Source organism: Mesoplodon densirostris, chromosome 5 (assembly GCF_025265405.1).
Source record: "Mesoplodon densirostris isolate mMesDen1 chromosome 5, mMesDen1 primary haplotype, whole genome shotgun sequence".
Taxonomy (NCBI): domain Eukaryota; kingdom Metazoa; phylum Chordata; class Mammalia; order Artiodactyla; family Ziphiidae; genus Mesoplodon; species Mesoplodon densirostris.
The window spans coordinates 152,163,218-152,307,396 of NC_082665.1; the positions used below are offsets into that span (position 1 = coordinate 152,163,218).

Genomic DNA, 144,179 nt, shown 5'->3' on the forward strand with positions numbered 1-144,179 from the left:
CTTCTTCAGAGATTGGTTGGGTGTTGTGTGAGACCAAGTACCCTGCAGAGATAGGAGAGACTGGGAACTGATTCCCCCTCTGGGGAGTTAAACTGTTGGGAAGTCAAAATTTTAATCTTCTTCAGAAGTTAACATTTGAGTGTAGATTTGAACAGGTGAAGGATGAAGCCATGTGGATGTCAGAAGGAAGAGCATTCCAGGTACAGGGAACAGCAGTGCAAAGGCCCTGAGGTAGGATCACGTCTGATGCATTGGAAGTACAGCAAGGAAGCCACTATGGCTGGAGCTAAGTGAGTAGGGGAAGAGTAGAAGAAGACTGGAGTGGACAGGAAGGGAGGAAGGTGAAGAATGAGAACTGCCTTGACATCTGGTAAGGACTTTGCCTTTTATTCTAGATGAATTAGGGAGCCATTGGCAGTCTAAGAGGCAGGGAGTGACTTGATCCAGCTAAGGTTTAACAGGATGGCCCTGGCTGCTGTGTTGAGAACAGACTAAAGGAATAAGGGGAAAGCAGGGGGTCAGTGAAGCGGCAACTGAAGTAGTCCAAAAGAGAGATGGTAGAGCTGAGATTTTCTTGACAGAGTGGCCGGCATCACTTGGAGGGCCCGTGATACTCTTTGGGGGACAGGGACTCCTTAGAACAAGTGATGCAATGTGCATACCACTTCTCTGTGTGTTGCTACCCCTTGAAGTTGTTACTGCTGTTAGTCTGGGGCGGGGCCTAGGAGTTAGCATTTTTGCATGTTCCCAGGTGATACTACTACTGGTCTGGGAACATTGACAACCACTAGCTTTTTCTTCCTAGCACTGATGAAAATGTGCAATTGATGTTTATCATACTTCCTCAAGGAAGCTCCTTTGTCACCCCTGCGTCCCAGGGCCAACCATGATACCTGGCATTAATGTCTTGAGCTTGGCTCTGCGCCAGGCATGGTGGTACCTGGAATGAAGGTCTTGAGGAGCCCTGGTCTGAATGGTTGGAGATAACTGGTGATGAAATTTCCAGGAAGTGGTCATTAGAGGGAAGAGGTTAATTATAACAACAACAACAATGGATGTGACACCCACCCATTCCGGTGTCTGCCTAGGTGTTTTACTGACATCTTCTCCAATTAAATCCTGTAAAAGCCCTGTGAATCTGGCATTATCCCCCTTATTTTATAAATGAGGAAACCAGAGGCTCAGAGAGTTTAAGTAATTTTCCCAAGGTCACACCACTAACAAGTACCAGAGCCCAGCCAGGCCTGACTGCCAGACAGTTCCGTGCTCTGCTGACACCACACTCTCCCTCAAGAAGTCACTGGTAAGAGGAGATTGCCTTGAAGACAGGGGCTTCCTTACATGGGGACTGTGAGTCATTTTAAAAAAATGCCGGGAAGATGCCATCCTTTAAAAAAAACTCCTACTGTCTGAATTGAGAGCCTGTTGACACAGCACATTACCAGCCCCAAGCCCTTTTTTTTTTTTTTTTTTTTGCGGTACGCGGGCCTCTCACTGTTGTGGCCTCTCCCATTGCGGAGCACAGTCTCCGGAGGCGCAGGCCCAGCGGCCATGGCTCACGGGCCCAGCCGCTCCGCGGCATGTGGGATCCTCCCGGACCGGGGCACGAACCCGTATCCCCTGCATCGGCAGGCGGACTCTCAACCACTGCGCCACCAGGGAAGCCCCCCAAGCCCTTCTTGACAGAGCCCTGGTCCCCTAATAAGTAGCAGTGGCTGCACCAAGAGAAGTATTTTTGCTGACCTTTGTGGCTTTATCGTTCTCAGGTGGAGCACTTTTCCTCAGCCCTCACCCTCTTCTCAGCTTCCTCCTGTAGAATGATGGGCACAGTATTCTGCGCTGGGGAGTCGCTTGACAAATCGAGGCCGGTTTATCTCTAAACGCAATCCATCACTCTCAGTAGAGGAGAAATCAAGTTCCAGGACTTCCCGCCTCATCAGCCCGGCTCTTCCGCCACCCACCCCAGAGGATAAAAATAGCAGCCTCCCAGGGCCTCGCTGCTCTTGGCGGCAACTGTGCACTGAAGCTGGGCCTGGCCGGGAGCAGCTGTTCCCAGAGGCACAGGCCTGGTGGGAGGCATAGGGTCAGGGCAGGGACCTGCCCACAGGGGCTAGGTGACCCGGGCCTGGCCGGGATGCTTGGAAACCTCACGAAGAGAGGCGGCACCTGGAGCAGGTTCGACCGCGACACGTCAATAAATACATCATGAGGTGCACCAGCTCGCTGGTCGGCCTTTAAAAGAGACGAGGTGTATCCGTGATTCTTAACGTCTTTCAGGGACAAGGACTCCCTAGAACAAATGAGGAGATGTACATATCACTTCTCTGTGTGTGCTCAAGCCTACACACAGCACACACTGAGAGACAGACACACACTTTTGCACACAACTTCATATTGGGGGGGGAGCTGTCAAAGTCCAGCATGGACCACGGGTTGACAGCCCCAAATTCAGGTTGATTATAGAGACGCAAAACGATTATAAAAAATAAAAATTTGTAATGGGTAGGAGGAATAAGGTTAAAGTTTGCTCAGCAAGATCTTGGAAAATAAAAGTATATAGTATACATCCATCAAAACAGACACAGAAATGTTAATGTTGACCTCCGTTGGTAGGATAAAAGGTCTTTTCTCTTTTTCTCTCCAAATAAAAAGCATGTTTCTGTTTTGCCATCAGAGCGGCCGCATCCAGGCATTTCCCTGAATCTGGAAGCCTACTCGGCTGCAGGCGCGGCCCGGGCCTGCCTGCCTGGACCCTCCATCTCGGGCGGGGGTGTGTGTGTTACAGACAATAGACAAGCAAACATCAGGCTGGTGACAACGTGGGGGCGGGGACGGGCTCCTTTACAGGGTGACCGTGGAGCCCTTCGCCTTCAGAGGACCTGGGAACCCAAAGCGCTACTCGCCGGGTTCGGGCCCGCACGGAGGAGGCGGTGCGTGCGTGCGCGCTCTCGAGGCGGCGGCGGCGCGCGCGCGCGCGCCACCGCGGCCCGCCTCCCGCAGCGGAAGATGCGGCCGAGGAGGCGGCGGCGGCGGCGGCGCGCTCCGGCGGTCTGAAGCGGCGGCAAGCTGCCACGGGCCGGCGGCGCGATGAGCTGGGCGGCCGCCCCCGGCTCGGGGCTGTGAGGGGCTCGGGGCCGGGGGTGGGCGGCGGCGGCGCGGCGGACGGCCCACGCTTCTCCTCGGCGGCGGCGGCGGCGGTGGCCATGCGCAGGACGGCGCGGCCGGGGCCGCCGGGCCGGGGCCGCCTTCCTTGGACCCGCGGCCTGAGGGCCCCGCCGCCGCCGCTGCTGCTCCTGCTCGCGCTGCTGCCGCTGCTGCTCGCACCAGGCGCCGCCGCCGCCCCTGCCCCGAGGCCACCGGCGCTGCCTCCCGCGTCCGCGGGGCCCAGCGTGAGCCTCTACCTGAGCGAGGACGAGGTGCGCCGGCTTATCGGTGAGTGGGGCCGCCTGCGCCGGGGTGGGCAGGTAGGGTCGGGCCCCGGTGCTTCCGGCCGCCGGCGGCCCAGTCCGCGCGACCTGGACCGCGGGCGGGCAGGCCCCAGCGCCCCGGGTCGCCTCTGGGCCCCGGCCTTTGCCTGCCTTGCTGGCCGGGAGGTGTGGTCCCTGCCCGGCCCCCGCCCTGGGCCAGCCTTCCGGCCTCCCCCGCACGCCGCGGAAAGACCCGGGGACCCCTCGGCCCCCGGCGATCCACCCCATTCCAGCCTGCTTACAGCCTCTTTAGCCTTTCGCCTTATTCCCTGGAGGCAGACTCTTCTTCCCTGCCGCTCCAAGTTTCTTTGACCTTTCCTCAACGTGTCACTCTAGGGCCCTGGATTTTGGATACTCGAAATCCACGTTTTATTTAGGTTAAATCTGCTGTGGTTTTGATGCCCCAGTAGGGGCCACACTACGGTGCTTATACTTTCTGGTTATCTTAGTTTTTTGTTTTGTTTTGTTTTTAAATGAGAGCCAGAGATTGGTTATAAGGGCACTTCATGTTCGTGGCAGTCTCCAAATCTTGGGACCGATAAGCGTATTTTACAATAGTGAATGAATCTCCAGGTAGCCGACCTTTTAGCTTCTTCAGTACCTTTTTGGTTCTTGTCTTGGATATGTTGGAGTTTGGACTGATTCTGAATTTCTGGGCCACTCTTCTACTTAGAATACCTTGTAAGAAAAGGAGAACTTGGCTTTGGGTCAGTTGGTGGTTCTGTGCTACCTAAGTAGCTTTGTCATTGGGGAATTAATTTGAAAAATGTGACTTTGTGGATTCTGGAAATGACCCCTTAGAGGAAGGTATGATAGAAATGGCCCCAAATGGGAAGTCTTTGGTAGTTGCAGATAGCTAGACATTCACTTTCTTTTGTGTATTATGGGCCAGAAAACCACATTTTTTTCATCTTTATTTCATCTCAGATTTGTGGTGCATCTAAGTGTTTGAGGGGAAAAATTATTCTTTTAAGCATCCATTAGCTGTCATTTTATTCAATTTTTTTTGTTATAAGACTTTCTTGAGGTCTACTGAAGTCCACTCAGTGTTAAAATGGAACTGCTTTTAAGCAGGCTGTTTAGACATTGTTACATATACGGGTTTGTCCCCTTTAACCAAAGAATGCTGTGTTTTTGTAATGTCCTGCCGTTCTATAATCCTCTTTTTAGTCTAGTGGAATTCGCTGAATTTAACTTAGCTAAGTTAAAACAGCAAATTGGATTAGTACTTGAAACAAGACTAAGGGTTAGGAAAAATAATGAATGCTTATAAATTGACTCATAACCTTAATTTAAAAAATATTAATGTATTATGCATGGTTTTGTAAAGGTTTTTTGGTTAAAAGCGTGTATATAATTTGTGACTTTGTTTACATGTAAGAAACCAATTGAGGTAGGGGACATGGCACAACCAGAGGCTGACATTGATTGAGTGCCTGCCATATACTTCCTCCTACATGTTTTATACACATTATTTCCTCTCATTTTCTTGTGACCCAGTGAGGTGGATATCATTATTCCTCTTTTAGAGATGAGGAAAGTGAGACTTTAATTTGCTCAAGGTCACACATTTAATAATCTTTTAAAAAAAATAATCAAACATAGTGTTGACACAGACCACAACAAGTTTCAAGTTGCGAGTTTCATTGAATGAAATAAAGGTATTTATTTAGAAGTTTGATTATGGCATGGTGGAAAAGAGGTCATTGCTAATTAATACTTGAAATGATGTATTTGTTTCCTGATTGATGAGCATCCAGTTTGTGCCCAGGAATGAGCTGTTGGGAAGAGGGGACGGAGGAGTTCCTCACTGATCAACCTTGGTCCACCTCTGGGACAAGGGGAGCCTTCAGCAGTATTTTCTCTAATGCAAACAGAGTTGACCTGTTACAGTAGGTCTCTTGACTCTCCATCCTGCCAGATCCAGGTCCTCTCCTTCCTTCCATCTTCCTCATCTATTCTGACTTTATTTTTTGGCTGCCCCTGTCTGGGGAAGAACAGTTGGGTGGGGCTGAGATGTATACCAGGCATACTGATTTCTCAGAATGCAGTTTCCCACAGGAACTCTTCTGCTTATGGTGTTTAAGACTACTTGAAATAGTTTGTACCATGTTTTTGTATCATTATGGGTTAAATGCCTTCTGAAAGCTGACTTGGGAAACTAACCATCACTTTATAATATTTCTAAGACAATGAATTTGCAATTCCGAGTATGAAACTTATAAATGAAGTTGGTAGTGACATCTTTATAAATTGAACCGATTGTTCTTGACATGAGAATAAGTTGTTTTAATCCAATTCATATATGCACATAGTTAAAAAAAGAAATCAAATAGTGCTAAAAGACCTCAAATGAAAAAACAGCAGTCTTCTGCCTTTGGCCTTTTTATCCTCCAGGCCCTAGTTTCCAGTGGAAGCTACTATCCCAAGCTAGCTCTCTTTTTCCTGTTTTTTTTTACTTTTCGTATTTTGAAATCAATGTAGAATAAGCATTTCACTTCCTAATATCATAACTGAGCAGTTGCCCTCTTCTCTTGCCCAAACCCCCCAATATCGTTACATCATTTTTGGTAAAATCAACAGTCTGTATTTAGATTATTGTGTATATATTTATATTGTAAATTTTTATTATACATTATTATATGTATACATGTACATATACATACACACACACACATATATAAACTCACTTGTGAGTTAAATAGTGACCCATGGTTATGTTTTCTTCTCCTGTATGTTATTGTTTTTCCTGGAGCAAATAAGTGACTTATAAACTTTTTGAGTCTTTTCTGTATCTATGGCTGCATTCTCTCATATACTCCAAGAAATATATTAAATGCCTTTTGATATTTTTTTTCCAGGTAACACATCAAATCATCTATCACCTTCACTTGGTTTCCTCTTAGCGACTCCCTGCTTTGGAGCCTTCCATCCTCTTCTTCCAATCTGGACAGTAGGATTATTTTTCCTGCACATTCTGTACCCTTCTCTCCTGTCTTGGAGCCTCAGTTCCCTGGATCTTCTGTCTTCCTTTTTCTTTGTTTGCTTCATTTTGCTGAAGTATATCCTCAGTAGCTTACTGAGAAGGGTTGCATGGGAGGTAAATAATTTGAAGCCTTACATGTCTGAAGGTGTCTATCCTATCCTCATGCTTTATAGGTGATTTGGCTGAATTTAGAATATTAGACAGAAAAAAAATATATTTTTTCACGATTTTCGGTGGCATTTTTACACAGTTTTTTGGCTTTAAGGGTTTCTGATGAAAATCCAAAATCATTCTGATTCCTTGTTGTTGTTGTTTTGGTTGTTGTTGTTTGTTTTCTGTTTTTTGCACTTAGGGTCTTTGTCTTTAAAAAAATTCTGTAATTTTATCAGCTTCTGTGTGGGTCCTTCCTTCTGTTTGTGGTCCCTCTAGTCTTAGTGAGCCCTTTCAATCTAGAGACTCATATCCTTCAGTTTTCAAAAATGTCTGTTACTTCTGATAATTTCCTACCCATCACTTTTTTTTGTTTGTTTCTGAGATATCTACTGGTTTGGTTATTGAATCTTCTGGAATTGATCTTCAGATACTCAACATATGTTGCCTCTTATTTATATCTCTATGTTTGGAGGTGGGAAGAGGGGGAAATTTTCTCAATTTTGTCTTCCAAGCTCTTTTATTTTTAAAATTTTAATGATGATTTTAAATTTTAGAACTCTTTTTGTTCTCTGTTTCCATTTCCATTTCATTTTATTCTAATTTTATGGATGTATTATCTTCACTTATCTTTGAGGCATGTGTTTGTTGTTTTTAATTTTTTCTGTATGTTTAACATTTTAAAAATATTTCTTCTTCTTCCTCCAATGTGCCTGTTCATTTCAGAGTTCTTTTTCTGTTCATTTAGATAGTATCTGTTGATCCTTGGCTGTCTATAATTAAGAGTGAGATGCTGAAAAGTTGATTAGGGGAGGGCAAGCTTGTGGGTGGGTAGGTGGGTGGTCTACTGGCCTCCCTTGGAATGTGGGTGAACGTTTCATTGGGAGCCCCCCGCGCACGCACATATCAGCACCTTCACATCTTCTCTGGGACTGGTCAGTGTCTGCAGAGAAGACACCTGCAGTCTCCTGCCTCTGGTGTGCTTGGTGGTACACCAGCCTCTGTGGTTCAGTTTCTTCAGAAAAACTTCGGGTCTCTTGCTGGACCTGGGGGCCCAACTGCTTTGAATGCCCCTCATCAGAGGCTCCCCCTCTGACAGGCCAGAGCCTCAGGCCAGCCTTTGGTGGCCCTTGTTGCATCCAGGGCTGAGTCCCTCCAGAGGTCCTGCGAGGCAGTGACCACTCCTTCAACTGCTCCCCATCTTGCAAAAGTTTGTTGAAATATATGTTGCGTTGTCTTCTTTCCCTTTCTGTGTTTGTGGTTTAATGTCTGTGACTTCATTACTGTCATTTTAGAGGAGTCCTAGGAGGATGGGGGTAAAGGCAAGTGGTCATTCTACAATGTGTAAATGGTTGGGCTTTGACTATTGAAGAGCTGGTGATGTGTAGTTTTTTGGTACTAACAGTATTAGGAAGAGTAGTGGTGGTGGTCACAGAAATAAATGGTTGACACTTGAATTTAGAGTGCGGCTGACGTGTGACAATCTTTTGCCTGTGTCAGGTACAAAGGTAATCCCTGTTTTGGGTGTGTATTGTTACTTCCATAATATAGATGAGGAAACAGATCTGCAGGAAGTATGTAACTAGCTCATTCCTTGGGTAGTAGGGCATGCAGTCTTGATGGAAGTCGATCGGTATAGAGACTCCAAAAGCCTCAGAAGCTTTATGTGGCATCCCTGTGTCCCCAGGCCCTGCTTAGGCTGCAGGGTAGGCATCCATGTCTCCATTTTACCGGTGAAGACTGATCTGGGGCCCTTTGGGCAGTGAGTCGAGGGCCAGGTCTTGACTCAGTCTGGAATCCATATTGCCTCTTTGTCAGCTCTGGAGGAGCTGTGATTAACCAAAATGCCTGAGGAGTAGAACCGGCAAGCCTGCTGGCACATGTGCTCATTTGTGGTCTTGATTATTACCTGCATTCTCTCCTGTTCTCTATCTACTTGATAATTCTAATAGCTGAGTTCCCTGCAAGTCCAGAGCTGGTGAAATCGGTCTGTGGCTGGGGCAGTACTAGGGGTGTAGGAATAAAACGCTGATGGGTGGGGGTATGATATAAACTGGTCATGGCGGCGGTGATGGTGGTGATAGGGAATCTGTAGGAGTCAGGGAGACTTCTGAGAATAGACTCCGCCTCACGCCAATTAGAACTTCACTTTGGATAACTTGCCTCTCCGTTAAAATAAATATCCTCTGAAAGAGTTAAGCGTTGTTCACATCTTTTTAAAAATCAGTTCAATACTAGTTGAGATCATTGCTCCCCAAATCAGTCCAGTAAAAATTTTTGAAGCCCAACCAAGTACCATATATTGTGGTAGAAAATGGCAATTCAAAATTACTGAATTCCTTTTCTTGAAGAACTCAAAATTTCGTAGGGGAGACTAACAGTTGTATCTACAACTATAACACTGAGATAAGAGTTATACTGCTGATTGATATAAGTTGTTGTAGGAATGATTACTTTTGACTGTAGAAGGAGGGGGAGTGGAGAGGCTTAGGGGCTTTCAGGAATGTGTTCCAGGAAAGGAGACATTTGAGCCTCATCTTGAAGGATGAACTTGAAAGACAGAAAAGAGGAGCATTTCATGTCAGGCAGAGAAAATAGCGCAAACAAAGCCATAGCTGTATGGAAGCAGATGTGTGTGAATTCAAGGGGTAGGCTAAGGTGAGAAAATTTGGCAAAACCAGGGAGTGGCAGAATATAAAGCTGGGAGGTAGGTTGAAATTGGGTTAGGAATTTGAAGTTTATTTTATAGGTAATGAGGAGCTGTTTAACTTAGGAAAGGAGAGTATACAGATAGGACTGGGTTCTCGAAAAGACAGCTTCGGCCCCAGTGAAAAGGGTGGCTTGAAGATTGAAAGGCTGGCTCTGGGAAATGAGACACAGTCAGCCTTGTGCTGGTAAAGAGGAATCAACTAGGGCAGTTGAGGGCGGTGGGATGGATTTGTGAGGAATCTTCTGGGAGTTTGGAGAAGACTTAGCAGAGGGCACCTCAGGGCTAAAGAAGAGGGAGGAGTCACAGAGGAATCGGAGTTTCAGATTTGGGCAGCTGAACTGAAGGACTCTTTTTGGGAAATGGTCGAGGAAAAAGAAAGATGAGATGAGCCACGTGTTCCTCTCCTCCCAGCGCCTCTCTTCCTCTTCAACCTCAGGCCAAGTGTTTGGGGGAGGGCAGTGAGGGTGTCCTCTCTGCTGCTGTCTGGCATATCCTGCCACTGCCCAGACTTTGAGGAGGTGGGTGCTGGTGGAGGTGGTTAGCACCTTGCAGCACACTCAATCCTGGGCCTTCGGGTAGGGTTGGTGGCATTGATGCAGCATTAATTTGAATCCATGTGTTCTTCACTGGGAGAGCAAGACTGAGACATTGTGCAATTGTGGGTTTTGAGGGGTTTTTTTCCTTCTTCATGCTACACGTGTGGGAGAACTCTGTCCAGTTATGGCTAACCTGTCCCCTATGAGTCATATCCTGAGTTGACTAGTCAGTTCTGAAGGTGCTGCCTGAATCACTGTTTGGATTTTAAGGATCATTTTAGAAACAAATGAAACATGTGGGTATTTTTTTGAGCATCACACATTGAGAAGTTCCACAGCATTACTTTTGGGGTTTTAACACAGTTATGCCAGTGTTCTGAAAACAACTGCCAGCTATACATACTAAAACAAAACAAAACAAAAACTTGACATGAAGTAGAGCCATTAGCTACTCTGAAATTATATTATGCTTAAAAGTGTGCTTTTTTGTGTTACTGTCGAGGTACATCAAGTACAGTGTTTTCTAATCAAGATGTTATTAAACAGCTTTCATTTATATAGGACCTCTAGAAATGTGGTGTGCCACAACAAATGTGTGTATTGCTGAATTAAGTAATAAACACTTATTAATTGATTCTTCTTAACTGTGCCCAGCAAGTGACAGTGCTGAGTGGTAGAATATTTCTGAAAAGTAATTTAATAGGTCCCATTCTTGTTCATAAGACAAGATATGTTGTGTCTTGCTCATAAATAATGAACATGTTCTTATATAAATGTCTTGCTCTGTGTCAACTATTTCACATATTTTCTTTTATTTTATCAACCACTGGAAATACAGGGCATTGGCATTTTTCTATAGATAAAGCTGAGGCTCTGGGAAATTACAGAGTTTGCTGGAGGTCACAGAGATGTCCAGGGCTATATGACTCTGAAGTGCATGCCTTCTCTACTCGGCTGCCTCTGACAGTGAACAGTGCAGTCTGTATCTGACCAGATCATCTGAGGGGCTTAAACAAAGTACAGATTCCTATACCTACTCTGAGCAATTTGTTTAAGAGATCTGAGATGGGGCCCAGCCAGTGAGGTTTCTGAATGGCATGTTGCATGAATTGTAAGATGTACGGCTTTTTCACATTTGAACATCTCTGAAACTGGAACCATTTCACAATCAATGGTGAATCATCAGTTAATTGACAGCTTTTTTTCTTTCTTAGTGGCACAAAAAATAATGGTGCCTTTTAGATTAAATGAAATACAGTATTGTAACAAGGTGATTTTTTAAAAATAAATTTATTTATTTATTTTTGGCCACGTTGGGTCTTTGTTGCTGCGCACAGGCCTTCTCTAGTTGTGGCGAGCGGAGGCTACTCTTCATTATGGTGCGCAGGCTTCTCATTGCGGTGGCTTCTCTTGTTGCAGAGCACGGGCTCTAGGTGCATGGGCTTCAGTAGTTGTGGCACGCGGGCTCAGTAGTTGTGGCTCACGTGCTCTAGAGAGCAGGCTCAGTAGTTGTGGCGCACGGGCTTAGTTGCTCCGCGGCATGTGGGATCTTCCCGGCCCAGGGCTCAAACCTGTGTCCCCTGCATTGGCAGGAGGGTTCTTAACCACTGCGCCACCAGGGAAGTCCCAAGAAGGTGATACTGTGAAGGAGACAGACATAATTTTCCACCTTTCCTTTTTTTTGGGTACCTGTCACAGCTTTCTTTCAGAGTTGTAAAATTCGCTGGTGGTAAATTATTTACTTGTGGTAATGGCTGTGTAGTAATGTCCTTGCAGGGTAGGCAGATGATGGCAGTGAGATATTACCGTTAGGTTTTAGAACAATGGCAACTCACTTTTCAGCTAGGAAGTTGCTGGCAAGAGAAATATCAGGGGTTCTCAACCTTATTTTGTGAAAGCCTTAGGGCCTTTTCCTAGACAAGGGTGTGGCTCCCACACATATTAAGTTTTGCACACTGTGATGGGGGTTCTCAGACTTTGGGGACCTTACAGGGCCCCCTGATGAAAGCTTATGGGTACATCTGAATCCCTCAAAAGCTGGTTCTGGAAGGGGGCATCTATTAACATTCTGTATTTCATCCTAGGATTCTTTGACCTCCTACGTGATTTTCTTTCCTTCTAGTTTTATTGAGATTTAATTGACATAAAGCACTGTGTAAGTTTAAGGTGTCCGGCATAATGATTTGACTTACACACATCATGAAATAATTAACCACAGTAGGTTTAGTGAACACCATCATCTCATATAGATAAAATATTAAAGAGAAAAAAATTTTCATTCCTTGTGATGAGAACTCTTAGATTTCCTCTCTTAACAGTGTTCATATATAACATACAGCAGTGTTAATTATCTTTATCATGTACATTATATCCCTAGTTATACTTATTTATCTTATAACTGGAAGTTTGTACTTTTTGATTACCTTCATCCAACTCCCCCTGCCGCCTGAATTAAAAACAAATTTGCATACATTAAGGTTTATTCTGTTGTAGTTATATGGGTTTTGACAAATGCATCCAGTATAGTATCATATAGAATAATTTTGCAGCCCTAATAAGTCATCGGTGAAGGGGGGCATTTATATTTATTAATACCTTTCCTTATATTTTAAATAAGTTTGCTTTTAAAAACGTATTTATTATGTAAAATTTCAAACATTCAAAAGTAGACAGAATAGTATAATGAACCTCTATGTATCCATCATCCTGCTTCAGCAATTATCAGCTCATGGCCAGTTTTGTTTGGTCTATACCTCTCCACTCCCCCGTCTGCTCCCTGGTCCTACTCCCCCTCATCTTCTGCTTGGATTATTTTGAAGCAAACTCAGACATAAAATTTTGTAAAAAATCTTTTGGGGGCCTCCCTGGTGGCGCAGTGGTTGAGAGTCCGCCTGCCGATGCAGGGGATACGGGTTCGTGCCCCGATCTGGGAGGATCCCATATGCCGCGGAGCGGCTGGGCCCGTGAGCCATGGCCGCTGGGCCTGCGCGTCCGGAGCCTGTGCTCCGCAACGGGAGAGGCCACAACAGTGAGAGGCCCGCATACCGCAAAAAGAAAAAAAAAAAAAAATCTTTTGGTATGTATCTCTAAAAGATAGGAATTCTTTAAAATTTTGTAATAACTATTATCACACCTAAGAAATTAACAGTAATTCATAAATACCAAATATCTAGGCTTAGATCTTCCTGATTTCTAAATGAATGCTTATGTAGAGACTCTTGCCTGCCACCTGTTTCTTCCCTGTCCCTGCTCCCCACCATACCACCGTTTAGTTCCTTTGGTGCCAAGCTTTTCTCACCCTAGGATCTGCATTCGATGGTTGCTCTGCCTTATGTACTTTTCCTAGATCTTTACATGGCTGGAGCCTTCTAGATCTTAGCTTAATGTTACTTCCTCAGAGAGCCTTGCCTTCCTAGGGTTGACCCTCAGTGCCACTCTGTTCTGTCACCCTGTTTTCTTTTCCTTTTTTTTTAATTAATTAATTTGTGGCTACATTGGTCTTCGTTGTTGCGTGCGGCCTTTCTCTAGTTGCGGCGAGCAGGGGCTACTCTTCATTGCGGTGCGCGGGCTACTCTTCGTTGTGGTGCGCGGGCTACTCTTCGTTGTGGTGCGCAGGCTGTTCACTGAGGTGGCTTCTCTTGTTGCAGAGCACGGGCTCTAGGCACACGGGCTTCAGTAGTTGTGGCACACAGGCTCAGTAGTTGTGGCTCGTGGGCTCTAGAGTGCAGGCTCAGTAGTTGTGGCGCATGGGCTTAGTTGCTGCGCGGCATGTGAGATCTTCCCGGACCAGGCCTTGAACCCGTGTCCCCTGCATTGGCAGGCGGATTCTTAACCACTGTGCCACCAGGGAAGCCCCCACCCTGTTTTCTTTTAAGTACCTGATACTTCTGTTGCTTCCATCTCCCTCTGTAGGAAGGCTAATTCTGTTTGAGTAGAGACCTTTTATATTGTTCCACTCTGTATGCCCAGCACCTAAATCAGTACCTGGCATATAGTAGGATATTCAGTAAAAGTTCCGTGAATGAATAAATGAATGAATCATATTTTCTTTTTGTTTTTTTGGATTCACTGTCTTGTGCCTTACTGGGGTCATCATTCTCTTGATCATTTCCCATTGCCCGCTAAGTTATTATCCAAAAGGGGATTGGACTGAACTTATGAATGTAAGTTTAAATAAATTAGTTTTAATAGCTTATTTCCTTTGAAGTTGCCTAATTTTCCCAAGTCTCTGTCCCCTGAACACCTCTGGATAAGGTGCCCCCCATCTTGGCTTCCATAGCTCTATACCATGTACAAACACATCTGTATCACTGTACCCATCATGTTCTATAGTTTCCCTACTGCATTAGGGCTACCTCATGGCTTGGCACATAGCTGTCTCTCAGCAGACTGCTGGTCCACACTACAGTTGAAGGATATAAAATATTCAAGAGAGATTCTGGCGAAATAATTAAAAGCTGGAAAACAGAATTTCTCATCTTTTCTTCTGAAATGCTAACCTGCTGTTAATCCTAGCCAGTGTATTTTTTCATCTCATACATTGTAGTTTTCATGTCTAGAAATTTGATTTGGGTCTTTTTATATCTTCCATGTCTCTACTTAACTTTTTGTGGGGTACTGTTACAATAGTTGTTTTAATGTCTGCTGACTCTAACATCTGCCAGTTCTGGGTTGGTTTCAGTTGATCTGTCATCTATCTGTCTATCTACTTATTTTGCTTTTTTACATGCCCGGTAGTTTTTGACTAGATGGTGGCAGACATTATGAATTTTACCCTGTTGGGTGCTGGATATTTTTGTATTCCTGTAATTATTCTTACATTTTGTTCTGGGACTCAGTTAAGTTACTTGGAAGCAGTTTGATCTTTTCAGGTCTTGCTTTTAAGACTTGTTAGATAAGACAGGAACAGTGCTCAGTGTAGGTCCAATTATTCCCCACTACTGAGTCAAGACCCTTCCGTGTACTTTCTCCATTGACCTGTGACTCACGAGGTTTTCCAGTCTGGCTGGTGGGAATAGGTGATATTCCAAAATGTATGAAGTGCTATGCACTGTTAACCTTTTATTTTTTCTCTGCCCTTGTGTAGCTTCCTTATGCATGATCAGTACTCAGCTGAAGGCTCGAGGGGCAACCCTCTGCAGATCTTGGAAATTCTCTCTCTGTGTAGCTCTCTGTTCTCTGGTACTTTGTCCTATGTACTCTAGCTGTCTTTGTCTTTCTGAGCTCTCATATATTTTGTCTGTTTTTTGATTATTTCAGATGAGAGGGTTAATCTTGTCCTGTTATTCTATCTTGTCCAGAAGTGGAAATGGCCAAGGATTATCTTTTTGATTGTTTGCATCTTTTCTAAAGTTATTTAACTCCTTAGATTATTTGTTAAAGGAGAGAATTTAGTCTAATTTCAAGAAAAAGCTCTAAGGTTGTATAGCTACGCATGCATGCACATGTGCACAAATGTGGGTTTATAGTAGATAACATGGTGTGGGAAAATACTGGATTTGGAATCTGCATATTTGAGTTTTAAGTCCATCTCCTTCTGTTATATGGGGGTAGGCAAGTAATTAATGTTTCTGAGTGTTGGTTTCTTCATGTATGAGATGTATAACAGGGTGTCTGTTATCATATTGCCATAATGTATATGAAAATGCTACATAATCCTCAAAATAATTTATTTTAGTTATTGGTGGGGGATTTTTATGTTTTTGGATAAAAAGTCAAATCATAGAATGTTAGAAAGAGAGGTCACTTAGACATCACCTGGTTGATTGCCTTGGGTAGCAACATTTATCACTCGCTGAGCAATTACTTATTGAATGTACACTAGGCCTTATTTTAGGGGTTTGACATGTTTTGGTGAGTAAAGCGGATATAGACCCCTGGTCTCATGGCACTAACTTGTAGCAGAGAGCTAAGTGACTTGCCTTAGAAAAGAATTCAGGTAGCTTTGGAACTGGACTCCAAGTTAGCACTTGGCGTTGCTGGGAGGGAGGAACGATGTTTGTGAGTTCTCCATTGTGCTTTGAGCCCCTGGCCATAATAGCCAACTCTAAGTTACTAATGGCCTCCACGGCTGACTGAGAGTGTGTGCTCCTATTAGGAGTTGGCTCTGAAAGAAATTGAATGGTGGTTATGTCAAACTGTGAGTAAATTACTCCGTCTCTACACTAGAGCTGTACTTGCAATGCATGCATGAGCTTGGTGAGATCATTTTTTTCTTTAAATAGTGCAGGAACCAATGATAAATTAGTTTCCAGAGTATCATTTTACCAGATGCTAGAACATTCTCACGCTATGGCAGGGCATGCTTCATATTTTATGTTATAGTGCTAGAGATTATGGGTTATGTTTTTGTTACTTACTATTCTTACATAGGAATTGGGGAGCATCTCTAACATCTCTGCAGTTGTGGAATTCTTTTATGGATTTTTTTTTTAAGATGACAGCTATACAAGTTGGATGTGAAATCTTGTTCCCCGATCCTGTGTTTTAGTGTCAACCCTCTTGATAATTTCGTATCCATCTGCTGTAGTATTTTCAGAGGGGGAAGGTGACGGTATTATTTGAGTCATCCATTTGAAATCAAAAGTGACAATACTCGTGAAGAGAAAAAAAAGTGACCACAGTCTCCCTTTGATTTCACACAACTTCTCTCAAAGGTCATATCATCACAGGTACTAGGGAGGCAAACCTGAGCACAGCATTTGTGATGGAGAGCTTTGGGTTTCCATTTTCAGGGATCACTGAATTACAGTCGAAGTTAGGTACTGAAATGGAAGATACGGGAGGGGAGATGCTTGGTACTGGAATAGTTGTATCCTGGAGCCTGATCTGTTAAAGCAGTGGCAACTAATAGCCATTCCAGTGGATTGTTTTAAGTGAGCTGTTGATTTTGATCACACATCATGTACTCTTCCTAAAGTGGCAGAGTGAGGAGAGGTGCTCAGTGATGGCAGATGCTGGCTTCTCCTTGAGAGGATCAGGAGGTTCCCTTCCTTGACGCTGACCCCCTAGCCACTTCTTAGGGACCAAAGGATGGACCTCTTGCCTTTCCTTGGAAGAGGCCAGTTTTAGGCGTGGGACGAGGAGGCAGCCTGTAGGAAGGGGGTGGAGGGAAGGGGCATGTTTACTTTGTCTTCCATTGTTGATGTCTTCTTTCTCTTAAAAGCTCACTTTAGTTCTTTTTATACTCTCTGTGTGTACATGTGTACTCTCAGCCCACTTCTATCCAGGCACTTAATGGTTGCAGGAGAAATGTAGGAGGAAAATCTGAATGGGCAGAGATCACATGAAACATCTCATTTAATCTACAAGAATATCGTTTAAACAGCTATGGGGATTGAAGATTTACGTGCTTTTCCATTTTTAATTATGAAGATAGGATGCCCCTTTCCTGTAGTCTAACATTTGTAAATTCCCTTCTTATGATGTAGTTAAATATTAGGTCTCAGCTAATTTTCTAGGTATAATTTGACTATAGCTAGGTTTATGAGATTTTGATGGACAAATTGTTACTTTATTATATTGTTTGTTAGTTTCCATAAACCAGGAAAATTTGAAGTAAGAGCTCTGTATTTATTTAATTTCAGCATTGATTAAAATACAGAGTATTTAGTGGTTTCATACATAGTAAGTGATTTTGGCTTTTTTTCTCTGGCTTGTATACCACACTGTCCTCAGAACCTAGAAGATTCTTTTGACTAAATAAATTTTTAACTTAAGCTTTGACTAGCATTTGGAAACCATTGATGATATCATAGAATAATAGAGTTTTGGCTGACATTTGGAAACCATGGATGATATCATAGAATAATAGAATTTGGGGTCTGAGGAGGGACTTTAGCTTTATCTGGTTTAACTCCCTTGTTTCATAGTTGAGAAAATTGATGCCTGGAGAAGGTGGTTAAATAATTGATTGCCAAAGGTCACTCAGCTGCTCATTAGCAAAAACTCTGCTTTAGTTCTGTTTCTACAACATCACTTTTGTTTTTCTACCTTAACTGATTCCTGATGTTTTCTTTAAAACATCATCTCCCTTAAAATCTATCTTTGCTGTAGTTGATTTTTATCTACAGCCAGCCATTCATGCATCTAACATTTGAGTACCTACAAATAACCTAAGACCCCAGCCTTGCTTGTGAGGTGTGCAAGGTAGTGGGGAAGACAGACATGTGAACAGCTCCTGGAATGTATTTTGTTATGTGCTGTAAGGTGGCTCTTTTTTAAAGGGAGGTGGTTTGGTCATTGACACTAATCGACCATTGTTGTGGCCTTAGGAATCCAATAGTTAACTTTTAAAATCGTTTAGAATAATTTTTAAACTATTGTGTTATTTGAACTTGAGCTACACAGGCCAGGTCATGTAGAACACAGGCCTCGAACTAAGCTTGAGCTTTTTTTAATATTGTTTAGGGGAAAATGAATATTCCTTGATGGATGTGGAGAGTTTTGCAGAAATAACTTTGGATTTTCAGCTTGGAATTTGGGTTGTTTAAAAATAACTTGTGAACAAATGTCATATTTTCTAACAATAGAGTAACATTCCTACTTTGCTGGAATTGGCAGTGAAAAATTTAAGTCTGATTATTATAGGCGAAGAACTGAAATGTTGTTCATCTTAGGTTCGAAGAGAAAAGCTCTATACATTCTAATAACAAAATGCTACCTCTTCAGTCCAGGGCTGTTCGCCCTTGTTCCTGCCCGCCTTCCCGCAGAGCCCCTTTCCACCTCCCACCCACTCTGTTTCGCCAGCTCTGTCCTCTGTCCTGCTGGTCCTTTCAGTTTTATCTTGTAGGGCTCCAGTTTTGTTGGAGGTCTCCTCTGACTCTTTCATGGTGCTGCTTTATCTCTTCAGCTTAACTGAAACCTGCTTTCTTCCTGTGAGTGGTATTTTCCTCATAATACTTTCTAGTCACTGGAAGTCAGTTTTAGTACACTCCCTCCCCATTTATGGGGCAGGGCTCAGCTTTTTTTCTTTTCTTTTTGAAAAATAATAATTTACTGGGTGAAATTCACGTGACATAAAATTAACCATTGTGAAGTGAACAAATTATTCAGTGACATTTAGTACATATACCATGTTGTGCGACCACCAACCCTGTCTAGTTCCAAAACATTTCCATTGCTCCAGAGTAAAACTCCTCACCCGTTAAGCAGTTTTTTCCTCACCTCCCTCTTCCCCCAGCCTCTGGCAACCACCAATTTGTGTTCTATTTCTGTGGATTTATCTATCCTGGATATTTTATATAAGTGGACTAATACAATATGAGACCTTTTCTATCTGGCTTCTTTTATTTAGCATAATGTTTTGGGGATTCATTCACATTGTAGCATGTATCAATACTTCACTCCTTTCTGTGACTGAATAGTATTCCATTTCTATGTATATACCACAGTTTGTTTCTTCATTCATCTGTTGACGGACATTTAGGCTGTTTTCACATCTTTACTATTGTGAATAATGCTGCTATGAACATGTGTGTTAAGTACTTGAGTACCTGTTTTCAGTTTTGGATATATACCTAGGAGTGGAATTGTGGGTCATGTGGTAATTCCATGTTTAACTTTTTGAGGAACCACCAAACTTTTTTACAGCGGCCGAGCTGTTTTGCAGTCCCACCAGCAATGTACAGAAGTTCCAATTTTTCCATGTCCTTGCTAACACTTGCTGTTTTCTGTTTGTTTGTTTGTTTTTTAATTAATGCTATCCTAGTGAGTATAAAGTTTTACCTCATTGTGGTTTTGATTTGTATTTCCCTAATGACTGCTGGTGTTCATGTGTTTGTTGGCTATTTGTGTGTCTTCTTTGGAGAAATGTCTTTTCAGGTCCCTTGCCCATTTTTAAATAGTCTTTCTGTTGTTGAGTTGTAAGACTTCTTTATATATTGTGGATACTAGACCCTTGTCAAATACATAACTTGCAATATTTTCCTCCATTTTCTAGGTTGTCTTCACCTTGATAATGACTTTCAATGCGCAGGGTTTTTTTTTTTTATTTTTTAACATCTTTATTGGAGTATAATTGCTTTACAATGGTGTGTTAGTTTCTGCTTTATAACAAAGTGAATCATCTATACATATACATATATCCCCATCTCTCTTCCCTCTTGCATCTCCCTCCCTCCCACCCACCCTATCCCACCCCTCTAGGTGGTCACAAAGCACCGAGCTGATCTCCCTGTGCTATGTGACTGCTTCCCAGTAGCTATCGGTTTTACGTTTGGTAGTGTGTATATGTCCATGCCACTCTCTCACTTTGTCCCAGCTTACCCTTCCCCCTCCCCATGTCCTCAAGTCCATTCTCTAGTAGGTCTGCGTCTTTATTCCTGTCCAGCCCCTAGGTTCTTCATGACCATTTTCTTTTTTCTTTTTTTAGATTCCATATATACGTTTTAGCATGTGGTATTTGTTTTTTTCTTTCTAACTTACTTCACTCTGTATGACAGACTCTAGGTCCATCCACCTCACTACAAATAACTCAGTTTCATTTCTTTTTATGGCTGAGTAATATTCCATTGTATATATGTGCCACATGTTCTTTATCCATTCATCTGTCGATGGATACTGAGGTTGCTTCCATGTCCTGGCTATTGTAAATAGAGCTGCAATGAACATTGTTGTACATGACTCTTTGATTTATGGTTTTCTCAGGGTATATGCCCAGTAGTGGGATTGCTGGGGCATATGGTAGTTCTATTTTTAGTTTTTTAAGGAACCTCTATACTGTTCTCCATAGTGGCTGTATCAATTTACATTCCCACCAACAGTGCAAGAGGGTTCCCTTTTCTCCATACCCTCTTCAGCATTTATTGTTTGTAGATTTTTTTTTAAGTATTGATGCACAGTTGATTTACAAAGTTGTTTTAGGTTCAGATGTGCAGCAATGTGATTCAGTTATGCATATATGTATCTATATGATAGGGACAAAGTAAAGGGATAAAGTAGGTGAAAAAATAATTAACCCCTCTAGGGATTGTAAGTAAAGGAAAAGTATGGGAGACCCCTGTAAGTTAATGATCACTCAAGAAAGCAGGTTTGCTTAACCACAAAACCAAGCAGTAAAAAAAAAAACATGCAGCAGAAACATGAGACATGCCCCCAAATAATAAAACAACGGTGGCATGAGACTCACATCCTGCCCAGTGAGCTCAGTAATTTGATGACCCCTAAGACATGCTCTCTGCATACATAAAAAGCAATAATTTATGGAAAGGTGACATTTCAAAGTGAAAGGCCCTCATTGTATTGAGACCTGAAATAATTTTTCCATAGTGCCATGACAGTCCTGGATTGACCATGTAGGGACAAGAAAACTCCCCTGCCCAAACTGAGGGAGAAGTTGATGATGGAAGCATGATGTCTACTCTGTAGATTTTTTGATGATGGCCATTCTGACTGGTGTGAGATGATACCTCATTGTAGATTTGAATTTCTCTAATGATTAGTGATGTTGAGCATCCTTTCATGTGTTTGTTGGCAATCTATATATCTTCTTTGGAGAAATGTCTATTTAGGTTTTCTGCCCATTTTTGGATTGGGTTATTTCTTTTTTTTTGATATTGAGCAGCATGAGCTGCTTGTAAATTTTGGAGATTAATCCTTTGTCAGTTGCTTTGTTTACAAATATTTTCTCCCATTCTGAAGGTTGTCTTTTCGTCTTGTTTATGTTTTCCTTTGCTGTGCAAAAGTTTTTGTTTCATTAGGTCCCATTTGTTTATTTTTGTTTTTATTTCCATTTCTCTAGGAGGTGGGTCAAAAAGGATCTTGCTGTGATTTATGTCACAGAGTGTTCTTCCTATGCTTGCCTTTAAGAGTTTTATAGTGTCTGGCCTTACTTAGGTCTTTAATCCATTTTGAGTTTATTTTTGTGTATGGTGTTAGGGAGTGTTCTAATTTTATGAAGTCCAGTTTATCTAGTTTTCTTCTGTTGCTCTTGCTTTTAGTGATATATTGAAGGATCCACTGCTAAATCCAAGGTCATGAAAATTTATCCCTATGTTTTCTTCTAAGAGTTTTATAGTTTTAGGTCTTATATTTATGTTGTTGATATATATATATATATATATATATATATATATATATATATATATATATATGTTTTGTTTTGTTTTTGGCGGTATGCAGGCCTCTCATTGTTGTGGCCTTTCCCGTTGCGGAGCACAGGCTCCGGACGCACAGGCTCAGCGACCATGACTCACGGGCCCAGCTGCTCCGCAGCATGTGGGATCTTCCCGGACCAGGGCATGAACCCATGTCCCCTGCATCGGCAGGCGGACTCTCAACCACTGCGCCACCAGGGAAGCCCTGTTGATATATTTTGAATTAGTTTTTGTATATGGTGTGAGGTAAGGGTATAATTTTCATTCTTTTTGCATGTGGATATCCAGTTGTCCCAGCACCATTTGTTGAAGAGGCTGTTCTTTCCCCATTAAGTGGTTTTGGCGCTCTTGTCAGAAATCAGTTGGCTGGGGACTTGCCTGGTGGTCCAGTGGTTAAGACTCCACGCTCCCAATGCAGGGGTTCAATCCCTGGTCAGGGAACTAGATCCTTCATGCCGCAACTAAGAGTCCGCATGCTGCAACTAAAAAAAAAAAAAAAAAAAAATCCCACACGGCTCAACTAGAGATGCCGCAACTAAAGATCCCACACGTGGCAACGAAGATCCTGTGTGCCACAACTAAAACCCAGCACAGCCAAATAAAAAAAATAAATAAATAATTTAAAAAATCAATTGGCTAGGAATATATAGACTTATTTATGCACTCTCAGTTCTGTTTCATCAATTTAGCTATCACTATGCCAGTACCACACTGTTTTGGTTTCTGTGGCTTTGTGGTAAGTTTTGAAATTGGAAAGTGTGACTCAGCTATGTTCTTTTTCAAGACCGTTTTGGCTATTGGAGGCCACTTACAATTCCATATTAATTTGAGAATCTGCCTTTCCATTTCTGCAAAAAAAGGGGTTAGAATTTTGATAGGGATTGCACTGATATATCCCTTCGGGTAGTATTTCGACCTTAACAGTAGTAATAGTGAGTCTTCCAATCCATGAAGATGGGATGTCTTCCCATTTATTTAGGTCTTCCTTAATTTTAACAATGTTTTGTAGTTTTCAGTGGATAAACCTTTTATCTCCTTGTTTAAATTTATTGTTAGGTATTTTATTCTTTTGGGTGCTATTATAAATGGAGTTGTTTTCTTAATTTCCTTTTTGGATTGTTTATTAAGGGACCAGCTTTTATCATGCATTATATCCTTTCTTTCTTACTTTGATTTTTGATTGTTCTGCCCCAGGACAGTGATTCAGCATCCTCATCTCTTTTGATATCATTGAGGTTTATTGATACTTGTATGACCTTTGACCCATTAGGGTTGTTGCAGCCACTCAGTTGCAAGATGATCCTCAGTGACTATACCCTGACTTGCTTTCATTATTTCCCTCCCTTTATCCCAAAGGATATTAAAATCTACTGTGATTTTTTTTTTGCGGTACGCGGACCTCACACTGTTGTGGCCTCTCCCGCTGCGGAGCACAGGCTCCGGACGCGCAGGCTCAGTGGCCCTGGCTCACGGGTCCAGCCGCTCCGCGGCATGTGGGATCTTCCCGGACCAGGGCACGAACCCGTGGCCCTTGCATCGACAGGTGGACTCTCAACCACTGCGCCACCAGGGAAGCCCCTGTGATTTATTATTATTATTTTTTCTCAGCTGTTACTCCTTTGACCATGCTGGTGTCCCGGTTCTCAGGTCTCTTTTCTAAATAAGGTACTCATTGAGATGGCCACTTTGGACTTGGTCCTTTTCTCAGCCCTCGGAACTTCCTTGTTCTGATCAGGACACCCCAGCCTACTTTCTCAGTCACTCCTTTCTACTAGAACCAGGCTCTGTTTCCTGGTCTCGTAAAGAGTTACCCTTTTCTTGTCTTGTGCCCAGCTGGCTCAATAAAGCATCACTGAATAAACTGTTTCCCTCATTGCCTCTCTAACCATTCCTCACTGCCCACTTCTCCTCTGCGGAGCCTACCACACCACTCCCAGACAATGATAAGCCTTGCTGTCTGCTACCCCTGCTTTGAGATTGCATTTAATTGTTATTGTCATATTTGAAACACTAATAATTAGAAGCAATTAGAAAGAAGTAGATTATCTAGATTCTGTCTTCATTGTCTTTCACTTTTACTTAAAAATTGTTTTGAGCGTGATGGGGAAGGAAAGAAAAAAGATTACGTTCAGAAATAAATGTATGATAGTCTCTACAGATTTCATCTTTTTCTGAAAATCAATTTGTTTAAAATTCTTTTTATTTTATTAATTTTATTTCCTGATTATCGGAGTAAAAACATACTGATAGGCCATTTGGAAAGTGTACAGGACCATAAAGAGGAAGAAAAGTATATATTATTTAACCATGCATTGGCAGTCTTTGGTAAATATCTTTCCAGTATTTTTTCCATGTTCTCATTTTTCTGTATGTAGTTGAAATCTTAGAACATAGGTAACTCTTTGATATAGATGGTGTTTCACAATCTATAATGTTATGTTTTCCCTCACTCTCTGTCTTCTTACCTGTGGTCAGATTATGGCTTATACATTTTCTACTCTATGAAACTGACTGTGCTTTTCATTATAGCAGATCACTTTTTCTAAATCTCTTATTGATGCTTTGAAAGAATTGAATTTCCTTTAGAGTATGGTCGTGGTGTGTCTGCATGTCCACTCAGCCATATTAATTATGGATGGAGATACACATATCAACATGCTAAGATCAGTCATAGACTGATAGTTTTGTACCATGATTATACTTACATTGGGTTCTCTTCATATTTCTATTATTTTGGGAAGATTGTACTTACATTGGGTTCTCTTTGCATTTCTAATATTTGGGGAATTTTTTGGACTCCTTACATTTCATTTAGAGTTATATTCATGATGATTATACTTGAATTATTATGTATTATATAAACCTCAGTGTAAAATGATTACCTCACGTTAGAAATAAAAGTGTTATTAACCTTTCAGTATGTTTTGGAGTAACTTTTGGGGAAGGATACATAATCGGTGTATTTTTTGAGAATCTGTTGTCTTCACGTATGATGAGAATTTGTCTGGGAATGTAATTCTTGGCCCACTTCTGATTTCCCTGAAACCTACAGCTGTATTGCCTTCCCTGTCATCTTCAGGATTTCCCATGTTATCCTTATTCAGACAGTGAGCATGGGTAGTCCAGGGATTTTCTTCTCATTTCAGCCCCATTGTCACTGTTGCATGGTGAAGCTCTTTCTGAGCTTTGAACTTTTCACTATGAGCTTTTCAGTTCATAGTGCTTTGCCAAATTTTACCTTTTGGTTGGGTATTTTAAGGGAAAGTTGAAGGAAAGTGTTTTAGTCATTAGTAAATTATTATTACTAGTGTTAATCTTGATATATCAAAGATATTATCTTTACCAATGTGATTTTTTAAAATTGAATTTTGTTTGAGGGCTTTCTCTAGCTTTTACTGGCCTTCATGGATTATTCTAGGCAGTAATTGCGTTTTTGTTTAGTGAGTTGCTGTAGCTGTATGCATATTTCTTTAAACATGTTTTTGAAAACTAACTTTTATTTTTCCCAGTTTAACTTAACTTTCATAAGAAATTTAAGAAAAAGAATAAAAGCATAACCCATATCCACCATTTATAATCAGTTGCTGTTCATATTTTTTGGTATTTCCTTTCTTTTTTGAGAAATGGAACACACACATTGTGCATATACATGTACAGTTTTTTTTTTAATGCAGGTCCTCTTTTTTTTTAACCTTTTTATAAATTGAAGTATAGTTAATTTACAATGTTGTGTTGGTTTCAGGTGTATAGCAAACTGATTCAGTTATATATATAACTGAATATATATTCTGAATGTATATATATTCTTTTTTAGATTCTTTTTCCATTATAGGTTATTATAAGATATTGAATGTAGTTTGCTGTGCTATACAATAGGTCCTTGTTGTTTATTTATCTTATATATAGTAGTGTGTATATGTTAATCCCAAATTCTTAATTTATCTCCACCCTCCATCCCCTTTGGTAACCATAAGTTTGTTTTCTATGTCTGTGAGTCTATTTCTGTTTTGTAAATAAGTTCATTTGTATCACATATAAGTGATATCATATGATATTTATCTTTGTCTGGCTTACTTCACTTAATATGATAATCTCTGGGTCCATCCATGTTGCTGCACATGGCATTATTTCATTCATTTTAATGGCTGGGTAATATTCCATTGTATATATATACCACATCTTCTTTATCCATTCATCTGTTGATGAACATTTAGGTTGCTTCCATGTCTTGGCTGTTGTAAATAGTGCTGCTATGAGCACTGAGGGTGCATATACATGTACATTTAACTTTAATTCACCAGACATTTATTGAACACCTATTTTATGCAAGGGAACTATGCTAGATGCCAGACATTATTAAAATTTTGCTGTATATAGTTTGTATCTTGCCTGTTCTTATTGAATGTAACATTCTAAGCAAAACTCAATTCATTAAAATTTATTTGTAACAGTCCTGTTTATGGCTTCATAGTCTTTTTCAGTGTTTTTTTAGTCATTAAAACCTGTCTTCAAAGGGGAAGCTCAATATGTCACATGGATGAACAGGAGAGATTTGACTGAAGGGGTATAATGGCTTAGAGTAAATTGTTGAAAACTATTATTCTCTGTTATGGATATATTATAGTTTATTGATTACTGCTCTATTGCTGGTAGTTTATATTGTCACTTTTCTTCAATTTTAAGTTTTATTTGGATTGATATCTTTATACGTAAACATTTGGATCTATATTTGGTTTCCTTAGGATGAATTTTTCGAATTGGACTTAGTGGGTCAGAGTATAAATATTTATAAAACATTGATATATGTTCACAAATTGCTTGCTTGCCACCCTGCCTAACATTCAGTATTGTATTTAAAGAACATAAGCATTTCTGTTACAACATCAAATACATTGAAAGAAACAAAACAAAACCTTTAAGGTTTCCAAGTCACTGAAAATAACAGGACTTACGGGAAGAATAAGGTTAAGGGCAAACCATTCAAGACCTCTGCAGTTTTCAAACCAATTACTAACAAAAGCATAATTGATACCTTATGAGATAACTTGGACAGCCTGGTCAAATCACTTAGGGTGGCTGAGGCTGCTTCAGAGGACAGTTAAAGATGTTAAAACATAATAGGGTGGAAATCGCTGGCTTGCATGTTCTTGAGATAGTGCAGATGAGAGCAGCTTTCTAAGCCATTGGGGCTGCCATAGAGTTGGACACAAGAGGAAGTGCAGCTTCCTAGGTCCAGGAGCCATACAGAGACTGGTGGTGGTCCTCTGAGGAGAGAGCGCTGCGTGCAGGTGCTTATTTTTAGTTTTCTTAAAATAGGGCTGAGAGGGCTCCTGCCTGGCGGTAGCTGAGTTGAGTGAGGGTCTTTTCCTTTTCCACTGAAAGTTATAATTCTTTACCTGCTATTCCAGTTCCCCTTGCCTGGGAAAATTCAAATGTAAACTGACACAATTTCTGTGTTGTACTGGTATTGTTATTTACTAACCACTTACAAGCTAATTGGTGTTCAGGAACCTGTCTTATGACAGAACAGACTGTATTTGCTAATTTGATAGGTGAAAATTTGAACCTACATTTAGTGGCTTCTTTGAAGAAATTCAAACCCTTCCAAACTAGGAATAACTACCCGAGTTAATAAAGAATGGCTATTTCAAAATAAATGCTTTCAAAATCTAGTCAGGAAACAGCAACTCGGTTTAACGGTTGTAATACAGTTTCAATACCTCAATCTAGGGTAGTGAATTTAAAATTTTCAGTTTATTTTGGTGGTCATTAAGATATGGATCACAGGGCTCCAGACTGTCAACAGCTTATGTATATTACTTTATTTGTTGAGCATAGAAGTCATGGTTTTGCAGTGACTCATTTGTGGGAATGACTTCATTCAGGATTATGCAGCATTCAGTTATAGCACCAGAGAAGACAAGGAGTAGGGGTGTCAAGTCAAGTTCAAGATTGGCTGTTTTCAGGGTAGGGTATGCATGTCTTGATATAGGCTGTGGAAGAAAGTTGAGGGTACTGGTAAGAAAGTAATTGCAGTAACTGGCGTTGAGGCCAGTAAGAAGAAACTAAGGTAAATAATTGCTGTCATCAAATGGGAGAAACCAGAGGACTATGGACACTGGCGGTATTATGAGCCCACAGAACAGCTGTTGTAACAATAAAGGGAAGGAGCTCAGGAGCTACTAACTACTGAGACAATTACAGTTTAAGATTTTGGAGGTAGAGCAAGTTCTATGTTGTCACTGTGCGTAGAAATGGGTCGCTTTGGTATGGATGAAGGTTGTTGGAGTGGAGGAATAAAAGGATCATTGAAGTTGGGTTGAGAGTGGGTTGGTCTCAGGTACATTGGGAGTCTGCCATAATAAGTCACAGGAAAAGGGTATGTAGAAATTTCATAAACTGGTTCCAGAATCCTCAATGAATGAGGGAGCTAAGGTACTGGGAAGGAGCTTTATGTGGAGTTGGATTTACGCAACTCCTAGATGTTCCTGACACTTTGAACTGTGGCTGGAAAATTTAAATATTTACACATCGGTGTTATTACCGGTAATAACCTTATAACTGTTATTTATTAGGAACAGAATTCTTCCTTTCCCTGTGAATGATGTTTGAAATTTAAATTTGGAAGTTGTTGATCACTTAAGATTAATTCTTTTTTTCTGAAACTTTTTATCTTGGTGATAGTAACATTCGATGGTATGTAAGCTTTTTGAGACTGGAAAAGAGAGGTAAAAACGTGTTGACTCTTTTTTTCCCTCTTAAAAAAATTTAGGTAAACTTTACATACAATGAAACGTGCAGATACAGTTGGTCAAGTTTTGAAAAATGCATACGCCTATGTAACCCCCCCCCCCGTTAGATGCAGAATATTTCCATCACCCCAGGAGGTTCCCTTTGTAATCAGTTCAGCAATCTCCCTCCCAACCCCCTCCCAAGCAACCACACTAATCTGATTTCTGTCACCACAGATTAATTTTGCCTGCTCTAGAACGTTATATAAATGGAATTATATAGGATGTACTCTGTGTACAGCTTCTTTGACTCATTGTCTCTGAGATTCATCCCTTTTGTTACAGAGTCTCAACAGTTTATTTTCATTGCTGAGTAGTATTCCATTGTATGAATATCCTCAATTGGTTATTCATTCATCTGCTGATGGACATTTGTGTTGTTTCCAGTTTTGGCTATTCTGAATAAAAGTGTTATCAGTGTTCACATACGAGTTTTTTTGTGGAATCATATGTTTTCATTTCTTTTGGATAATTACCTAGGAGTGGAATTACTGGGTCTGAGTAGGCATATGCTTAACTTTATAAGAAACTGCCTGTTTTCCAAAGTAGTTGAACATTTTTACCTTCCCAGCAATGTATGAGAGTTGCAGTTGCTCCACATCCTTGCCAACATTTAGTCATTCTTGTGAGTGGAAATGGTATCTCATTGTGGTTTTAATTTGTATTTCGCTGATAACTAATAATGTTTAGCACCTTTTCATATGCTCATTGTCTATTTACATATCTTTTCTTACAAAATGTATGTTCACATCTTTTGCCTATTTTATTTAATTGGGTTGTCTTTTATTTTTGGTTCATAAGAGATCTTTATTCTAGAAACAAGTCCTTTTAGGTGTATGAGTTGTGAATATTTTCTCCCAGTTTGTGACTTGAATTTCATTTTCTTAATATCTTTTAAGGAGCAGAAGTTTTTAATTTTAATGATGACCAATTCATCAGTTTTTTCTCTTTGGGTTCGTGGTTTATGTGGCCAGTCCAAGAAATGTTTGCTTAACCCAGGTTGTGAAGATAATCATTTTCTTCTAGAAGCTTTATAGTTTTAGTCTTTACATTTAGGTCTGTAATCAATCTCAGGTCAGGTTTTGTGTAATATGTAAGATAGGGCTCAAAATTTTTTCCCCCATACCTTTATCCATTTGATTTAGCATCACTTTAATTGAATGGCCATTGTGCCTTTGTTGAAATTCCATTGACCCTTGTGGGTTTAGTTCTGGATTCTGTTTTGTTCCATTGATATATCTATCCTTATACCAATACCACACTGTCTTGATTACTCTAGTTCTTCATCCTGTTGTGAAATAGGATGATAACTGGAATCCTTACATTACCTATGAGGTAGCGTGAGTCTTCCAACGTTGTCTTTTTCTTTTCTTTTCTTCAAGGTTATTTTGGCATTTAAATTTCATTTTAAAGTTAATTTGTTTCTTCAGAAAATCTGTTAGGATTTTGATTAGGATTACTTTAAAGCTATAGATCAATTTAAGAAACTTAACCTCTTAACAGTGCTGAGGCTTATCTAAGAGAATGGTATCTCTCCACTTACTTAGGTCATCTCTAATTTTTCTTAGTCATGTTCTGTAGTTTCCAAGTAAAGAGGTCTTATCTTTAGTTAGAATTATTTCTAGATACTGTTTTCTTTTATGTTATGGTATTGATTTTTAAATTTTATTTTCCAATTGTTGCTAGTATATAGAGAGACAAGTAATTTTTTGAATATCGGCCTTGTATTCTGAGGCTTTGCTAAATTCATGAATTGGTTTTAGTAGTATTTTATTAATAATATATTTCATAGTGTTTTCTCTGCACATGTAATCCTATCATCTGTGAATAATGAGCTATAGTTCATCCTCTCTAACTTTTATACTTTTTGTCTTATAAATTGGCTATGACCTCCAGCGCAAGGTTGAATAGAAGTGTTGGAAGTGGACATCCTTGCCTTGTTTCTGATCTTAGAAATAAGAATTTAAATTCACCATTGGGTATGATGTTAGCTATAGTGTTTTTGTAGATACTGTTTACCAGACTAAGAAGGTTTATTTCTCTTCCTAGTTTGCCCAGTTTTTTTAAATCATTATTAGGCTTTGAATTTTACCAAATGCATTTTCTGCATCTATTGAGATGATCTGGGGTTTTGCCTTTTATTCATTAATGTGTTTAATTATATTGATTTTTAAAGGTTTACCTTTTGTAAACACTTGGTCATGATGTATTAACCTTTTTCTGTATTGCTGGACTCAGTTTGCTAATGTTTGATAGAGAATGTGTCTATGTTCACGAGGGAAGTCAGTCTAATTTTCTTACAATGTTTTAGTCAGGTTTTAATATCAGTGTAACATAAAATGAGTTAGGAAGTTCTTTCTTTGACTATTTTCTGAAAGTTTGTGCAAGATTGGTGTTATATCTTCCTTAAATGTTTTGGTAGAATTCATCTGGACCTGGAGCTTTGAGGGAAGGTTTTTGATTATTTGGATTTTTAATTTCTTCTTGTCAGTTTTGGTAAAAACAAAGATTTTTTTAATCTTATCTAAATTACTGAATTGTCACTAGGTTGTTCATAATATTCTTTTTTTTAACATCTATAGGATTTGTAGTAACGTTGCCTCTTCCTAAATATTGTTAGTCTGTGTCTCCTTTTTTTCTTATTTATTTATTTGTTTGTTTGTTTATTTATGGCTGCGTCAGGTCTCAGTTGTGGCATGCAGGATCCTTTGTTGCAGTGTGCAGGCTCTTCGTTGCGGTGCGCGGGCTTCTCTCTAGTTGTGGCGCATGGGCTCCAGAGCACGTGGGCTGTGCAGTTGGGGAATGTGGGCTCTGTAGTTGTGGCGCTCGGACTTAGTTGCCCTGCAGTGTGTGGGATCTTAGTTCCCCAGCCAGGGATCAAACCCGAATCTCCTGCGTTGGAACTCCGCGTCGTACTCTTAACCACTGGACCACCAGGGAAGTCCCTACTAATCTTTTAAAGTAATCACCTTTTGACTTTATCCTTATGGTTAATTTCTTTATTGTGGTATTTGATCAGAGAAGGTAGCCTGCATTATTTCAAGTTAGAATCCTTTTGTAAAAATGTTTATGGGTCTAATTCATGATTAACCTCCCTTGTTTCATGTCCCATAATTACATTGTTCAAATTATATGTCCACACTAAATTTTTATCTGTTTTGATCTTCTGTTTTCTGAAGGATGTTAGTTTCCAACTATGATTGTGTATTTATTTCTTCTTGATTTTTTTTTTTTTGGCTTTCTATATTTGAAGCTCGTTTGTTAGTTGTACTACTGTATCTTATGTTTTTATGAATATGAACTTTTTCTTACTAATACATTCATATTTATTAATGAATTTATTAATATAAAGTCTTTGTACCTTAAGTTCTAATTGGTCTCATGTCAGTACTGCCATATTTACTTCTTTGTTTTTCTCCCCCTTTTAACCTGGCATATATTTTAAAATTTTGTTCTAGGTATTGTATATCTCTTGTGAACAGCATCAATCTAGACTAGAGTAAAAAAAACATTTTTAAAAACAAGCAAAATTTAAGCTATTTACAGTTATTGTGTTTGCTGATGGCCTTCTTTGTACCCAGCTTTCTTGTTGCATTTCCCTCCTACCTCTCTCCCACCTTCTTACTTTCTTTCCCCTACCCTCCTTTCTCCAGCCCCACCAGTCCTCCCTCCCCAGTTGTTTGCTACACTTCCTGTTCTGCTGGCAGGGAGAGCCTTTTGCAGAAGACCTCTAACTTTCTCTCATTGCATTTGGTTTCCTCTATAGGATCAATAAAGAAGTGCTGCTCAACCAGTGCAGCAACTTTCCCCTATGTAAGCCTCAAATCTCATTTCTGAATTAATGATTGTATTAGATTCAGTTCAGAAATGAGAAAACTAATTTTACAGGAGAAATGCCTATAGCAGAGTTATTCATTTCTATATCTGTATCTTAGGAGGTGTGAGAGCTTCACCTTGACCTCTTTGCATACCACAAGGTGTTTTAGACTCATGGTATAAGGCTCAGTAAGTATGAAATATGCATTTCAGTTGGCCTCCCCTGTACCTTTTTCCCTCCTATGTGTGGAATGTGTCATGCATTACTAGAGGGACACCTAGTCCCGACTTTAAATAACAGTCAATCAATTGAGAGAACTTACTCCCTGCTACTCTCTGCTTTCATTCTTTCAGTTCTTTTGGGTTATCGTAGAGAAAACCTCTGATTCTTTACCTCTCTCAAACACTTGCTATTATCCCATTCCTCCCTTTTTGTAAACAATGAGCTGGGCTGAGGCTCACTGCCTTGGTGTAGGCCACAGTATTTAGCTAGCATTTAGTAATGTTTTGTTTTCCTTTTAATTGATTGTTTTTTTTTTTGGTTACCTTGTATTTTTTCACAGTAATTACTGGTTTTCCACTCAAGATGGTGATTAAATTTTGCCTTTAAAATTTTTATTTTAAGAAGGGGTATCACCTAATTGAGAAATGTGATGTGTGTTTGAGGTTGGATGTCACCTTGGGCAAGAAAGTGGTATGGCCATGAGTGAGATTTGAAATCTCCAACATTTCTCAGGCATCTCGATTATTTCTCTTTTTATCTGCAGTGCTAACTTGTCTAACAAGTGTTTACTGAGCATCTGCTTTGTGCAGAGGACTGTCCCAAGAATACGAGAAATATGGTGTTCTCCACCTTGTAGTTCAGATTGGGAAGAGAACGTGTGTCTGTGTGGCAGTGGTGTGAGTGTACCTTAGTAACATGCCGTCCAAGCAGCCAGCATGTCGTACTGACAGAAGCCGAGGTCATCTCTGGCTGGGGTCTTGAGGCCTTGGTTCACACTAATATTTTCACCCAGGTGCCTATCTCTCTTTCTAAATCCTCATCAGTTTTGTGGGGTTAAGGGGCTTTTGTTGGTAGGCATTTCTCTGAGAAGGTCTGTTTCCAAAAGGAAGTGTGTCACATTGGTGGTTCTCGGAAGACAGTGTGGCTCCCAGAGTTGTGGCTCCAGCACTCCTGTGCTTAGCTGGAGGACCACTTAATTGTCCTGAGTCTCAGTTTCTTAATCCTTGTTGGCAATGATGAAATCCCGTGTTCTTCCTACTTTGTAAGGCAGCACATGTGGGACATGTTTGTGATGTGCATTTGTACATCAATGTTATTTTTATAATAATCAGTATTTGAAATACTGATGGTTAATGCTTTTGAGGGTATTATGGGCATTTAATTTTTTTCCCTATTTTTTTTCTAGGTCTTGATGCAGAACTTTATTATGTGAGAAATGATCTTATTAGTCACTACGCCCTATCCTTTAACCTGTTAGTACCCAGCGAGACAAATTTCCTGCACTTCACTTGGCATGCAAAGTCCAAGGTAAGAGAGCGGTCAACCAAAGATGCCAAGACAGGACCACCCAGGCCCAGAGGCTGAGGCAAGGACTGTATCTGAGGAATGGGCTGCCAACCGCACAAGGGGGTCAGTGGGTGGTGGGCTGTAGCAGTACTGGATCTTTTCAGATTTCTATTTTAAATCTTGAGCCTAGTCCTCTAGACTTTCTCAAATCCTTGGAAATGAAGGTAGTCATCATTTATGTGACTAGCTTATGGCAGAACACTTACACCTTTTCAAGCTTTTCAAATAGGGATGTAGCTCTAGCTTGAAGAGGGGACAGTTGGACCTGTTAATGACTGTGCTGCTATGGTGAAGTGATACGAGTGAGGGGTGGGGGAATTTGTAAGTGAGGTGTTTCAGACACGTTTGAGGTATTGGATATAGTTCTCCCATTTATGGAGAAGTGGTAAAAGTCAGGTACAGCACACATAAGCACCTGTGTGTAACTATGACGAACCTCTTGCCTGGTTTGCTTGTTGCTGAATTCTTCACATGTCTTCTGACTGTCTGGGCTCCTCTAACATGATAAGTTTTCTCTTAGGTCAGAGAGTGAGAGGCTGAATGTAGAGCCCACCTCCCCCGATCAACTTCAGTTTCTTTTGGCAGCATTATGTATAAGCTTCTGAGTAGGGTTTTATTTGGGAAATAAAAATAGTTCTTGCTACTAAAAACAAATAAGAATACCTACTGTACAGTTTATTTTAAAATTATTATAAAGTGGTATTTGTCCTTATATTTGTTGCAGGTCATTTAAGTTTGATCACTTTAATATAGATCATTTTTTGTCTACTTAGAAAACAATAATGGTTATTGGGAAAATCAATTATTATAGAATTGTTTTAAGAACTGTTAAGACTTTGTACCTCTGTACCAAGAAGTAATCATTGTTTATAATTTGGTATACTTCAAAGCTCATTTCTTTTTCCTTTTTAAACAAAAAGGGGATTTTCTAACACGTGTTGTACAGTGTTTTTCCCCCACCTGATACTATGTCTTGGCGTCTTTCTATTTCTCTACTTTCAGATTTAACTCAGTCTCTTTAATGGCTTTATAATATGATATCATATGGATGTACGATGTATTGTTATTTGTTAAGTGCCTCATTGATGCATGGACTTTTAATAGCATTTTACTATTTCAAACAATGTTTCCTTTCACTACTACAAATAGTTTCTTCACTTCATTTGGCAGGCAAAATCCATGGTAAAAGGATGGTAAAAACAATTAATAGTTCATCTTTTGTTGCTGTTTCTAACTTTATTATTGATGAATATAGAAGCAAAAAATATGGGTGTGTGAATGTTTATGAGTATGTATGTATACATACATTAAGAACATCTTAATTTGTTCAGAAATTTTTGTGTACTTTTGGCATTATTTCTGAGTAGTACGTTGTGACCAGGAAGTGAAATGACTGGGTCAGAGACTGTGCATGATGAAAATTTTGATTGATATCGTCACATTCTTTCTCCCTTCCCTCTCCCAAGATGGTACCAATAAGCCAACATTCCTTACAAAGTGACTAAGAGTGCTTCTTTCAATTCACCATTTAATGCGAAATATTTTAAGTATATTTGTTTGCCAGTCAGATAAGTAAAAATGATTATATAAATATGCATATATCCACATTATTACATATACTCACATGTACATTAGAGAAATGTACACACATACACATACATGCATTAAAACATAGCTGCAGGAATTCTGTGATTAAAGTTGAATTAGCTTGGATCCTGGGTAAAGCATATGTGCCTTGCTGTCTAGAGCACCTCAACTGTCCAACATTATTGCTTTGGGGGGTGTTCTTTTAGGAGTGGATAGATCTCTTTAGGGTGAAATCTGCAAAAACAGAGGGAGAAATTTCATGTGAACTAAGAACATATAGTAGATGGTAACTTGGATGTACTGAAGTGCCAGCATAAATGATATAGGTAATTCAGAAAAGGTTCACCTGAGACATTTTAATCTGAGGTCTGTTCGTTTGAATGGGTAGGCACCTGGACTCTTCAAGGAAACAGCTAATACATTTTTCAGTATTCTTATATAACATTGTGTGACATTATTATTTGTGGCGGGTAACTTTTAATTTTGATATAATTTCAAACATAGAGAAAATTATAAGAACAGTACAAAGAATTCTCAAAGAATATCCTTTACCCAGGTTCACTAATTGTCACTGGTTTTTGCTCCATTTACTTACTTTATCATTCATTCGCTCATTCTCCCCACCCTCATGCACACACACTTTTTCCCGTTGAACTGTGTGCAAGTGAATTGCATGCATTGTGTCCCTTTACTCCTAAATATGTCAGTGTATATTTTCTAAGAACAGGGTTAGGAACTTAATATTAACACAATACTATTATCTAATCTACAGAACTCATATTTCATCCGTTATCCCAATCATGTTCTTTATAGCCCTTTTTCTCCTGTGCCCTTTCTTTGTGTTTCTTGACTTTGACATTTAGGAACATACAGGCCAGTGGACTGTCCCTCAGTTTGAGTTGTCTGAGGTTTCCTTACGGTTAGATTCCGGAATGTCTCCTTGGTGGTGACACTACAGCATTGCTGTCCTCCACAGTGCACACGATGTCAATTTGTCCCCTTACTGTTGATGTTAACTGTGATCACACAGTTCACCAGGTTTCTCCACTGTAAATTTCTCTCCTTTATAATGAACAGGTAATCGTGGGGAAATAATTTGAAATTATATATTAAAATCCCGTAACGCAAAACCCTTTCAACCAGTAATTTTTGCACCTGTGTTTAGAACTAGGTTTCACTTTTAGCCAGTGTGATTGTTTCCTCTCACTGGTAGAGGTGATCTGCACTGGGTAGCCATTTGGTGGTAGTGCTGTAGAAGGAATTTAAACATTGTGGAGTGGCAGTCTTGAATCTTAAGTTCCCTTGCAACTCTGAGATCCATCGTTTCTGTGAATCTTTCAGGCAGAGAAGCTTTTTATATTCTCCAAAAAATTGATGGTTAGTCCTTTGTTACTTTTCCTATCTTTAATGTTGATGAATATGAAAACAAATAATACATATATTTTAAAATAGTGAAAAATCTAATGAAATAGTAGAGATTCTATTCTGGGTAAGCTGCTGACTTTGAATAGGATGTGATTGTTTCTGGGCCCACTTGGGAAAAAAAATGCTGATATACCATGAGAATATTTTCTGGGCAAGTGTACGAGTAGTGACTTATGAATAAAAAGGCAGTGTGGGATGTGGCAGTTAGAATTGAACAGAATTAAACCTTCTCTTTTCATTCGTTTTTAAAAATATACACTAATTTTTTTTTTTTTTTTAATTTGGAGTGAGTTTCAGGGGTCTGACTGCTGATAGTGGGTGCCTGAGGAGTTTTAGGAGCCTGTCACAAGGAGGAAATTGGAGTGGAGGAGAGCGGATAGAAGAAGGGGCTCAGATGAATGTATATGTTTGAACGGGAAGCAGTGTTGGCGTGGGCACATGTGGATTAGGAGGAGCCTTGGCATAGCTCTGTTGTACGTTCATGTTCTTCACATTATCTTGTAGAGCATCATTTCTAAACGACTTCTGTGGCGGGTATTAAATACCATCATTAGCGCACATGTGGACTGCTCCTGCTGGTATGATAGTCCTCGTAAGGCAGAAGCTCCCTGACTTGTTGGAGGCCATCACATTTATTTACACGTCGAGGCCAGAAGCCTAGAAGGGATCCTAGACTCCTCCTTCACCTTCCCAGTCCAGATTATTCTCTCTCATAATTACAGCTTAAATTCGTTTCCTATCTCTCTCGAGACTAATGCCTCATCCTTAGTTTGGGCTTTCATTGTTTCTTAACTAGATACAGAAATAGTCTTCTAACTGGTCTTGCCTCTGGACTGACCTCTTGCTGTACCCCCCCGCAAAGCTGTCCTAGGGCTCTCGGTTGCCACCAGAATAAAGTTCTATTTCTTAGGGAGCCTTCATGATCTCATCCCTGCCTTTTCTTTTTCTGCCTGCCCTCCTGCTAATTGTTTACTGCCATTTTTTTCGGGGGGGGGGGCTGTCTGGCAATTTCTGGAATGCCCTGTGCCCCGTTACATTGCTGCTGTTTGCTCTGCTAGAAATGCCCTTTCCTCATTCTTTACCTCATTACTCTTTTTATCTCAAAACTTACACTTGGTGTCACCTCTGTTTCTTCCATGTCAGGTGCCCTTTGCTGTACCCACAGTGACCTTCTCTTTCCTCCCTCATAGCCCTTATCATACTCTAAGAATATTTTAGTAGTTGATTTTCTTGTCTGTCTCCCTCCAAGGTGCTGAGCATGTTAAGGGTAGGAACCTCTTTTTGTCCTTCTCTGTGTCCCTTGTGCCTGGTGTAGCACCTGGTAGTTAGTTACAGGTATTCCTTAACCGACTGTGGAAGAGATGCACAGGTAGAAGCCACAGGGCACAGCTCAACAAATGGGGAACTTCTGAACAGTTAGAGCTTTTCAAAGTTAGAATGTGCTGCTTTAGGAGAGGTGGATTCCTGTATCTAGAAGTGTGAAAACATAGGTTGGGTACACTTGACAAGCTAGTTGACAAACTAGTTGCACACCTGGGATTTTCCAGATATTTTAGTCTGAATAAAGTTGTAAATTTGGAAAAATGAATGGAATTCATAGTTTGAATATATAGCTAAACTTATTTCACAGTTCATCTGTAGCAGGTGTAAGAATTTAGAGGAAAGTGCTAATCATGTTATATCTTAAAACGTTTTATAGTAAAAAACTAAGGAACGTGTGTACGTTAAATCTAATTTCAGGTTCGGCCTCCATTGCAGCTCCTAATTCCAGTTTTAGTTCATAATCTCTTCGGTGATTTTATTTAGCACAGTTGTTTAATTGAAGTTTGTCTGTTTTAAAAGTTAACCTTTTGAGTATTTCATTTATGCATGTGGTACGAATTGCAAAAGGCACAGGGGTATACAGTGAAACATAAATCCCCTACACTTTCCTAGTACCATCCCCAAGCAATCTAGCCACGAGTTCCTCTTCCATTGGCAACCACTGTTACCTGATTCTAGTCTCCCCTTCTAAAGATAGTCTGTGCGTAGACAAGCATCTCTGTGTGTGTGTGTGTGTGTGTGTGTGTGTATTTTTTTGAAATGGGAAAATCATGCGAGGGGCCAGGAGAGACATGTTGGAGAGTTCTTCACCTGATCCTGTTGGCTCTGGGATGCAATCAGGAACTTTCAGAAGGAGGGCCATGGCTCCCAGGCTCCAACACTTTGTAGTTCTTGCTTTTTAAGAATTGCCAGAAGATGAGGTATTTGCTTCCAGAGATCTCCAGGCCTCTTGGTATTTCACTTCACATTGTAGATATTTTAACATTAGTTTTAACACATCAAAGCTTTTGATAATAGTGTTCTCCAGTGTATACGTGATTCTCTTTTATCTTGCCAAACAGGTTGTGGTCTTCTCAGAGGCTGGAGCTGTGTCTTATTCATGACATTGTGTCACACTGCCTTAGTGAGTGGTTGGTAAATATGATGGGTTAATTGCATTTCCAGATGGGATGAGAACTCTGGTGTTGCTTGTCTTTCACAAGGCCATACACTCAAAAAAAAAAAAAAAAATGACTACTGGTGGCTTTAACAAATAATTAGTTTCTTCTGTATTCCAGAACATTCTCCAATATCCAGAAAAAACATGCAACTGCATCTGTGAAGTGTCAGTAGATATTTTAGATAGCTGAAAGGCAAAAATATACCAAAATGTAGCAGAATACAATCTGCACTCACTCCCATCCCATAGCTGTTATCTGGTTTCAGGAATTCATCATTGTCAGGAGGGTCTGCAGGGAACTTGTCCAGAGTTCCTACAGCAGCCCTGGGGCTCAGCCTGCTGTATCACCTGCAGAGTGGGGTTTCTATGAGAAATGCAGCACCTCTGGTAATTTCAGAGAAATTAAAAGCCTATTTGGCTGTAGGCAAGTGTATTCACTTTAAATCTGTACTGTGTTCCAAAAGGAAGTGGCTTTACTCAGCAGCTGCCTCTTTGCAATTGCCATTTGTTTCCAAGTAAGGGAAGATTACCAAAAATGTTTATTTCTTAGCTTATTCAAATATTTATATTTTCGCTAGTTTCTTTTCTGAAGTATTTTGGCTCATTCTTTTTTCTGATAAACAACTGCTGTTCAGATTTCCTTTGTTCCAGTAGATTATAAATGTTAGCTCTAGAGCAGATCTGTTTCTTCAGAGGATCATTGGCAAGTGAGATTCGATATAGAGCGATACATGCCAAAATAGGAAAAAACTGGCCTTTAATAATTGGCAGTTTCTAACCCCAGAAACTGCAACTTAAAATTTTATACTCTGAAGGTTCCAGAGGGAGAAGAGAACTGCTTTGGAATGCCTTTCATGTTTAGGCAGTGCATCCAAAAGGGAGGAAGCAAAGGGCAGGCATGGTGCTTTCACACTTCTTAGTGTTCCAGGCTGCTCTTGGCCAAAGGTGTGGGCTCTTCAGAAATCTTACTCAGCCCTTCACCACCTCTCCCCGTGCCCCTGACTCTCCCCAGCTCCACTCACAAGCTTACTTCTCTCCTGCCCTTCTCCGCTCCCAACCCCTGGCCACACTGAGACTCTCCAGAGCTAGTCTTGTTCCCGCCCTCAGCACTGCAGTTAAGGCCTTTGACCCTGTTTGCCTCTGGCTTTATCTGCTGCCCCAGGGGTTCTGGTCCCTGGCTAGCTGTGCCTCTGCTTACAATCACTGAGACCTAGAATAAAGGAGACAGCAAGTGTGGGGAAGCATAATAAGTTTGGTTTTTGAATCTGCTACATTTGAGAGCTGTAAGATTATTAGGTAGATATGTCGAGTAGGTAATTGGGCATATGGGAGAAAATGAAGATACAGGAGAGTGAGAGAGATGAGTTGATGATACAAAATCCCATCAGTGGTGAAGTGGGCTAGAGCTAGTGTATGAGGAGAGAAGGGTTTGTCATTCGGAGGGGAGAACAGGTCTCTCCTTGGGACCAGTGCACAGAGGTGGAGTGTTCTCACAGGTCTGCCTGGAGCTGAAAAGAAAGGCAGAAGGGGCTCCTGTGTGCCAGCCAAAGGGGACGAGCATTGTCTGAGAGAAGGGAGTGGGGAGGGCAGCAGGTGGTGAAGCTGTAGATCCTGTGAGATTTGGAGTGAGAAGACCAGGAAGAGAGGGGTGAGTGGGGAAGGGATTGCTGAGCAGGATTAACGGCCTACCCTGAAGCCGCGGGTCACCTTTGTGTAGGAGCAACTTCCTCTTCCAGGTGTGATTTCCCCCAGCAGTGCTGGGTAGCAGAAGTAGAGTGAGAGGTGGTCAGGGTCCTGAGGGCAATATGACTGTGTCGGTAACTAGTCTTTGGGGCACAGTCTATGGGAAACTGAAACCAGGTCACTAGCTAGGCTGGAGAGGATGGAAATAGCTTTATTGGCTATTGCATCCCAACTCTGAGCATAGCCCTTGGCTTACAAATGTGCTTCATGAATGTTGGTTGAATCAGAGTGTTGGAGACAAAGAACCGGTTTTATAGGAATCAGATGTTATGATGGGATCTTTGATAGAGTGGGATTTTTGCATTTGTTTTGATTATGGGGCAATTCTTCAGTGCATAGGAATACTGAATGTTAATATTGAAGCCATCAGGAAGATGGCAGGAGACAGAGTGAGCCAAGCGCCCAGGCCTCTGCAGAGTCCCTGTGTGTCACTGATGATGTTGGCGTGAGAAATAGCCGTTAGGAGTAGAAGTTGGGAGCTTCAGAGTATAGGGGGTTTTGCACGAGGAAGGGGTGTGTAGGACCTAATGATCCTGGAAGAATGCTGACCCTGCTGTCTAGGCCCTGAGGGTTGAGGGTTAGGAAAGCCAGGCTTGGGAAGAAGGTGGGGAAGACACTTGTGAAGAGGCTGAGAGTATGGGAGGCTGTTTAGAATAGTGGCGTTCCCAAGATGGGGGACAAAACAGAAGGGCTGCAGTATTGTTCTTGGCAGGGCGTAGGAAAACTTGTGTCAGACTCTCTGGGGTCAGGAGTAGGCTGGTGCTTACGGGGAAGTGCAGCAGGGCCTAGGGTAGCTACTCTGGAATGACTGCTGATGCCACTGGGGTCTGCGTTTATTAGAGGGGACCTGTGCCAGACTGACAGGTGTGTCATCTTAATTATTTTGTTTGATCCTCATAACATGGTTCTACTAGCCTCATTTTATAAAAACTGAAACTCGGAAAAGTTAGTAATTTACCTAATGGTCACACAGTCTCATGGTTCTAATCCAGTTCTTGCTGACTGTGCTTGATTTTTTTTTCATGCACTTGCCCTTCATGTATTGCCCTGTTTAGAGGTAGCATAGATATAGGGATATAGTCAATGCGTTCTCTTAATGTTAGTCAATGAGTATTGCTGGGAAAGCCTGCCCATTCTTGGCCCAGACTTGCTGGGCTGCAGCTCTCTCGCACCCCCTGGTGGCAGTGACGGTGTTTCGGTATGCTAAGATGAGAGGGAGCACTTCTAGCCAAGGTGCCACTAAGTCACTGATGTGCAACAGCAAGAACATTCCCTTTGTTGTGAACATGGCACTTACCAAATACAGCCTTTAACAATTGTTTGTATACCTATCTTAACTGTAAAGCAATACTTTAATATTTGCATACCCCCTACGGCGTGCTGGGACTTTCAAGTAGAGTGTGAAAAGAGAAACCTAGAGGGGGAGTTACAGTCATTGGATTGAGCCCTTCTTATCCATGGTTTAAACACCTCCTGACCCAGTTAATACTCAGGTGTCCATCCTTTCTTTTATAATCTGGAAGGTTACTCTTTCCCTGTTTCCTCTTTGTTAAGTCCTTTTTTTGTTGGTTTTTTTCATTAGCATATAAACACGTTTGAGTATCTTCCATTGAAAAAAGAAGAAAGGCTTTGAAATCTACCCCACCCCCCACCCCCAGCCCTGCTCCCCACCATTACCTGATTACATTCTTCCTAGTTAAGTTTCTTGAAGAATGGTTTCTTGAACCTCTTTCCTACTACTGTTTTCCTAACCCATTGCCCTTTGGCTTCTGCCAGTCCCAACCTGCACCAAAAAGCCCTTGTGACCACTGAATGGGAGAGGGGTACCATTCTTATTGAGTCCCCAAGGGCAGGACAAAGAGTAACGTGAAATATAAGGCCTCACTGAAGGTCTTGAAGGTGGCAGCCATTCTGAATTTAACCTATTGCTTTGCAGTTTGAACTCCTTCTTTCATGAACATCTCTCTAGCCACAGGACTATATTTATTGATTGATGCTGATTGGTTCTATTAAGCCACGTATGTAGGCCAGGTACTGATAGAGAATAGTGGTGTTCCCAGGACATCTTCCTAGTCACCCCTCTTCCTTTCCTGATTCTGAATCACTTGAGAAACAGATCCAGAGGTTAGATGGGCATCCAAACATAAACTTTCTCAGTGGTGAAAGCTGGACTAGAGAATGTGGCTTAGATATTCTATGAGAAATTTGTACCTGGGAATCTGCTTGTGAGGTGAGTGGGTCTGTAGAACAGACCTTCATCCACCAGTCACATGCAGGCCCTCAGAGCTTGGCTTTTATCAGATAGAGAAGACATTGGTGACTAGTCATGGTCTGTAAATTATACATCTCAGCCCCTTGGCTCTTCATATCTATCTGCCTCTCCAGGGCTTCTCTGTCAGTGGCTGTGGTCCTCAGGAGAATTTCTGAATCCTAGATGGCAGGTTGTACAGGAGAGTGGTGGTACTGTTCTGAGCATGAAATAGAGGGTGGCTTACTGGATTGAATTTTTATCCAATTGAAAATTCCTAGGAACAAATGAACAAACATAACAGGACAGAAACCGAGTCATAAATACAGAGAACAAGCAGAGGGTTACCAGAGGAGATAAGGTAGAGGATGAGGAGAGAGATAGGTGAGGGAGATTAAGAGGTGCAGACTTCCAGGTGCAAAATAAGAGTCAAGGATATGAAATTTACAGCGTGGGGAGTATAGTCAGTAACTAAACAGTATCTTTGTGGTGACGTAACTAGATTTATTTTGGTGATCATTTTGAAATGTATAGAAAAAAATCACTGTGTTGCATAAACGGAACTAATATAGCATTGTAGGTCACTTATACTTCAAAAACAAACAAACATACAAACAAACACATAGAAAAAGAGATCAGATATGTGGTTACCAGAGGAGGTGGGCAGGGGGACTTGGATGAAGGCAATGAAAAGGTACTACAAACTTCCAGTTATAAGATAAATAAGTGCTAGGGATATAATGTACAACCTTATAAATAGAATTAACACTGCTGTATGTTATATATGAACATTGTTAAGAGAGTAAATTCTAAGAGTTCTTATCACAAGGAAACATTTTTTTCTATTTCTTTAATTTTGTATCTATATGAGATGATAGATGTTCCCTAAACTTATGGTGATAAGCATTTCATCATGTATGTAAGTCAAATCATTATGCTGTAACCCTTTTAAACTTATATAGTGATATATGTCAATTACATCTCAATAAAACTGGAAGAAAAAAATAAACACACCCCCAAGACAGTAATCTAATGGGTCATGTAAGAGGCAATGCAGTCTGGTGGGGAAAAGTCTTAGAATCAGACGCAGCTGAGCTGGATTCCCACTCTAGCTAAATTGCATATATTCAACTTCCCTGGCTTGGTTTCCTCAACTGTTTAAAACAAAAGGAACATTCCTAGCACTGTTTCTGACAATTTGGACTTTTTAAAAAATAGCTAGATTATTTGTTCTTATGAAAGGCTCATGCATTCATTAGTTAATGACCTGAATCAGTGAGGTCAAGCTGTTGGTGCCTTTTCTGTTATGACGGATCCAGTTTGTTTATTTCTCCATTTTACAGGTTGAATATAAGCTGGGATTCCAAGTAGACAATTTCGTGGCTATGGACATGCCCCAGGTCAACATTTCTGCTCAGGGGGAAGTTCCACGCACTTTATCAGGTGAGTCTCAGGGACAGAGTTTAACATACTGTTTTTAACTGTGTCCCATGTACTCTCAAATAACAGTTAAACTACTGATAATGTAGTGTTCTACGCACACACGTAGGTATCAGACGCGTAAGTACTTTGAAAAGTAATTTTTTTAAATAGGGGTTATTTGGACTGTGTAAACCATTTCCTCTTTTCCATCCTTTCCAGAACTGTCTGCACTCAACTCTTCTCTGTCTCCGTATATGCATTGTTGGCCCCCAGCTGGGTCCCTTTGTCTGGTCTTGTTTCTCTTCCGTTAGTTCCCACACTGCAGCCCTGATAACCACCGAACACTCACTTCTGACCGTGTGATACCAAGCCCCTCAGTGCCCCCACCCCAGTCAGCTGAGTACATTGCAGACTCCCCAGCCAGTGTGCTGTGTTTACCATCTGCCCCTGCCTGCCTGTCTAAACCTTATTGCTGCATTTGCCCCAGTGTTCCAGCAATGCCATGCTACATGTAGTTCTCAGAGCCATGCCTTTGCACAAGCTGGTCTCTGTATTTAGAACCATTTTTTCATCTTTCCTGCTTGTGAATTTCTATTCATACTAAATATCCTGCAAGACTCAAAATCTGTACTCTCCTTTTCCTGCCTCCTCTCCCTCCATTTGTTAACTCTTCTGTATTTAACTGTTTTGAACTGATCACATTATCTTGTAATTCTTTGTCTCTCCCTCTAGCGTGTGCCACCCTGAGGGCAGGAGCTGTCTTTTTCAGCTGTCTACCCTTGGTGCCTAGCATAACATCTGGAACAGGATAGGCACTCAGGACATGTCTGAGTAAATCATTTAAGTGTCATATTTACACCAATTTAACTACTTTTGAGCCAGCCTTTTGAGAGAGGCTTCTGAAGATGTGAGATTTAAAGAAAATGAAAAATTTTAAAACTTGACAGTATAAGCCCCCGTGTTATGGAACTTTTTTGACAGTCTTACTCACTGTTATTAGTGACATTCATTAATCTAAGCTTTAAGAAAACATGGGGGGCTTCCCTGGTGGCGCAGTGGTTGGGAGTCCGCTTGCCGATGCAGGGGACGTGGGTTCATGCCCAGGTCCGGGAGGATCCCACATGCCGCGGAGCGGCTGGGCCCGTGAGCCATGGCCGCTGAGTCTGCGCGTCTGGAGCCTGTGCTCCGTCCGCAACGGGAGAGGCCACAGCAGCGAGAGGCCCGTGTACAGCAAAAAAAAAAAAAAAAAAAAAGAAAGAAAACATGGGAAGGCTGGTTAATTTTTATGGGCCAGTAAAGAAATTCAAAAATGCCCATGTTGTTCATACGCTGATGTAGATGGTAGAATGATGTATTCTAAATTTGTAGAAAAAGAGTCTTAAACTGAAAGATTGAAAAAAAAAAAAAAAGATGTGCACCAAAGTCTGTTATCCCCTTGCTACATTAATTGATTAAAGCCAGTTTCTGTTTAGAAAGGTTTTTTTTTTTTCTTTTTAATGCATAGTTGAGAATTTACCAGTTTCACCTACAGGTTTATTTTTAATCTCTTCATTAAGAATAATACATCATTGCGTTTTGGTGGTGAATTGTCTTTCCTTTCGTATCCGGTACTTTTTGTTGTTCCTGTTGACTGTGACTGATGGGGTAGTAGGCTTTGCCTTACGATTCTGTAGCTTCACTACATTATAATAAGAGAACGTACGAGACAAAGTGATACATTAAAAAGCATGAGCAAATGTGAAAATAAGTCTCTTCCTTTATGTCCTGGTGTGTCCTTTAATGCTAACTTTTATATCTGTAATGAATGAAGTCCTTAATGTCCAAAGCTGTGTAGTCTAAAGATAAGTTCTCTGAAAGTTTCTGCTTAGTATGTTAGGTAAATGTATTATGTTTAGTTTTATTGCAACAAAAATAAATTCCAAATTATTCAATGGGCATTAATGTTGATTTTTAGAAAGTTAAAATATGTTTTTTCTTTGTTTAAACAGTGTTTCGGGTCGAGCTTTCCTGTACTGGCAAAGTAGATTCTGAGGTTATGATACTAATGCAGCTCAACTTGACAGTAAATTCTTCAAAAAACTTCACAGTCTTAAATTTTAAACGGAGGAAAATGTGCTACAAAAGTAAGGAATTTATTTACCAAAGTGTGTGTTTTATATAGATGTGAGAAGGTCAAAAATAGATTTTGTCATCGTTTTACAGATTTGTGATCAAATCTTGATTATAGTTGCAAGTGAGAAAAGAAAGCACTAACTGATGAAATTCCGAAATAATCACCGAGATAGCTTGTAGCCAGGAATCTCATTCAGGCCCCACTCATTTCCTGCTTTCTCGAAATTTTCATCACAATTGCTAAGGATGTTTTCCTTTAGGAATGTGAAATAGCACTAGTGGCTGAAGAGGTAAAGAAATCAGGTAATTTTGATGGGGACCCCTGAGTAATGGGGTGTTAACTATGTTTCCTTTATGAATTACCGTTATGTAGAAGAATTGCCCTGGAGCCAGAAAGACCTGCGTTAGAATTACAGCTCTGTTTTTGACAGGATAATTGGAACAGGTTTCTTAACCTAAGTCTCAGTTTTTTTCATCTGTAAAATGGCATAGTAACTTGTTTCAAGAGGTTGGTTGGTTGGTTGATTTTAGATTAATTGAAGCTAATAACCTGAAACTTGGAATACCATATGTGGGTACTTAATACATGTTGGTAGTTTTTGGTTTTGAATAATCTGTTACTCAAGAAATTACAGTGGATATGAAAGAGCTTCAGCATACTAGGTCATAGATCAAAGAATTTTAGAATTCTCCTTAAAGGTTATCTAGTCCAACCCACTCACTTTAAGTTCCAGAGAGATTAAAGTGACCTGAATTTACAAAGTCACATTGGTAGAGCTGGTTAGTATCTAAGATAGGGGAAAAAAAAGCTAAAGAAAACCCCTCTAAACTTGCTGAGTGCCTACTGTGTTCCAAGTGCTTTACACACATTAAACCCATTTAATGCTTATAGCAGCCCTAGGCAGTAGGTTCTCTCATTATCTCCGTTTTCTGAGGAGGAAGCTGAGGCTCAGAGAATCCAACCAACTTGCCAAGGCTGGACAGCTAAGTGGTGGAGATGGGTTGCAAACCCGTGCTCTTGCTTCTTTGGCAAACTGTCTCTTAACACATTTCCTAGCCAAAGTTAGTGCTGAGTGTTATGAGAACGCCTGAGGCCAGCACATGAGTTATAATGGCTAATGTCCAGATAACATGCCAGTAAAAAAGCTGTACTGCATTAGAATGGGCATTTTTTTAAGCTCTAATTTAATCTTTTAATTAGAGTAAATATAAAGTAAACAGTTACTCTCCATGTATATTTTTCCCAGTTTTATTGAGATATAATTGACATACATCACTGTATAAGTTTAAGGTGTACAGCATAATGGTTTGATTTACATACATTTTGAAATGATTATCACAGTAAATTTACTTAGCATCCATCATTTCATATGGATACAATAGAAAGAGAGAGCAAAAAAACAAAAAATTTTTTTCCTTGTGATGAGACCTCTTAGGATTTACTTTCTTAACAACTCTCACATATATCATACAGCTAATATATTGTGTTAAATAACATATAAAGTACAACGTGCTGTACGTTATATCCCTAGTGTTTATCTTATAACTGGAAGTTTGTACCTTTTGACTACCTCCTCCAGTTCCTCCTCCCTCCTGCCTCTGATAATAACAAATCTGATCTCTTACGATTTAAAAAAAAATTGATTCTTTAGATTCTATATACATATAAGTGAGATCATAGAATATCTCATAGTCTTTCTCTGTCTGACTTATTTCACTTAGCATGAGACCCTCAAAGTCTATCCATGTTGTTGCAAATGGCAGGATTTCCTTATTTTTTATGGCTAAATGGTATTCCATTATGTGTGTGGTGTGTGCATGCATGCACGTGTATTTTCAGCACTTCTTTATCCAGAATGGACATTTTTAATCTATGGCCACACCACCCTGAATGCGCGATCTCGTCAGAATGGACATTTTTATAATGAAAAGTTAGTCCCTTGTTAGCTTTGGTGTTTTGATACATTTGTCAGTTCTTGCATATCCAGTTATACCTTCATGTAATTTTAAAGCCAAAGAAGACTTTAGAGACTCTAGTTCAACCTAGTCGTTATATAATATGAGGAGGCTGGGACCTGGAGTGGTCACCTAAGCGTGCATAGGCAGTCAGTGAGGAATGCAGAACAGGTGGTTCCTGGCCCCTAGGGAGGTGGCGCTGCCTATACCACGGCGCTTCATCTGTTAGTGCTTAAAGGCAGAATGTTGGACAAGTGTGTTGGGGTTTGTGGAGCCCACTAAGGTTAATGATCAGCCGATATTCAGAATAATCCCATACCTTCTCCATGTTCTTTAATATGTACATGAAAATTAACAGTTGATGTAATTTTCTATTCTGTTTTAGACTTAAGTTTAATATAGTACCACCCTTTTTATTTGGTGGTCATACTTCTGGCCGCCCTAATCATCCAGTTTACATTCATGACTCTTTAATATGTGATCCTAATATATTTATATGATTCTCCAGCTTACTACATTTTGAAAACTATCTGCCACAGAAAACATACATGTACTGTATAGAATGTTAATGGGTGTTACTGGGAAGAAAATTTTCCTTTATGAGGGTGTAAATTATTGGATCAGACAGGTTTTGTTACTCTCAAACTCCTCAGAGCCTTTGCACTCTGCTAATGTGCACTGTGGACCTCCACAGAGGTTATAGTATGTAGCTTTCCCCAGACTTCTTGACCACAGAAACCCTTTTTCATTGAGCATCTATCTGTAAGTAATACCCATTGGCTAATACAGGCATAGACTATTGATTGATGAATATAGTGATGATTATCAGAATAGTAATGTAGCATTTATTATATATATATTTTTTAACATCTTTATTGGAGTGTAATTGCTTTACAATGTTGTGTTAGTTTCTGCTGTATAACAAACTGAATCAGCTATATGCATACATATATCCCCATATCCCCTCCCTCTTGCGTCTCCCTCCCACCATCCCTATCCCACCCCTCTAGGTGGTCACAAAGCACTGATCTGATCTCCCTGCGCTATGCAGCTTCTTCCCACTAGCTAGCTATATATTTATTATCTTGCAACAAATACCTTGTTACTTAGTTCAGGGACTTCTGTTAGAACATAAAGCTATGTGAGAAAAAATTCAGAAAATATAATTTGGTATTTAAGGATTTTCATGGAAAAGAAAGAATTTCTAAAGCATCTTTTATCTCCTTTTTAATTCAGAACTTGAAGAAGTAAAAACTTCATACTTGGACAAAAACACTAGCAGAACTATTTGTAAGTGTTGCTGTATTATCTTTTTCCATCATTAGGGATGAAAAATGATGGATTGCAAATGAACATGGTTTTGTGTAGCTTGGATGTTTTGTGGTTTCCAGTTTGTCAAAAGATTAAATGACGCCATGCTGCTTATTTCACTGATGTTTTGTAGATTGGTATGTTCAGATGAAACTATTAGAATATTGAAAATTTTGTAAAGCAAAATTCGTACATATTTCATGTGATCTAAAAAACTTTGATAAGCAAGAATTTATATCATCATTTCAAATGGTCATAATTAAAGTATGAACGTGAAATATGTGTAAGATCTTCATCTGTTTAACAGAAGGACAGAAAATCTAATTCATGGCCTGGATGTAACCCTCAGCTAGTTTCATCCAGGTGAAAATACAGGCTTAAATATCCACATTGTTTAAACCTACAGAGCAGAAACTTGAAGGAGATTTTTATTTTTTGATAATGGTTGTATAAGGTCATATAACTTAGACTTCTTTTTCCTTTTCTGACATGGATACATCATTAACTCTTACTCTTCCTGAAATCATTTTAACAGCAGTATCTTAAAATGTTACTAGATTGTTTTTATGGACGTAAACTAAAACAAAATCGGGGGAGGGAATTTCAAGTATGCAGAAGTCAAGAGAATGTTTTGATGAACCCCCATGTGACCATCACCCTGCTTCAGTAATGATCAACATTTGCCAGTCCTGTACCGTTGATTCCTTCCTCCTTTTTCAGTTGGGTGCGTGGGTGGGGAAGGATAGAGTAGTACTTTAAAGCACATCCTAGGCATCATATCATTTCACCTCATAAATGTTTCAGGGTAGGTAACTTTTTAAAAGGCCATTAAAAAAATAAGCCACAATCACCCAACACCTATTCACTTGTATTTGATTTATCACATGTAACAAAATTAACTCCTAATATCTTCTGATAGCTAGTCCATGTTCAAATTAACCTGATTGTCTCAAAATTGTCTTTGTATAGTTTCTTCCCTGAATAAGGATCCAAAGGAAGCCTACACACACTGTATTTGGTTGACATGTATTTTATATTAATCAGAAACCACCCCCTTCCCTTCACTGTCATTTATTTGTTGAAGAAATTGAGTCATTTGTCTCATAGAATTTTCCACATCTGCATTTTTGTGGTGTCATTTAACATGTTTTTCTCTCTTCTAAACTGGTAGTTAGATTTTGTACTTCGTTAGGTTGAGAACCAGCTCTTTGGGCTAGAATAGTTCATAGATGGTAGTATGTGCTTCCTATTTTATCTTTTTCATCGCCTCAAGAGGCACAAAGCATCTGGTTGTCTCAAAGTAGACCATTTTTGAAGGTAAAATAATATGAGATTTGTCTGCCTTTTAGAAATATTTCATTCGGATTGGTCTTTGAGAAGAAAATAAAACTATTTTTTAAACTATTGCTGCTCTCCAACTTTACTTGTAAAATTCTGGTGATTTTATCCGTCTCTTTTATGCTAGTAGGGTTATTATTTCTGATAAGCAGAATCCAGTATTGCGCATCCTTGGTCTCTGTCTGTCTCTTCCTTGCTCCCTCTCTCCTCCCCTCCCTTTCTGTGTATTCATCCATCTAACGTTTACCGAGAGGCTGTGATGTGCCAGGTGGTATGATTGAGGCAGAGGATTAAACTGTGAACAAAGCACACTCTGTACGCCCCCACGGGTTTCTAATGTAGCAGAGGAAATGGAGTTGCAGTCCCAGTGACGACAGTATCTTATGGCAGGCTGTGACGAGGCCAGCACAAGGGGCTTTGGAAATCCTGAGGAGAGGAGCAAGTAACCTCCTCTGGGAATGAGGGTGAGCTTCCTGAGGAGGGTGGCATCTCGTCTGAGACCTGAAGGGTGACTAGGTGGTGGCAGGTGAAATGTCAAAGTGAGGGAATGGGAACAGTGCATACACAAGCCTTGGGATTTGGAGGTAGTCAGGTGGGGCGCATTTGGGGACCTGCCCAGCAGAGTGGTACCCTCTCCTCTGCCTTGGAGTGTGCTGAGACGGATACTGCCAACATCAGCCTTTGGGACCTTCCTTTCCCACCCCTTCAAGGTTGAACGGCCTGTGGCATTCTTAAGGAAAGTTATACCTTCATGCAGGCTGCTCTCAAGTCTAGCTGCCCTAGAAGCCACTCGGTCTCTCTGCATTGATCTGTTCTGGTTTATTATTTGTTGACTCAAAGTTTAACTTTTAGAAAGCAATCTTATTTTTAAGTTTTTGAAAGCTATGACTTTTATCTTTTGTCCTGACCTATCCCCATAACTCCACATTTGTATTTCTGTCAATTTGACATCTCCACGTAGATGTGTACTAGGTACTCTTGGACAAAACAAAACTCTTGATTCTCTGTTTCCCCAGCCTGCTTCTTTTTTCTCCTTGTAAAGGTACCTTATCCACCTAATTCTTTAAGCCAAAGCTTTGCTTCCTCTTTTTCTTTCTACCCCGGTTCAATCCATTAGCAAACTCTGTTGACTCTGCTTCCCAATCCATGAACTTCTCACCTTCACCATAACACTCTTGTCCAGGCCACTGCTCTCTCTTTCGTGGACTGCTGGAGTAACCTGATTTGTTCCTGCTTCTGCTTTTGCTTCTCCCCACAGTGTTCTTTATACAGCATGCAGAGTCATCTTTGTTTCTTTTATTTTCAAGTATGATCGTGTGTATCATTCCTTTGGTTGAAGCCTTGCAGTGACTTCCCATATCATTTAGGATAAAACCCAAATTCTTCACTAGAATTCTGATGTGAGTACTCATCAAAACTTACATGAATCTCCAGTTACACCAGTTCTGTTTCTATTTCTCTGTCTTCCATTCTGCTTGCTCTTATCATGTGGATCTTTGTTTCTGTGTCTCTTTCTCAGTTGCTCCTGTGTGTATGTGTATACATGTGTCTCTGTGTCTTTGAATTATTTCCCATATTGCTGAGGCTTTCTTTCTTTTTGAGTAATATTAAGGTGACTGTTATTTTATTTCATGAGTATAGTCTTGTTTTCTTGCTTTTATCTTTAAAAACAGATAAGCAAAATAATTTCTGTTACTCTCAAAAGTGAAAAAGATGAAAGGTTTGTTTGTTTGTTTTACCTGTGGGTCGCTCTACTGTATATCCCTCCCCCTGTGAGTTAGTGGTCATTGGCAACAAAGATGTCTGATCTCTCCGTACCAGGTGTCACTGTTGAGGAAGGGTCTGTAGAGCTTGCTGTCCAGTATGGTAATTACTAGCCATGTGTGGCTATTTAACATTAAATTAATTGAAATGAAATAAAATTAAAACTTCAGTTCCTCCATTGTACTAGCTACATTTCAAGTGCTTAATAGCCACAAGTGGCCAGTGGCTGCTGTATTGGAATGCACCCTATAGAGCATTCCCCTATTGCACAGAACTGCTATAGATGGTTTATTATATGTATACCACTTGTAAATTTTACTCATTAACCAAAAGTTGTATTTAAAATCCCTTTTTTACTACAACAAAAGCACTTTTTAAATTGTGTGAATTTACATCAACATGCTACTGGTAACGGATCTTATCAAAGAATGGACACGTGAAATGAAAATCTTTTACAAAGAACAGGGTACTCATTGTGTATGTTGGATCACAAAGCAATTGATGATATTTGTTTAAAAAGCTTAATGTGCTGTTCATTTTTATTTCAGATGATCCTGTACATGCAGCTCCAACCACTTCTACACGTGTATTTTATATCAGCGTAGGGGTTTGCTGTGCAGTAATATTTCTTGTAGCAATAATATTAGCTGTTTTGCACCTTCATAGTATGAAAAGGATTGAACTGGATGACAGGTATCGTATATATTTTGGGAAAGGAAAAAAATAAAAGCAGTTGTTTGCATTTACATGGGAGCCCACACACACCCATGCCCACTGGTGCACAGTGGTGCAGCGGAAGAAGGGTGGTTAAGCCCTAGCCAAGGGGAAAAATACTGTCTTTGTGTTTCTCTGGTTTTATTTTTAAAAATCTGTGAAGTCAGAAATTAGTTTATTAGTTGCCGGAGAAGTAGTAGAGATCAATTCTTTCCCCATCCCCTTTGACATGACTCTCTTCTAGACTCCTAGTACCTTTTTGAAATAGCCCTGTTTCTTCCTCCTAGTTTGTCCCTCCATCACTATCCATCCTTCTATCCATCCATCCATCCATCCAATTTATTAACATTTATGGAGAACCTGCTATGATTTAAATCATTAGTTCTCAACCTGGTCACACATTAGAGTCATGGGTAAGCTTTTAAAATACATCAGCACTTAGGTACCCCCTTCCAGAAATTCTGATGTCATTGGTCTAAGGTGGTGTTTGAGCATCAGTATTTTTCTTAGAGCTTTCTGGGTGAGTCTAATGTGTAGGCTTTGAGATACACTGGGTTAGATGTTATGCTAAGTGCTCGGAATAAAAAAAAAATAATGATACACTTCATGGCTTCAAGTATTTAATCTTTGGCATTAACCCGTGTTACAAAAGTTTGTAAATTTGATGACTGTGGTATGTGTATTATAGTGTGGGAATAAAACAAGTGCTCATCCCAGCCTGGGTGAGTCCAGATGACCAGGAGGACATTATAGCCAGGATAGGGTGAGAGGTAAAGATGGAATCGTAGACAGGTTTATTTTCCTAGTGCACAGTTCTCGTTTCCCTCCTCAGTGATTCCCAGTTGCTGACTGAAGACATTCTCAGCTTCGTGACTTGGCTTTCAAGGCCACCCTCCTTTACAGTCTGGAGATGAGCCTGCCTTGTCTCTCATCCTTACTTCACGCTCCAGTTAAATGATTACTTGTTCCCCACTTTTGCCCTCCACTTTGCCCTCCAGGACTTCTGTTCATGCCTTCCTTTGCCCACAGGGCTCCCTGCATTTTCCACTGGTTCAAACCATTCTTCACATTTCAACTCCATTGCCATCTCTTTCATGAACTCTTTTTTAAGCCTCCCAACCATCAATTTCTCCCTCCTCTCTTTGTCTCTCTCTCCTTCCCTCTCCGTTTCTCTGTCTCTCTCTTTTTGGTAGCAATTATTTTACTTTTTCCTTCTAAAATCAGTTTTTGTGTACTTGTCTCTCCTGCTAGAATGTAAGCTTTTCCCAGTTAGGGAGCAGTGTGTCTTACTGCTGACTCCTCAGTCCTACATGGTGCCATACAGCGGGTAAGCATATGTGTGGCAGAAACAAAAGCACAAGGGGATGGGGATCCTGGCTGGATTAATTCCTGCCCCTGAGTACTCTCTGTCCCCTCTGTTACACTTTCTTTATCTGAGTAGAGAAAGAAGAGAGAGGAGGTCAGAGTGAGAAGGGAAATTCACGGATGGGGTGTTTGTATATATGGTTGTGTTAGTTAGAATCGGGTTTTGTAGAGAAAGAACTGAGGGGGAAGTGAAGTAGAAGGAACATTTTGATGGGACTCTGAGAGGGGATATGGCAGAGTTAGAGGTCACTGGAAGGCATGGCATTTAGTAGTCTGTCTTGATGAACACATTCTCCTTGCATGCGTGCTTGTGTGGGGGCGCTCTGAACCCAGAGATCAGAGTTGTGCAAGAACTTCAGAATCCATAGGGCTTATTACCTTTGCTGCTGAAATAATTTGTTACCACCCATGAATTGGTGTTCCAGTTCTCTAGTTTTCAGGCAGATGTTTCCAGACGTTGCCTGAATAGAAGCAGCTTTCATCATCGCTTGTTTTCAGAGTACAGCCTAGTGGTTAAGAGCATGGACTGGATCCAGCACATCTGTGAATTCTAGCTGTGCTACTTACTAGCTTTGTGGCCCAGATAGAGGAAGTTTTGTAGCTGCTTTATGTCTCAGTTTTCCTCATCTCTAAAGCAGAGATGATCATGGCACATACTTTGTAGGCATGTTGCGAAGTTTTAGTGAAGTAAAAGTGTAAGCTCTTAGAACAAGCCCGGCATACAGTAAGTGCCATTATTATGATTTTTCTTTTCAGAAAGTTGCAGTGTGTTGGTAGTGATGGACTAATTTCTTCTTCAGCTCTTTCCTATTCTCGTAGCTGTTATTTATTACATGCCAGGCAAGCTAATAGTGGTGACTAGAAAGTTCCCATCCAGTAATCTAATAGCATTTAAGAGACACTGCTTCTTCCCTCTGCACTGGGGCCACTGAGATAACAACGGCTACCATTTCATTGAGTGCTATTTACCAGTACTGTACCAAGCACTTTACATGTATTATCTTATTTGACACTCACAGCCACTTACGGGTATGGTACTGTCCTTGTTTTAAAGATAAAGAAACAGGCTTGAAGAGATTAAATAACTTTTTCAGGGTTGCACTGCTAGGACCAGGGCCGAGCATCAGGAGGGACTTGTTGTAATAGCTGTATTGTAATAGCTCAGTATTGTAACTGTATAAAGCACTTGTTATATGCCAGGCACTGTTCCATGTGCTTTTACATCCATTAATCCTCTTAATCCTCACAGCAGCCCTGTGAGGCTTGATGGAACCCATGGCTGGTAGAGATGGTAGAGAGTTCTTCCATTCCTGACACTCAGGAGCCAGAGTCCTCTTATACACAGAGCTTATTTAGAGGCAGAGAATAAAACTGCCTGAGGTGTGCTCATGCCAGGGGCAGTTGGAGCCCAAGTGTGTGACTTTCCCTCTCCTGACACTGTAAGCTCATCTTTTCAGTCTCTGTGTTGTACCAGATGAGTGTATTCTGGAGATGCAGAGCTTTTGTAAAGTCCTTCCACAGAGGGATTGGCCTGCACCCTGTCTGTACTGTAGTCTTTCCCTGTTAGCTTGCAACTATAGGAGAGTTCACTCCTTTGTGGGATACTTGAACTTGTTATTTGGCAATATCTTCATTTTCCATTATCTGCATTGCCCCATCACCCTTGCCATTACTGGTGACACGGTCCCTTTTATTTACCCTTATTCATTTCTGTATTCCCCTTATTCAGTGTCTAACAGGTATCACTGAATGAATGTTGCATGAAGAATTTGTTGAATGAGGAATGAGTAGAGAGAGACAGGAAACCATTCTGTTAGAGCGGTAATTCTTTCCCTCTTTCAGTATATATCAATAGCTCATGTCAGCAGCAACTCTTCTGTGTGGCTTATAAGCTTTCTATTCCAAGGAAGGGTGTTTTTCTCTGTTTATTGATTGATTGATTCAGTGTTAATTGAGCTCTCACTAAGAGTTGGGCCCACTTGAGGCCTCTTGTTCCAGGCCCTGGCTTAAGTGTTGGGAAGGGAGGAGTGAACAAATAGGTACTTTCCCTGCCCTCATGGAGTTTACAGTCTGCTTGGACAAGATAGACATTAAACCAGAAATCCCTGCTAGAATGTAGGCTTCATGAGGGTAGGGATCTTTGTTTCTTATGCTCACTGCTGTATCCCCAGCACCTGGCACAGTATCTAGCATCTAGTATACACTTAGTAAATAGTTTTTGAATGAATAATTAAATAAATGAATTACACAGAAAAATAGAGAAATATAAATCATAATAAGCGCTCTGAAGGAAAATGATGATCTTTGCCCTAAGTTCTAACTTGAACGCTAAAGCAGGGTTAATGTCTTCATAACTAATCTTACTTGCTTATGAAAGTCAAATGAGATAATTTATTTAGACTGGTGTTAAACTATTAAGTGCTAGCAAGTGTACATTTTTATTTCATTTTTTACCTCATGTGATGTAGCTATGTAGATATTGAATTTAATAGGTATCAGGGGTTGATCCCCAACTGCTCCGTGCTTCTCTCATAACAGTAAGTCTGGGCTTTCAAAGGTTTGTTCTCATCGCTTAACATTAGTGCTGTGCTCATTGTAGGGACCACTAAATATGGAGGAGCGCATAACGTCTTTGTATGCCCAGGCTTTTCAGGGATTCTGAGGTGGTACAAGAGTGCCACCTGCTGTTGAGTTGCTGAAGAGAAACACAATAACATTTAGTAAATAATTTGGGGTCTGTGCATATTTATTCAACCTGTACGTTGGTTGCAGGTAATATTTGAACTGTACTTTCACGTATATTATACAACTTGAGCCTCACAAAAATCCTGGGAGGTAGGTTTTCTTAGTCCCATTTTATGGGTAAGTAAATTGTATTCTATTATTCCCCCCCTCTTTGGGGATGATAATGCTTCTCTTCTCTCCCCATTATTGAATCCTGGACTTTTAACAGATTTGATTTCCGACATGGTCTTTGAGTAGTATGTACTCAGAACTCCAAAAACAGGTGCCTGGTGGTTCCAGGAATTAAGGATGTATAATATTGGTAATAATATGCATAATTAGTAATAATAATTTGTAAGTGTATGTTTGAGGGCAGGGCATTGCCCTAAAGGGATTATATTTTTCATGTAATCCTTTTAGCAACCTTTTCAGGAGGTAGTATTATGGTTATTTTATCCACGAGGAATTTGAGGCTCCAGAAGCATTTTGCCTAAGGTCATACAGCTAGTTAATAAATGGTAGTGCTGGCCGTTTTGATTTCAAGGTTATGCTCTCCATCTCTTCACTGTACTGTCCCATACCTGCTCTATGTGTAGACCTATATAGATCAATTTTTGAGTAGCAGCTTCTTATCATTGTGTGTTTTTTTAATCATCAGGTTATGAAAATACAGAACTATTTTGTGGGGTGTGGTCATTTAAACGATTTTCATATTTAGGAAATTTGGGAGCCTCTTATGGGACTCTGCCGATCCTATAGCTAAGGGAGGCATGGAAAGGTAGACCTTCCTCCTGAGGGGATGACATCCTGCCTGTGATTTCACTCTTCGTGCTGAGTTTCTATGCTTCACTTGTCCACTGCTGCAAAAGTACAAGGGCTGAGGCAGTGAAATTGGAATGTGTGCAAGGGTGACCCTGGGATAAGGTCGTCATCCACTGACAAGACAAAAGGACATTCATCTGTAGTAATCTTGAGTATGGGGTTCACATTTATTTGAGCCTACCATTTTCTGGGTCTCCTCTTTACTTAAAGAATATGGCATAATAGAATGCTTCACGTGCTAGAGATTTCTAATAAGTTCCGTAAATTCTAAAAATGCGGGATTGGGGAAGAAGAAGAAGCAAAATGTATATGATTAAACAGATTTGAAACAGGTAGGAAGTCCCTTCCCAAGCTTTGAGCACGTTGGCACGTTTGATTTGCTTTCATACTCCATCATCTGTAGGCCATTTGATTTTGGACCATCATTAAAAAGAGGCCTGTCTTTATACTCCTTTTCTTAAAAGCAATCTAATTGAGTGGCATGAGCTCTTTTCCTAAGAGATGGTTCACTAGCATAACATTTTGTGAGGGTCAGGACTGCTATCTATGGTGTCTGAGGAATATCACATTTGTGAATGACTGTGATATGAAGAACCTGCCTGGTGGTCGTGGAGATAGGAAGGAAAAAAGTAGAGCTCTACGTTATGAGGCAGATTAAAATTTCAATATGGAACATTTGTGATAGAGATCCATGCATTATTGTGATCTCCGTTAGGGTTTTAAGCTGGTTATAATGGCTACATGCATTTTGTATGTATGGAAAAAGGAAATTTCTCAATGAAGCTGACTTGCCAAGTATTTCTCTCTTCAAAATTGTTTGCAGCATCAGTGCCAGCAGTAGTTCCCAAGGGCTGTCTCAGCCATCTACCCAGACGACTCAGTATCTGAGAGCCGACACACCCAACAATGCAACTCCTATCACCAGTAAGAGTTAATTTAATTCTAAAGATGGTTTACTAAAATTGTCTATGTTCTGTCTTTCTTTGGTCCTGTGTGGTTAGTTACTTGTGGGACGTGTGCCATGCTGTGTACATAGTATCTAACATGTACAGAATTAGGCTTTAACTTTTGCTTTCTAGAGCATTGAATGAAACATTCCAAAATTGGAGTATTAAAATTTTAGGTTTAATTGCTAGAATTAGTTTTGGAGAGGTTTCTATAGATTGTATTAAGAGGGCTGCTGAATCATTTCTATACAAATTCAGAAGGAGGATTTTCAGGTAGTTAGATAGAATAAGCCACTGATCTCTATGAAGGCAGAGACTTGGATTTTAATGAATTATTTGATGGTCTCATGGGCTGTGGTTAGGACTTTACATTGTTTTCTGATCATGATGGGAAACTAGCTGCCGTTAGAGTTGAGAATGGGGTCTGATTTCCTTTTTTTGAACAGGATTTTCATGAAAGTTTTTATACTGTAACATGTAGATGTTTGGGTGAAAATAATCATTCTTAGAGTATAATTTAGACATAATGAGGACTCAGTCACCATACAAATAAGAAACTACACAATCATCAGGATAGACAGTGGACCACAAGTCAGGGCTCAACTCAGTGCTGCCATTGATTAATGAGGTTCTTCTAGGCAATTAACTATTATCTCCCCTGGGCTGACATTTATTCTCTAGTAAACTAAAATTAAAGAGTATCTGTTCTTCACCCAGTGCCCTCTTGTGGTCTTTCAGTACTGTTTCTCATTAAGAAGTACCAGGATTCTTTGGAGAAACGGATGATTCCAGGACTGGGTCGGGAATGTGTAAGATAAACCTGGGATATTTGCTGAGCCAAAAATCCAGGAAGCTACTAAAGACAAGAGCTCCCCAAAATGGGACCATTGAGCATCAGAAAGAATAATGACTGCAGTGGATTGATGTAAATGTAAAATGTAAAAATGTGTAAATATCCACAAGTTCGTAATGATACTTTTTAGAAAAATCGGTCATTATGGGAGTTAACTAAGGCACCAATAATGCCTTACTCTGACAACTGGCTATCTGAACTATTTCACAGTAACCAGATAGTGCTGGTTTATGAAGGAAAATGTTTTTTTTACAGAAGAATCCCAGCTAATAAATGTGGAAGGAGTGGCAGAATTAGAAAATCATACTTGAATCCCCTAATAAAATATTTGATTCAGGAAAAGATCGTCAGTGTTTTAAACTATACGAACAAAGGGAGGTAGGGAACTTTACCATTTGAGGGATCAGAGTGTCACCGCCTGAATCCACTACTGAAACTTAGCATCATTAAAAGTAGGACAGCTAACACAAAAAAAAAAAAAAAAAGTGAAAACTATTCCCTGGTGGCGCAGTGGTTGAGAATCTGCCTGCCGATGCAGAGGACACGGGTTCGTGTCCCGGTGCGGGAGGATCCCACATGCCATGGAGCGACTGGGCCCATGAGCCATGGCGGCTTAGCCTGTGAGTCCGGAGCCTGTGCTCCATAACGGGAGAGGCCACAGCAGTGAGAGGCCCGCGTACCACAAAAAAAAAAAAAAAAAAAAAAAGTAAAAGTAGGACAGCTAAGTATTTTGTGCTCCCAGATGGAATATTCTTGTCTCCCCTCCCCCTCCAAGAGTTAACCTGGATCTAATCAAGGCTGTAAAACTGACTTGCAGTTTACAAGAAATACAGGGATAGAGAAACAAGTTAGATGACACTAGAAGAGGCAGATGCTGGACATTCTCCAGGATAATTGACGCAGTTTCTTTAATAAGATGTGGCAAGAAAAACGAAAGGGAAGGAGGGGGCACTCTAGCTTAAAAGAAATCTGAGAGGAATCATAACAGCAGTTAACATCTCCACCAAGGAAAGAAAGACGTACGTTCCTCAGGAAATATAATGATAGATGTGAGAGTAGTCCAAACTATTTATAAGAAACACATCATTGCTTTTAATGTCTAGCTGTCAAGATTTGCTCATTAGAGTCAATTCTTGATTGTGGATATAACCTTAAAGAGGTAGATAGTAAAAGCAAAATGCATTTTAAAAAGGTCAGTGGAAATACATTTATTTGTTGACAATTTTTTTTATTTACTGCCAATAAGAAGTTTATTTCTTTTGTAGACATTACCTTAAGGAGATAGATACTTCATTTCTTATGTATGATAAAAACAAATAGTGCTTTTAAGAAAACCCAATGGAAATACATTTGTCTATAAATAAGAAAGGAGCGGAAAAAATACTTGAAGACAAAATAGCCAAGAGTTTTCCAAAATAACAAAACACAACAGTCCACAGATGGAGGAAACTCAGAGAACTCCAGGAAGGATTAAACGCTCATAAATGCACTCATAAATGCTCACATATGCACACACACCTAGACGTATCATGGTCAAAGTGCTGATTAGTGGAATCAGGTTTTGTCAGCCTAATCCATCCATTATAAAGGTTTCCAAAGCCTTCCATGTAGTTCTTCTAGCAGCCACTGATGACCATTGTCCAAGTCCACCCATTCTTTAGGGATTTTTCTTCCCCAAAATACTATTCCAGTGGGGATACCATTCCAATTTCTGCTTGCTAACACTAACTTTTATTCTGACTTTTTTTTTTGTGCAATGAGAATTTTAATTTATGGCCAGAAATTTTGTTTTGCTCTCATCATATTAAGAATGAATGGGAATTAAGGGAACCGAAAAACAAATATGAATCTCACAGTGGTATGACTAGGCTGTATGGATGCCAGAATGATTAAATCAATTATATATATTTTTTTTAGAAAAGATATTTTTACAAACACCTCTTCATTCAAAAAGTTTTTTTTTTTTGTGAGGAGATTATATTAGAAAATCTTTGGAGAGAAAAGCAGTCCATATGAGGGATTAAATTAAATTCCATGAATCAAAGCTTGTTTCATTTGGCTGAAAAGCAATTGAAGTGGTGGTAATATAATATTATTTTTAGTGTTTCTTGTTTTAATTCTGCATTTTAAGATTTTGGGATAGGTGGGAAAGTGTTTCTTTAAAATTTAGTATGGCCTTTATAAGTAATTCTCCCTGTTCGTGTGTGTGCCTTTTTCCATTTATGATTCTTGCATTCATTCATTCCTGTGACTTGAGTCCTGAGGTTCTAACTGAACTAGTTGACCCTGATGCCATAATAAGGGTATTTATATTTCTTGGTTTGGCTTTGTTGGCTCCTCAGGTTATCCTACCTTGCGGATAGAGAAGAATGACCTGAGAAGTGTCACTCTTTTGGAGGCCAAAGCTAAGGTGAAGGATATCGCAATATCCAGGGAGAGGATAACTCTAAAAGATGTACTCCAAGAAGGTATCTATTATCTCAAAATCAGGTTTTCAAGGAAGATTTAATGTTAGTAGTATAAAACTTTTTTTGTTTCAGAATTTAAGAATTTCATCTCATTTTGAGTTTAAGGATAGAAAGCAGTGCACAATTTGTTTCCTCTATAACACTGGTTTTTATTTTCCCTTTCTTTAGATTTTTCAATTTGCCTTAATATGGACAGCCTTGGTGCAATTGTTGATTTTCAAGTATATTAAGGCATGATTATTAGTGTTTGTCACCTTTAAAGTATATTTTCTGTTTAGTTCTTGTCTGAAGATGATCACTACCTAGCAGGCCTCTTTGAAACATTCTAAGTAATTCTCTCTGTGATGGAAAGTGTATGGGTTCTAGCAGAAGGCGCATGCATGGCGATTGGAGTTATGCCCAACTTCCAATCCCAGTCTCACAATTTATTACCTATGTGACCTTGGAGAAATCATTTCCTGTTTTCCGTGTCCAGTTTCCTCTTCTCTAAATTTGGACTCCGTTGTCTACTGTTAGACAGTTACAAAGATGAGATGAACTGATGTTCATTAAATGAACTAACACATGGTAGGTGTTTGAGAGGTAGTACCCTGCCCTTCCCCTCTTGCTGGTCCTTGCTTTCTTTTTTGAGTTTCAGGGTATTGACTGGGGAGAATGCTGAAAGAAGAAGACAGATTAATAATAAAATACTTTATTGAGCTCTTCAAGTGTTAAATAGATAATTACTTTTTCCCCCCTTCCATAACTCAGTTTGGAATGTTTTGGATGCATGTGAGTCATTCTGAATTCATCTGTTTGGTTGAGATGCTTGTAGGTCAGTCACAGCCAAGGGAGGGGCTTGAACTGTCTCCAGTGGCAAATAGTAATTAATGGAAGCAGATTTTTTTGGTGTTTTTGAATGTGTGAGGAGAGTCCATTTTTCTCCTTTGTCGTTGCTCTGAGGCTAAGCCTAGAAACTCATAAATGTCTCTACGGATACCCCATTACTGAGCTCCAGTGCTCCTGTCTATATCATTAGTTTATTTAGGATATTTCAGAATGAATTCTCATATGTAGTTTAAATTTGGTATTTCAAAAGGCAAGTTAAGATATTTTGTAGTTAAAAAGAGCCTTTAACAGTCGTTAAAAAACAAAGATTTGAGTCTTTTTATGCTAGGGCTGGAGTAATGTTGATCACATTTTCCCTTGTTATGTTTAAGTTGTATTGTGACAGAAAGTTTTGTACTTACAATTTTATGAATGTCATCATATGATCTCAATAATTATTATTTTTCCTTTTAGGTACTTTTGGGCGTATTTTCCATGGGATTTTAGTAGATGAAAAAGATCCAAATAAGGAAAAACCAGCATTTGTAAAAACAGTTAAAGGTAGGATTTTATTTCCCATTCTGTTTTCCATACTGCTTTTCTGTCTAAGGTGGCTTATGACAGCAAAATTGTTTCAGATTTTCAGTGTGTGCCACACCTTAATCATTAATCAGTCTGTGTTAATTTAGCTCATACAGTCTAACCTTTTAGGAGATTTATGTTGTTTTCATTAAGGTATAGAAAATAGAAACTAATAAATTAAGACATTATATATTTATCAGATATTACTCAGGCTTCTAATTAAACTGCATCCACTTGACTTCATTTTTGCTATATCTAATATTATGTTTTTCCTAGGTTAAAATTCTTTGGTTTTTCCTTCTTAAAAAACATTGATAGTAGTTTTCCCTCCATCTCAGCACCCGCCCCCACCCTCAATACTGAGGACTTATAAAGAAAAAAAATGACCCCCAGACCCACTGAACCTTATGTGAATAGCTGCTATTTGCCTTTCTCTCACTCCCTGTCCTCCCTTTTTTTTGCTGTTATATATAATTTGCAGAAAATCTCTCTCTCTCTCTCTCTCTCTCTCTCTCTCTCTCTCTCTCTCTCTGTGTGTGTGTGTGTGTGTGTGTGTGTGTGTGTTATTTCTTGGTAGAGTTTTGCAGGTATAGCTGTAGTTGGAATTGCTGCCCCACAAGGTGTTTACATTTAAAATATTGATAGTTGTTGCCAGATTGTTTTCTAAAAGGTAGTGATAGTTTATATTTTCATGAACAGAATACCTATTTTCACATATTCTCCTTTTGGAGAAATGTGATGCTTAATTTTTCACTTACTGATTTCACTTACTGATTTATATAAAATTTTCACTTAGAGATTCCCTATCAACATATACTAGAATATGTTTTTATATGGCTTATTGCCTAATACTGGTAAATTAGCAAGACCTTTTATAATATTAGAATTTTAATGATTTATAATTGATTTGTATATTTAAGCTTTGTAAAAGCTTAAATAATTCTTAGGTAAGTCTATTTGCTCATTTTAAGAGAGAAAATGTAATTTAAAGAGTGCTTAATGTCTGACAGTATCTGATGTAAGTTGAAATAACTAGTTATTAATTTTGGAAAAACAAATTTAGCATTCCAAATGCAGAAATTAAGGGCAAAATTAAATTCAGTTTTATGAGTAGGAGGTAACAATTTTGTGAAGTTCACAAAGTTAATTTATAAGAACTTATGTTTCTAAATTTAGTTAAAGGAATTCTTAGGAGTATGAAAGGTTTGTGTTTATTGTTTCTAAAAAGTTGGGTTGTACTAATCTAACGAAAAAACTTCGGAATTTGATTTCTTTTAATTTAGCAAAATTGCTTGTTTAAGGATGCTACAAACACACACTTCCTTCTTTCTAAACAGATGGTGTAACTTACTGTTAAGTGAGTAAGTTAACAGTTAATAAAATGAATTTATTCATTCACTTCTCCTAACCCCAAAACACTTCTAAAGATTGAATTTTAGGTTTGGTCCCACTAGGTTTTCTGACTAGTTTTGAAGGATACTTTACATATTACTCTTTGTAAATGTAAAATTTGAGCCCTAAGTTTAATAATGTCTGCCTTTTGTTACAGTTTCTCCATTTTTTAAAGGAAACATTCCCCCTTAATTCTAATATTTCTTCGGTGGTTTGTAAATATTCTATGGATAATTTAGAACTGGGATATTATTAATTTGTTCTGAAGGAATGTTGAATTAACAAAAGAGGTTTCTGTATAGAATTGGGTTGATTTAGGATTGGAAGTGGGGGGGAAAGGAAATAATAGTGATAAGAAAACACAATGCAGATACTGGGACTGTTTCACAAGATAAGATTTCTCTTTCCGTGTACCTTTGAATTGTAGTCACTTGCTTGTTTCTGTGTCTTACCACTGTAATTATAATGTTCTCTCTGAGCTAGATGGAAACAAGAGAAAGCATAGTGAGTCCTTAGCCAAGATATGGTCATGATTTGAGTGGGAAACACAGGGGACGTGTACTGACCACGGTATTTGCTTTAAACTTGTTAGATAACTCCACATGATTGAGTGTCTCTGAGATTTATTCTTTTGGAATGTTATTTTTATTTTTTAATTGAAGCTACATAGAGTTGACAGAGTTCTTTCACAAATATGTATGCTTTGTTACATGCTATACAATTAGAAGTACAGCTAAAAATGCAAAAATAATTTTTTAAAAGATCAGTTACTTTACCTTTATTTATTTATTTATTTATTTATTTATTTATTTATTTATTTTTATATTTATTTAATTTATTTATTTGGTTGCATCAGGTCTTAGATGCAGCAGGTGGGCTCCTTAGTTGCGGCTCACCTGCTCCTTAGTTGCAGCTCGCCAACTCCTCAGTTGCGGCATGCGAACTCTAAGTTACGGCATGTGAACTCTTAGTTGTGGCATGCATGTGGGATCTAGTTCCCTGACGGGGATCGAACCTGGGCCCCATGCATTGGGAGCATGGAGTCTTAACCACTGCACCACCAGGGAAGTCCCTACCTTTGCCTTTAGGCATAAGCAGGAAATTGGAGTTTGGCTTCTTAAAAGTTATCATTTTTCGCAGAGACTTAATGGATATTCCAATATAAATTTCCAGAGATTGAAATTAGGAATCTGAATTTCACACAGTGAATATTGTGAAATTGAATTCCATGAAATAAATTAATTAATTTGAAGTTATTTGTATTAAGTTCTTATTTTCTTTTATAGCTTCTAATTTTTTACAAATTAGAAATAAGTAGAGTTTTTAAAAAATCATTTTGTTCTTGTAACTTTAGAATGTAAATTATTGTATAGTATTCTTTTCAAATATATACGTCTTAAAGATAGACCTTTCAGTATTTAAGATTATAAGACTAGGACCAGACTGGGTAAGGAATCCAGGAAAATGATTTTTTCTTACTAAATGTATAAAATTATTTTTTCTCCAAAGTTTCCTTAGCTCATTATCCAGCTCAAGTGTCCCTTGCTTAATAGAACATGCTTATCAAAGTTAAAAACTTAAAAAATTATGCAAAAAATGACACATCCTGAAATTACCTTTCATTTTACTTGGATCTCTGTACCAGTTGACAAGAAGGTAAACTCTTACCAAATTGGTACAGACCTCCAACTATTACTAGTTTTCAGTTCTAAAAAGATCCTTTCAGCCCCCAAATAGTTCTGGCCATAATTTTATTAACACTTATTTAGATTACAGAAAGAGTAAAAAGGCATATTCTGCCATTTACTAAATGTTCCTAAATTTTAAGCAGTTTTTAAACAACTAGAGTTTATTTCAGCAGACATTGAGGTAAAGTGCTTTTTCAAAGAAGTAGCAAGTATTCCAAGTCTGTGGCTTTTTGTCTACCCATTTTGTATTCCTACAAAAGTTTTAACTAAGTGAAGCTGTCTGGAAAGGGAACACTAATATCACGTAATGAGAGAGGGAGTGATTCCACGGGTTAGTCTTGGAAGTAAATGAAATTTACTGTTTCTCAGCTTTGACAGCTCCACTTTTAAGGAATGAGTGTATAATCATGGTGCCTGAGTTTAGTGGTCTGGATTTTACTGTTGGTTTAGCATTTTATTAGGTAGGGCTGGGAGGTAGATCTTGGCTTTGCCCATCTTTCTATCTTCTTCTCCCTCTTACTGCATTGATCAGAAGATCTATAAATTATTATTACTATTTTTTTAATTGTTGACATACAAATCTATTATTGGCTTCTTTGAAAGTATTTTTAAGGGTATACTGTTAATTTTGTTTTTGATATTTAAAAACCATTTTAAAAAAATTAAAACTCATTTTCAATTTTATAATGAAAATATACTATTCACTTAATGGAAATGTTCTTTTCAGACAGGGGAGAAAATCCTCTATACTTATTAAAATAGTGGTCCCTATAAGAGGAGGCATCCTTGTAGATTTGTGCAGATATTTAATGGCTTCAAATTCTTTTGAAGCTGCAGGCTAGAGATATTGGTAAATTGCATTATCATGTTTTATTTCAAAAACATTGAACTAAAAGCCAGTTTTAGTTCTGTTTGTTACCTGGACCAAAAACCATGAGTTCAGAAGCTAAAAATAAAATGGAATAATCATGCTAATTTGGGCTATTATATGAAAATTTAAATCTTTTTCTACTAATATAATAGTACTTTTTATTTGTTTAACCACATAGAGGTAAGAAGAAGAAAACAATAAAATGCACCACAATCTCCAGTCAGAACTCCTGTGGTCATTTTTTTCTAATTTTATGTTTGTAAGGTTAGAAAGTTTAAACAGGACAGAAAGGTGCAAAACGTAAATTCTCGTATCTCTAAAAATAACCACCATAAACAATTTCTTATGATTCCCTCTGTGAGTAAGAAGAAAAACACAGCCAAATATATCTAATTTTCCAAATAAATTCGATTTTGAAATATAACTGATTGCACAAACACAGTTTTTCACCTTGCTTTTAAAACTTAATATGCCTTGCAGATTTTCCTCTGTCAGTACATGTAAATCTGACTTTTTTTTCTTAAGGTAGCTACATATTATTCTTACGTGCTAATTTAACTAATTCTCTGCGATGGGCACTTTGGTCTTCGGTTGTTTTGAGTTTTTTTGCTGTTATAATTGAACAGTATTCTTGTTATGTTATATATAGATGAGCTTTTGTGAGTAGACTCTTAGCAGTGGGATTGATGATGGTAAAAGGTATTAAAAATTTTGTTAGATGTTGTTTCCCCCACCTACCCAAGATACTGTGGATGAGCCTGTTTCCTCACACTCTTGCCCAAACTGACAGGTAGCTGACTTTTTTGTCTCTTCCAATCTGATGAGGAAAATGGCATCTCCTCGTTTAATTTGCATTTCTTTACTGAGGAATGAGGCAGAAAGTCATTTTTTTTAATGTTGCTGGTCATTTGTGTTGTTTTTTTAGTAAACTATATGTTTATATCCTTTGCCTCTTTTTCAGTTTTTTTTCTTATCGTATGAGTTCTTTAAAGAAAGGGGGGGGGGAGACGAAATCAGCCCTTTATATGCCTTATGTGTTACAGATATTTTTCCAGTCTGTTATTACATTGTCTACTTTGTTTCTGGAACCTTACTAATTTCTGATTTTTATATAGTCAAACTTATCCTTAATGGCATCTGTAGATGTTGACTTTGTCAGTGAGACTGTACCTACTACAATAGAATTTTAGGCTAGACCTATTTAGATTTGCCTGTAACTTTTAATGAAATTTACCATACAGTCTGAGATAGTTACTTACTAATACCAGAAAATATTGATGTCATATGTATAATATTATCATACTATATATGACAGTGTCCTTTTCTTTATGTAGATCAAGCTTCTGAAATTCAGGTGACAATGATGCTCACTGAAAGTTGTAAGCTACGAGGTCTTCATCACAGGTGAGAGGAGAAACCACCCAGCATTTAAGTGTTAAGCATGGTAGCATTGTATGCTACATTTTTAAGAATGTAGTAATGTGCTGTTAATAGAAAGCATTTCTGGAATAGCATAATTTATTTTTTCCTGAATGTAAAAGCGAAATGCATGCTCATTGCACAAAATTTAAAAACACAGTAAAATATAAAGAAGAGTATGTAAGCCCACATCTGGATAATTATAGCTGAGCTTTCAGGAAGGAGTTTATATTTATGTGCATCTTTCCCTTTAAAAAGTAGGATAATGACATACATATGCTAAAAAATATTTGTTATGAAATGTTGAACATGTAGAGTACCAAAGAAAAGAATAATAAACACCAGTAAGCCCACCTCCTGAATTCATTGGTGGTTAACATTTGCCATTTTTGCTGTGCATGTTTATGTATCTATCATCTATTTAGGAAGATATAGATAGATATTTGCAAGTGTGGAAATATTTTAAACTAAATTGGATATCTCAGCACTTTCAAGGCATTTCCAGCATGCATTTTCCAAAAAGTTGAGGACATTTTTCTATATAATCACAATACCATTATCTTTAACAAGGTTAACACACTTCTTGATATGGCAAAACAATGTATCTAACTTTTCATGTAAGTAACTATAAATTCACATCCACATTTAAAAAGACTGCATAGTAGTTCATTGAATGGATGCACCACATTTTATTTAACCAGTCTCCTATCATTAGTTTGCAGTATGATTTTTAAAAAATACTTACAGTTCTGTATATGAAGAACTTTTTTAAAAAGCTTTATATCAGTCCTTTTCACAGAGCTATAATGAGATTCTATCTTCTGAGCCAAAAAGGGCATAATTATAGTATCAAAATGTGCAGTATCAATGTTTGGGCAAGGTTTTTGTTGTTGTTTTAAAGCACTATACAGAGTCAGCTTAATTTGGGTGCCTACTGAAAATTTGATCACATATGTTTAAAAAATGGAATGGTGACCATCATTGTTGGAAGATATTTATGGACTTCCGGGAAAAAAAAGATAGAAAGTGATGTGTGCAAAAGGCATTATGCATTGTACTTTTCTGTGTACTTTGAGCAGTTACTTGAGTTCTGCCAAAAAATAAGATGACTATGCAGAGTTTTATTTTTGAATTTTATTTATACTTTGGTTCATAGTTAAAAGAATTTGAGAACCTAAAAAGAAGGCAGCTATAGTAAGATCAATAAAATGGTAATGAAAATGAAACTGAGTTTTTTGGCATTTTGATGGTGGAAAAGAAGACAAATAAGCCAATATTAAGGAGACAATTATTTTTACTGTGATTGAACATAAAACAACTCAGCTTCTGGGCAAGCAAGGCTGAAGGAAACAAAGTTTGATACATCTCAGTATTAGAAGGGAAGGAAGTGTACATGTTTCTTGGGGAGAAAACTTTTTCTGGTTTCACATTCTGAGACAGATGTCATTAGCCTTATCATATACTTGGGACATTGATTAAGATAATGAACAGGTACACTTTTTAGTTTCATTGAAAATAAAAAAACCAGGGACATATGAAAAAAATTGACCAGACAGTAATGAGGGACTAAAGATGTCCTTTTGAAGGGTTAAAGTCATGTGGTTTAAGATTGTTACCTTCCATTGACCTGATTCACTGATTCATTCCAAGAATAGAACTCATTTGCAGAGGAATGGATAGATAACTTACCCTTTAGACTATATTTTCTAAAAAAAAACCCACACATTTTGTTTCCTCTGAGTAACAAAGCAAGAACTGGGTAATGATCAATTGGGAATGTCCTTTTTGGCAATGTTGGGAGTACTTGATTTATTATGCTGACCCTAGCGGGAAGAACCAGAGTGTTTAATACTAGTATGTAATGTTAACCTAGTACTTAGGTACTTAGCTAGTATTCTTACCTTGATGAAAGGTCTGTACCACATCAGCACAGAAGTGGGTGGCAGGGATAAATATAGACAAAGCCAGGATTTTCTCAAGAAGCAGTTTTATATCCACAGTAGCCCTAAGGTGCTTTGGCTGAAAAACGTTCAGAGCAAGCATTTGCAGCATTTTCTCAGGCAGCTTTAAGCTATAGGATTTTCCAGCATCCAACTAGGATGAATTAGTAGCCCCGGGATACACTTAGGTGGTGGAATAGGATGACCTATACTGAATTAGGGTTATTTGTTACTGTACGTTCAGTGATCAGGGAATGTCTTCTAAAGGCAAGTTATGGTTTGATCCTGGTTAATTGTTCTTCCTCATCATAAAGTGATACCAGGACTCCTGGTTTTTAATGAGCAAAAACACATTGTCAATATGTAGAAAGTATATGGTTCTTTCTACTCACTGTAGCAATTTATTTCATTTTTAAGGGGACTAGGGCCTATAACACATTTCTTTTGACCCCTGATGTCTAGACTGTCCATGGCTCTGTGTATGCATACGTTCTCATTCATTAAGTGCCCATTTTGCACTTGGAACACTGCTAGGCATGAGGGTTAAAAATGAAATAATGATCTTCAGTGATCATAGAATTTATCAAGCAAACTCAATACACTCAGCAAGAAATGACACCTGGTTTCTGATTTTACCTTTTTTAAAAAACTAGTTTTGGTATGTAATTCATCATGTTTACTTCATGTTTTAACATTCCATGATTAAGAGTTTTAAAGTGTTGAAATATTTTAAAGCATCTTGAAATTCTTTCTTTTCATTCCTTTTTCCACTGGAATTTTTGAGAATAATTTTTATTATAAGTTAAAATAGCTGTATAAATAAAAGATAGCTGTCGATCTATTTAAATTCCATCAGACATGCTTTATAAAAAGTACTCAAGCTATTTCTGCTTGTAGTTTGACTCTCCATTGGCCCAAGGGTGCCTGATGATGGGCACTTTGCTGAACGCCTCACGGCTCTCACTCTGCAGGCACGCTCGGCAAGACTGAGAACTGGACCAGTTCTTGCCTCAAGTCCCTGCAGAACCTGCCTTTCCTCTATAGCACCTGCTTCTGCCTCATCCACTCTTCCTATAGATCCCAGATCTTCCTCTTTATCTTCCTTTCCTTTATAAATTGGGCAGAATGAAGAGCAGCCGTTTGTTCTTTGAAACATTTTCATGCAGCTTGTTACTTCTCCCGGAGGGCGTTTAATCCTCTGGTGATAGAATAAATGATTTGATCTCATCCAGCAAACTTCCTGTGTTTGGGTCAGATTCCTTTAACTTTGCTCAGTGAATTTCAGTCATGAGGAAGGGTGCAGAGAATTAATTTTGGGAGGGTTAAAGAGATGGGGCAGCTCTTCACATTACTCCTGAAATCATGGTAGGTTCACCTGCTGTAGTCATTTTTTCCCACTTTTACTGAGAAATAATTGACATACCTCACTGTATAAGTTTAAAACATACAGCATGATGGTTTGATTTACATATATTGTGAAATGATTACCATAGTAGGTTCAGCTAACATCCATCTTCTCATATAGATACAATAAAAGGGAAAGAAAGAAGAAAGAAAATTTTCTCCTTGTGATGAGAGCTCTTAGGATTTACTCTCTTACCCACTCTCCTGTATATCACACAGCAGTGTTAGCTATAGTCGTCAGGTTGTACAGTACATCCCTAGTACTTATTTATAACTGGAAGTTTGTACCTTTGACTGCCTTCCTCCAGTTCCCCCTCCCTCCATCCTCCTGCTGTAGTCATTTTAGTATGTGTGGGACTTGGTGTGAAAACAGGCTCTGTCTTGCTCCCCTGGGATGGAATGTCCAGTGATCCAGTGGAAAGCACAAGGTTTTTAGAATCAGATGAAGACTGAATTTTTCCCTCTATGTGCTTGCTGTTTCTCCTTGGCAGATTACCTTACCCCTTACCCCCTTCATGGATTCCCTCATCTGTAAAGTGGGACTAATCATCACTGCCACTCTTGGACTGTAAGGCAAGCAGAAGCCTTACAGAGAAGTTGCCGCATACAGGTTTACTGATCTCTGAGTCCTCATTTTCCCAGCTCCTCAGGGTCAGTGCTTTCCCTGTTAGTAACTTCTGCACAGCAGGAGGGGGGCCCACAGCTTTCACTTCTACACTGTTAGGCCAGAATTGTGTGACTGTGGTTTTAAAAGAGATACATACTCAATTGAGACAATTTAGGAAATACAGAAAAGCAAGGTAGAAATGATCCAAAGTCTCACAACTCAAGAACAACAGCTCTTGGCATACTTCTCTACAGAGTTGTATTTGCCCCCATACTTGTAATTATCCTGCAAACATACGTGAATTTTGTATCTTGCGTTCCTATAAGTAAGCTTTTACTCATATTCTTGTAACATCCCTTTGTGACTATTTAATTGTTATATACTATCCTATTATTTGGCTGTACTTCCTTACTTTTGGACAATCTTGTTGTTTGCAGCTTTTACTAGTAATACTGCATTAACTATCCTTGTTCGTATAGCTTTCATATGTTTAATAATATTTCCTTATTAATATCCTTAGAGGCAGAATTTTCCCAGTTAAGGAGGAAGAATGTTTTTCAGGTTGTTGTTTGGTGTTACTTATCAAATATTTATTAAATGCTTATTTCTGTGGCACAGAATACAAAGCATTGGGTGTAAAAAAGGAGTTCACTTTAGTTTTTGCCATCCAGGAATTTTCAGCTTAGTGGGGGAAATGAGGTAATTATGTAAAAAGTTACATAGCCTGGGGAAAAATTAAGTTATTTCCAGGTACCAATGGCAAACGTGTCATTAGGCAATAGGATGAAAGTATTTATGTGTGCCATGGAGATTTTAAAAGGAACAAGATTTTTTTTTACTGCGTGCTTGGCCTTATTTGTATATCACAGCAACATTGTATGGCTGGTGGGATCCCTATGTTAGAGGTATGGAAACTAAGGCCAAGAGAGATGGTCACACAGACAGTAAATGGTAAATTTAGGATTTAGAAATCCCATGTGACCTGCTAAGAACTTCTTGGCATTTTGTGACAGTTTCAAGCTCTTGATTATCATATTCTTTTCTGCAGACTTGCGTTGGGGCCTTTTTTTTTTTTTTTTAAGTGTGATAATGAACCAAATGGGCTGTTATCATATGCTCATGATCAAGTCATTTTTTAGGTCCCTTTGATTACCCTTTAGGGTAGAGATTTAGTGTGGGTAGAGTGTGTCTTAAGAGAATCTAGTCCACAGGAAACAAGTTCTGAGTTTATAATTTTTCCCTATCAAGAAAGTGGATATGTGGAAAACATTAAAGTCTAGTCTAAAAGAGCATTTATAATTTTACATTTGTAATGGTTATATGTTTTTAAGTAAGTTTGAGATGTTCTTGTTTTGTTTTAGGTTATCTTTATTTTATTACTTTTTATTAAAAATAACCCCCTGAAGTTTCAGATTTCACTTGTGTTTCTCCTGATTTCTTATTATTTTATAGAAATCTTCTTCCTATTACCCATGTCTGTATAGAAGAAGGAGAAAAGCCCATGGTGATATTGCCTTACATGAATTGGGGGAATCTTAAATTGTTTTTACGGCAGTGCAAATTAGTAGAGGCCAATAATCCACAGGTGAGAAATATTTGCCCAAATAGCAATTATTTACCAGTAGCTTCTAATAATATCTTTGAAGGTAGGTGTTAACATTCCTATATATAAACTGTTTAGAAGTCTGTAAAAAGAAACTCAAGTTGAACTAGAAGATACTGCTAACCTGTTGGTTTAGAGGGAGATGGTTTCTGATTCCTGTCTTGAGGCTTACACTCTGCTGATGCTGAAGGTTTTCCATGTATAACCATTGTGTATTATTCATAATCACCTCAAACCCTCTGTGACACCATCTCAGTCATTTTCCTCATAACTCTTTGAAGGTACTTGTACTAGAACTCCCTTCTAGGAATGGAAATAGACCTTACAGAGCCATTTGGTCCATGTTGTACAAAAAAAAAAAGCTGGTGGTAGCTGGAGGTGTAGATTGTGGGTGATAATTTGGTAGCCAGGGTTTCCAGCAAGTGGTTGGCAGCCATAGCCCACCAGCATCACCTGGGGAAGAATTTCATTCCTCAACCTACAGTCCTGGCACACTAGCTCTAGAGGAGCACATCAGAGAGAGCTGTAAACTAGCATTAGTTTGAAAATGGTCCCCGGGGGATAACCTAATAAAAGCTTAGTATTGTAAAAGAAAAGAACAAGTTATTGAATAATAAACATTTGTAATATTACCCTTAGAATTCAGCATTCATTGAACAGATGTTTATTGAGCTGCTACTGTATATGCTGGATGTTGGGGAGATACACCTAACAGATGAGAGTGAAGTAAATGGTAAATTACAGTACAGAGTGTTAAGTACTGTAGTAGGTATAAGTATAGGAAGCTATGGGAACATGTTCTTGGTCAAGAAGTAGCTTTTTAAAACTTAGTGTGTAGGTGTATTTTGGGATGGAGTAAGATTGTGGAATAAAATAACTACCATCAAAGTTTTTGTGCTAACTGCAAACATTGTCATTTTCTGTTACCACAGGCAATTTCTCAACAAGACCTGGTCCACATGGCTATTCAGATTGCCTGTGGAATGAGCTATCTGGCCAGAAGGGAAGTCATCCACAAAGACCTGGCTGCTAGGAACTGTGTGTAGGTGCCATGAGCTTGTCACTGTCATTTGATATTTAGTGTTCCCTGAATTTGGGATCTCTCCAGGAGTCACAGTGGGAACTGTGTTGTATTTATGAGTGATAGTGGTCCATATTTTTTCAGTATTCAATTGTATTTGATGTTCATGTCTACTTTTCAGCATTGATGACACACTTCAAGTTAAGATCACAGACAATGCCCTCTCCAGAGACTTGTTCCCTATGGACTATCATTGTCTGGGAGACAACGAAAACAGGCCGGTTCGGTGGATGGCTCTTGAAAGTCTGGTTAATAACGAGTTCTCCAGTGCTAGTGATGTGGTAAGTGCTGGGACCCCAGATATCAGCAGAATGGAGGAGGCTCCAAATGCTTTTAAAATGTTTTTCAATTTTTTAAATCTGATAACTGTTCCCTGAAATTTTTTATTCAGAAAGCAAGTATAGTTAGCTTTCTAACTGTCAGCTAGTTTGTGGAGATAAGCTGTGCCCCAAACCATGGCCCATCACTGTGTGTAATCTCATTCCATCCTCATGATAACCTGTGAGGGGGCTATTAACACTATGAGATAGGTAGACACTATCCCGGTTTTAAAGGTGATGATATTGAAGTTGGGTTTTTTAAGTCTCAGAATGACCAGGTGGCTGTCAGATAGTAAAGATTTATTGTTTTCTTTTTTTCAAACGACCTCTTCTGAGTTTTGTGGCCTGTGTAACTTACAGTTCCCCAGATGTCACTCTCTTCCTTTTTGTCAGTTTCTGGGTGGTTCTGTCTATTCAAGCAGATCATATGGTGGGATCCTTTAAACTTAGTGATGTATAGTTTCAGAAGCCACAGTTACTCGTGTGTATTTTGTAGGCATTTTAATTGTTTTTAATTTCTGCCACTTTTTTAGTTTGATTTGGAAAATTAATGTATTTCCCTATCTCTTGATTAATGCACTTTATTATTATAGCTGAATATTTAGAGATTAGGTAAAACTTCTGCTTATAAGGTCCCCCTGTATCACTCAATATCTGTTAGTGTTACATGTAAAATTTTATAGAGTAATTTGCTTCAAAGTTTCAGCTATAAAAATTGGGCTTACCATATCATTATATCTTGTGTCTCAGTGATATATTTTATATAATATAGGGTTTCCCTTTTACTAAGTTTGTGTGGGTTAAGGACTACTCTTTTAATACACAATTTCCCTCAGTGTATTAGTGTTCTGTGGCTGCTGTAACAGATTGCAACAACCTTGGTGGTAAAACAGCAGAGGCTTATTCTCTCACAGTTGAATTCTGGAAGCCACATGTTTGAAATCAGGGTGTAGGCAGGGCCGTGCTCCCTCCAGAGACCTTAAGGGAGAAACGGTCCTTGCCTCTCCCAGCTTCTGGTGGCTCTTGGCACTCCTTGGCTTGTGGCTGCATCTCTCTTCTCCATGTTCATATCACCTTATCCTCCATGTGTCTGTCGTCTCTCGAAACTCCCTCTGCCTCTCTCTTACAGTGATACATATGATTGCATTTAGGATTTATCTCATAATCCAGGATATGTTTCTACTTTCAAGGTCCTTAACTTAATCACATCTTTTGTCATATAAGGTAATATCTATAGGTTTTGGGGATTAGAATGTGGACATATCTTTGGGGCCACCATTCAATCCACTACACTCAGTAATTGAAATTACCTAAGATTACCTTATTGAAAAACTAATCTTCCAATTTAAAATCCTTGAAATGGTTTGTTAAGGGAGGAACCCTCTCTTGTTATTATAGTCTTTTAATTTAAATTTTTTTTTCTTTTTCGGGAGCTAGGTTAGCTATTTGATATATTGTGCCTTTCTGCATACCAAGTGTTTTGATGAAATGTGCTCACTTGATGGGAATGAACAAGTTACATATATAGTTTTTAAACTTTTTTCCTGTAAGTGAAGGTCTTTCATTATGCATATCTTCAAAATACTTTGTTTTAACTTAATTTAAAATCAACTACTCTCTGAAAAGAAAAAAAACTTATCTGACACTTGTGAGATAGGCAGAATAGATATGAGTGATGATGCGAAGGATGTTTTCTGCTTCATGGAGCAGCTGCAAAAGTTAATAGTGGATGGAAACTTGTTGCCACAGTCTTTCCCAGCCAGAGGCATGGGGCCTTTTGGAAAATGGGTGGAGGTGGGAGGAATAAATCCTGATTCTTAGACACAGAGCCCTGAGGGTTCAGCTTGTATAGCAGTGGGAAACTAGACCTAGTCTGTTCTTCCAGAGCTGTGATAATAAAATAAAACTTCTCTAACATTAATGTCAAGAAGTTAAAATTCCAAGTAAAGCAATACAAATACGCCAGGCAACTTACATAGTTCTCATAGTTATCTAAAGAGAACCTGGACTTCTTTTGGGGGAAGGAGGGATTGCTTTCTTTGTTTTTGATGTTTATTTTTCTCAAATGATGTTTAAAAAAAAGGAAAGCAGAGCTTGATTTAGGCTAGCAAACAGCTGCTGTATTGAGTGACAGTAAGGACCAGTTATACTCACGTGCTTGTTTTTCAGGTTGCCAAATCTTTATTCAGAAGTTCTGAATTGTAGGTGGGATTCTTTACCAGTTTCTACACTAAGCAAAGCTGTTTTCATGGGGAAAATATTGAGTTTAACTTTGGTTTTAGAACATAGTTCTAAAACATAATATCAGTGGAATTAGAGTTACATGGTTTTCAAATCCACCCCTTTAGTAGAAAAACCTGCATCTGAACATTTTTGAATGTAGAAAACTAAAAGACACTTTCCTCACATCTTCTTTGAAAATATAATTCCATATTTGATTTAAAAGATTAATTCACTCATCTCTTTGGGATATTAATATTCTTTTTAATGGTTGATTTAAAAAGTCTATGACTTTATTACTCATTGAAACGTAGCATAGTTGCCTTATAGAAATGAGGTGGTAGTCATGGTGAGCCCAAAGCTAGTCTAACGGGCAGGAAATAGAAGACGTTTCTTAGATGGCAGTCGGTGATGCAAAGATGCCATGTAACTTCAAGGAGATTGGGAATCGTTTGATTATTCTCTTAGAAAAAGGAATATTGATAAGTAATATTTCAGAGGGGCATGCAAGATGGCCAGTAGTACTGTTAGCTTGCACAGTGGAAGCCCCCAATCTATGCATGCTTAATTTAATGTATTTGCTTATTTCTATGTAAGTATTCCATTGTATATTTAAACAGTAATAGGAAATTTGTTTTAGGAATTTTTTTATAACACTTACGATCGCATATTTCACAGGAACTCCAGAGTGGAAATTAGATGATACACTTCAACTAATGAGACTAAAGTTAATAATACATTTTTAAGCAATGTGATCTACATCTCTTCAGCTGGGTGCACTGTGCTGTATTAGTTGGTAAAGTCCATGTAGAGGATATATGGATTGGTTAAGCAAGTATTTCCAAATCGTACTTAGAATTAGTTATTCTTACAATTATGATATTTTACAAACTTTGCAACAGTTCACATATTTTGTGTAAGAACTTGCCTTAACAGGAGAATTACTTTAAAATCATGACCACTTTTAGTATGTCTTGGCATAAACTTCCTTGAAACGTCTGTGTGACCCAAGTTCTTCTGAGCTGTACTTAGAATGTGATGGTGAGAATACCCACATTGATTCACGTTTAACATGGTCAGCTCCTAAAATGTTCAGATTTTTCTTCTTTAGATTCTTATAAATTCATTTCCTTTAAAATGTATTTTTCCCCTAAATATCTTTTGCCTTGGATAATTGAGATTGAAAGGAATGGGAATACTGTTCTGTTTCCTATGACTGTGATGGGGCTATTTAGTGTAAAAATCCTGCCTTTCTGTTTTGTGGGATTGAGTATTTTTTGAATTCTTATGTTGAAGCACACATGTTAAATTGCTTTTTAACATTTGTATTGAAATGTGTATACATAATCGTTATGCTGTGTTTCCACTTTTCCTTTATGGATTAAGTTGGGGTTTTAAAAAGTTACATTTAATATTCTACTTTTGGGCTGTAAAACTTCATTCAGAGTCAAATGCAAAATAAGTAATGTAACCCCATTCCCCCCAGAATATCTACACATGTAAAATACATATTTTAGCTATTAATGTAGCATCTAACAAATGATATTACTGCCTTGGAGGGAACATTTTCTCTGCCCTTTAAAAGACCCTTAACATTTTTGCATTCCTTTATAGTTAAAAATTCTCCCTGGGCTTCCCTGGTGGCGCAGTGGTTGAGAGTCCGCCTGCCGATGCAGGGGACATGGGTTCGTGCCCCAGTCTGGGAAGATCCCACATGCCGCGGAGCAGCTGGGCCCGTGAGCCATGGCCGCTGAGCCTGTGCGTCCGGAGCCTGTGCTCCGCAACGGGAGAGGCCACAGCAGTGAGAGGCCCGCATACCGAAAAAAAAAAAAAAAAAAAATTCTCCCTGATTTATTTGGAAACACATTAATGTTTTCTGTCTTAAAAATAATACATTGCATTTCTGGGTTGTGTTTTAACAGTTTTTACTGGAAGGATTCAATATTTTACTATGTCAAGATTATTATAATGTTAATATCAGCTTTTAACTCTTGAACTTAGGAAATATGCACAACCAGATTTGACTAGTTATAAATCTCTCATATTATTCTAAGATATGACATCATCATAGCCATTATTAAGAATTTCTGGATATTGTTTTTATTCTGTTTTCATCAGATGTGGTACTGCCATAGATCTTTCTTGGTGACTTTCTTTTCCTTTATTTGAAAATAGATTTCTTGATTTATGTCTTCTTTGAATTATTTAGCTAGTTATAGTAGCTAACATAATTCTGTAAGAGGCTACCTTCTATTAAGAGACTGAATGCAATCAGGAATACACAATTAAGAGTTTTTTCTTGGTGGTTTTCTTGCCTTTATGGTATTACATTGTGTTTACAAAGCATTTTCTTGGGAAAAAAACAAGTCAAGGAAATGATTTCCATGTTAGTCTTATCAGCGTGGTTTATGGCAATGAGGAGATCCTTTAAGGTATTTGAAAAGTTTCTAGGGTGCAGGGCATATGAAAGTGTGTTCCGTGACATTATTTCTTTTGTGAACATTAGAGATTATCTCCAGAAGAAGGAGAGAAATCTGTAGTTATGCAGGTACTCTGTTTGCTGCAGAGTGCTTCTTATTGCTCCTCTTTGCCCACTGCCATGGAAAGTCACTGCCACAACCCGGAACAGACTTGTGCAGGAGAAACTCACATTCATAATATGCCCATGAAGAGAGGTCTTCTGAACTACTGTGGTATCAGAGAGAGCTATAGTTTTCAGAGAATGCTTATTATTTTTAAAAGAATAGAAAACTTTCTATTTTACTCCATTTCTTCATTATTAATTTTAGAATAATACTTAGAGTCCCATTATTTAATTTGTTTCCATTATAGTTGTACATTTTACACATCAGCAATCTTAGACTTACTATTTAAATATTCATGTTAAGATGAATTGATTAAAAAACATTAGAAAAAAGCTGGAGAGGTGAAAAAATCATTCAGACATTACTTTAGGAAATAAAGATTTAAAGTTTAATTTTATTAACATTAAGAAAATATTGTTTAGTGTTATGAAATAGTCCTAATATTTCCTGGGAATGAGGAATAAATGGATTTACTTTAGGAACAGTTAATATATTTTCAGAGTGACCAGTTCCTGTCTTGTGATCAAGTAGTTGCTCTCAATTTATTTTCTGTATTTGGCTCTCCTTGAGAATAGATGTTTTCCTTAAGAGATCTTGTGACCATGTCCTTCCTTTCCTTTCCTGCCTTGTCCTTATCATTCTATTTAATATCCCCTTCAAATAGCCCCAGTGTTCTGATAGAGCAATGTCTAAGCATCTGATACAGTGGAGGAAAGTCCCATATATAGCAGATATGTGTGATGGCTTGGTAGGCATCCACTATTAGATCCTAGGACAGATTTGGTCTCTTTTCAGTCATGTAGGACACTCTGTGCCTAAAGATTGCTGATTTTTGAAGTTGAGTTAGCAACATGTACTAAATTCAATACCTGATGCAGTCAAAATGCACTTTCTATATAGTCATTGTACACTTGGGTATATTTGTTTAGCTGGAATAGAAAAGTATTAGCCACAGTGATAAGTATAAAGGATTATTAAGATTTTTAGGTGATAGTTTACACTGAAGAATTGTTAAAAAGAACCCTTTAAAGGTCACTTGTGTAAATTTATTAATTGGATCCTGGCCCCTGGCCCTTGCCTCCACTCAGTGTGCCAGGGGCCTGGCCCACCACTGTGCATCCAGTAAAGCTTTTTTAAAGTAACATAATTCTATAGATACGTATTTCCACTGTGGTTATTGGAAAGGCCTGGAAAATACGTGTCTGAAAATTAAAATTCGTAGAATAGTACAGCTTCAAAAATCGGATATTCAGAAAGGGGTATATACTAATAAAGCCTGTACCTCAAGTACGGCATAGTATTAGTTTTGGAAACTTGTGAAAATTGTTTAGTTAATGTTAATGAAAGTCGATTGAACTCAAGCTTCCACTGCTTGGAATGTTACTCCATGATATTTTGATCTTCAGAGTGAACTCTTAATTAAAGGAATTGGTAAAGAGAAATCCAAACTCCTTCGCCTTGGTTTTCAGAACTTCTGTTCCTTATCTTCTTGTTTCAGTTTTATATTTTCTACTGTACGTTTCTTTATATTCTGCATTTCAGCCAATCCGGAATTCCTGCTGAGTCCAGACTCACCAGGTGCTTCTATGCCATTTAATTTGATCACCTTTGGATCCCAGAGAATTGGATCTACTTAATGACACCCATAAAGAATTCTTTATCTACCTAATAATGGCACCTATCACACACTGCCTTATATTTTCTGGCACAAGTCATTTTTCCCAGAACAGGCAGTGGGGAACTCTGACTTAATTATTTTCCTTTAGAAGGTTTTCCATATTTACAGAATTGAAGTTGTGTGTGTGTTTGTGTGTGTGTGTGCGTAGCAGTGTTAATCTTATCCTTAGAGAGCTGTGTACTTGATTGTGTAAAAGAATCTTGGAGGACCTCACACTGTCCTCTTCTCCCCTCTGTTTCCGTGTTGAATCCTCATTTTTCTCCTTGTCTCACTCCTACAGACTTCATTTCAGAGACCCCATGTGTTCTTTTGACTACAGTTGTTATTTATGAGTAAATGATTTTTTAATTGACCTTTGTGGCCTAAGATCTCCCTCTTAAGTATTAGATATATTGCATAGATATCTACTCTGTTTTTGTGCCCAGGGCCCATGTTTCTGAAAACATAAGTGCCATCTTTGCACTGTAAAGATGCAACACAATTGAGGACAACAGGTAGACTGTCTGGTTTGAGGGGAAAACGTGATTGATTTGCTATGGGGCATGTTGAGTTCAGGATACTGATGGGTGGAATGTAGGTCTGGAATTCTGGACAGACATAGAAGCAGGATATTAGAAATTGTACATCAGTTTCATAAAGGTGTGTGATTGAATAAACAAGAGAGTTTGTTGATCTCAGATGTAGTGAATATAAAGAGAGAAGAAAGCCAAGAGAAAATGTAGGGAATATTTTACTTTAGTTAGTGAGAAAGGAAAGATGAACAATGAATAAAACAGAAAGGTAAGAAGAGAATCCAGAGAATGCTGTGTCTTAGAAACCAAGGAAGGAAATAGTTTCAAGGAGAGTCTGGTCTCTAAACGTATCTTCAGTAGTCAGAAAGGATGAGGAAATCTTTGAGGGCTTTTGAACAGGCAGGTTTAGTAAATCATTAAAGATGGATATGATTGTCAGGGGCTCTGTGGGAGGTGAGAAAGTGGAGACAATAAATAGATTACACTTTGAAGAAGTTTAGCTATGAAAAGGAGTGGAAGAATTGTAGCTTGATGGGATGGCAGGATCAAGAGAGGTTTTATTGTGTTAATGTCTTTTATTTTACTGGGTTTGTTTGGTGTGGCTTTTAGGCAGGGAAGCAGTGGGGAGAAAGAGATGGACTTGTGATTATTGGAGGGGAGGTCCAAGAGATGATAGGTGAACGGGCTCAGAAGCCCACATAAAGGTATAGTTTGGCCTAAGAGGAGGTATACCTCTTGTCTGAGATGGGAATAAAGCAAGAGATAGGAGAGAGAAGGTACAGAAAATTCTTGAAGACGGATCTCTCATTGACCTATGGGACAACTTCAGGTTGTTTGAATATAGTTGTAATCGGGGTCCACAAAAGCATGCATTGGAGATGCGGGGCAGTGGGGGACTAAAAGAATAATGAAGAAATAACTGAAATGTTCCCAAATTTTATTAAAACTATAAATCCACAATCTAAGAGCTCAACAAACCCCAAACACAATAAGCACGAAGAAACTAATGTGTTACACATTATAATCACATTGCACAAAACTAGCGATAAAGAGAAAATCTTAAAAGCAGCCATAAAAAAAAGAATGTTAACATACAGAGGAACCAGGAAGATTTCTCATTGGAAGCCATGCAAGGGAGAAGACAGTGAAGCAACATCTTAAAACATCTTTAAAATCTACTGTAAGAAAAAACTTATGTAGAATTTTATACCCATATAAAATATCTTTCAAAAACTGAAGGGGAAATAAAGACTTTTCCAGAAATAGAAAAGCTGAAAGAATTCATAACTAGCAGATGCACACTATAAGAAATGTTAAAGGAAGTCCTTTAGGAACCAGTAATACGAGATGGAAATATGGGTCTGACGAAGGAACAGAGAGTACCAGAAATGGTACCTGCATGGGTAAATGTATACAGTTTTTTTTCTCATTACTTAAATCCTTTAAAAAGGTAATTGAACATATTTTTATGCCCCTTGTGTAGTAATTGGTAAAATAGACAGAAAATCAGTAAGGATATAGATTTCAGTGACAGTACCAACTAACTTGATCTAGTTAACAGTTGTAGAACACACCATTCAACAACAGCAGAATGCATATCTGCAGGTTCACATGGAATATTTACTAAGGTAGACCACATTCTGGATCATGATCAAGTCAGTAAATTTAAAAGGATTTAATTCACACAAAGTAGTGTTTTGTGAACACAGTGGAATTAAATTAGAAATCAAAAATAGGAATCTAGGACTTCCCTGCTGGCAGAGTGGTTAAGAATCCGCCTGCCATTGCAGGGGACACGGGTTCAATCCCTGGTCCGGGAAGATCCCACATGCCATGGAGCAACTAAGCCCGTGTGCCACAACTACTGAGCCTGTGCTCTAGAGCCCATGAGCCACAACTACTGAAGCCCGTGCTCTGCAACAAGAGAAGCCACCACAGTGAGAAGCCTGCGCACCGCAATGAAGAGTAGCCCTCACTCACCACAACTAGAGAAAGCCTGCGAGCAGCAACAAAGACCCAATGCACTCAAAAATAAAAATAAATTAAAACAACAACAATAACAAAAAGGAATCTAGAAAATCCTCAAATATTTAGAAACTAAATAATACACATTCAGGTAACCCATGTGTCAAGGAAGTAATCAAAAGGGAAATTATAAAGTACTTAGAACTGAATGAAAGTAGAGACACGTTTCAAAATTTGGGGGATGCTGCTCAAGGGCGACATGTATACTATTAAACATCAATATTAGAAAAGAAGAAAAGTCTCAAATTAGTGACCTTAGTTTTCACCTTAAGAAACTAGAACAAGAGCAGATTAAATCCCAGGTAAGTAGGTGAAAGGAAATAAAGATTAGATGGAAGTCAGTGAAATATGAAAAAGAAAAACATTAGAGAAAAATCAAGTGAAACCAATGCTTAACTCTGAGAATATCATTGATGAATTTTTTGCCAGACTAATCAGGAAAAAAGTTGCAAATTAACGATATAATGAATGAGAGAGATGATAGCATTAAAGATTCTCACAGGTATTAATAGTAAGAGAATATTATGAACAACTTTTTCCCAATAAATTTAGACACTTAGGTGAAATGGACAAATTCTTTTTAAGATAAGAATTTTCAAAGGTCACTCAAGAAGTAGATACTCTGAATAGCCATATAAAAGTTGAATTTTTTTTTTTTTTTGGCCTTGCTGCGTGGCTTGTGGGATCTTAGTTCCCCAACCAAGGATTAAAGCCAGGCCCTCAGCAGTGAAAGTGTGGAGTCCTAACCACTGGACTGCCAGGTAATTCCCCCAGAATTTAATATTTAGTTAAAAACCTACCCCAAAAGAAAATTTTAGGTCTAGATTAAACTCTAGGGCACTGCCGAATGCCTTCAAACATTCAAGGAAGAAATAATAAAAATTCTATACAATTTCAGAAAGTTGAGGAGAGAATACTTTCTAACTCATTCTGTGAAGTCAACATTACCTTGAAACTGATGTACAAATCATTATCACTCATGATCACAGATGCAAAAATTAAACAGAAGTTTAGAACCCGTGAATATATTTAAAAATGATATTATGACCACATAGGCTTTATCCCAAGAATACAAGCTTTTTCAATCATTTGAAAAATCAAGCAGTGCAGTTTACTGTATTACATATTAAAGAAAAACCATATGATCATCTCAGTAGATGCAGAAAAAGTATTAGAAAAAAATCCAAAATTCATTTCTAGTAAAAATTCCTAGCAGTCTGATAAAGGGCATCTACAAAAACAAAAATAAAACCCTATAGCTGTTATCATACTTAATGCTAAAAGGCTGAATTCTTTTTACCTAATAACAGTAACAAGACAAGGGCACCCACTCTCATCAGTATTGTTCTCAAGGTTCTAGCCAGTACACTAAGGCAAGAAAAGGAAATAAAAGGCAAGAAAATATTGCATAGGAAAAAGTAACTCTTTATTTGTGGGCAACTTGATTGTCTATGAAGAAAATCCAATGTGATATACAGAATAGCTACTAGAACTAATAAATGAGTTTAGAAAGATTACAGGATATAAGATCAATGTACAAAAGTCAGTTGTATTTCTACATACTAATAAAAATCAGAAATTAAAGTTTTTTAAAAACAGAAGCATCATAAAATATGAAATTCTTAGGAATAAATATGACAAAAATTGTGAAAGACCTATATGATGAACGCTATGAGACACTGTTGAGAGAAATTAAAGCCCTACATGAGTGGTGTACCTTGTTTGTTGGCCAAAAAACTCAATATTGAGATGTTAGTTCTCTCCAAGTTGACCTATAGATTCAACACATTTCTGAAGAAAATCTGTGCAGGCTTTTAATTTTCTTTTTTTTTTTTTTTTGTATAAGTTGACAGATTGATAAAATTGATATGGAAAGGCAAAGAACCGTAGCCAAAACAGCTTTGAAAAAAGAAAGTTACGGGTCTGATTTCAAATTACAGTAATCAAGACAGCTGTGGTATTGGCCTTAAGGTAGATAGGTAGATCAGTGGAACAGAATAGAGTATGTAAAATTTGACCCACATATGTATGGACAACTAATTTGCAACAAAAGTGCAAAGGCAAGTCAATGGAGAAAGGATTCTCTTTTAAACAAATGGTCCTGGAGCAGCTGGATATCCAGCTACAAAACAAATGAACTTCAATTTATACCTTGCTCCATGTACAAAAATTAACTCAAAATTAATCACAGATCTAAGTGCGCGACCTAAAACTATAAAACTTCTAGAAGAGAATAATAGAAGAAAATCTTTGGAGCTTTGCCTTAAGCAAAGATTTCTTAGACAAGACACCAACTCAAGATCTGTAAAAGAGCAAATTAGACTTTATCAAAATTTGAAGCTTGTACTTTTTGAAATAGTGTTAAGAGAATGAGAAGACAAGTCACACTCAGGGTATATTTGCAAATCATATATCTGGTAAAGGACATATTTGCAGAATATATAAAGAACTCTAAAAATTCAGTACAGGTATTCCCCACTTCTCAAAAGTTTGCTTTATGCCACTTCGCTTTTACAAAAGACCTATGTTAGTACCTGTTTTCACAAACCAAGAGGAATCCAAAGAAGATTTTTGGTTTTACAGAAAAAAAGGTGAAAAGCAAAAAATAGCATTCAAGTGTTTGTTTTGTAGCAGCCATTATAGAGGCATCTTGCACCCCAGGCAGTGAGAGTGGCCCCGCCAAGCTCCTTCCGCAGACACTACACTCAGCATCTCAGCATCAAGCCACCATGGCTTTGAACTGTGCTTGTGAGCACCTGTGATTTATCTCGATTTATATTGTGCATGTGTTAGTAAGATGTGTTCTAAAGTAATTGCTGCCTCACTTTATGGCACTTCTGTTTACAAAAGCTTTCATAGGAATGCTCTACTTTTAGATAGCAGGGGAAACCTGTAATAAAAAAGCAACCCAATATAAAAATGGGCAAAATATTTGAACAGACACTTCACCAGTGAAGATATATAAATGGCAAATAAGCACATGAAAATATGATTAACATCATTAATCATTAGGAAAATGCAAACTAAAACCACAACAAAATACCATTCCCCACCCATTACTATGGCTAAAATCGAAGACTGAAGTCTTTGCAAGGATGTGGAAGAACGGTAGCTCTCTTATACTGCTGATGGTAATGTAATATGGTACATACGCTTCGGAAAACAGTTTCGCAGTTTTTTTTTTTTTTTAAGTATGAGATATTTTATCCTTAATAATTTTTTTAAAATTTATATATTTTTGGCTACGTTGGGTCTTAGTTGTGGCACGCAGGATCTTCATTGTGGCCCATGGGCTTCTCTCTAGTTGTGGCACGAGGGCTCTTCGTTGCAGCACCTGGGCTCTGAAGTTGTGACGCGTTGAGGCCTGTGGGCTCAGCAGTTGGGGCACGTGGGCTTAGTTGCCCCATGCATGTGGGATCTTAGTTCCCTGACCAGGGATCGAACCTGCATCCCCTGCATTGGAAAGCAGATTCCTAACCACTGGACCACCAGGGACCATTCCCAGTGTGGCAGTTTCTTAAAACATTAAACACGTACATACCATATCCAGTCATTTTGCTCCTAGGTAAGTGAAAGCATATGTCGTTACCAATACTTGGGCATAGATGTTCATAGCAGCCTTACTTTTAGTAGCTAAACCTGGAAATAATTCAATGTCCATCAACAGGTAAGTGGGTAAACTGCTGTATTCATACAATGAACTACTGTTCAGCAGTGAAAAGGGATGAACTGTCGATATATCGTGGATGAATCTCAGAATCGTTATTCTGAGTGAAAGAAGCTAGACAAAATGTACAGTTTTAATAATTCCATTTATGTGAAATTTTAGAAAATGCAAACTAATGTTAGTGGCAGAGAGCAGATTAATGGTTATTTGGAGATAGTGGGGCGGTGGTGGGAGGACTGGGAGGAAAGGATTAGAGCGGTAAGAATCTTTGGGAAGTGATGGATATGTGATATGTTCATTATCTTGATTGTGGCAGTTGTTTCAGAGCTGTATACATATGTGAGAATATATCAAATCGAACAGTTTATTGTATGTTGGCCATACTACAATAAAAATACATAAAAACTGTCTTCTGTCTTTGCTGTCTGACCACCACTGCTAACACATCTAAGACTAGTTCCTACATTTGCAGGATCTTAAGACCCAGCTAGGACTCTTAAAAGTATTGAGTTCCAGGCCTCAGAATTACTAGGATGGGGCTAAGGAATCTGTAATTTTAACAAACACTCCAGGTGATTTTTCTTATTACTCAAGCTTGGAAAGCACTTGTCCCACATTAAGTTAATTCCACTTTGGTCATCTGAACCCATTTCCATATATGAGAAAGGGATGTTAGGTTTCTAGTGTTAACAGAAAGGCCTAGCCATAAAACACTTGATTATGCTTTTGCTATGGTCAGATGAGATCATTTAGAATTGGACAGAATTTTTTTCTCATCATATGTAATATATTGAGGTCAGCCTGAAGTAACAGAATGGAAATCTCTGAATAGTCCCAACATTAGTGAACATTACATCAAAGAGTAAAAAATAATTATTATATACTTTTTTAAAATAAATTTATTTTTAAATTTTCATTCACTTATTTTCGGCTGCGTTGAGTCTTTCATTGCTGCACATGGGCTTTCTCTAGTTGCAGCGAGCGGGGGGCTACTTTTCGTTGCGGTGTGCGGGCTTCTCATTGTGGTGGCTTCTCTTGCTGCAGAGCAGGGGGGCTCTAGGTGCGCAGGCTCAGTAGTTGTGGCATGCGGGCTCTAGAGCACAGACTCAGTAGTTGTGGTACACAGGCTTAGCTGCTCCACAGCATGTGGGATCTTCTCGGACCAGGGATCGAACCCATGTCTCCTGCATTGGCAGGCGGATTCTTAACCACTGCACCACCAGGGAAGTCCCGAGTATTATATACTTTTTGACAAGTCACATCTGTATGTTGTTAGTGAAAAAAAAATTTTGTATCCTATATATTAAGAAGCTGTAAAATAACACAAGTTGGGAGAAGAGAAATAAGATGAATAGAAGAACACTGTTATTCTCTACATGTTCTTTAAATGGATGTAGCAAGAGCCTTTTATAAAAGTTTTATAAAACTCTGGAAAAAACAGGCTGACCTTCTCATTGCCCCCTTTCCAAAGACGTCAAACAAGAGAATAAGAATAAGTCTGTCTAAATTTTAAATGGTTCAGTTATCAGAAGACTTTAGAGAGCAAGTTTTCCACAAATTATCCTTGTGCTATTTGGTCTTGATTTTTTTTAGAGGGTTGGTGAGCCAACATGTAATTAATCACTTTTTTTGGTTGTTGGCTTGTAAGGAAATGAAACTGCAACTTTCCCTTTGGCTTTATTGTTCTTTTTTTGGTGTTTCTTAGTGCTGCAATATGTAACATAAGAAACTGAGATGGGTGCTTAGTGATAATGTGGATACAACAATGTGAAAGAAGTATTTTTTAAAAGTCATCTTATATATTTTGTACTGTTATGGTACCTGTGTACAGTCCAGGTCTCAGATACCACCAGCATTACCATGAAAGTCTTGCAGTCAGAAGTTGTTAGAACATCCCTTGTCAGTGGATGGGGTTACTCATCAAGTGGCAGTATCCACTTCTTACCAATTCTTATTGTTTCTTCCTTCAAAATCTAGTTTGGATTGATGATTCCTTCCCCGAAGCTGCTACCACAATCAGTGAATAAGAACAGACCCATCTCATCTTGTAAATAAGGGGTAGGAACACCCTTCCAACTAGCTTCACTTCTTTGGGCTCTGTTCCATCTGTGTAGTGAACTACCTTCCCTGTGGCAATTGGATACTTTTATTTATTTATTTAAAAATTTTTTATTTTATTTTATTTTATTTTTTGGGTGCTTTATAAATAAATAAAGATTTTATTTATTCTTCATTGCTGCACGCGGGCTTTCTCTAGGCCAGCGGGGCCTACTCTTTTTTTTTTTTTTTTTGCCGTACATGGGCCTCTCACTGTTGTGGCCTCTCTCGTTGCGGAGCACAGGCTCTGGACGCGCAGGCTTAGCGGCCATGGCTCACGGGCCCAGCCGCTCTGCGGCATGTGGGATCTTCCTGGACCGGGGCACAAACCCGTGTCCCCTGCATCGGCAGGCGGACTCTCAATCACTGCACCACCAGGGAAGCCCCGGGGGCTACTCTTTATTGAGGTGCACGGGCTTCTCATTGTGTGACTTCTCTTGTTGCGGAGCACGGGCTCTAGGCAGGCGGGCTTCAGTAGTTGTGGCTCGCGGGCTCTAGAGCGCAGGCTCAGTAGCTGTGCCACACGGGCTTAGTTGCTCCGCGGCATGTGGGATCTTTCCGGACCAGGGCTCGAGCCCGTGTCCCCTGCATCGGCAGGCGGATACTTAACCACTGTGCCACCAGGGAAGCCCTGGACACTATTTTAAAAATTAAGCATTACAATGACTAATTATTGTCATTATTAAAAGTTCATATAAAGTTTAAAGACAAACACCTGTATGTCAGCAGGCACCTTCCTTTAACTTTTATTAATTTGAAATCGTTTTTCCATTTTTAAGCGGAACAGAAGATTCTCCTTAAGCCAATAGGTTTAGGGAAATTCCAGTAGATTCTGTCTCTATGAAGATTTAAAAAATATACATCCATCTGCATCTGATCCCTGTCTCTTCCCTCCTCTCAGAGCACAGACCTCAAGGATGGCCGTTGTTCTCCCTTAATGGTAACAATTAATAAAAAGATATTAAGTTTCAAAAAGCTAAACTCTTTGGTTTTGGTATTTAGGATAATGCTGGCCTAAAAATGAGTCGAGAAGTGTTCCATCCTCCCCTGTTTTCTGAAAGAGTTTGTGTAGGATTGTACTGTGGTTTGAATTGTGTTCCCCCAAAAGATAGGTTGAAGTTCTAACCCCTATACCTCAGAATGTGACCCTCTTTGGAAACAGGGTCATTAGAGATATAATGTTAAGATGAAGTCATCATTAAGGCAGACCTTAATCCAATGTGACCAATATCATTATAAGAAGAGACAGTGGCATGCAAGGGGAGAATGTTGTGTGAAAACAGAGGCAGAGATTGAAGTACTACAGCTGCAAACCAAGGAACACCAAGGATGGCTGACAAAGCACCAGAAGGTAGGATTAGGCAAGGGAGGGTTCTCCCCTCTGGGTTTCAGAGTGAGTGTAGCCCTGCCAACACCCTGATTTTGGACTTCTAGCCTCCAGAGCTGTGAGGCAAATTCCATTGTTTAAGTCACCCAGTTTGTGGTACTTTGTTATGGCAGCCCTAGGAAACTAACATTGTATTAGGAAACTGATATTGTATTTTTTTCTTTCAAGTTTGATAGAATTCATCCAGTGAAATTGGATGCAGAGTTTTCTTTGTGGAAAGATTTTAAATTATGAATTCAATTTCTCTAAGAAATATTGGGCTGTATAGATTTTCTGTTTGTTCTTGTATCTATTTTGTAACTTGTATATATCAAGGAATTTGTTCATTTCATCTGAGTTATTGAATCTATTGGCATAGAGTTGAGTTGCTTATAATATTCTTTGATGTCTGTAGGATCTGTAGTGCTGTTCCCTCTTTTCTTCCTCATATTGGTTATTTGTGTCTTTTTTATTTTCTTTCATCAGTCTGGCTTAGGGTTTCTCAACTGGGGGCAGTTTTGCACCCTCCCTCCTGGGGGTGTGGGGCATTTGGCAATACCTGGAGACATTTTCAGTTATTACAACTTGGGACATCCAGTGGGTGGAGGCCAGGGATGCTGCTGAACTAAACATCCTGCCATGCACAAGACAGCCTCTCACAACAGAGACTCATCCAGTCCACAGTGTCACTAGTGCTGAAGTTGGGAAACCTGTTCTAGGGCTTACAGTGTACACCTTCTACTTTTGAATATTATGCCACTTCATGTTTAATATAAGCAGCTTACAATACAGTATTTCCACTCATCCCCTTCCATCCTTTATGCTATTACGGGCATACATTTTACTTCCATTTATATTATAAACCCCATAGTGCATGGGGTTTTGCTTTAAACAGTCTATTAAGGAAATTTTTAAATGAGGAAAAAATACCTAGTTGTTGTTCATATATTTTTAGCACTCTTCATTTTTTGTATAGATCCAAATTCCCACTGGTGTTTTTTCTTTCCACATAAAGAACTGCTCTAACGTGTCTTGAAGTGTAGGTCTGCCAGTGACATATTCTCTCAGCTTTTGTTTGAAAAACTGTATTTTGTCTTCATTTTTCAAGTACATTTTGGCTTAGTATAGAATTCTCCACTGACAGTTTTAAAAAATATTCTAAGGTATCATTCCACCGTTTCCTTATTTGCCTAGATTATAATAAGAAAACTATTGTTCACAAATATAAGGCTTTAAAAGATCTGTATACTTTAGATAGTATATCATTATTATTGAACAAAATAACTTAAAATTTGATGCATTGTGCTTAGATTTTATAAACAGACCTGTTCGTGTGTTTTTTTCCTCTTTTTCCCTTTCCTTTTTTCCCCCCTTCACTTTGTTTTTGGGAGCAAGTTATTTCTCTGAACCTGTTTCCTCATCTGTAAAATTGGGCTACCGGTGATTCTCATAGGTTCATTGTGAAAGTTAAAAGAGAAAAAAAAAATGAAAACAACATGTCTAGAACTTGAAGGTATTCATAAACACGATAGCGTGGTACACAGGTATCTTCTTCCTCATGCACCTTCAGCTCTCCTGACCGCACGGCCCATGCGTGGCAGCACATCAGTGGAAGCCCCCGGCCGGAGTCCTGCTCCGCCTCGTGGCAGCCGCTCTGTGGAGACATAGTCCTGCCGTCCACACACTGCCCAGAAGCCCCAGGCAAACTGAGGAGCCCTGGCTGGACTATGAGTGAGCACTGTTGCCACTGCCTATGATGTCTGCTCCTACCAATAGTTTACATGTTGATTTTAAATAAATCTGATATTTTACCCAAGCAAGGTTGGAAGATATTCTTTCAGTATACTTTCATCTGTTAATTTAAATTATCTGAATATAGTAAAAATCCGTGACATTATATTTTACATGATTTGCATTTTCCACTTTTCAACTGTGCAGACTAGTTATGGTATTTCAAGTAACACATTTACATATTAGGAAAAGTTTAGACCTAATTAACAGTTTTGGGTGGTGGGGCTTGTAATCAACAGTAAAAATAATTCCAATGGCTCTAATTACCTTAGAATATACAATAATGATATTCACATTGAAGGATGCTTTCATTAAAATGTTCCTTTCTGTCCAACAAGAGAATCTAACTGGGTATGGTAGACTTCTTTTTATAAATAACATTTTGCTTTCATTAAGAGTTGATTGATCTGCGGGGACTTCCCTGGTGGTCCAGTGGTTAGGACTCCACGCTTCCAATGCAGGGGGTGTGGGTTCGATCCCTGGTCTGGGAACTAAGATCCCACATGCCACAAAAAAAAAAAGAGTTGATCAATCTGCTATTTTTGGTCCCTACCTGGCCACAGGCAGCAGCACTCTGACAGCTGTTTTAAATATCCCCTCACGGTGTTGCTGTTCTTCTTCTCAGTGGGCCTTTGGAGTGACACTGTGGGAGCTCATGACTCTGGGCCAAACGCCCTACGTGGACATCGACCCGTTTGAGATGGCCGCGTACCTGAAAGACGGTTACCGAATAGCCCAGCCGATCAACTGTCCTGATGAACTGTAAGTTTTTTCTGAGCTTGAAGACATGGATTTCATTCCATTTACGATGTTTGGATAAAAGAAAAAGAACAGGTGTCCATACTCATACAGAGACTTCCCTTTTGAGAATAATGCCTCTTTGGACTTGAATTATACTCCTGTAGAGAAACTACAAAGTCAGCCAGACTCATTCATTCTTTTTAATGCATTTGACATTAGGACTTTTTGCATCTCATATTTGTAGTGATGAATCTAATCCAAGAGACTTATGTACATAGTGAGAAAACACTGAACACTGTTGGTTTTCCTGTGTAGAGTGAGGACCTACACAGCCTTAAGGACATCCTTAGTTATAAAGAGCCTTTCTCATTGCTGTTGTGCCTTGCCAGCTGGTATGAACTGATATACGTATAGGGAAGATGTTCTGGTCTGGTGAGTGGGATAGTTCCTGTTTCCTGCTTTTATCACATAGCTAGTCTTCCCATATAATGGGATTGGAGTGGGCAGGAGGCTGTTCAGGGGTGATTGAGTCTCAGTTCCAGAATCCCCTGAAGGTTTTTATACTGTGGCAAGGTGGCAGCTTTTGCACAGATTTTGCTATAGATCCAGGATTCTTAGTTAAAGGTTCCTCTTTTTCCAAGTTCGTTCTTTCAGAACTCAAATACAGTTGACCCTTGAACAATGCGGGTTTGAACTATGTGGGTCCACTTATGTGTGGATTTTTTTCAGTGATAAATACTACAGTATTACATGGTCCGTGGCTGGTTGAATATGCGGATGAGGGGGAACTGGGGATATGGAGGGCTAACTATAAGTTATGTGCAGATTTTTATGCAGAGAGTCGGCGCCCCTCACCCTGTGTTGTTTAAGAGTCAACTGTACAGGATAACACAGGTTATTATTTTGACTGTGTTTTAGGTAGTTATATACAATCTCTATTTGCTGATATATTTTGACATGTTTTAGAATTGAAATCCACAGATATCATCCAGATAACTCATTTTAGCTCTGCCAACAGATAGTAATATTGATTGATTTTTTTAATATATCGTCCTCTCCACGCCCACATTTAGATAGACAACATAACTGGTATCATATTGACCAAAAGGTTAGGAGTACTATATCATCACTAGCCAAATTTTCTGGTCTTGTCACTCTACAGATTTGCTGTGATGGCTTGTTGCTGGGCCTTAGATCCAGAGGAGAGGCCCAAGTTCCAGCAGCTGGTCCAGTGTCTTACAGAGTTCCATGCAGCCCTGGGGGCCTACGTCTGACTCCTCTCACAGTCCCCCAGCATCAGGAGGAAGGAGCCTGCCAGGGCTCACTTGCAGCCAGTCACGGATGCCGCATACGCCATGCAGCGCCGCAGAAGCACATTTGTCTTCCAGAGCACCGTGCCTTAGGAATGCTTTAGAATCGGAACTATCTAAGGCAGACTTAATGATGTCAGATATTTTCTAGATATCACTTTCATTAGGTTGAACTGAAAATGTTTTTGTAAATTTTTTGGCCAAAAATTTTTTTAAACATAGTTAACTTTGGACTAGGGGGTACATTCTTACAAAATAAATAAACAGTTTCTAAAATTGTTTAAACACAGATATTTGGAATAGCTACCTTAGTGCAACTGCTTTTTATTTTTTTACTTCATCAAGGTAATGTAGGTGATTCACCTTTAAAGTTTTTTTTGTTTGTTTGTTTTAATATTTATCACTAGTCTTGGGAATGATTTCTCTTCAAGATGCAGTACTTTTTCTTAGGAAAAGAAAAACAGAAAAAGATGTCGGTTTGCCTTGTACAGGAAAAGGCAATATTGGAAGAAGAAAACTTAAAGAAAAGCTAGAGGGGAAAAAAAGAGAAAAATACTTATTAGAAACAGAAACTGCCCTTCCATGGAGAATTGTTTTTTATTTTTTTAATGAAAAGGAGTTCTCCTTTTTTATTTTGGGGGAAGTAGGAGCTGAGTTCATTGAAACATCTTAATTTTGGCAGAACCTAGCATTTCTGTGAGCCAGAAGTGGGTTTGGGGCAGGTCAGTAGTGAACAGTGGCTATCTTATTTATTTTTACTCTCTGGAAAAGGAGATAACACAATTCCAGAAAGTGAAATCTTGTTTCTAAGGTTAGGAATTCCTTTTATTGCACCTAGAATAGTGCCATGCACAGAATGGGTGCTTGAGTTGTTTTGAGTAAAAAAATGTAAACAGGTAGATTTTGTACCTATCTTTGAGGCTGGCTTAAGTATAAAATGTTTCTTTAAAAACACCTGAGAAATTAAAGGATTTGTTTTATATTATGACAGTATTGAAAATATTGTTCATAATGAATGATTGGTTGTGTCTGGTAAGTCTTTGAACACACACCAGCTAGATAGCCCTGTTTCATTTCATGGGTGTCTCACTCAGACTCCCAAGCCCTAACACAAGTGCAGCTGACTCTGCTCAGCCTCCAGATTCTAATAAAAAGTTGAGATTATTATTACAAGGAAATATTACAGCACTGAAACTTTTCTCCAGAGCCGTTAAATTCCGGGTATGTATATATTTATACTTGGCTAGAGTTGGCCTAAGGCAGAGTTGAATGGACCTCTTTAATAGCTGGGCGTGCACGGGCCTGCCTCTGCTCCCATTCTCACAGGTACACAGGAGAGAATGCGTAGCAGTTGGAGGCTTTGGCTGTTCTTAAAGGAGCTTTACGAATCAGCAGCACATCTGGGAAGATAGCTCACGTGGTACGTGCTCTTGTCAGAAGCAGGCCAAGAGCATGATCTTTCTGTATGCCATTTATTAACACTGGTTCTTTGGTTTTATGAAATACTCAGCCCCCTAAGGGGCCAGCTTTTTCAAAGCTCTTTGAACTTTGTAAGTTACAGAAGTATTGGTTGACAAGCTGCAATCTTAGAAGGCATTCAGTCAACAAATATTTATTTATGGCATTTATTATGTATTATTATGCACATGAAGTGAGTGGTTCTGCTCTAGCATCCCTTCCAACATTCAGTGCATTTTTTAATGTGTTCAGGTTCGTGCATTTTTTATACATCACAGCTCTGTGCACAAGATCTGTTCAAAGAGAAAAGTGCTGTCATTGACTTCTGTCCCAAATTAGCATGCAGTAAGAGGTGCTCTCAGTTTGCTTGGATATGTGGTGCCTTTAACCATATCTCTGTTTGTAAGCTGTTTTCTTTTATGTATGTATATTTGTTTTAGAGGCGGTTTAAGACTTTAAATAGATTTTTCTTGTGGAACTACTTGGAGTCACTGACTTCAGTGAAAAGAGCAGTTACGAGATTTCCATGGCTGTTCTTGTTCCAGTGGTTTGTGAATATTACTGAATAGATTTTGTAGAAAATGTAATTTTTATAGGAAAGAAGCAAATTAGCAAAGCACTGATGTGGTATAAGCTGGCTCTAGTGACCAAGAGCTCTATTATATATATTCTCTCCTTTCTCGTAACACCCCCATTGTAAGAAAATTTTACTTATAGAAGTAAGGAGGATTGGGTTATTCATTCATTATGTATTTATTGAGTGCCCACTGTATATCTGGGCCTTCAAGGTATGCAGGGAACAAGACATGATGTTCCTCCCTTTCTAGGTCTCACATTCTGGTTAGAAGAAGCAGATAATGAACATACGTAAGATTTTGGTAAGTGCTATAAAAACAAATACAGAGTGGTATCATACAGAATAACTTTACATGTCTTTAGTCAGGCTTCTCTGAGCAGGTGGCATTTGAGCTGAGATCTGAGTAACAAAAAGCCACCTATGAGAAGATCCAGGCAGAAGGGACATAATTGCAGAAGCATTAAAGCAGGAATGAGCTGGCCTCCAGAGTCAGCCCTTTCTGTTCATCCACCAGCTGCTGCCACTGGAAGAAGAGAACAGAGGCCAGTGTGGCTAGAATGTAGTTAGGGAAGAGGTCTGGGAGATGTAGGAACAGACATTGGAGCAGGGTTGGAGGTGGTTGTAAGCTGTGGGACACATTTATATTCTAAGTACAGTGGGATTCATCCAAGGAGTTTTTAAAGTTTTTTTTAATTTTATTTTTTAACATCTTTATTGGAGTATAATTGCTTTACAATGGTGTGTTAGTCTCTGCTTTATAACAAAGTGAATCAGCTATACATATGCATATATCCCCATATCCCCTCCCTCTTGGATCTCCCTCCCACCCTCCCTATCCCACCCCTCTAGGTGGACACAAAGCACTGGAGCTGATCTCCCTGTGCTATGCGGCTGTCAAGGAGTTTTTAAATAAGGGACATGATCTGATTTGCAGTTTACAGAAGATTATGCCAACATTTTTTTGAAGATTAGATTGTAGGAAGGCAAGGGTGGAGGCAATGAGACTATAAGAAACTGTTGCATAGTTTAGGAGAGAAAAGATAGTGGTTTTGGACTAATTTGAGTAGTGCAGGAGATTGGGAGGGGCAGATTGGACCTGGATCCATTGGCTGTTGGAGGGTGGGGTGGAGAAGGAAAGAGAGTGATCAGGAATAACTAGTTGGTTTGGAGCTTGAACATATGGTCTGGCTGTATGGCCAAACTATATACTGAGATGGGGAAAAAAAAAAAAACTCTAGTAGGAGGAACAGGATTTTGCTTTGGCTGGGGGAATCAGTAATTTGTTGTAAGCCATGTTCGAGATGCCAATTGGTCATCTAAGTGGAGATTTTGAGTAGATAGATGAGAACCTGCAGCTCAGGGAGGAGGTCTCATTGAACATATAAATGTAGGAGTGTAACATACAGACCATATTTAAAACCATGATATTGGATGAACTTGCTTCGGGAGCCAGTGTAGATGGAGAGGAGGTCTTGGGACAGGGTCCTGGTAACTCCAACTTTAAATGATCTAAAAGGAAAAGTATTTCAAAGTGGAAGAAGAAACCTGTGTGGGATTTGGCATTATGCATTTATTGACAGAAGCAGTAGGGATTGGAGCAAGTGGAAGTGTAACTACTAGGTGGGACAGTGGAGACCCTACTTGAAAGTTTTGCTGTGAAGGGAAATAGAACAGAACTAGAGGAGATCAAAGAAGTATTGGGGTGGGGGGTTGCGGGGGCAGGCACGGGGCATGTTTGTTTTCCAGGACGTGTTTCACTGATGATGGGAATGAGCGAGCAGAGGGAGAAACATCCCTTTGGGTGTGGAATACTCTTCGTTCTTGTCATTTGATCTGCAGCATGAAAGCCTCTCCACTCTAGCCACCAGCCTCTCATGGTAAAGGTTATGTTTTTATTGGGGGAAAATGCGAGGGTGAAGGGAAGTGGTGCACAGAGCTTTAAACGTTTCCATTATATGAAAACCTGCCTTTGTTGAGGTTGCTTCCTTAGGACCTGAGACCTGCCATGGTCTTGCTTACCGTCATCATCTTTTGGCCTCTTGCCCTGAAACTGCTGGCCTGGCCTTGGTCTGTATCCCACCCAACCAGCCTCTGCCAGAGCAATGCTTCCTAAAACTGAGCTGTCCCTGCTCAGAACCGTTCAGCCCCTTCCCAGAACCTTCAGAGTGGAGTTCAGAGCACCTAGGTGTACACAGCCTCCACTCGTCTCTGCTGTGTCCCCTCCTGCTTCACCAGCTTACCACTTTTCTGCCTGAGCGTGGTGCTGTTTCGTGTGTCCTTTCCTTTGCCTGTGCCACACTCTACTCCAGACTGCCCGGTGCCCAAGAGACTCCCCTGACACCTCACCCCGCTCCTCCAGGCTCTGCCATAGTTGCTTTTCAGCCTTGTTCCCTGGGTTTACATTCTGACAAAGCTAAGATGGGGGCTTATTTTTATCACTTGGCTGTTTATATTTCTTGAGGATAGAAACTTGTGTTTCACTCAGGTCTGAATCTCCACGGCTTACTTAGTGCTTGACACATGGTAGGGTTGAATATTTAGTGAATTGGTAAGTAAAAACACCTAAATTTGCACATGAGAGCAGTTAGGCTTAAAAAAAGGTAACTCTGTAAAACATCTCATTTAAAATACTGTGTTCTATTATAATGTGATATTTATATTCAAATTTAAAGGGTTAAAGTTTTATGCAATATAAACCAATAAAGCATGAAATAAAAAGAGACAGATTGGTAGGGAAGACCATATCCCACCCCAGAGCTGGCTTAAGTACCCCCCAGCCCCACCCCCAGCCACCTTTTCATTGATACTTCATTTTCCCTTCGTTTTCTTTGGTCACAGAAACAGCCTGATTGCAGATTCTGTTTCATACTTCTATAAGGTCAACTTTATTTGGAGTTGTACATGAAATAATCATCTCGAAGTAATTCACTGACTTGAGTGGAAGATTCTTTTCCAGGTGTTACTTTCCCATGCCCTGCACCCCCACCCATACGATAAAAAGGAGGTGATATAATTTTGGGGGCTAGAAAAGAAAAACATAAACAGTTGCTTGTTAATAATTTTTGTTTCTACGTTTATTTTTGCCCTTATTAGTTCAGAATAACATTGAACTTAATCCTCTGGGACACATGAACATCATGCATAAGTGTACTGAGAACATACATTTTATATATAAGTAAACTGAAACTCTGGGCCTTTGTTTTCTCTCTCAGAGTGCTGTTCTTTAAGGATTAAGGGTGGCCAGGCCTAAAGGGTTTAATGGGAGATGTCTTCTAACCTTCAAAGGACAGATGTTAGAAACGTTTTTTTAAAAAAAATTGGGAATCGATTATAGTTTAAATGATTCCTCTTTGAGCAAATAATAATATGCCATTGGCGGAGAAGCGACTGCAGCTCAGGGCAGAGGAGGCAGGAACCTGAAGGCGAGCAGGGGCCGGGCCGCACCATGGTCGGGGTCACCACCACCGAGGCGGTGAAGCACAAGACCCGGGTTCTGCAGCAGCAGGCTAGGGACGCGGGGGAGAGGGCCGAGCGCCTCCTGCGGAAGTGGAGGAGAAAGGCAGTCCGGGAACAGGCCGAGGCGGCCTCCTTGAACCATAGAGTCCAGCTGGTTGAAGAGCTGGACTGCGCTCAAGAACGCCCGGCCGCTGCCCTGAAAACGCTGGAGGACGCCGAGAAAGCTGCTGATGACAGCGAGAGAGACATGAAGGTTACTGAAAACCGAGCCTTAAAAGAGGAAGAAAAATTGGAGCTCCAGGAACTCCAACTCAAAGAAGCTAAGCACACTGCAGAAGAACAGATAGGAAGTATGAAGAGGTGGCTCTTAGGCTGGTGGTTATTGAGGGAGACTTGGAAGGCACAGACGAGCGAGCTGAGCTGGCGGAGTCCCGTTGCCGAGAGACGGATAAGCAGGTCACACTGATGGACCAGAAGCTGAAGTGTCTGAGCGCTGCTGAAGAAAAGTGCTCTCAAAAAGAAGACGTACGAGGAAGAGAGAAAGATTCTTACTGATAAACTCAAGGAGGCAGAGACCCGTGCTGCGTTTGCCGAGAGATAGGTAGCCAAGCTGGAAAAGACAGTTGGTGATTTGGAAGATGAACTGATATGCACCAAGGAGGAGCACCTCTGTACACAAAGGGTGCTGCACCAGACTGCTTGACCTGGATGAGATGCAGGGCGCCCCAGTCCCGCCCTGCGCCGCCCCTCCCTCTGACCCCTCTGAGGCCAGCCTGCCTGAAGCTGACCTTTAAGCTGAGGGCTGATCTTTAACTGGAAGGCTGCTTTTTCCTTTCTCCACGTCTCCCACCCCCACCCCTGGGTCCTTTTCGCCAAACTCTCTCTGCCCGTCCCCAGAGATTCCATTTGGCCTAGAGGCTGAGCACCTTTGGGAACAACGTTTAAGGAAATGTGAGCACAATGCTAAGTGTCTTCAAAAGCATGCTGTGATGTACACATTTTGTAATTACCTTTTTTGTTATTGATGTAGCAGCCATTGGTAAAACATTCCAGATACTTCCATAGCTCTGAAGCAGCAGTCTAATCCCTTTCTCACTTCTGGAAGGTAACTTTTCAGCTTAATGCATATTGCCTTCTCCGTAGAGGAGGGAAAAAGGTCTGGGCCTGCCTTCCTGAGAGCCAAACAGCCCAGAGAAGGGCTCCGTTCTGGGAAACCTCATTGCTCTGCAAAAAGTCCCTGCTAAACCAAAAAGGTGATTCCAGAAGGAGTTCGCCAAAAACAAAAACAAAAACAAACACTGTTCACATTTTCAGCTTTCCAGTATTTTGGGGCAACTTTTTTCTTTTCCATCAGAAGTGACCACACGAAATTAAGGTGGTGAGCCCTCTGAGGCCAAATCCTTGTCCCAGCTCTACGCCTTTCCCCACCGCCCGCAGAATGGCTCATGTGCCCCTTCTTTTGAGGTGACCACTCCTTTGCTCTCCTGTTTGCCACGGATTTCGCCACACGAAGCTCACCCCCCGTTTCTGGGTCTGAAGCTGCTGTGTGTACAAGTGCCGTCGCAGTGTACGTTGTGTCAGTCAGTGCTGGAGAAAGCTTGAACAGCGTACGGACAAAAGTGCTTGTCAATCTTCTACTATTGTGAAACTTTGCTTCTTTGGGCTTGGGGCGCACTGGTCACCCCACCTGGCTATGAGAGCTCTCTGCAGTCTGGGCCGGCAGTGTGCTGATCTTTTAAAGTTTCTTTCCCTACCCGATCCCCCCTTTTTAGTGAGGTCAGTTAGCTGTGCATCCTACAGCAAAATGGGCTTGAAATGTACTCCCCTTTGGTGTCTTCTCTTTGGGGGCCGACTGGGAGAAAGAAAAACCAATAGTGTCACTGTTTTGATACTGAACATTGATAAATGTCTTTATGAAATAAAGAACCAGGCCCTCCAAAAAAAAATAATAATATGCCATTTGCTCGTATTTGGTTCATCAGTATTTTAAAACTAAAGCATTTTTTAGCGATTTGTTTTTAGAGAGGGGCAGGCACTCCCTTGGCGGTATACAAGAATTGGGAAAAACATGTATAGTTTGAAAATAACTATTTACCCTTTAAACAAAAAAATTAACGCTGACTCCATGGTGTCTGAATGTTACATTTGGAATCAACTATTTTGTGTCTGTCTGAGTCTACTTTTTTTTTTCCTTTTCCTTCTTGGCTCTAAGAATCAGCCCAGGCTGATGTTACATAGGCGTGCATCATTAGGGATAGCCTTTGGCTGCAAGTGATAGAAATACAACTATAATCACTTAATAAAATACAGGTTTATTTGTCTCCCATAACAATTCCAGAGAGAGACAAACCAGGGCTCGTGCAGTGATCCCAGGATATCATCCATTACCCACCACCTCCATTTTTGCTGCCCTGTCATCTTTAACATGTTTTTGTTGTGAGGGAACTCCCAGGGCCTAGACTTTTAGTAGGCAAGAAGATGAGAAAAAGGTGAAAGGCAAAAGGCATGAGTTACTTGATCTTTTTGGAGGCGACGACTTTCCCATCGTATACCTCCACCAGCACCTTACTGGACGGAACTGTAGCACATGGGCACCCCTAGCAGTCCAGCATCTTGGGAGATCGGGTTGGTTGGATTGTTTTCAACAGCTTTATTGAGATTTGATTCACGTGTCACCCATTTAAAGTGTACAACTCTGATTTTCAGTATATTCATACACTTGTGCAATCACCACAATTGAATTCATCTTTACCAACACAAAAAGAAAGCAACCCCATGCCCATTAGCAGTCACTCCTAATTCCATCCCCACCCCTGCCCTCGGCAACCACAAATCCATTTTCTGTCTCTCTAGATTTGCCTACCCTAGACCTTTCATGTAAATGGTATCATACAAATATGTGACTTTTTTATGTCTAGCTTCTTTCACTTAGCATAACATTTTTGAGGTTCATTCATATTGTAGCATGTATCAGGGTTTCATTCCTTTTTATTGCCAAATTTTCCGTTGTAATGGAGATATATATATATATATATATATATATATATATATATATACACACACACACACACACACACACACACACTATTCATCAGTTTATGCACATTTGAGGAAACATTTTAGTTGAGCACATTCTTACCTTGAACAAAATTTGGCTTCTGTTGGTAGGAAAGTAGGGATGGCTGTTGGTGGGCAGCTAGCAATGTCTGCCCCTGTGCAGAAATGGGGTAAGGGACTGGTATCTGGCCGCCTTTAGCAGTATATCACTGCTTCAGAGTATTGTCAGTGTGAGAGGAGGTGCAGTGGTTATGGAGTGTTTGCCAATGTAGAGAGTGCCCAGTCAGCTAGTTTTCAGGTTGGTAAGTACTGCCATTATTTGAGGAGAAAGCCTGGTAGGGATTACCAGGTAACATTTTAGCCTCTATGTCCAGAAAACCCTACTATTCCATCATGATCGCTGTTACTTTGGCCTCGGCCCTACTATTTTCCATGAGTCCGTAATTCTGCCACCACTTTATAGATTTGGCCTTGCAGGGATATTTTTGTTCTCCTCAGTGTTTGGCCTGCAGTATCTCCCACCAGGTGCCTTTCCTCTAGCTTCATGGTCTGACTACCTAGGGCCTTTGGAAATAAGCTAGAGATTAGCTATCTGTCTCCATAAAAATTCTTATTAAAAGATCTTAAACATTTGTTTATTCATTTAATGAAACATCACATGAATCTATTGGACTGTATTTTATATGCCTTTTTAAAGACTTTGCATTCATATAAGGTTTGTTAATTTTGAATTGGAACTATTTGGTGATAGCATTACTTACTATATATCTAAAGAACACCTTAGATGTTGTCTACATAACTCAGAGAACAGGACATTCTGGACACTCTTGTAGACTTGAGGAGGAATTGGTCATAGGCCCTGGCCCCAGAAAAGTACTAGAGTTCATATTCTGAATAAAGTTCCTCTAACTCTGACTTGCTCAGGCCAGAATGGGTTTGACTTGACCGTAATCTCTTCATCAGGAAGTGCAGTGTCCTGATAAACCTGTGTTTAAGTGTTGTGTTGGGATCTCTAGGCAGCGTCCCTCTGGCCTTTGCTCTTTTTTTCCCCTTAGAAGGACCCACAGGTGACCTGACTGAAAGGAGGGCAGCTTTATGTGACCTGCCAAGCATTCTTGGTCGGCTAAGCAGACTCCTGTCTCGTGGAAAGTACTCCCTAGGGTCCCTCTTGCCTGTTCTGGGAAGGCAGGAAGAGGAAGAGACGGGAGGCTGCAGCCAGGTGCTGCGCGCTTTGTGGAGATCTGGGACTGGCTCCGCCCTGAGGGCCTGCCCCCATCTCCACTGTCCTTGCTGGCCACCTTGGCCGTCTTCCTACTCTTCAACATCCTGTTGCCGGCCTCACTATCGGGCTCATGTGTCAAATGTCCCTCTGAAAGGAACCTCCTTCCCTTTCCATGGGATACAACATTTCATGTGCATTAAACAGTAAGATTTAAAAGTAGATACAAAGATTGCTTTTTTCCCCATAACCATCTTAGCGTAGCATCGCATTTTAAAGCTGAAAGAAGGGTAACCTAACTTTTATTTTAGGAAACTGAATTCAGTATCATTTCCCAGACACAAGATGAAAAATAGGCTCTTTCTCATGGTGATTTTTAGGGAGGTGGGTGTTTTTTTTTCCAGGAAGGGGAATAGTAGTAGAGTATTGGAGTAGTCACTAACGCTCCAAAAGTGGGCACTTTAATATATATGTGTCTAATCCGTGAATGGGTTTTTGTTTTGTTTTGTTTTTTAGATCTGTGGGCAGTTTGGTATTAGAACATAGTGTTCAAGGCAGAGAGTAGCAAGAGAGAAGATTCCAGGGGTAAACGGCAGATGTGCCACGAAGGGCCTAACATGCTGAGAGGTTTAGACTGTGTTCTGTAGGTGACGGAGATTCAGTGGAGGGCCTCCATCAGGTAGTGATGTGGCCACATTTGTTTCATTGATGTTAGTGGCAGGTGCCCGTTGCTGACTATGTGTCAGGCATTGTGCTAGTTGCTTTTCATGCACTATCTCATTTAGTCCCCACAGTCCTGTTAAGTAGTATTGTCACCTGCATTTTGCAGTTGAGGAAAGGAAGGCTGAGGTGGGTTGCACAGGTAGCATGTAGTGGAGCTGTGAATTTAATCCAGGGAGTCTAATCAGAGCACAGAGAAAAGGACACCAACCATTGAGATAAGAGGAGAGGACCGCAGGGGTGTGCAGAACATGGTGGGAGACCCTGCTTGGTGGTCTCCACATTTGTTGTGCCATAAGACAGGATTGTTGAGAGTGAGAGGTTGGATGGGGGCCTGATAAACATGAAAGTTGGAAGCTTTGACGAGGGGAAATTTGCAAGGGAGCTGATCAGGATCAAGTGCAGGTGGACTTCAGCTGAGGCCTGGACACAGGACTGCCCTGATGGGTTACGGCATTGTTCTCCACACATTTGACAGTAGTAGAATCTGCTGTAACAAGGAGTGGGTTAAATATGATAAATGTTTATTTCTCTCTCATGTTACAGTGCAAAGGGAGGAGGGTGGAGTGCCTCATTTTTCAGGACCGCTCAGGGTCCTCGGTCCCTTCCATCTTGTTCTACCATTCCATAGACTATGCTAATGTGGCTGCATGGCCAGAGCTGGGTCTCTACACATCAGTGTTCCAGCTCCTGAAAGGGGGTAGGAGCAGAAGTGGAAAGCAAATAATTTCCTCTTAGGTAAGAGAGAGGGAAGTTGTACACATCACTTCTGCTCACATTCCATTGGTGGGAACTTACAGGCACCTGGCTGCAGAGAAGTCTGGGAAATGGGTCTAGCTGGGCAGCCATGTCACCAACTAAAACTCTAGTGTTGTGGAAGAAGAGGAGAATAGATCTGGGGCCCAGCTAGGAGCCCGCCCCAGGAGACAAGGCTGACTGGGGGGTTGATGGAGGATTGTGGGTTTTCTGGACAGGTGTGAGGACAGCAGTGCAAGAGAGTTTAGGGTGTTGGTGAGATGTAGTTCAGATGGTCAGCTGTGAGCTCCAGCTGGGCAAGGTAGTTAGACCAGAATATTGAAGGCCTGGAGCCTTGTGTCTAAGAGGTTGCAGCATAGATGTGAGATGAAAGGAGTCAGTGGTTTGTGGGTAGAGTGTGATCTGGCGTTGGGTCTAGAGGTGGCCTAGTCCTGGGAGATGGTGGAGCCGTGGGTTTGGGAGGGCGACATGGTGCGATGAGGGTGTCCAGAGGTGAGGCCTTCCCGGAGCGTCGTCAACGTTCCCTGCAGGGGCCAGACTTGCCACCGTAGCACACAGTTCCCTCCACCATCTGGCCGTGCTGTCCCCCTCACACGCACCTTCTTCCCCTCCCGTGCTCTCTACGCACTCACGAAGCCAGTGGTTCTTAGACACACATCCCTTTTGTGACTTCACACGTAATCTCCCTTCCTGTAACTGCTGCACCGTACCCCCACTTCCCATCCATCTAGGTAACCCCTCACCTGCAGAAACCACCACGCATGTCGTCTCCCCCAAGAGACTGTCCTTTTAAAATTTAATTTTTAAACTCTTTGTTCAGCTTTATTGAGGTGTAATTGACAAAAGTTGTATGTATTTAAGGTGTACAACGTGATGGTTTCATGTAAATATACATTTTGAAATGATCACTACAGTTAAGCCAGTTAGCATTCATCACCTCACACAGTTACCTTTTTTTTTCAGCTATCCCCCCTCCCCCTCCCTTCTGGCAACCACCTGTTTGTTCTCTGTAGTCTGTTTCTGTTTTGTTTGTTCTTTTGTTTTTTAGATTCCACATATAAGTGAAATTATACAGCATTTATCTTTGTCTGAATTATTTCACTTAATATAATCTATATTGTTGCAAATGGCAAGATTTCATTCTTTTTTATGGCCGAGTAATATTCGTGTGTTTGTGTATGTGTGTGTGTGTGTGTGTGTGTGTGTGTATACACCACATCTTCTTTATCTGTCCATCTATGGATGGACATTTCAATTGCTTCCGTATCGTGGCTATTGTGAATAATGCTGCAGTGAACATAGGGATGCATATATGTTTTCAGATTAGTGTTTTCCTTTTCTTTGGAAAAATACCAGAAGTGGAATTGCTGGTTTGGATGGTAGTTCTATTTTTAATCTTTTTGAGGAAGCTTCATACTCTTTTACATAGTGACTGCTACACCAATTTACATTCCCCCCAATAGTGCATGACAGGTGCCCTTTTCTCCACATCCTTGCCAAAACTTATCTGTGGTCTTTATGATGATAGCCATTCTGACAGGTGTGAGGTGCTATATCACTGTGGTTTTGATTCGCATTTCCCTGATGATGAGTGATGTTGAACGTCTTTTCATGTGTACGTTGGCCATCTATACGCCTTTGGAAAATGTCAACTCTTTTCAGGTCCTCTGCCCATTTTGTAATTGGGTCGTTTTTTTTGATGTTGACTTGTATGAGTTATTTATATATTTTGGATATTAACCCCTTATCATATATATGGTTTACAAATATCCTCTCCCATTCATAGGCTGCCTTTTTGTTTTGTTAATAGTTTCCTTTGCTGTGCAAAAGCCTTTTAGTTTGATGTAGTCCCATTTGTTTATTTTTGCTTTTGTTTCCCTTGTTCAAGAGGTTGTCCTTGATCCCTAGCCTTATAAAGCCTCCTCTTGGCTTCTCTCTGGGTACCAGCTAGCTTCTTTCTCTGCTTATTTATAGTTTGTAACTGAAGCTTACATACGGCCAGTTTGGCCTTCCTAATCCTGTATGTACACAGTACGTATCTGCAACTAACCGGCCATTTGTTTGCTTGTATTCACATCAAATTTCTGAGACAGGCCATCTCACTGGCCCAACTCATCTCATCCTTTCATACCAGAGCATAGCTAACCTGTGTATTACCTACTATCAGCTGCTCAGTCATGTGCAGGAGAGCAGAATGAGCAGATCTAGAGCTTGCCCAGCTGCTTCCCATGCTGTGTTCAGTGCTGTGGCTGTGACGTGTGGGCACGAGGCACCCCATCATGGCTTTATCTTCCTGCCAGGCCTTGGGTATAGGAGGGGTTTTTAGGGAGATACAATTCGGCTGTTGGTCCTCACCACTCAGGAATAAATTTATATTGTACCCAAGGGATTCGATCAGTTGGTTGAGTATTTGGTCATTGGTCTGTTTATTCCACTAGAACACTGAGAAGCTCTGCCAGGCCCTGGGAATGGAGAAGGTTAGGAAGCCGCCCTGTTCTCACAGTCTAGTGGGGGTAGCAGGGGAGGACAGAAGAGGGGGCTTAGGGTGTATAACCAGCCAGTTATGGTGCAATGAGTATGGGAGGAAAGGCTCTGAAACTGTGGGCGCCCCCAGGGTTCCAGCCCCAGAGAGCCTTCCTCGAGGGCCCGGTAAAAACCTGCGAAGCCTAAACACTTGGGGAGGGCATCTCCAGCATCTCCAGAGACATGGCGTCGTCCCTGGAGGGACAGTGGCCCCCGTTCTAAGGGGGAGTGGCTCGAGCCACTGTCTGTGGGATCAGAATGCTGCTAGGGTTTGTGTGTGGATTACGTGCACACGCGCGGCCCTTGTTCATCTGAGTGGCCATCACTTCTGTCCTGGAGTTTGGTTTTCTAATTGGTGTGAGGACAGCCTGTGTCTGAACTTCTGCTCCCAAACCCAGTGGCTCAGACCACTTTGGTCCCAGGGTATGACTGCAGCTTTGCACACACCCTGAGGCTGAGCCTCATCCTGACGGTAAGGATATCCTTTGTGGCATCAGCTGGAAACCGTCTGGCTGCCCTCCTCCCCTGCTCCCGCCATTTTTATTAAAACCTTTATTTGCAAATCCAGTTCTTCCTATCCAAGAATTTGTTTGTTGGAAAACAAATACTCCATTTCCCAGAGATAAAAACCAAAAATGTCCATCTTGTGGGAAGCTGCATCACATTAGGTCAAGGGGGACTTCTCTTCTCAGGATGGTGAAAGCAGTCTGGCCTGGCCTCCCAGCCCACACTACCATGGTTGCACCCAGGGCAGGAGCTGGGAGAAGTTGGGGGGTCAGGCCTGAGGTGGTCCCATGAGGCTGGACCTCCCCCAGGAGCTTCAGGTTTGACCCTGAACCTTTCGGGGAAGTCCCTGCAGAGGCTGGGCCGGAGAAGCGGCCCCTCTCATGCTCCCGTCTGGAGGCCCTGCCCACCCTCTGCCCGTCTCAGGAAAACAGACACCTGCTGTCTTTGCGGAGGTTTCCCAGGCTTGGAGAAAACCCTCTGGGCCGTCCCACGCTCACTGAGTACACGGCTTACTGGGAAGTCTGCTGTTCAGGTGACGACGTTCAGTGTCCCTGGTCTGAGAGACCAGCCTTGGTTCCCCTCTTTCTCTCAGCCCCTTGCCCAATCCCCTCCTTCTAAAACACGTCCCTGCACCTCCACTTCTCTTCACCGCGTCACCAGCCCTCTGGTCCAGGCCCCCATCACTCCTGCCCGGACACCGCAAGCCCTTCCTAACCAAGCTACCCTCCAGCCTCCCCGACTCCAGGCCACTCTCCTCACAGCTGCCTGAGCCATCCTGTGACGGGGGACCCTCCCGACCAAAGGCCTGTCTGGATCATCACAGTGGATGAGCGTGGCACAGCTTGATTCTCCAGAACAGCTGCAGACTCCAGAAGCCTGGGCAGGAATTCCAGAAGGAATTGCACAGGAAGTATCCCTCCCTCCCCTGGAAGCTGTGGGTGAAGGGAGGAAACCACAGGAAACAGAGCAAGGCCAGGGTGGTTATACTAGACAGAGGACTTCTTGGGCTGGGGAGTGTTCCCAGAAAAGAAGCCACCACTGGGTGGTCACCTGGAGGCCTCGAGGTCCCTGGGGCTCAGGAAAAAAGAAAGCTGGCCCCAGCATGACCTCGGGCTCCTTTTCTAAGTTGCAGGCCAGGCCAGGGGCCCTCTCAGAAGCCCAGCTGTTCTTTGTCCCGAGTCACTTTGTGCTGTGGTCTGTCCAGCTGGTATCCCACACACTGTCCTTACTGTCCTCTCCCTCACTCTGGCCCTTCCTGTCCCCCTCATCATCTTAGCCCTCTCCCTCCTGCTGCCCCCTCCCTCCCCTACCCCCTCCCTGACTCAGCCCCAGTCAGCGGCTCCCCTTTCTTTCTCGAAAAAGTCCATCTCGTGTTCCTGGGACACCCCTCCCCTCTCTCAAAAGACCTTTCTCATCTCTCCCTCTTGCAAACACTACTGTCCCCTCCAACCCAGGGTGGTCTTCATTCCCTGTGATTTTCCCATCTCTGGTGGTCCCTCCTCGATCCAGGACTTCACTCTCCATTCAGTCTCCCCTGCCTGGTACCATCGCACTGCCTGGAAGAGGAGGGCTCAAGCACCCCTGGGGCATCTCTTAGCTTCCTCGGCTGTCAGCACCCTGACCTGGGACTAGTGTCCTTACGCTCTGGGATGCCTTCCTCTGCAGGTCCCAAGACTCCCAAGGCGACCAGATTCAGTGTCCTCAGTCCTCCTCCTCCTGGCCCTACCTACCACATCACCCTGCTTGAGACCCTCTCTTCCCTCAGTGCTTCTCTCCTGGGTCTTTCCTTCCTCTTACCTTCTACACAGACTTCTTTCTCCCCCATCCCCCAAATGTGAGGGCTTCCTGAGGCTCCTCCCCCAGTCTTCGTCCTCCATCGTGTCCCTAAGGTGTTCCCTCTATGCTCAGATTCCTGCTCTGTGCCCAGCACCTCCACACCTGGGGCTCTGGTCCAGGCCTTTTGAATATCTCTTCCTGGACATCCCCACCTGGATGTCACACAGCTACCTCAGACCCAACACAGACAACACAAAACTCGTCCTCTCCATTGTCAGTCCTCCATCAGGGCCTCCCCAGGGAGCTAGCTACCTTCACTCCATCTGCTGTGGTTCTTACTGAGCCATCCAGGGGCGGAAGTTTGGGTCTCTCTGACGAGCGCTCTCGAGCCCCCATCCTCCTGAGAGTCTTGCCTGTGGGCCAACCTCTCCTATGCCCTCTGCCCCTCCTCCAGTGTTTGCAAATAACAACTTGTTTGGGTCTCCTGTTCCCATTTTCTTCCCAGTGCTACCCTGGTTACCAGAGTTACCTTCTTTTTCCTTTTTTGAAAATCACTCAAGCATTTATTTTAAGCATTCTGAAAAATTGGTATGAGAAATGTTTTCCTTCCACAAGTATGGATGCATAGCTTCATGTGAACATCAAAGACGTGTATTTTGGAGTCTGTTAACATTGTAAGCTCCCTAAGCAATGAAGGACCAGTCCACCCTCTCCTCTGCAGGTTCTTCTAGCACTTAGGGCTTATGAAATATAATGATTTCTTGGAGCAAAGAGTCCTTTTACTGACCAAATAAAGGTCATCGTCCCACTTCCCACTGAGAAATAGACACATACGGAGTTCATTATTCCAAGAGTTCCTGCCGGCAGGAAAAAATCTAAATGCATTCAAGAGCCCTGGAGACAGGTATGCCGTTTCTAAGACACACACTCCTGAAAAAAAAGAGAGAGAAGGATGGACTTGATCCTTAATGCTGATCTGCCGGGTGAGGTGTCCATATGTAGGAAGTTTTCCCATGAGACCAACTGATGGGGTGCCTTTCCCACAGCATAGCATAGTGCCGGCTCATAGGTTTATGCGTTCACTCAACCTGTGTTTAGGCATGTGCATGATCCAGCTAGAGTTCCTGGAGTTGCTTTTCTAGGAGTGATAACAACGTCAGCCCAACAGCCCTGACCTCTGGACCCAGACCTGAGACCACAAGGCGCCTACTGGGGTTGGGCTGCTGCCTGTGGCCGTGAGCCACTAAGGAAATGACCCATGACCTAGACATCATCGACTCCCTGCTCGAATTCACCAGCACAAACATCACTGAGCATGTCATTCTGAAGAGCTGACACGGTTGCCTGACCTACCATGGAAGGGAGGCATCAGCAACTGCCACGGTGACTTCATGACAGATGCCTTCCCTCACTCCTTCTTGCCCCAAGAATTAGGTTCCTTGATTTATTTTCAAAAACTTTTATGCAGCAAAGTTAGAAAGTGTACAGTACATTTGTTACAAATATACTTTCTCATCTAGGCACAGAATACCAGGAAGCAGCCTTGAAATTATTTTCGAAGATCTAAGGAAAATATATTTTTGGGCAAGTGTACTTGCTACAGTAAGCACTTGAGTCACTTCCTGTTGTCTGGGAGGAAATGCCAAGTGTGGATATAGGAGTAGAGTGTAGTGTTGGGTTAATTAATCTTTAACAATAAGAGGGAGAAACAAATATTTTGAAGTCTAATTTGCCTCTTCCTACCTTCCATGGCTCTTAACCTCTCTTTAATAGTTTTCCTCATTTTAACTTTCTGTACTGCATTCTGGGTAGCTTTTTGTAACCTAGCTTCTGATTCACCAATTCTTTTTTTTTTTTTTTTTCAGTTGTGGTTCTTCTGCTCTTTAATGGAATTTGGGTTTTTGTTTTTTTTTTTTTTTTTTTTTTTTTTTTTTTTTTTTTTTTGCTGTATGCGGGCCTCTCACTGTTGTGGCCTCTCCCGTTGCGGAGCACAGGCTCCGGACGTGCAGGCCCAGCGGCCACGGCTCACGGGCCCAGCCGCTCCGCGGCATGTGGGATCTTCCCAGACTGGGGCACGAACCCGTGTCCCCTGCATCGGCAGGCAGACTCTCAACCACTGCGCCACCAGGGAAGCCCTGGAATTTGGGTTTTAAAGTTCAGTGTCTGTATTTTTCATTTCTAAAAGCTCTCTTTTTTTTCTTGTAAAAATATACCCCTTTTTACCTACGTAGTTGCTTATGTTTTTCATTGCACCTTTTGTTTCTTTAATTATTGTACACATTCCTTTTTAATAATCTGGATCTATTAATTCCATTTCTTGAAGTTCTTAAAAATTTGAAGCTGTTCATGCTTTTGCTGACTTTCGTTCACGGTGGATTCTTTTCGCATGTGGTCCATAAATTTGGATTGTGACCTCATGTTCTGCCTGGCCTTATTTGTCAAAATCTCATGGGACAGTAAGACATGAATAAGAAATAATACAGGGAGGGGGGCGGGTGGTGGTGCAGGAAGGATGACACAAATTGTAATTATTTCCAGATTATTTCATTATGTACCTAGAAAATGCAGGAGACTCAACTGACAATTAAAACTAATAAAGCTATCAGACAAACTATTGGAACTAATAAAAAAGCAAAAACAGCAAAAAACAAAGGAAAGAGGCCTAGTAAAGAATAACTTACTAAAACCATTAGCATTCCAAGAAGCCAACAATACCCAATAAGGGTACCTGATTTTTTTTAAAGGATTTTATAAAAAATAACTTAAAAAACAACTATATAATATGCCTAGGAATAAACAGGTAAAAAATGTGAGAGACTTACATAAAAACCTATCAAACATTACTGAAGTTATTGAACTTTTTAAAAAGGAACCCTGAATTAATGGAGATGTCGAACATGTTCCTGGATACAGAGATGCGAAATTATAAACATGTCAGTTCTTCCCAAATTAGCTAATAGGTTCAATTCAGTTATAAATGAGCACTTTTTAAATGAACTTGGGAGGAATTCCAGTGGGACAGAATGACTAGAGGGGGCTAGAGTTGGGAATTTCCCTTCTGCCAGGTGGAAGGCTAGAGCTGACTAGAGCTGGGTATTTCAAGAGAAAAATTACAAGGTGTATTAAAAGGCAAAAAACAATTTGAAAAGACAGTGCAAACATCAGAACTGGACGTGGGAGGGATATTGGAATTATCAGACCACAAATTTAAAACAACTGTGATTAATATGCTAAGGGCACTAAAGGATAGAGTGGTCAGCATGCAAAAACAGATGAGCTGTGTAAGCAGAGGAAGAAATGCTAGAGATCAGAAGCATGACAGAAATGAAGAATTCCTTTGATGAGTTTATTAGTAGACAGCAACAGCTGAGGAAAGAATCTGAGCTAGAAGATCTCTCAATACAAACCTCCAAAACTGAAAAGCAAATAGAACAAAGACTAAAAGCCAAAACAAACAATCAAAAAAGAGCAGAATATTCAAGGTCTGTGAGACAACACAAAATGTGTAGCATACATGTAATGGGAGTACCAGAAGGAGAAGAAAGAAAGGAACATAGAAACGCTTGAGACAGTAATTACTGGAAATTTTTCGAAGTTAGTGTCAGACAAGCCACAGATCTAGGAAGGAGCTCAGAGAACATCAAGCAGTATAAATGCCAAAAAAGAAAGAAGGAAATGAAGGAAGGGAGGAAGGAAGGAGGGAGGGAGGGAAGGAAGAGAAGAAGGGAGGGAGGGAGGGAGGAAGGGAAGGAAAGCAGGAAGGAAGGAGGGAAGAAAGACTAGGCGTATCATTTTCAATCTACAACAAATCAAAACTAAAGAAAAGAAGTCTGAAAGAAGCCAGAGGGGAAAAACATCTTACCTACAGAGGAACAAAGGTAAGAATTAACATCTAACTTCACCTCAGAAAACATGCAAACAAGAAGATCGTGGAGTGAAATTAAGATGTAGGGAGAAAAACCTCACCAACCTAGAATTCTTTACCCTGCAAAATTTCCTTCATAAGTAAAAGTGAAATAAGGACTTTCTCTGACAAACAAAAATTGAGGGAATTTGTTGCCAGTAGGCTTTTTTTTTTTTTTTTAACAGGAAATGTTAAAGGAAGTTCTCTAGAGGGAAGGAAAATAATATAAGTCAGGAACTTGAATCTATACAAAGGAAGAATGTTGAAAAAGTAGTAAGTGAATGTAAAATAAAATGAACTTAGCAGGCTTATTCTAAAATTTATCTGGAAGAAAAAAATGTTCAAGAATAGATAAGAATATTTTGAAAAACATAGACAATGATGGTGATTGGTAGTTGTGATGATGGTTGGGGGGGGCTAGATTACTAAGGACTTGAAAAATGTGTCACTGGAACAGAATAGAGAGGCCAGAATTGGGCACATTTACATGTGAAAATGGGGGAATGATTTTTATTTTTATAAATTTTTATTTTTTTAATTTTTGGCTGTGTTGGGTCTTTGTTGTTGTATGTGGGCTTTCTCTAGTTGCGGCTAGTGGGGGTTACTCTTCATTGTGGTACGCAGGCTTCTCATTGTGATGGCTTCTCTTGTTGAGGAGCATGGGCTCTAGGTGCGCGGGCTTCAGTAGGTGTGGCACATGGGCTCAGTAGTTGTGGCTCACGGGCTCTAGAGTGCAGGCTCAGTAGTTGTGGCGCACAGGCTTACTTGCTCCATGGCATGTGGAATCTTCCCGGGCCAGGGCTTGAATCTGTGTCCCCTGCACTGGCAGGTGGATTCTTAACCACTGCACCACTAGGGAAGTCCCTGGGGGAATGATTTAAACCATATTTTCTTAAGATAAGAAAACTATTCAAATGCTGGTTTTGAAAAATTATCTATTTGGAGAAAAATTAAATTAGAAAGTCATCTTACAACCTTCTCAAAAATTAATATTAAACAACCTTATGCTACAAATTTAAATGTGTTAAATATACAATAGAAAAAAATTAATTTTCAGAACATATAAAACAATAAAAGATAAACAACCTGATACGAAAAATACTAGACAAAGGATATGAATGTAAAATTTATGGATGCGAACATAAATATGTTCAACAAACACAAGAAAGAGGTCATCTCCTCTGAATCAGGGAGATGCAGTGAAATGCAGCAAGGGGATCTTTTCTTTTTAATAACATTTATCAAAAATTAAACTCACTTTTAATATCAAGTGTTGATGGTGAAGGAATTCGGTACCTTCACGTACTGTTGGTAGACCTGAAACTTAGTAGAGCATTATTTATAACTGTAGCAGAAAGAGACACAAACTTATCAACAAGAGGCGGGTGAAGTATGGATACTGCCTAGTAATTAAAGTAAATCTGGAGGAACTGACCTGGGAGACCATCCTGTTTGTTAAATGCAAAAAACAAAGTTGCAAAACACTATGTACAGTAAGATGAACTTTATGAAAAAAATAAACTACAAGCAGGACTCTATAAAGGTGTAGAGAGAGGTCTGGAAGGGTACTTGCCAAGCACCCAAGGAGTGAGACGAGAGTAACAGTTACTGAGTGTTTGCTTTGTGCTATGAGATTCTTTACATGATTCTTTACAGATTCTTTACATGTACTAGCTCTAAACTTCCCAGCAATTCTGAGGGGATAGAACCCTGGAAACTCTTAAATCTAAAGATTTGTATCTTTCTGTAGTTCAAGGACATTTTCTGAAATTATGTATTTGATTGTGTACTCCCCAGAAGTCTGTTTTCCCTTTCTATAACTCTTCCTGCATTGATTCTCTAGATCTTTTAATTTTTCTCTCATGTTTCTCACCTCTTTATCTTTTTGTTCTATGTTTTAGGTCTCAGTGGTTATCAAACTTGAGGTGCACCCCAATCTCCTGGAAGGCTTGTGAAAACACAGATTGCTGAGCCCCACCCCCAGTTTCTGATTTAGTAAGTCTGGACTGGAACCCAGAAACTTTCATGTTAAAAAGTTCCTTGGTGATACTGATGCTGGTGGCTGGTTATCACATTTTGAGAACTACTGTTCTCAGGTATTACGTACACTTTGCATTTTTTTAGCTTAACAATTACATTTTTAATTTTCATGGACATTTTTATTGTTTTCAAGTTTCTCTTTTTGGATGATTTTTTCCTTTGTCTATGGAAGAAAAACCTCCTAAAACCTCACTGAGGATACTAAGTAGATTTTTTTAAATGTTATTTCCTATTCCCCACACTATCCCCGTTTCTCCTGGGTTCATAGCTCTGTTTGTTTATCTTGGTTCTTTTTTATGGGTTGTTGGTTCTACTCAAAGATCTGGGGATCCTTGGCTATCCATTTATATCTGTGAATGAAGGATTTGTGTTTTAATATAGGTGGCTCTTATTGGTCTTCTCTACCAGCATAGGATCTATTTTTTCGACAGCCCTCTCCTCCAAGTTGGAGCCTTGAGCATGTTGACTGGCAAGACTCCATTTAGAGGTCATGACCAGGACTACTTCTCTTCCAGCCCCCCCCCAAAATGGGGAAGTCTTTTCTTGGGATGGCAGCACTGGCCCGAGGAACCCCAGGCTCCCCCCCAAATCCTGTCTAGTTTCTTTTATAGGACACCCTCTGGTTTGGCCTGGGTGGGTGCCATCTTGGCCTACTGTTGTGCCTACTCAAGACAGCGGCAAGCATAGGGTGGACGTTCTCTTGGACGCAGTTCTTTCCAGGTGGGCCTAAGACTCTCCACGATTTCTCCTCCCCACTGTCTCCCGCCCTCTGTGCCCGTACCTTCTGACAACAGAGTCTTCCCAGGCCCCCATGAGCAGTGGTGCTTACTTGCTAGGCATCTACCTCTGTGGCTGCTTCCTCTGCTCTGCCCATCAGGATGGTCCCCTCTGATTTTCTTCAAATGCTTCTGGTGGCCTCCTCTCCCATTCTTAGTGCTGTACGTTTTATTTCCTTTTGCCATTTTTTAAACGAGCGTAAGCAATGTTAAAATGGGACTCTTCACTTTGTCTGAGTCACCGATGTGATAGACAATCAGATTCCACCAAGTCTGAGACAGACCACCACATGCAGAACTTATAAAGAAAATGTCCAAGGAATGTTCCATTTCAAGAATACAAGGGGGCTTCCCTGGTGGCGCAGTGGTTGAGGGTCCGCCTGCCGATGCAGGGGACATGGGTTCGTGCCCCGGTCCGGGAAGATCCCACATGCCGCAGAGCGGCTGGGCCTGTGAGCCTGCGCATCCGGAGCCTGTGCTCCGCAATGGGAGAGGCCGCAACAGTGAGAGGCCCGCGTACCGCAAAAAAAAAAAAAAAAAAAAACAAGGGAAGAGCAAGGGAGAAGAAATTGGGAGAACTTCTTTGTAGACAGTCTTATTCTAAATCCCCCCCCACCTGCCTACAGGCCACCCACAGAAGGGCTGGGCCACAGTGAACAAGAGGGAGAGCGGGGAGCAGGGAGAGAGAAGCTGCCCAGCCTCCTAACCCTGCTCCCTCCTCTTTCCTCCAGCTGCTCTGTGGGAGATTGGGAAGAGCTGGCCCCACTCCCTTTGCCCCCTGCACTCTCACAAGAAGCCTGTGAGTTGGGTAGCTGTTCTGTCTCTGGTCCTCACTCTGCTTTCTCTCCCACCCTGCCTCTCCCCTCTTCTTGCTTTCGTTCCTCGCCTGCCTCTCCCCTCTCTCATTTATTGCCAATAATACCAACCTCACATTGCTAAGTTCTCATCGCCGCTTATCAAGGGCTATTACACTCCTCCCTTCTGCTCTCCTTCTGTTTATTCAACAAACACCACTGCAGACTGCGCTGGTGGGTCTTAGAGGACAATAAGAACACACAAGCACAAACAGTGCAATCCGTCTCCAAGAGAGGGCAATGTGAGGGAGGGGCCCCAAATTCAGCCGGGGGGCGGGCAGGAAGGCTTCCCAGGAGCCAAGTTTTGAGGAAGAGTGGAGCTGGCCAGGAGAAGCGGATTTGGGAGGAGTCTTCCTGGCCAGCAAGAGCATGTATGCAGAGCCCTAGAGACACACCAGAGGGTCACACATTCAGGAAGTGACATGCTCTGCCACTGTATTCTCCTTATTCTACACCTCAACCCTGAGAGGTAAGCAATGCAGTGTAAAATACCTCTAGTTTACAGATCAGGAAACTGAGGCTCAGAGAATCCATTCCACAAGCACTTCCAAACCAGCAATGTTTGCCAGGCAGTGCAGGAGAAGCTGACAGTGAAGAGAGAAGGATTTGACTGTTGCACTGGACTAGTCATATTAATTATAGGATTCTTGAGACTGGAAGATTTTTATTATTCAAGAGTGATCAGAACACCATGGAACCTGCTGGAAATTTTACCCGGGGCAGGAATAAGGGCGTTTTCTGCTTATACTCTCTGTAATCCCCCTTGTTCAAAGTAAGGGGTAAATTCATTACAATGATTAAAGAATTTACGCCTTACTTTTCTTTCTTTCTGTCTTTCTTTCTGTCTCTCTCTCCTTACCTCCCTCCCTCCTTTCCTTCCTCCCTCCCTTCCTTCCTTCTTTACTTCCTTCCTTCTTTTTCTCTTTGCTTTTCAATTTAGGAAGTTTCTTTTTTAAATTAATTTTTATTGGTGTATAGTTGCTTTATTAGGAAGTTTATATTCACACATTTTCAAGCTCATTAATTCTTTCCTCTGTCATGTCCAATCTACTGACAAGCCCATCAAAGGCATTTTTCATTTCTGTTAAGAGTGTTTTTCATTTCTAGCATTTCCTTTTGATTCTACCTCAGAGTTTTTATCTCTCTGATTACACTACCCATGTTTCTATATGCTGTCCATTTTTTTCCCATTAAAGCCCCCAGTGTATTAATCATAGTTATTTTAAATTCCTAGTCTGATAATTCCAAAATCTCTGCCATATTTGAGTCTGGTTCTGATACTTTGTCTCTTCAGATTGGGTGTTTTGTTTGTTGTTGTTGTTTGCCTTTTAGCATGCCTTGGAATTTTTTGTTGAAAGCTGGACATGATATATTGTGTAAAATGAACCAATAGGGCATTAGTGTGAGGTTTTATATTTATCCATCTAGGAATTAGGATGTGTTTACTACTTGCTGTAGCTGTGGTGTTGGAGGCTAAAATTTCTTTTAGTGTTCTTGTTTTTGTCTGCCCTGTTGTCATTAAGTTTCCTGAGAGACTCCTTCTTAAATAGGACCTGAGGTTTGCAACCTTTTAACTATGAGTAATCCCCTGTTGTTGTACAGGAGTTCTGAAGACGTGTAGGTGAGGTGTGGGGAAGGGGACGCACTCTATAGTACTATGACTGGATCTCAATCTTTTAGTAGGCCTGTGTCCCTGAGCATCATAAGTGCTTCTCAGCTCCCTCACCCCTTAAGTGAGACAGAAGGCTATAGGGGACTGGAGTTGAATATTTTCCTTTCCTCAGGGTGGTTAGTCTTGGGCAAAACTCAAGTCAGTCAGGCTATGGTAAAATAGTTTCTCTTGAGGGCAGGCAGTGTTAAGGAGAACAGAGAGCTCTGGGCATATTCTAAATTGGTTACTCTCTCCCTCCTCTGCCAGAAGTAAAAGGGGAACCTTCTCCAATCTTCACATGAGATGCAGAGGGGCTCCTGGAAGTAATAAAAGTGTTGGGAATCCCCACAACTGTCCCCTCCAGAGTTTTTTGCTCTCAAGCTTGTCTATGCTGAGCTTCCAGCAATTTGTCAATTATAGTTTGTGTTCCTATCAGTACTGGCTCCAGCTGCAAGCTTCTGGTCCTGGGATTCTCCTGGTAAGATATGGTTCTCTGTATCCATCTGTTTCTCTAGTTTTCAGGGAAACAGGTTGCCCTATGATGTCAATTCTCTGTGGATCTAAAAAGAGTTGTTGATTTCCAGTTCATTTAGCTTTTTTCTTGTGCGAGAATGAGGGTGATGACTTCTAAACTCTCTACATAATATCCCAAAGTGCAAATAACCCAAATGTCCATCATATGATGACTGGATAAACAAAATGTGGTATATCCATACAACAAAATATTATTCAGCTATAAAAAGGAATGCAATACTGATATATGCTACAACAAGTATGAACCATGAAAACATTGTGCTAAGTGACAGGAGCCAGTCACAGAAGACCACATGTTATATGATTTCATTTATATGAAATGTCCAGAATAGGTAAATATGTAGAGACTATAAGTGTTAGGGTTTATTTCGGACTCTCAAGTCTATTCCATTGATCCATATGCCTATCCTTATGCCAGCACCACACTGTCTTGATTACTGTACCTTTGTAGTAAGTTTTGGAATCAGAAAGTTTAAGTCCTCCAACTTTGTTCTTCTTTTTTGAGATTGTTTTCGATATTCTGGGTCCCTTATATTTCCACATGAATTTTAGGACCAGCTTGTCATTTCTGAAAAAAAAAAGAAAGAAAAAACCCCAGCTAGGATTTTGATTAGGATTGCTTTGAATCTGTAGGTCAATTTAGGGAGTATTGCCATCTGAACAATAAGTCTTCCAATACATGAACATGGGATGACTTTCCAAAGCTTCTTTAATTTCTTTCAACAGTGTTTTGTAGTTTTCTGTGTACAAGTCTTGCACTTATTTTGTCAAATTTATTCTTAAGTATCTTTATTCCTAAGTATTTATTCTTTCTGATGGTATTGTATATTGAATTGTTTTCTTAATTTCATTTTCAGATTGTTTATTGCAAGTATATAGAAATACAGTTGATTCTTGTATGTTGATGTTGTATCCAGTAACCTTGCTGAAGGAATATAATTGATTTTTTATATTGAATTTGTACCCAGCAAATGCACTAAACTCTCTTATTAATTCTAATACCTTATACTGTTGTGCAACCATCACAACAACACAATACAAAATGTATTGATGGACCTCAGTCTTTAATCTGTTATGTGGCAAACTAATTGATTGATTGATTTTCTAATAATATACTAATCTTGTATTACTTGAATGATGCAACTTAATGATGATGTAGCATTCTTTTTATATCTTGCTGTACAGTATCTGATATAATAGCATTTTTAAAAATGATTTCTAAAATCTATGTTCATGAGTGATAATAGTTTCTAATTTTCTGTTCTTATACTTTCTTTGTCAGATTATGGCATCAGGATTTTGATGCCAACCCCCAAAAAGAAAAATGGATTGGGGATATTCCTTCTTTTCTATTCCCTGGGAGAGTTCATGTATGGTTGCAATTATTTATTTCTTGATTAATTGTGGACACTGTTGAAGTGACTTGGATCTGGAGTTCTCTTTGTGACAAGATCTTTGACTACTGATTCAATTTCTTTGGAAGCCTATGAATATTTAGTTTTCTATCATCCTTGAGTTATATTTTCCCTAGCAACTTCCCTATAAATTTCAAATTTATACATAATATTTAAAAATTATTTTGTTATACTTTTAATGTCCATGGTGTTGTAGTTATTTCACTTTTTTAAATCATGATATTGGATACTGTGCCTTCTTCTTTTAATGACAGGTCTTATCAGAGTTCAATTTTCAAAATCTTTTCAAATAATAAACTTCTAACTTTGCTGATCCTCTCTATCGCATCTCTATTTCATAAATTCCTTTATTCCTCTGATTTATTTGGATTTGTTTTGCACTTTCTCTACATTCAAATATTTATTTTAAGTGTTTTTTTTCTTTTCTAATATATGCATTGCAGCCACTACCTTTTCTTCTAAATACTGCTTCAGCTGGATCACATGAGTTTTTTTAAAATATGTTTTTGGCTGCGTTGGGTTTTTTTTTTTTTTTCTTTTTTCTTTCTTTTTTTTTTTTTTTTGTGGTACGCGGGCCTCTCACTGTTGTGGACTCTCCCGTTGTGGAGCACAGGCTCTGGACGCACAGGCTCAGCGGCCATGGCTCACAGGCCCAGCCGCTCCGCGGCATGTGGGATCTTCCCGGACCGGGGCACGAACCCGTGTCTCCTGCATCGGCAGGTGGACTCTCAACCACTGCGCCACCAGGGAAGCCCTGCGTTGGGTTTTTATTGCTGTGGGTGGGCTTTCTCTAGTTGCAGCGAGCGGGGGTTATTCTTCATTGTGGTGTGTGGGCTTCTCATTGCAGTGGCTTCTCTTGTTGTGGAGCACGGGCTGTAGACGTGTGGGCTTCAGTAGTTGTGGCTCGTGGGCTCTAGAGCGCAGGCTCAGTAGTTGTGGCACATGGGCTTAGTTGATCTGTGGCATGTGGGATTTTCCTGGACCAGGGATCAAACTCATGTACCCTGCATTGGCAGGCAGATTCCCAACCACTGCGCCACCAGGGAAGTCCCTGGATCACATGAGTTTTGTAATTTACCATTTTAATTATTATTCAGTTCAAAATACCTTCTGATTTCCATTATGATTCCTTAACCCACTGGTTATTTAGGAGTGTATTCACTAATATCAAAATATACAAAAATTTTCTAGTTATCTTTTTTGTTGTTGTCAATTTCTAGAGTAATGGCATAGTGGTCACAGAACATGCTCTATGTGTTTTCATTCTTTTCAAATTTGTTTTATAGCTTTATGGTAAATTTTTCTAAATGTTCCACATGTGCTTGCAATGAACATGTATCTATAAGTTGTCCAGTACAACAATGTGTCTGTAGGTCAAGTTTCTTAATAGCATTGCTCAAATGAGCTAAAAATATTGCTGATTTTAGTATACTTTTTCTATCAGTTACAGATAGAGGTATGTTAAATTGACTAAGCCAGCTTTCTTTTAGTTAATATTTACATGATATATTTCCTTCCTCCTTTTTACCTTGCTGCTTCTTTATAACATATAGCTTGTAAATAGCATCAGTTTTGTTTTGATTTTATGTAGTTAGATAATTAATTACTAGTATATTTCAATTTAATTCAAATCCATGTGATTACTGTTTGTCTCATAGGTCTCATACTTTTCTCTCTTCTTATTTTTGAGTAGGTATTTATTTTAATAATTTCATTTCCCCTCAATTAGCTTCTAAGTACACTAAGTATACACTCTATTTTCATTATTTTAGTATTTACTCAGAAAATTATAACATTCATCTTTGATTTACCAAAGATCAGTATTAGTCAATACCTTTACTTACCTCTTGGGCAAAAATGACCTTAGAACACTTTAACTTCGTGTAATGTTTTCCCATTGTTATCAAATACAGTCTGTTCCATTACAATATTTCTTTAATGATTAGCTCACACATGATTGATAAACAATGATGTCAGCATAACTCAGAAACTCTGCTAATTTGCATGTGATTTTCTCCAGCATGTTAGTGTTTTGAAGCCATGAGAGGCAAGCTTTCTTATAATTAAAGACAAAGCCTTAGTGTGATGTGAAGACCTTAAGAAAAAAAGCTAAAAATTCTGCAGAAGTGCCTAACTGTAATGCAAGCAGAGTCTGTTTTAGTGGCTTTAAGAACATCTAACACACTTGGTAACTTTAACCATCTGGGTAGCTGAGAGTGCAAATGAAGAAGCTGCAAAGAAACTACTTCTGTGTAGAAGTAAGATTTAATTGATGAAGTCTACTCCTGAACTGTAATTTTTTTTTGCAACTTGTTTTTGTTGTTTAACATATGAAAATTTGACTGTTTTTAGCGTATAGTTCTATGAGTTTTGAAACAGGTATAGATTTTTATAACCACCTACCATAATCAGAACACTTTTTTTTTCCCCCAGCACTTTCAAACTGTTGTTCCACTTCCTTCTGGCCTCTTCAGTTTCTGATAAGAAATCCGTAGTCATTTGACTCTTTGTTCTTCTAGAATAAATGATGCATCATTGTTTGTTTTTTTTTATTCTTCCTGCTTTCAAGATTTTTTCCCTTCTCTTTATTTTTCAGCAGTTTAATTATGAAGTGTCTAGCATGAATTTCTCTGGGTTTATTATCTTTGGGGTTAATTTAACTTCTTGACTCTATAAGCTTATATTTTTCACCAAATTTGGGAAGTTTTTTAGCCTCTTTTCTTCATGTATTTTTTTTCTACACTACACTTTTTCTCTTCTCCTTCTGCAACTGTGTTGACAAAAAAGTTTGACAGTTTCATATTGTCCCACAGGCTTCTTAGGCTCTGTCCATTTGTTTTCCCCAATCTTTTTCTCTCTGTTGTTTAGATTGGATAATTTCTTCTGATCCATCTTCAGATTCACAACTTTTTCCTCTGTCATCTCCGTTCTATTACTGAAAGTCCATCCAATGAGGTTTTTGTTTCAGTTATTGTATTAGTTCTAAAATTTCCACATGGTTCTTCTTTATAGCTTCTATTTCTTTGTTGAGACTTTCTATCTTTCCATTCATTTTAACAGTTTCATCCTTATTTTATAAGAGCTGCTTTAAAGTCTTTATCAGATAATCCCAATATTTATGTCATGTTGATGTTCGCATCTGTTGACTGTCTATTCCCATGAGAGTTGAGGTTTTCCTAGTTTTTTGTATGCCAGGTAATTTTGGATTGCATCCTGGCCATTGTGCTTATTATGTTATGGGATACTGGGTCTTGTTTAAATTCTATATAAAATGTTGAAATTTTGTTTGTAGAGGCAATCGACTCACTTCAGTTCTGGCTGCAAACTCCAATCAGCCTTCTGTCATTTGTGGTTTTAAATAAGTTCGATTTTCAAGCCTTTGCAGTGCTATTCAGATCTGTCCTGCATGTATGCCACCTATTGGTCAGTCTGGGTCCTGGAAAGCAGTCTATCTCTTAGTTTAGTTCTCAAAACCCTTGCTATGCTGTATAGAATTAGATCTATGCATGCACAATTCAGAGGTGAGCCCAGGATTTCATAAACAAGTTCATGGGTTTGTTCTACCAAGCTCCCTCTTCTCTGCAAACTTCCGCATACTTTTTATTTCCCTGTGGCTCCCCATTGTGGTCCTCTGGCTAGAAAACTAAAGCTAGAGCTCTAGTTACCCCACTTCCCACAATTGCACCCACGTCTTGGGCCGAGTGGCAGAAAGATAGAGGGAAAAAAACAGCAAAGTGGGTTTGCCTCACTCTCTTGGGGTGCTCTTTTGACTACAGATAACTCTGATAAAAGAGTAAGGGTCCTTCCCTTAAAGTTTTAGGCCCATCCGTATATCCTTTCCTGGAAATTGTCAGTTTATAGCCTTTGCCCTTTTTCTAGACAGGTGGCTTGTCTCTTTTGTCTCTTCTTTTCACTGTAGTTCATTATATATTCTGGATATTATTTATTAGCTGATATGTTTTATGCAAACATCTTCTCCCAGTCTATCACTATTTTTTTCTCCTGTTTTTATATAATCAAATTCGTTAGTTTTTTTCCATTTGCAATTAAAAATTATGTCTTAAGAACTCCTTCTTATCTGCTAATTATAATAAACATATTAGCCTAAATTTTCTCCTAGTACTTTTATAGATGAGTTCATATTTGTGAAGGGATAAGGCAACTTTGTTTCCACTTCCACATTATATAGTTAATTGTTTCCAAATTGTTGATTGAATATTCTATACTTTCAAAAACTCTTTTGCAATGCAACTTTCAATATATTTAATTCCTATGCATCCATAGGTTTCATTCTGTATTCTCTATTCTGTTTAATTATCTACTTGTTTATACCTGAATCAACACCATACAGTTATAATTATTATAGCTTTTCAGTATGCTTTGTTATATTAAAGGCCACATTCCTCACTTATCACTTTTTTATTGTCTTTTCAAATCATCTTCTATATTCTTGAGATTCTCTCTTTCAGATGAATTTTGGAATCTCTCATAAAATCCCTTTAAATGTTTCTATTGTAATTGCAGTTAATAATTACATCTTAGTGAACTGACATGTTAACAGTCATCCCATCCACTATCACAGTATATTTTCCAACTATAATCTATTATTTGTATGTCTTCCAAAATTTTATAATTTGCTTCATATGTCTTTCACAATTCAAAATTATTATTATTATTATTACACATTAGAAAAGTAGAAATAGAAGTTTTACAGATTTTTGAAAAAAATGAATGGGAATTTTTCTATTATAGTTTTAAAATGATTTTTGCTGGTAAAAGAAAGTTACTTGCTGTACTCTCTTACTTGTTCTGACAATTTATCAATTGGTATGTTATAAAATTTTCTATGTATTTGATTATATTACCAACAGTTAGACAATTTTGTCTGTTTATATTTTTTCTGGGTTTATATGTTATTTGTATTTTTCTCCCTTGGAAAAAGCCTTTAGGACAATCTTCAATATTTGCAGTTGCCTTGTTATTTTACATTAATGAAAATACTTCCAGTGTTTCCTCACTTACTCTGATGTCTTCTGTAGCTTTCTGAGAGATACTTTAAAAGAATGCTTTTATAGCATCAATTAAGAAGGTCATTTTCCCTTTCTTCTTAATCTGTTAATATAGTAAGTTTATTTTTAAATTATCTAATGTTGAACCACCTATATATTTCTGAGGTAACTCTATTTGGTTATAACATATTGTTCTTTTGATATGATCCAGATTTGATTTTCTAATAATTATAAAAGTTAAATGTAACTTTATAAGTGCAACTACTCTATACTCTCATTTCATTGTACTACACTTGCCACTTTTTGGTTTCAGAGTTATATTGAGAAACTGTCTACAAGTTTTTAGGCTCATAGCTATTGTCATCTGTTCTTTGAAAGTCTGATAGATTTCCTATGCACAGTATATGATGCTAGTGCTTTATGTAGAGGGAAATCATTGAAGGATAAACAAGTTTTATTATTTATGTTTAAAATTGTCATAATTTATATGCAACAAAAATATATTGTGTAATCCTCACTCAAATATTTTCCAAGAAACTCATCCATAAATTCAGGTTTCCCCCAGAAATAAACCCATGCACCTCTCTATGGTCAGTTAATCTATGACAAAGGAGGTAAGAGTATACAATAGAGAAAAGACAGTCTCTTCAATAAGTGGTGCTGGGAAAACTGGACAGCTACATGTAAAAGAATGAAATTAGAACATTCTCTAACACCATACACAAAAATAAACTCAAAATGGATTAAAGACCTAAATGGAAGACCAGATACTATAAAACTCTTAGAGGAAAACATAGGCAGAACACTCTTTGACATAAATCGCAGCAAGATCCTTTTTGACCCACCTCCTAGAAAAATGGAAATAAAAACAAATGGGACCTAATGAAACTTAAAAGTTTTGCACAGCAAAGGAAGCCATAAACAAAATGAAAAGATAAGAATGGGAGAAAATATTTGCAAACGATGAGACTGATGAGGAATTTAACTCCAAAGTGTACAAACAACTCATACAGCTCAATATTAAAAACAAAAATCTAATAAAAAATGGGTAGAAGATCTAAATAGACATTTCTCCAAAGAAGACATATAGATGGCCAAGAGATACATGAAAATATGCTCAACATCGCTAATTACTAGAGAAATGCAAATCAAAACTACAGTGGCCACACTGGTCAGAATGGCCCTCATCAAAAGGTCTACAAATAATAAATACTGGAGAGGATGTAGAGAAAAAGGAACCCTCCTATACCGTTGATGGCAATGTAAATCGGTACAGCCACTATGGAGAACAGTATGGAGGTTGCTTAAAAAACTAAAATAGAGCTACCATATGATCCTGCAATCCCACACCTGGGCGTATATCTGGAGAAAATCATAATTCTAAAAGATACATGCACCCAATGTTCATAGCAGCACTATTTACAATAGCCAAGACATGGAAGCAACCTAAATGTCTATCGACAGAGGAATGGATAAAGAAGGTGTGGTATACAATGGAATATTACTCAGCTATAAAAAAGAATGAAATAATGCCATTTGCAGCAACATGGATAGACCTAGAGGTTATCATACTAAGTGAATTAAGCCAGACAGAGAAAGACAAATATCATATGATATTGCTTATATGTGGAATCTAAAACAAAAAAATGATACAAATGAACTTACATACAAAACAGAAACAGACCCACAGACATAGAAAACAAATTTATGATTACCAATGGGGAAAGAGGAGGGAGGGGTAAATTAGGAGTTTGGGATTAACATATACACACTATTATATATAAAATGGATAACAAACAATGACCTATTGTATACCACAGGGAACTATACCCAATATTTTGTAATAACCTGTGAGAAAAGAATCTGGTATATGGAAATTCTTTCATAATTGAAAAATATTCTTCTCCAAAAATTATGTCTTATTTCATGTTCTCGATATTGGGGTTTTTTTTAACTGTTTTTTTTTTTGTCATTTTTTTCTCTTGATCACACTTGCCAAAGATTTGTCTTTTTTATTGAAGTTTTCAAATAACCAGTTTTTAGTTGTATTGATCACTTCTTTTAAAATTTTTATTTTTATTTTCTGTTTTTATTGACTTTGACATGTTTCTTGTATTATCTTTGGTCTATAGTTTTTAATATGTTTGTTGAATTTATTGAGTTTAAAACTTATTTCATTAATTTGTGTGTGTGTGTGTGTGTGTGTATTACATGGGCCTCTCACTGTTGTGGCCTCTCCCGTTGCGGAGCACAGGCTCCAGACGCGCAGGCTCAGCGGCCATGGCTCATGGGCCCAGCCGCTCTGCAGCATGTGGGATCTTCCCGGACTGGGGCATGAACCTGCGTCCCCTGCATCAGCAGGTGGACTCTCAACCGCTGCACCGCCAGGGAAGCCCTCATTAATTTTTAACCTTCCTTTCTAATAAATGCATTTAAGGCTATAAGTTTTTCTCTGAGTGTGTGTTTGGCTACAAATCACAGGGTTTGAAATTTAGTGGTCTCATTTTTATTTATTCCTACACACATTTTTTAAATAGTGGTTTTAAAAGACCCACTTAACATAAAAATTTGCCCTCTTAACCATTTTTAAGTGTACATTTCAGTACTGTTAAGTATATTAACATATTGTGAAATAGATCTCCAGAATTTTATCATCTTGCAAATCTGAAACTCTATACCCATTAAACAACTCCTCTATCCCTCTCTCTTCAGCCTCTAGTAACCACCACTCTACTTTTTTTTTCTATAAATTTGACTAATTTAGATACCTCATATAAGTGGAATCATACAGTATTTGTCTTTCTCTTTCTGAGATTATGTTCTTGATGCACCAAAGTTTTAAACCTTGAGGTAATCCCATATGTCTATTTTTGCTTTTGTTGCCTATGCTTTTGGTGCCATATCTAAGAAAACATTCAGCCCAATATCATAAAGATTTTCCCTAATGTTTTCTTCTGAGACTTTTATAGTTTTAAGTCTTACACTTAGGTCTTTCATCCACTTTGAGTAAATTTTTGTATATGGTGTAAAGTAAGGGTTCAACTTCATTCTTTTGTATGGGGATATTCAGTTTTCCTGCTATTATCTGTTGAAAAGACTATACTTTCCTTACTCACTGGTCTTGACATTCTTGTTGAAGATCACTTGACCATATATGTGAGTATTTATTTCTGGGATTTCTATTCTATTCATTGATTTATGTATTGGTCTTTGTGCCAATATCACACTGTTTTGATTACCTTTGTAATATGTTTTGAAATCAGGAAGTATGAGACCTCCAAATTTGTTTCTCTTTTTCAAAATTGTTTGGCTATTCAGGGTCTCTTGGGGTACCATATGAATTTTAGGATGTATTTTTCTAAGTCTACAAAGAATGTCACTGAGATTTGATAGTGATCACTTTGAATCTGTAGATCACTTTAAGTAGTACAAACATTTTAACAATTTCCAATCCATGAACATGGGATGGCTTTCCATTTACTTGTATCTTCTTTAATTTTTTTCACAATGTTTTGTAGTTTACAGTGTACAAATCTTTCATCTCTCTGGTTAGGTTTATTACTAGATATGATTCTTTTTGATGCCATTGTAAATGGATTTGTTTTCTTAATTTTCTTTTTTTATTGAAGTATAGTTGATTTACAGTGCTATATTATTTTCAGGTGTATAGCATAGTGATTCAGTATTTTTATAGATTAAACTCCATTTAATGGTTTTATAAAATATTGGCTATATACCCTGTGTTGTACAATATATCCTTGTAGCTTATTTATACCTAGTAGTTTATACCTCATATTTCCCTTCCCCTCTCTTGTCTCTCCCTACTTTCCTCTCCCACTGGTAACTATTAGTTTGTTCATTATATCTGTAATCTATTTCTGTTTCAGTATATTTATGTATTTGTTTATTTTTTATATTACATATATAAGTTAAATTGTATGGTATTGTCTTTCTCCACCTGACTTATTTCACTAAGCATAATAGCCTCCATGTTGCAAAAAGCAAAACTTTCTTTATTATGGTTGAGTAGTATTCTGACATATACATATATACATATGGAATACATATATATGTATATATTGGAATATATATATCTTCTTCTGTATCCATTCATCTGTTGATGGACACTTAGGTTTCTTCCTTATCTTGGCTCTCGTAAATAAGCTGCTATAAACATTGGGGTGCATGTGTCTCTTTGAATTAGTGTTTTCATTTTCTTCGGATATATCCCTGAGTGGAACTGCTTGGTCATATGGTAGTTCTATTTTTCGTTTTTGAGGAATCTGCATACTGTTTTCCATAGCAGCTACACCAATTAACCTTCCCACCAACAGTGTACTAGGGTTCCTTTTCCTCCACATCCTTGCCAACATTTGTTATATGTGGTCTTTTTGATGACAGCCATCAAATAGACAGGTGTGAGGTGATATCACATTGTGGTTTTGATTTTCATTTCTATGGTGATTAGCCATGTTGAGCATCTTTTCACATGCCTGTTGACCATCTGTCTGTCTTCTTTGGAAAAATGTCTATTCAGGTCTTCTGCCCAATTTTTAATGGGGTTGTTTGGTGTTTTTTTGATATTGAGTTATACAAGCTGTTCATATATTTTGGATTAACCCCTATAAGATGTATCATTTTCAAATATTTTCTCCCCTTCAGTAGATTGTCTTTTCATTTTGTTGATGGTTTCCTTTGCTGTACAAAAGCTTTTAAGTTTAATTAGGTCGCATTTGTTCATTTTTTCTTTTGTTTCCTTTGCCTGAGGAGACAGATCCAAAAATATATTGCTACAATCTATGTCAAAGCGTGTTCTGCCTGTGTTTTCTTCTAGGATTTTTATGGTTTCTGCTCTTACATTTAGATCTTTAATCCATTTTGAGTTTATTTTTATATGTGGTATGAGAAAATTTTCTCATTTCATTCTTTTACATTTAGCTGTCCAGTTTTCCCAGCACCACTTATTGAAGAGACTGTCTTTTCTCTATTGTATATTCTTTCCTCCTTTGTCATAGATTAATTGACCATAAGTGCTTGGATTTATTTTGGGCTCTCTATTCTGTTCCATTGTTTTATAGCTTTGTGTCTGAAGTCAAAGAGTGTGATGGCGGGAAGTGGGGCTGGAGATGGAGGGGCTAAAGCCAGAGCCAGATATGAATCAGTGTCTAGTTCTCCTATTCTCAGTGTCTGTCACTGTCCTATTGGGTCAGTGTCAGATCCCAAGATGCTGGAGGAGGAGCCCTGAGGGTCAGGTCTGAGCTGGTTTCATTACATATAGGTACACCCTCTCCCTCTTCTCAGCAATGGCAGCTTTTTGATTACTTATTCAATCTCCTTACTCATTATTAGTCTGCTCAAATTTTCTGCTTCTTCATGATTCAGACTTGGTATGTTGTGCGTTTCAAGAAATTAATCCATTTCTTCCAATGTATGTATACAATTGTTCATAGTATTCTTTTTTATATAAAAATGAATTGTTTTTATTTCTGTGGTATCATTTGTAATATCTCCTCTTTCATTTCTGATTTTAGTTATTTGAGTATTCTCTTTTATTCTTAGTTAATCTGGCTAAGATTTTGTCAATTTTATCAATCTCTCAAAAATTTATCTCAATTTTATTGATTTTTCTATTGTTTTTATATTCTCAATTTCATTGATCTCTTCTCTCATCTTTGTATTTCCTTGCTTCTGCTAGCTTTGGGTTTAGTTTTTTACCCCTAGTTTCTGTAGGTGTAAATTTAAGATGTTAAATTGAGATCTTTTTTAATATACACATTTACAGCTGTAAAATTCCCTCCTAACACTGCTTTCATTGTATCCCATAAGTGCTGGTATATTGTATTTTAATTTTCATTTCTAATTTCTCTTGTGATTTATTCTTTGGTGCATTGGTAGTTTAAGGGTGTGCTGTTTAATTTTCACATATTCATGAATTTTTCTATTTCCCATGTGCTTTTGATTTCCAATTTCATTCCATTTGTAATCAGAAAAGATACTTTGTATAATTTCAATCTTGAATTTGTTAAGACTTGTTTTATGGCCTGACACATGGTCTGTCATAGAGAATGTTCCAAGTGCACTTGAGAAGAAAGTATATTCTGTTGTTATTAGGTGGAGTGCTCTATTAGGTCCAATTGCTATATTGTTCAAGTTCAGGTTCTCTATTTTCTTATTGATCTTCTGTCTGTTTGTTCTATTCATTATTGAAAATAGGGGTGTTGAAGTCTCCAGCTATTATCGTGTTGCTGTCTATTTCTCCCTTCAACTCTGCAGTTTGTTTCATATATTTAGGAGCTCTGAGGTTTGGTGCATAAATATTTATAATTGTTATATCTTCTTGGTGAATTATCTCTTGTAACAGTTTTTGATTTAAAGTATATTTTTATTTTTGATATTAGTACTCCTTCTCTCTTTTGGTTACTATTTGTAGAATATCTTTCCAACCTTTCACCTTCATCCTATAATGTGTCCTGAGATCTAAAGTAAGTCACTTAGAGACACCCTTTTGTTGATTTTGTTTTTAAAATCCATTCAGCCAATCTATGTCTTTTGGTTGAGTTTAACTATTTACATTTAAAGTAACTAATGAGAGGGAAGGACTTACTGTTACCATTTTGTTAACTGTTTTCTGTATGTCTTGTAGCTTTTTTGTCCTTCCTTTCCTTTCTTCCTTTGTATTTCTTTATTTTTCTCTTGTAGTAATATACTTTGGTTCCTTTCTCATTTCCCTTTGTGTATGTTCTGTGGATGTTTTCTTTGTGGATGCCATTGCAATTTTGCATAAAACCTCCTAAAACTATAACATTCTATTTTAAACTGATAACAATTTTACTTCAGTTGCATACAAAAATCTCTACTCCATTACAGCTCTCCACTTCCTTTATTTTATATTATTGATGTCTCAAATTACATTGTATTCCCATAACATAGGTTTTCTGGTTTAAAAAAATGCTTTTTGTCACATGTGTATATAAGTTCCATGCATCAAGATTACTATATTTATTCATGTATTTACTATTACTGGATATCATTATTTTTTTTTACATTTTTCTTTCTTTTTTTACTTAAAAAAATTGAGATATAGTTGATGTACAGTATTATATAAGTTACAGATGTACAGCATAGTGATTCATAATTTTTAAAGTTTATACTCCATTTATAGTTATTATAAAATATTGACTATATCCCCTGTGTTATATAATGTATCCTTGTAGCTTATTTATTTTATGAATAATAGTTTGTACCTCTTAGTCCCCCTCCTCTATCTTGCCCCTCCCCTTTCCCTCTCCCTACCGATAAACACTAGTTTGGTCTCTATATATGTGAGTCTGATTCTTTTTTATTATATTCACTAGTTTGTTATATTTTTTAGGTCCCACATATAAGTGATATTATACAGTATTTGTCTTTCTCTGTCTGACTTATTTCACTTAGCATAATGCCCCCCAAGTCCATCCATGTTGTTACAAATGGCAAATTTTCATTCTTTTTATGGCTGAGTAGTATTCTATTGTATATATACATACCACATCTTCTTTATCCATTCATCTGTTGATGGACACTTAAGGTTGTTTCCATATCTTGGCAATTGTGAATAATGCTGCTATGAACATTGGTTTCCCTTTTCTCCACAACCTTGCCAACATTTGTTTTCTGTGGTCTTTTTGATGATAGCTATCAAGTAGACAGGTGTGAGGTGATATCACATTGTAGTTTTGATTTGCATTTCTCTGATGATTAACGATGTTGAGCATCTTTTCATGTACCTGTTGACCATCTCTTGTTCTTTGGTCTTCTGCCCATTTTTTAATCTGGTTGTTTGGATTTTTTTGATATTGAGTTGTATGAGCTGTTTATATATTTTGGATATTAACCGCTTATTGGTCATATCATTAGCAAATATTTTCTCCTATTCTTTAGGTTGTCTTTTCATTTTGCTGATGGTTTCCTTTGCTGTGCAAAGGCAAGATTATTATATTTTAAAATGGCTTCATGTTGCTAACATTCTTTCATTTCAACTTGAAGAACTCTCTTTAGCATTTCTTCTAGAGCAGGTCTAGTGGTAATAAGCTCTCTCAGCTTCTGTTCATCTGGGAAAGTCTTAATTTCTCCTTCATTTTTTTGAAGGACAGTTTTGCCAGATATAGTATCCTTAGCCAACAGTTTTTTCTTTCAGCAATTTGAATATATCATCCCACTTCATTTTGACCTGCAAAGTTTCTGTTGAGAAATTCACTGAAAATCTTATGGAGGCTCCCTTGTTTGTGATTCTCTTTTGCTGCATCTAAGATTCTCTCTCTGTCTTTGACATTAGACAGTTTGATTATAATGTCACATTGTCATTCTCTTTGGAGTTTTTTGAGTTTCTTGAATCTGTGTGTCTATTTCTTTCCTTAGAGTTGGGAAATTTTTAGTCATTATTTCTTCAAGTAAACTCTCTGCCCCTTTCTCTTTGTCTTTTCCCTCTGGGATTCTCACAATGTGTATGTTGGTCCACTTGATAGTGTCCCATAAGTTCCTTAGCTCTCTTCATTTTTCTTCATTCAGTTTTTTCCTTTTGCTCTTCTGACTTGATGATTTTAAATGACCTTTCTTCAAGCTGATTTTTTTTCTGCCTGATCAAGTCTGCTGTTGAACCCCTCATTAGTTTTCAGTTCAGTTAATGTATTTTTCAGTTCAAGAATTTCTGTTTCTGTTTTTTTGAATACTTTCTTTCTCTTTGTTGATATTCTCATTTTGTTCTTGGTGGGTTCATGGTAGATAAGTGGGTGTAAAGGTAAGCACTTGGACAGTGCTGTGAAGTCATTTACTTTTTCTTGTAGGCACACAGGAAGACTACATATCCCAGTGTCCCCTGCCTCTGGATGGGGCCATGTGATTAGTTCTGATCAATGGAATTCAACTTCTTAGCCCAGCTCCTACGATATACCACGAGGTTCTTGGCTGCTCTCATTATCTATAAGGCAGCTATCTGAATACAAAGGACCCAGAAGAAGGCTGCAAGACGATGGAGGATCCATAAGATGGAAGGGACAGCCAACCAGGAACATTCACTTTGTTTATATGAGGGAGGAAAAAGTCTTTGTATTAATCCACTGAGATTTAGTTTTGTTATAGTTGTTAGTCCATTCTGACTGATACAGAAGTTGGTAAAGGAAGTGGAGTCTTGCTGAAATTAAATCCTACAGTATGTGACATTAGCATAGCAGTAGGTGGTAAGCAGTGAGGAAGCTATGCCGGGGGCTGGAGAAATAGAGATCCATGTTGTTAGAGAAAAAACATTTCATAAAATCATCATTTTTTGAAATGTGAGAGGAAGATCCCATGCTTAATGAGTCATCAGTACCAAGGAAAAAGATGGGAAGTAGAATATTAATATGTGTGGATATTATTGGCCTTGATGGCAGGGTATTGCAAGGATGATGTGCATTCAGGAAAGACTCAGCCAGTGTAAATGTTGAAACGAAAGGAAATTGGGAGATTCCAGAAATTTGGCACTTTGAAAGGAGGGAAAGACAAGTATTTTGAAGCCCCAAATAGTAAGAGATAGTATTTTTAAAGCTTTGAGCAATAAAGGCTCAGTAAAACTTATCAGTTGAATAAAGCCTTCAGGGAAAATTTTAAATTTTGGTCTTTTTTGTTCAAGCTGGATAGGCTCAAGGTAGCTGCCTTTACATTGAGAGAGAGTCAAAGGAGAGGGGTGGGAAAGCACTTCAGGATTTGAGAACTATGACCAGGAAAAAACCCTAGTTATGATTAATAAATGGAACTGAAAGCAAGTAGGTTAGCAACCCAGTGTTTGAAGGAATTAAATTTTGTAAGCTACAACAGCCTGGACAAAAACTGGCTCTAACTGTTCAATACTTAAAACAATCATCAGAATGGCAGTGGCAGTGCAGTGGGAGGTGAGCCTGGACCCCACATTCCTCCAAGTACAGAACATCCTGGGATCATCTCTCATCTGTCAGCAGCCAAGGTATTTGCAGCAAGTTTCAAGGAAACAAGCACAATGGACTAAACATGTTCACTATCAAAAGGTGAACATTTACAACTTCCAATCCTGACCAAGATGGATTAATGGACCGGATTTACTTCCACCCAAAATAACTAAAAATCAGGACAAATATATGAAACAGTATTGTTAAGACATTAGATATTAGGCAATGAAGAACAGTGATTCTTGAAAAATGGGAAGAAAATGAGGTGAACCCTATGATGGTCCCAGCTTAATTCTTAGAAAGGAAACCAGGGAGAGCTTAGTGGTCTCCTTAGGTTGAAAAGTTGGATTTGGAAGACCCAGGTGGTTTGAGTTTTCAGGGCAAATCATCAGAGAGGAGGAGTTGCACAGAGAGAGAAGTCTAGAAATCTGTAGAAGGTTCCTGCAGTATTCACCTGAGTACTGGCCAGTGCGTGAATATGAGAAAACTTCACAAGGCCGGAGAAAGTATTGCCCAAAAAGGATCAGAGGAAAAATCCCTGTAGCTCACACAGGGACAGACATATGTCTGTTTTCAACATCCAGAGGAAAATTACATAATTCACAAGTTATCAGGTGAGTTTGCCTCAGTAGTGGGGAAAATTTAGTCCCTCTACTAAGTTAAACACTACTCTGGCCCTATCTAAAAAAGCTTAACAGCAATATCTGAAAGAATTAAACTGGCTCTAAGAAACTTAATCATGTCCCATAACAAGAGTCAAGCATATTTATGGGAATTTGGAAACAAATAGCACAAAACAAGGTAAAATTTTAAATGTCTGGCATACATTCAAAGATTGCCAGACATCCAATGAAGCAGAAATGTATGATCCATAATGAAGAGAAAAATCAATCATTAGAAAGTGACCCAGAAATAATATAGATGATAGATTCTACAGATGGTAGATTCTATAGATTCTATAGAATTTATCCTCCTTATAGTAGGTTGGGACCTTAACACAGTTAGAACTATAATCCATTTGTTCAGAAAGATAGATGAAAGGCTGAACTGTTAAATAGAGATGTAGAAAATATAAAGAATACTCAAATTGAACTTATAGACATGTAAACTATAGTGTCTGAGATTTTTAAAAAATACACTGGATGCTACAAATGGTAGATTAGATATTGTGGAAGAGAAGACTAGTGAATTTGAAGACAGAGCAATAGAAACTATACCCAGAATGGAACACAAAAAGGAAAATTACTAAACAAACAAAATATCAGTGGGCTGTAGGACAACTTCAAGCATCCTAAAGTCCCTGAAGGAGAGGAGGTGAAAAAAATTTTTCCAGCTTTGAGGTATTGCTGACACATAACATTGTGTAAGCTTAAGGTGTATATGTATTGATTTGATACACCTAACTATTGCAAAATGATTACCACCATATCATTAGGTAACACCTTTATCACATTACATAATTACCATTTCTTCTTTGTGGTGAGAACATTTAAGATTTACTCTCTTAGCAACTTTCAAATGCACAGTATTATTGTAAAAATACAGTATTGTTAACAATAATCACCATGCTGTACATTAAATCCCCAGAACTTTTTCATCTTATAACTGAAAGTTTGTACTCACTGACCAGTATCTCCTCATTTCCCCTACCCCCTGGTCCCTGGTAACTGCCATTCCACTTTTTTTTCTGTGAGTTTAGCTTCTTTAGATTCTGCATATGAGTGAGCTCACACAGTATTTGTGTTTCTCCGTCTGACTTATTTCACTTAGCATAATGCCCCAAGGTCCATCCATGTTGTTGCAAATGGCAGAATTTCCTTCTTTCTCATGGCTGAATAATATTCCAGTGTGTGTGTGTGTGTGTGTGTGTGTGCGCGCGCGCTGTGTATTCTTCTTTATCCATTCACTTAGGTTGTTTCCACATCTTGCCTATTGTGAATAGTGCTGCAATGAATGTGGGACTGCAGATATCTCTTCAAGATTGTGTTTTCATCTCCTTTGGTTATATATCTGGAAGTAGGATGGATGGATCACATGGTAGTTCTATCAAAAGAAATTTTTTGAAGAACTAATGGACACATTAGTAAAAACTATAAATCCAGATATTTAAGAAACTCAGTGAATCCCATGCACAAGGAACAATAAAACTATACCAAGGTACAAGATATAATCAAATTGCTCAAAACAAGAGAAAATCTTAAAAGTAGCTAGAGGAAAAGACCATAGATTTTTTTGTTGGAATAAATGTAAATCAGAAATAGCCTATCAAACTTTTAAAGTACTGAAATATAAGAATTGTCACCCCAGAATTTTTTACCTAGTAAAAATACCTTTCAAAAATGGTGAAATAAAGACCTCTTTAGGTATAAAGATCCAAAAGGAACTCATCACCAACAGATCTACAGTACAAGGAATACCAAAAGAAGTCCTGGACTTCCCTGGTGGTGCAGTGGTTAAGAATCCGCCTGCCATTGCAGGGGACACGGGTTCGAGCCCTGGTCTGGGAAGATCCCACATGCCATGGAGCAACTAAGCCCGTGTGCCACAGCTACTGAGCCTGCGCTCTGGAGCCCACGAGCCACAACTACTGAGCCTGCGTGCCACAACTACTGAAGCCTGTGTGCCTAGAGCCCGTGCTCTGCAATAAGAGAAACCACGACAATGAGAAGTCCACGCGCTGCAACGAAGAGCTGCTCCTGCTCACCACAACTAGAGAAAGCCCAAGCACGGCAACAAAGACCCAACACAGCCAAAATAAATAACTTAATTAATACACTACCCCCAACATCTAAAAAACACACACACACACACACACACACATAGAGAAATAAAGTGTATGACAGCAGTAGCAGAAAGACCTAAAGGGGGAAAAGGTACGTATATTGTTGGAAGGTCTTACCTGTACATGGAGGCGTATAACATCACTTGAAAGTAGATGATGACAGATGTTATATGTATACTGTAAACTCCGAAGTAACAACTAAAACAGCATGCAGTCATTGCTTATAAGCCAGTAAAGGAGGAGGACATGAAAAAAGTTCTAAGTTGATCCAAAAGAAGGCCAACAAACAGGGAAAAGAGAACAAAGGACAGATGAGGTTGGGCGCTGTTTGGTAGAGAGCAGATACAGGTGGCAAGGGAGCAGGTGGGAGGGTAAGATGTAAGTGGCTGGGTCTCTAGGTGACTGGGTGGGAGGGAGGGAAGTGGATGGGTGGTGAGTGGAAGGTAGTTGAACAGATACCTCAGCCCCAGGTCTCAGATTCTTCCAGAGCTTTGGGCCATGGTTCTTGGTCTTTCATGCCCTGCCTGACTATTGATTTCTTCCCTCCAGCTCTGCTTCTTTTATAAGGAAGATCCACGAAGAGCTGTGCCATGAAGGATGGATAAAATTTAGGCATATAGAAAGGGAAGGAGATGGTGTTTCAGGAAGCGCTAAAGTATAAGCAAAGATATAGAGCCCCCCCCCAAAAGGATTGTTCAGAGACAGTTAGAATACCAGTTAGGATTGAATGAAGGTTAAGGATCAAGAAGCTGTGAAAGCAAAAAAGTTGCATGGCTAACCCTGGTACAATTACTGCAGTGACTGCTATTATTGTTGATTTATTGAGCACATGCTATATTCTAGGCACTATGCCAGAGGTGTTGCATATTTTATAGCTACCGTCTGAAGTTGGTATTATTATCCATATACTATAGGTAGGTAGATGGGCAAAGTGGGGTCAATTAATCTGGTTATGGACACATAGTGGGTGAATGTCTCAGATGGAATTCAAACCCAGGCCTGGGCTGCCCCCAGGCAGCCCTCTTTGCTGCCTCATGGAAACGACCTTCTTCCTGGGTGGACCTTGCAGTGGCTTGAGAGATCTTACTGTCTTTAGAGGCCCCCTGCCTGGGGATGCTATTTTTTCCAGGACTTGAGGTCCTTTAGAAGGTAAGCCCAGAAGAGTGTGGTTTACCTGGGGTGGTTCTCCAGGATGGTGGGCCTCAGACACTTAGGCAGCAGAGAGTGGGTACCTCAAATGGGGCACTGCTTCTCTCTCCAACCTGTGATCACCCTCTCTGAGCAAGGGTCTCCCTTCTCCTAGGGCCTCTGGAGATTGGAGGGAAAGCTTTCTGCACTGGCTTCGATTCCCAGGTCTCACCATGTGTGTGACCCTGCACTAATCCCTTCATCATTCTGAGCCTCAGTTTTCTTATTTGTAAAAGGGGGATCAACTCCCAGCCCTTGGGTAAGTGGGTGCAGCAAACACTCCATCAAGCTGGATTGGCCCTAGGAGACACCAGTAAGAGGCTGGAGAGGGTGTCTGGCACCTTACAGGGAATGGCCCTGGTTGCACTGAACTCAAGGCTCCAAGATGCCATGGGAGGGGGTGGCGGGGAGCAGCATTTAACCTCAGCACCCGGTGCAGCTCCCTGCTCTGCCACCGTTTGGTCTTTGTTCCAGCTCTGAACATTTCTGAGACTCGGTTTCCCTATCTCTGAAAGGCAGATGGCCACGGGGCCCACCTCCTATGGCTGTTAGGAGGACTCCACGAGTAAGTGTCTGCCTGGGTTGGGGACACAAGTGTTCTGCAGTTGGTGTTGGTCCACTAACACAAAGGCCCTAATGCTGGGCAAGGGGTGGGCTCCTGGCATTCAGGACAAGGAACTCCTCGCCTTGCTCCTGTCAGCCTAGGGTTTGGCTGAGGAGTGTCAGGGTTGGTGACTAAACAGAGAGAAGCATGAGGGTGAGTGCCTTTTTGTTTTGTGCTCACTAGAAAGCAGCTGAAGGCGCCAAGGGTAAGGTTTCCATAACCCTGGGGAATGCTCTGGGGGTCTTGGAGGGAGCCCTAAAATCCACAGTGTCTGCTGGGTCTGGGCCCCTCCTACAGCACTGGTCAGCTCAGCACTGCCCACCCTGC

General features: G+C 39.4%; 1 protein-coding gene and 1 pseudogene across 2 annotated transcripts; both read left to right on the plus strand.

The window, feature by feature from the left end:
* Window positions 1-3,188: 3,188 nt before the first annotated feature.
* On the plus strand, window positions 3,189-98,275 carry RYK (receptor like tyrosine kinase). 2 transcript variants are annotated; one of them, XM_060099679.1, is made up of 15 exons: window positions 3,189-3,432; window positions 33,961-34,082; window positions 44,950-45,049; window positions 47,017-47,151; window positions 50,333-50,386; window positions 54,058-54,202; window positions 59,958-60,058; window positions 63,268-63,402; window positions 64,684-64,770; window positions 70,077-70,146; window positions 75,565-75,697; window positions 76,648-76,757; window positions 76,918-77,077; window positions 95,683-95,819; window positions 96,961-98,275. In XM_060099679.1, the coding sequence occupies exons 1-15, from the start codon at window positions 3,204-3,206 to the stop codon at window positions 97,070-97,072; spliced, it is 1,830 nt and encodes a 609-aa protein (XP_059955662.1). In that variant the 5' UTR covers window positions 3,189-3,203; the 3' UTR covers window positions 97,073-98,275. The 2 variants fall into 2 exon arrangements, with proteins under 2 accessions (XP_059955662.1, XP_059955663.1); XM_060099680.1 differs by having other exon boundaries at window positions 63,277-63,402.
* A 3,561-nt stretch (window positions 98,276-101,836) lies between these two features.
* On the plus strand, window positions 101,837-104,524 carry LOC132491379 (tropomyosin alpha-3 chain-like; annotated as a pseudogene).
* Window positions 104,525-144,179: the final 39,655 nt, after the last annotated feature.

Excerpts from the sequence above, each read along its gene's own strand:
- RYK (XM_060099679.1), top strand. The coding sequence starts at position 3,204 with ATGCGCAGGACGGCGCGGCCGGGGCCGCCGGGCCGGGGCCGCCTTCCT. Across the intron at positions 50,387-54,057 it reads AAACACTAGCAGAACTATTT|ATGATCCTGTACATGCAGCT; the intron begins GTAAGTGTTGCT and ends TTTTTATTTCAG. Across the intron at positions 95,820-96,960 it reads ATCAACTGTCCTGATGAACT|ATTTGCTGTGATGGCTTGTT; the intron begins GTAAGTTTTTTC and ends GTCACTCTACAG.